Source organism: Indicator indicator, chromosome 10 (genome assembly GCF_027791375.1).
Source record: "Indicator indicator isolate 239-I01 chromosome 10, UM_Iind_1.1, whole genome shotgun sequence".
NCBI classification, from domain to species: Eukaryota; Metazoa; Chordata; class Aves; order Piciformes; family Indicatoridae; genus Indicator; species Indicator indicator.
The window spans coordinates 34,274,508-34,396,403 of NC_072019.1; the positions used below are offsets into that span (position 1 = coordinate 34,274,508).

General features: G+C 44.7%; 5 protein-coding genes across 6 annotated transcripts; 4 read left to right on the forward strand and 1 right to left on the reverse strand.

The window, feature by feature from the left end:
* Positions 1-973: 973 nt before the first annotated feature.
* Positions 974-15,106, forward strand: SLC35A3 (solute carrier family 35 member A3). 2 transcript variants are annotated; one of them, XM_054384146.1, is made up of 8 exons: positions 974-1,018; positions 4,387-4,591; positions 5,661-5,815; positions 5,905-6,027; positions 8,137-8,308; positions 11,355-11,473; positions 11,996-12,129; positions 15,016-15,106. In XM_054384146.1, the coding sequence occupies exons 1-8, from the start codon at positions 974-976 to the stop codon at positions 15,104-15,106; spliced, it is 1,044 nt and encodes a 347-aa protein (XP_054240121.1). The 2 variants fall into 2 exon arrangements, with proteins under 2 accessions (XP_054240121.1, XP_054240122.1); XM_054384147.1 differs by lacking the exons at positions 974-1,018; positions 11,355-11,473; positions 11,996-12,129 and having other exon boundaries at positions 4,405-4,591; positions 15,016-15,044.
* Positions 15,107-24,891: 9,785 nt separating this feature from the next.
* Positions 24,892-41,609, forward strand: MFSD14A (major facilitator superfamily domain containing 14A). The gene is made up of 12 exons (XM_054383947.1): positions 24,892-24,981; positions 30,587-30,682; positions 31,724-31,786; positions 32,357-32,484; positions 34,233-34,347; positions 35,423-35,641; positions 36,824-36,937; positions 37,382-37,453; positions 37,871-37,983; positions 38,442-38,539; positions 39,265-39,428; positions 40,324-41,609. The coding sequence occupies exons 1-12, from the start codon at positions 24,895-24,897 to the stop codon at positions 40,528-40,530; spliced, it is 1,476 nt and encodes a 491-aa protein (XP_054239922.1). The 5' UTR covers positions 24,892-24,894; the 3' UTR covers positions 40,531-41,609.
* Positions 41,610-43,475: 1,866 nt separating this feature from the next.
* SASS6 (SAS-6 centriolar assembly protein) lies at positions 43,476-59,639 on the reverse strand. The gene is made up of 17 exons (XM_054384317.1): positions 59,572-59,639; positions 58,241-58,301; positions 55,740-55,819; positions 54,496-54,600; positions 53,008-53,179; positions 52,107-52,184; positions 50,837-50,956; positions 50,551-50,742; positions 50,157-50,351; positions 48,966-49,055; positions 48,687-48,866; positions 46,865-46,946; positions 46,299-46,408; positions 44,749-44,871; positions 44,358-44,434; positions 43,664-43,755; positions 43,476-43,561 (listed from the first exon to the last, which is right to left on the reverse strand). The coding sequence occupies exons 1-17, from the start codon at positions 59,637-59,639 to the stop codon at positions 43,476-43,478; spliced, it is 1,911 nt and encodes a 636-aa protein (XP_054240292.1).
* A 90-nt stretch (positions 59,640-59,729) lies between these two features.
* On the forward strand, positions 59,730-70,462 carry TRMT13 (tRNA methyltransferase 13 homolog). The gene is made up of 11 exons (XM_054384578.1): positions 59,730-59,870; positions 60,290-60,336; positions 60,426-60,492; positions 62,076-62,138; positions 62,279-62,348; positions 63,057-63,163; positions 65,782-65,949; positions 66,857-66,929; positions 67,515-67,589; positions 68,717-69,131; positions 70,267-70,462. The coding sequence occupies exons 1-11, from the start codon at positions 59,730-59,732 to the stop codon at positions 70,460-70,462; spliced, it is 1,422 nt and encodes a 473-aa protein (XP_054240553.1).
* An 8,671-nt stretch (positions 70,463-79,133) lies between these two features.
* RNF11 (ring finger protein 11) lies at positions 79,134-120,927 on the forward strand. Its single transcript, XM_054384034.1, has 3 exons — positions 79,134-79,331; positions 117,417-117,586; positions 118,314-120,927. The coding sequence occupies exons 1-3, from the start codon at positions 79,209-79,211 to the stop codon at positions 118,483-118,485; spliced, it is 465 nt and encodes a 154-aa protein (XP_054240009.1). The 5' UTR covers positions 79,134-79,208; the 3' UTR covers positions 118,486-120,927.
* Positions 120,928-121,896: the final 969 nt, after the last annotated feature.

Sequence of the window (121,896 nt, forward strand, 5' to 3'; positions counted from 1 at the left end):
ACAGAAGGCAGAGTCAAGAAGCAGAGAGGCTGTTAGACTTAGCTTGTCAAGGTCAGTGTGTTATCTGCAGCCGGAAAAGAAGAAGCAGCAGCAGACAGACAGACAGAAAACTGAGCGAGCAAGCCGAGTCACACTGCCCAAGCTCCCCAACCTTGTTTTGAGTAGAGATTCTTAAACATTTCTCTCTCTCCAATGGAAGAGTTTAGAATAATCAATATTTTGTTTTCTTACACCCAATAGTGATTTATTTACATTCCTTCACCTTCTCTGCTTGAACTTCGTAAAGAAAAATTAAAAAGTCAGTTTTAAAACCATCACATAACTGTACAGGAAATGCATGGGGAACCTTCATTTCATTATTGATTTAAGACAAATTGTGGGCTGTTAGTGAGTAGTTCCTTTAGTGTATGACAGGAGTCTGTTGGCAGTGAGGGTAGCAGGAACTCACAGCTTGAAGAGAGCAATTACACCTCTGATAGGAATCTGTAAATCTAAACCCCTTGTGCAACTGCATTTGAAGAGAGTTGAATGCAGTTTGGAGTTCCATGCTTGGCTTTTCTGTATCCAGTTCCCAGTTTGCACCAAATTCTATGAACTGATGTGCAGCTCTTATAAGAGCAAGGAGGAGGGAGCAGGAGAACTGATAAGACACAATGTGTGCACAGCAGAGGGTGGTTGTTTTATTGCATACGTGAGTTCCAGGACTCTCTAGTTCCTGTTCTGTGAACCAACTGCTTGTAAGTACAGCATAAAACTTCATACACTTATTCTCTACACACCTGTCTGGCTGACCACTGACAGGACAATTTTTAACAAATACCTTTCTTTGAGCCATCACATTGGACACTTAAAGTCTACTTTTTGAGAACTTTGGAAATTCTGAACCTGAATTTTGTGAGTCATGGTAAAGAAGTATTTCTTGCTACTGGCACCTTTTTGAGACACATTGTCTGGGGAAGGCTCCTTTCATATAATGATTACTAATGAGGGCAAGACTGTAATAGAAGATGATACTGTGGTATGTATGTTAAATTGTGGTGGTATATGTGGTATGTTTGTTAAATTTCTGTGCTTTTCATATATTTTCATGCTAAATGCTTTGATACTTTAAAGTTTTTGAACTGATTACTAAACAGATGATTACATCTTGGCAGGAAATTCATATAACATTGTGTTCTGATATTGTGACCTCTTTTGAGAATTAAGGAATTGATCTATGAAAATTCTAAATGCTTGTAAAACCTTTGGTCACTTCACTGGCTCACAGAATGCAGAAATTTGGATCCTAACACAAGAGATTTGTGTTCTCACACTGAAAGCCAAAAAGTTAAGACATTTATTTAGCTGTAAGTGTCTCAATACTGAAATAGGAGGTAGATGGAAAAGGTGGAAGAAATGGTTTGTGCAAGCTGGCTCACAGAAGCGTGTGTTTTGCAAGGTCAGGTTTCTACAGTAGTATAGTGTAGGTCTTTTAATGAAGTTCAGTTCTGTATTTTTCTCTCAGTGCATTTTTGGTTTATTTTACTTGTTTTTCTTTGCCTTTTTCTCCCTCTGTCTTCTCTATGCTGCTGGTATCTCTCCAGAGAGTGTGATCTCTAACCTTGTATATCCCTTCTTCATATGTGCTTTATGCCTTACTGGAGAAAGTCTATTAATACTTAGAGGCAAAGTAAAGGCAAGTCAGAAATATTTGAATAGCACAGCTTTCCAGGTGTCTAAAAAATTAGCAATGAAAAAAATGCAGTGAAATGCAATTTGAGCTAGAGTAATGCAGTCACCAAAGAAATGCCTTTGGTTTCAGCTACAAGCAGTGTGTAGAAAGATAGTTAATGCATTGAAACTCATGTGCCTGTGGGTGTGAAACGTGCTTAGGGACAGCTCTGGTATGTGCATCCAGTGAGTACTGATTATGCCATCCTAAACTTCTGAACATGAGAAACACCTGCACTGTATTCATTGGTATTGTTTTCCTTTCACTTGAAAACATATTTTTTTACTTTTAATCACTCATTTGATTTTACTTTGACATTCTAAAACACTGCTCTGATTTGAATAAGAGGAGTCTGAGGGGAGACCTCATGGCTCTCTACAACTACCTGAAAGAACATTGTGGAGGGGTTGGTGCTCCCAGGTAATTACAGGTAATTAGTGATAGAACACTCACAGGTAATTAGTGATAGAACAAGAGGGAACAGCCTCAAGCTGTGACTGGGTAGGTTTAGACTGGACAGTAGGAAGAATTTTGTCCCAACAAGAGTGGTCAGGCATTGGAATGTGCTGCCCAGGGTGGTTTGGATGTGGTGCTTGGGGCTATGGTTTAGGGGTGAACTTTGTAGAGTAGGGTTCTGGGTTGGATTGGTGATCCTGAGGGTCTTTTCCAACATGAATGTTTCTGTGATTCTGTGAATATTCAGGCAGCGAAGGCAGAAGAGGTTAATTCTTTAGAGAAAGCATAATCTCTGCATGTCTGGAAATTGTCTGTAATATGAAGAACAGCTGGGAATTGTCTAATATTCTGTATAGCAGGGATGCATTTCTTTAGTTTCCTTGCAATGTGTCATTCTTGCCAACTTAGAATTGCTGTCTCTGCTAGTCTCACACACTAAGTTACTGCCTTGCTGACAAAGAAAACCACATCACGTTGTTGGAAGTTCTGGGCACAGATGAGGGTAATGCAGCTTTACTGACCTAAGATTTGAGGTAGTCGTTGCGGTATAAGGAAATGGGTAAAGCTGGCTAGGCATCTCCAGTCAACTAATGGGTACAGTTGCCTAGTCATCTCCAGTCAACTAATGGGTACAGTTGCCTAGTCATCTCCAGTCAACTAATGGGTACAGTTGCCTAGTCATCTCTAGTCAACTAATGGGTACAGTTGCCTAGTCATCTCCAGTCAACTAATGGGTACAGTTGCCTAGTCATCTCCAGTCAACTAATGGGTACAGTTACCTAGTCATCTCTAGTCAACTAATGGGTACAGTTGCCTAGTCATCTCCAGTCAACTAATGGGTACATTTACCTAGTCATCTCCAGTCAACTAATGGGTACAGTTGCCTAGTCATCTCTAGTCAACGAATTGTCTTCTGAACAGGATAATCAATCAGCAGGATAGGTTTAATGCTTTATCCCATGTCTTCCTGTCCAACTCTGCTTTCCCACCGCTCTCCTTTTCCTCCTGCCTCGGATTTACCTCTGATTTTCATTCAAAGCAGCCCAACCCTTACCCTCTCTTGTGCTGACACTGTGTCATCTGGCAAGGTGGAGGCTGCCGCTTGAAATACTTGGAGAGGTGGAAAAATAATATCTCTTCATTGTGGGAATAACTCATTGCAGCATGGGTCCTGGGCCTTCTGCATTGCCACAGTGCGGGCCTTTTTCACTTTGAAAATGCCTTTTGAGCCTTCACCTACCTAAAGAAATCCACAATTGGCTTCATTTGGCAGATTTCTTTTATGAAGTCAGTTATTGGGAAGCTAATTATCAGTTAATAGTCCTTATTTTTCTTTGCTATTATTGCATCTAAGAAACATGTCATTTCTTTATTAGTTACAATTCTATTCTGATAATCATAGAACCATAGAATCAGTCAGGGTGGGAAGGGACCACAAGGATCATCCAGTTCCAACCCCCCTGCCATGGGCAGGGACACCTCACACTACATCAGGCTGGCCAGAGCCTCATCCAGCCTGGCCTTAAACACCTCCAGGGATGGGGCCTCAACCACCTCCCTGGGCAACCCATTCCAGGCTCTCACCACTCTCATGGTGAAGAACTTCTTCCTAACATCCAGTCTGAATCTCCCCACTTCCAGCTTTGCTCCATTCCCCCCAGTCCTGTCACTACCTGACACCCTCAAAAGTCCCTCCCCAGCTTTCTTGTAGCCCCCTTCAGATACTGGAAGGCCACAAGAAGGTCACCTCGGAGCCTTCTCTTCTCCAGGCTGAACAACCCCAACTCTTTCAGTCTGTCCTCATAGGAGAGGAGCTCCAACCCTCTGCTCATCCTGGTGGCCCTTCTCTGGACACCTTCCAGCATGTCCATATCCCTCTTGTAATAGAGGCTCCAGAACTGGACGCAGTACTCCAGGTGGGGTCTCACCAGAGCTGAGTAAGACCCCACCTGGAGTACTGCATCCAGTTCTGATAATCTGATATCTATTCTGATAATCCTCCCCATCTTTAACTGTGCATTTGAAAACCATTTCTGAAGTGTTAATCTCCTTTTTCTTTTTAAATATCAGATCAGATTTGTTGTTTGCCTTTGGCTGAACTCCCTGGATAAGTTCTTGAACTCCATGTTTCCCTTGGGAATCTGTATGTCTGTGGTATTACCTTTTAAGCCTGAGCTTAGGTTTGTTGTGGTTTTGTTTTCTTTTGTTTTCTGTTTCAGGAAGGAAAAAGCCAAGCAATGTCTACCAATTTAAAATACCTTTCCTTGGGCATCCTGGTGTTTCAGACCACGACTTTAGTCTTGACCATGCGTTATTCTCGGACGCTGAAAGAAGAAGGACCTCGTTACTTATCCTCTACAGCAGTAGTTATTGCTGAACTTCTGAAGATTCTGGCCTGTGTTCTGTTGGTCTACAAAGACAGCAGTATGTGTCAAATTTTGCCCCAAGTAGTTTTCGTAATCAATATGCTGTATTGTAGTGGCAACTGCAAAGCAGCCATGTGAGTACAGGTGTACAACAAAGCTTTTCCTTTCTCCTCGTGTAAGAAATAGTCTTGGGGAGATAACTAATCATATTTCACTCCTCAACACACAGCACAAGTTATTGTGTATTTGCTGAAGAGACTTCTCTTCAAAGAAATGTGGATACTGAGGAGTGCAAGAATACATTGTCTACTAACAGCTTGAAGCTTGTGTTTTCTCAGGCATTTTAAGAAATTCATGTGTAGGAGTAGGAAAAAATGAAAAGGTGTCCCAAGCATGAGAGGTGATTTAGAAGCCTATAATAACAGATGCAGAAGAGAAGTAATTTCGTTTCTACAGGAAGATGCACAGTTTTAACCTCAAAAAAACCCACAGGGGGTGTATTCAGATTTACTCTAGTTCTTATTTTGTGCATTTTATACTGTATCTGGCCCTTTGATCTTCAACAGTTTAAAAAAAAAGCATTGTCTATGCATAAATATTGGTGACTGGAGGCTTCTAAATGTGCCCTTTTTAGTTGATACTCCTTAATGTACCATCCTTAAATATTGATGTGGTTTCAATAAGCTTCACTGAAAGTATTTTGAGTAATTGTGCTAGTCCTGACACTCCAGGCTACATGAAGACATTTTGCAGCCTTTTGTTCCTTATAGATATGAGGCTTTTGAAAGTCAGACAAGCATAGATAGTATTCCGAGGTCTTGATAGCAGTGATAGCTCTAAGAAGGTGTCAGTGATCACAGGATCACAAATCACAGGATGTTAGGGGTTGGAAAGGGCCTCTGGAGATCACTGAGTCGTCCCCCCCTGCCAGAGCAGGGCCATAGAATCTAGTGCAGGTAGCACAGGAATGCATCCACATGGGTCTTGAAAGTCTCCAGAGAAGGAGACTTTAAAAACAGAACAAAGCATTGCTATCTCTTTGGGGGGTTTGTTTGGTTTGGGTTTGGTGGGAGTTTTTGCCTCTCCTTTCAGTGAATGTCTGTTTCTTTTATTGTTTCTTTGGGTAGAGTGCAATTTACGGACTCTGAACAGAGTGCTGCATGATGAAATACTTAATAAACCCATGGAAACTCTTAAGCTTGCTATTCCTTCAGGAATTTATACTCTTCAGAATAACTTGCTGTATGTAGCATTGTCAAACCTAGATGCAGCCACATACCAGGTATTGCACCTTTGGATTTTTCTGTGAGTTTCAAACCTGTCCCCCTCCCTGATAATTACTTCCTGGTAACTGTTTCTGGGTTCTTCTAGGTTACCTATCAGCTGAAAATTCTTACCACAGCATTGTTTTCTGTGTCCATGTTGAGCAAGAAATTGGGTGTATACCAGTGGCTTTCTTTAGTGATACTGATGACAGGAGTGGCATTTGTGCAGGTAAATATTAACAGGAGGTTTGTGTTGGTTTAATGTGTTTGTTCAAGGAACATGAATTTCTACACTGGTTGTACAGCATTCTGATTGTACCAGCTGCACATGAACGTCAGAGTATAGTTAGGAGCTACAAATCACAACTGGCCAGGGATAGAGGAAAGCAGAAGTGATTTGAAGGCAGAAGATAACACCTTATTGGTGTCCCAGAGCTTTATTGTAGAATGTGACAGGGCCACTGGAGCAACCTGCAAATAGCAGTGACAGCAGTGTTTATTAGCACACTTCTTCAGACCTTAGGGATTCACAGATCATGGAATCAGAGAATGGTCTGGGTTGGAAGGGACCTCTGAAGGCATCATAGAATGATAGAATTGTTAGGGTTGGAAAGGACCTCGAGGATCATCCAGTTCCAACCCCTCTGCCATGGGCAGGGACACCTCACACTATAGCAGGTTGCTCAGAGCCACATCCAGCCTGGCTGCAAAAACCTCCAGGGGTGGGTTTATATGTGGTAGCCTATCTGTTACCATTGGTGTTCACTAATTGCACTTCTCTCAAATCCACCATTTGTACAAATGGGATATTAAAAAGCATTCAGAGTTTTGGCTGTACTGAACAGTAATGTTTATCAATACCATGCTATTATACCCTATATAGAGTTGTCAGGGTTGGAAGGGACCTCAAGGCTCATCCAGTTCCAACCCCCCTGCCATGACAGGGACACCTCACACTAGATCAGGTTGCTCACAGCCACATCCAGCCTGGCCTTCAAAACCTCCAGGGATGAGGCTTCCACCACCTCCCTGGGCAACCTGTGCCAGTGTCTCACCACCCTCATGGTGAAGAACTTCTTCCTGACATCCAATCTAAATCTATACCCATTTCTATTTTTGCTCCAGGTTATCCAGTCCAACCCCCTCTGCACTCAGCTCAACTAGGACAGGTTGCCCAGAGCCCTGTTGATCCTCAGATAGAATATCTTCAGGGATGGGGCCCCAACCACCTCCCCAGGCAACCTGTTCCAGTGTTCCACTACCCTCATGATGCAGAACTTGCTCCTAACATCCAATCTCAATCTGCTCTGCTCTAGTTTGAAGCCATTGTCCCTCCTCCTGTCCCTGCAGCCCTTTGTAAAAAAGATCTTCTGTGCCAGTACAGTCCTGCTGCTCACCTTGTGATACAGTTTCAACCTGGCAAATTTACTTGAACTTTTTCAAGAAGCAAACTTGGCCTCCCTTCCAAATAATGCAGATGCAGGCCTTTGAAGTTTTCAGAGGGCAGGAACATGGCATAGGAGACTGTTAGAAGTGTTTTTAGCTTAGAAACTTTTTAATTAAACTTAAGGATTTGAAGAGAATCTGAGGATTGTTACAGAATCTTCAACTTTAATAATTAATAATGAGAACAAACCATTCTATGGTAATTAACATACTTTTCACTCTGTTTTGTCCATGGCATTACATTTTATTCTGTTAGCATTAGATATATTGCAGAATAAATATCAGCCTGTTTGAGTTGTCTGCATAATTACTGAAGAGGCACATACAGGAGACAATTTGTCCCATCTTAAAGCTGGTGCAAGTGGTTTGCTAACTGTGCTTGCATTTCTAAGGTACTTAATTGTTGGGTGACAAATGCTGGTGCCTGTGAACAGGTTGCCCAGGGAGGAGGTTGAGGTCCCTTCCCTGGAGATATTCAAGGTGAGGCTTGACGAGGCCCTGGGCAGCCTGATCTAGTTGGGGATGTCCCTGCTGACTGTGGGGAGGTTGGACTGGATGACCTTTGCAGGTCCCTTCCAGCCTGGACCGTTCTGTGTTCTATGAATGACCATGATTGAGTCATGCTTTGATTCAGAAATAATTCCAGCTTATAAATGTTGGACTGAAAAAAAAAAATTGATGGGTGTCCTCCCAGTTCAGAGACAGGGTTACTCCTTATAAAGAGAAATTACAGCTTTGTAGACCTTTATAACAATTTATGGTGCAAAATACCAAACTTCATTAGCATGTGAGTCTATTTAGGAACTGTTACTGTTGCTAGAGAACAAAATTGCATTTTATAGATACAGCTTTATTTTATCAGCCAATTTTGTGTTACTGTGTTTAAACCCAGTGGCCTTCAGACTCTCAAGCAACAGTTGCCAAGGAACATTCAGCAGGGTCTCAGTTTGTAGGCCTGATGGCAGTTCTTACAGCATGCTTCTCTAGTGGCTTTGCTGGGGTTTATTTTGAGAAGATTTTAAAGGAAACCAAGCAGTCCGTGTGGATCAGGAACATTCAGCTCGGTAAGTTGGGTTTGAGTCATCTCTTAGATTGAGATCGATGTCCAGAATTACATCTACCGATGAAAAATACACCAACATTTTAATATTCAGCATAAATATGCTTTTCAAACCAAGAGTGTAAACTCTGCTAGACAGAATTCTGCAGTTGCTTTCTGAGTTCAACCTAATCCATGATTATTGCTGATAGAGTGTCTGTGAGTTCATAGAGAATCTGTTGATTGAATTTGTATTTAACATTTTCCTTATGCAAGATTCTGAACATCCTCTGTCTTTAAAACCTGTTCTATTTTACACTCATTCATCAGATCTGATAAATGTAGATAATACTCCTTTTTCCTGTTTTAAAACTTGTTTTTTTGAGAGAGTATAGGACCATTAAAACAAAATATTTTGTTCCTAAATCAGTGGAGTTTAGATGTTTTTAACTTTTTTTTCCCCTCTTTTGCCTGGGTAGGCAATTTTTATAGCTTGCTGCTTTTAATAAAAAAGACTTGCTTTGGTTTTGAATAAAGTTTAGATAATGAATTGCCATTTCAGTGCAAAGATCAGTCTGTATAATCACTGGGGAGGGGAATATGCAAAAGGCATAACTATTTTAATGCCCTTAAGTGCACTTAACATTTTCTTTTTTCAAAACAGTTCTTTGAAACCCTAGATACTAATGGCAACAGAGTTGATCCCCTTTCCTTGAGTGAGATTTCCCTCACCTCAAAGCAATCTTACTCTATTCATATGACATCAGCAATATCTTTTTTGTTCCTGTTTTGCAACAGAAAAATATTGATGGAATTGCCCTTCTTTCTCTAATGAAATTCCTCTAATCTTCACCTATAAGCAGAAATTACTTATTGCATGTTTTAATAAATGCTTTTAGCAGAATGTGAACTTTCCAGCATCTGTAGAACAGCCTCTTGATCAAATCCGCAGGACTGAGGATGATTTGGTGGATCAGGTTTTTGTACTGTATGAAGTACCATTAAAAACAGGAGATGCTGTGAGGTTTTCACAGTTAGATTGTTGGCCAAAACTTGGTATGGTCAGAAAATATCTAATTACAGGCAGTATTCTTTCATTTCCTGCTGCTATCCTTTAATTATAAATGTTTTCAGTTAAAAACACAGAACTGCATTTCCTTCATATTTTAATATTTTTATGTGTCCATAATATTTTGAGGACAGAGAAGGGGATCAAAACCTGTACTTACTATCTGCTAGTGTTGATAGAAGTTCTGTATATTAAATCTAAGTATTCTGGAACAAGATATAGGGGATCTATGAGGAAACATTATGTGAGAGAATTTTGGAGGCAGAGAAGGAAGGGTGGGCAGCTGTGGCTTAATCCAAGATTTAAGGTAAGGTCTGGTGCTCTGGATGGAGCTACAATTTAAAACCTGTTGCCAAGGAGAGCTGATGATTATTACTCTCAATTCCCATGCTGAAAGCACTTTAGGGGCAAGAGTGCAGCTATCTGAAACAAGTTCTGATTAAACATTCATAACTGTTGAAAAATCAACAAATCTTCTAAAAGTTCTCCAGATTTTTACACAAAAACATGTGTCTGAAAACATTTTTCTACAGATGTATGGAAACAGTGAAGTTCACTTATTTATGATAGGTAGCCTGATCATATATTGAATCTTCCAGTAACTGAATCTCACAGTAACTGTGAAAACAGTGAGACCAAAACAGACTAAACACAAACTGTCCAAGGTAACGAGTAACTGTGACTGTGACACATGAAGACCTAAATATCTGTAGTAATGGTGAGAATCAAATCAGCTGGTTTATTTTTTTAATGTATTTTTTCATCAGTGAATTTAATTTGCCTCATTACCAAATTCAGTAGATTATATTTATTATTAAAGTTGTTCTCAGTTCAAAAATGAAATTTAATGTTGTCGTATTTTATAGAGAGGTTCCTGATAGAGCTTTCAGAAAATACTTTAAAATGTAAGAATCAGTATTTAAAATTTACATTAGTGCATCCTCTGTGCAAGTGCAAGATAGTTGCCCACTTAAGGTGTTGTATCATTCAGGAGCAAGTCAGCCATAAGCAAAAGCTTTCAAATGGAGCTTTTCTTAAAGGACAAACAGCAAAAATCATTGGTCCAGCCTGGTTTTCACTTTCATGTCCATAGAGAGCTATGTTTTTAATACATAGAGTTCTCAGAGATGTATGAAGAGTTGATTGCATGTATGTCTATATTTTGTTTTAGCAGATCAGTAGTGAAATAGAAGGAATTGGTTTAATCTGAATGAAATCTACATTTTTAATTGTCTGCAAAAATAGTGGTTTCTTGTAAAATGGAAATGTTGTTTGTTCAAAACAATGCCAGGTGCAGAGAAATGTGATGGAAACAGGGGTCAGCTTTTCACAGAAAATGAATGGAAATTTCCCCACCCCCCTTTCCTGCTTAGGACTAGAACCTATATCCGTCACAAAGGAGGTGCTTGCATTCCTTCCTTGTCTGAGGGGGTTAGGAAAAGTTTAGCATTTGCAACAAGAACGTTGGACTCGACAAATGATGATTTTTTTTATCTCATTTCAATTTCTTCTTTTGACATTAAGTCTCTATTAGTAAATATTCAATGTGTTTAAGACTGGTTCTGAGGAATCCCACTTTCAGGATCCTTATCTGAATTAGCAAACTGCTAAGTCCTGCTCTTGCTATGTCAAACACTTATCTCCTCCTCTGCTGGAAGTTTTCCCTGTGTTTCTCTCCAGGTTAGAGTATGACTTCAGCCTGCAGTCATGACTAATTTCAGGAAAACTGAAATTTGTGTTGAAGTGAATTTTACTCTATGCCATAAACAAAATCATCCCTTTCCAGTAGAAAGCAATGGAAGATAAGAATATCCTAGGCAAAACTAGCTTTGAAAGAGAATATCTGTCTGAACACTGATTGCATTTGAACATAATAGTATTAGTATATAGTAGCAAGGGGCAGTCCTGTTTAAGATCAGGGAGATGTGAGCAGTCCTTGAGGAGAAGGAATCTGTCTGCATGTTTTTCACCTGAAGCTTCTAAACCAATCTTGTACTTTCAGGATTTTTTGGTAGCATATTTGGACTGATGGGTGTATACATTTATGATGGAGAACAACTGTCCAAGAATGGATTTTTTCAAGGATACAATAAACTTACTTGGGTAGTTGTTGCTCTACAGGTGAGATACCTTGTATCACATGGGTTTTTTTGCGAAGGTATTTGGGATTTACTCTCCTAGAAATGGCTGGGGAAACTAATGGGTGTTAATGAATCTCACTGAGAATTCTACAGTCAAAAGTCTGATCTATCACTATTAGAATAAACCTCTAAATAAAAACATGGAAAATTGCATAGCAGGTGTATGACTAAGACTTGTGCAATGTTAAAGCGTGTAAGCATTAACTCTTTGCAATGTTTAAAAAAAAAAAAAAAAAGGAGCCCTTCCTCCTGTGGCTAAAAACGTGTAGCAGAAACATTTCCACTAATTTAATGATGATGATGACAAGATCAATGAGTTCTTTAATGGGGAAAGAAGAACTCCTCTGATACTGATGTTCAGCAGTGCATAACCCTAGCAGAAAATAAAATTAATGCTCCTAAACATACACAAAAGCTTTTCCAAGAGTGAGCACATCATTAAAATAGCTGCTCTCAGGGGAATCATCAGGTTGCAAATCCAAACCTTCATCTTTTTTTTCAGGCACTTGGAGGGCTGGTGATTGCTGCCGTGATAAAATACGCAGATAACATTTTAAAGGGCTTTGCAACTTCTCTTTCTATTATACTGTCAACACTCATCTCCTATTTCTGGCTGCAAGATTTTGTCCCTACAAGGTAAGAATTACTTTCCATGTATGCTTTTTTTAAAACTAAACTGCAGAAATAAGTAAAAAATCAGTCCAAGCCATGCTTTTACAATGTTTAGATACAAACTGCACATAAAAGTTTAGTTTCATACCGTATCATAACTAGTAATTGTTTCATTGTGGTTGGCAAGGTTAAATTTATTGTAAGATACAGCCCCCTCCAGGTCAGGAATAACTGACTATCAAAGCTTGGCTTTTGACAAACCACCCTCTTGCAGGGTCTATGTTTTAGTTCACTGTCCTTTCTTTCCCTCCTTAGCCAATTTCCCTCGGTTTGTTTAGCTCCTGCTTTGCTCGTACAGTCAGTCCTCTAGTTCTGGTGCTTTGCCTTGCGCTGCCTTTGGCTCTGCTCTTTGAGCCAGCCTGCCCCCTGCTGGCTATTCTGAGCACAGTCTTTACGAGCGGGTTACCTGCCTTGTCTCTTTGGCCTCTGTACGGTCAGGTCTCCCACAGCTCATTGCAGGAGGAGTTATGGCTGAACAGTGATCATGATCTCTTGATACTGCTTTTCATCCAGTCTCAAAATAGTCTCTAAAAGAGATCACTGATTCTGTGAAAATTGCAATCACACAGTCAGGGAAGTTACACTACAGCAATTAGTTGACCAAAGGCACCCAGCAGCCCTAAAGCAGAGCTTTTACCATCTTTATTAGTGAAAACCAAGAAAGAGAGAAAAATGCTTGCTATGTGCTTCTAGGCCTGATAGACTCTGTCCTGATAATTCTCTGAATCAGATTTTAGTAGCTCTGTGCACTGCAGATTGTGTACATGGGTAGGCTCCAGAACAGTGCTTGTCTTGGCAGTGCATGTTGATGTATGGAATGTAGAAGTAACACTGCAATGCTCAGATATATTCATAGGGTTTTGCTTATAATTGACCTGCACTCCCCAGATATGTTACACACAGTATAAAAGCATTTTAATAATACTTAGAACTTTTGTACCCAAGGAAACACCTTTATCTAAAAGTATTACTTGCAGTATTAGCAGGAGTTTGCTTTAACGTTCAAAAAAGGAAGCAGAACAACTATTCAGGCTTAAAAATTGGACAACATTGAACTTAAATTATAAGTAGCCTATCCTTGTCCTCTTAAAACAAATGTAGAAAGAATTTCTGCTTGCTTAAATGGAAAATTAATAAGTAACTTAGCAGCTTTTGCAAACGTGGTAAAAATGGACACAGTGGTAAATAATTAAATGAGCTGGAGCCAGCCAGCAGCATGTAAAACTTGAAGCTGCTTCATCTCATTTAATAAAAGTCTGTTAACTGGAGTTAATCAAACTTAACATTTAGTACCTTGCTTGTGCCAACTGAATTTATTTAAACTGAAAGTGTGTCATTGTTTCTGTTACTTCAACAAGCATTTTGGTTGGGATAACAGATGTAAAGTACTTAAGGTTGCATGGGTTGCAGTAGATCCTGTCCAGCAATAAGTTAACTGTATTCCCTGAAGGAGTATCATGCCATGTGCCACAGGATTTGGTCAAGAAGATCAAATTGCCAACATTTTCATGTTTTCATGACAAAATTCTGTTCTAAAATGTGTACTGAAGATCTGTTGGCTTTGGATATTTTGTTTCAGATTTGTACCTACCAAAACAACTTCAAAGGCCCCTATGTCAAAATACAAAAGATGCCTTTATTCTCTTTTTCTTACATAAATCTTTATGTATCTGCCAAAGATTAGCTTAGGACTTGCAAACTGATTACAGAATCACACAGAACCACAGAATGTTAGGGGCTGGAAGGGACCTGGAAAAATCACCCAGTCCAACCCCACTGCCAGAGCAGGATCACCTAGAGCAGATCACACAGAAACACATCCAAACAGGTCTTGAATATCACCAGAGAAGGAGACTCCACAACCCCCTGAGCAGCCTCTTCCAGTGTTCTGTCACCCTCACAGCTTTTCTTCATGTTTCCATGGAACTTCCTCTGCTTCAACTTCCACCATTGCCCCTTGTGCTGTCATTGGGCATCACCCAGCAGAGCCTGGCTCCAGCCTCTTGGCACTCCCCCTGCACATCTTTATCAACAGCAATGAAGTCACCTCTCAGGCTCCTCCTCTCCATGCTTACAGAGCCCTCAGCTCCCTCAGTCTCTCCTCATAAGGAAGATGTTCCACTCCCTTAATCATTTTTGTGGCTCTGCACTGGACTCTTTCAAGCAGTTCCCTGAAGTCCTTCCTGAACTGAGGGGCCCAGAACTGGACACAATATTCCAGATGCAGCCTCACCAGGGCAGAGTAGAGGAGGAGGAGAACCTCTCTGACCTACTAACCTCAGCCCTTCTAATCCCCCCCAGGATGCCATTGGCCTTCTTGGCCACAAGAACACATTGCTGGCTCATGGTCATCCTTGCATCCACTAGGACCCCCAGGTTCTAGAGCAGCAGCAAGTTTGACATCACTCTTGTACTTCAAAGCAAACATAACTCCAATAACATGTTGTACATAAGATGCTAAAAGTGTCTGGGTGACCACAGATGCTGCACTGCTGTATCTTCTGCTTGCATTTTGCACAGAGCTTTAGGTGAAAAACAAAAATAAACAAGATTGATCTGACTGCTTTGGACAGTTGTTCCAGGAAACCATATAAGTTTAATTTTCAGAGTATGTCAGTATAATGATACATTACTTTGTGCATCTGAGTTTATTGTTTAAACTTTTTTCTTCATCCTTCTATAATAAATGTATTGAAACTATTTTATTCTCTATAAAGAGTCAGGTGAAGAGGGTTTATTTTTCTGTGTTCACACAGGAAAAAAATGTCCTTTCTTTTGATTGCATCAACTAAAACAAGCTAACTTTTTTTTTTCTTCCCCCTTCATCCCCTTCATCCCTGTTCTATTCAGTGTCTTTTTCTTCGGAGCCATCCTTGTAATAGCAGCTACTTTCCTGTATGGTTATGATCCCAAACCTGCAGGAAACCCCATTAAGGCATAGCAGACTGCCTCATCAACCTGCTTCTCAAGACCATGCACTAGGGGCCTTGCTAACAATGACACGTGGAAAGCATCATTGTGCACTGCAAGGAAAGGATTGCTACCCTGAATCTATTGAAGAAATGCTTACAAGTAGTTTTGAACAACTAGAGGGATTAAAGGTGTATGGTGATACTGTCTGTAAGTGATGAGAGACAAAAAGACAAAAAAAAAAAAAAAACAACACAAAAAAAAGGCAGGAAAATGCCCAGTGCTACTTGCTAATAAAAACTTGAATGGAACAAAAAGTTTCCAACCACCTGCAGTTAGGAATGTTTACAGCTTGACTGAGATTGCATCAAATGAATTTACTGTACTGACTGCTGCATAAATATGTCCTATGCATTCTTTGAAAGAACAGCATTGTCAGATTGTATGGTTCTGCAATTTGACTTCTATTTACTCTGAGTAAATACGTTTTTTTAATTGTTTGTCTATTTACATGAAATCACACCTCATAGTTCTAAAGTGATGGTTCTGATTAGGTATTTCTCATTAAAACCGTGAAGACAAAAGTGATGACTGAGAGACACTCTGAGGAGATCAAATATTTTTGTATTTTTTTTATAAGGCTGATTTAATAACAGACCTCTGTTATTAAATTGTAATGTTGCCATTCTGTTGCTGACATGAAATTGCTGTAAGAGTGTTAACATTCTCACCTCAGTACACAAAGGAGAAATTAAGAGTTAGAGCTGGACATCTCTGTTGATACTCCAGGCTTCATCAGGGTAGCCTGTAGTGTTCCAACAGATCACTCTGGGAGCACAGGCCAGAGCTTACTGCATTCACCTGGCAAGAGAGTGGGGTGATGGTGGAGTGCTTGCTCAGATCTAATGTTCAGTTTTAATTTTACTGATAAAAAACCAAACAAACAAAAAACAAACCCAAACAACATTTTGGTAGAACCTTTAAAGTTGGGGGTTTTTATGCTTTAAATATCATCTGTGGGGTTTTTTTTAACCACAATTAAGAAAACAAAAAAAAAAAAAAAGGAAGCAACCCATAATAAACATTTTTACTGCATTATTGTTGTCTGTAACAACTCCATCTGGAGCTATTATGGTATATCATCTGTATACTGTACTTTATTACAGAGGTGGTTTTTTAAACAGCTGTTGTTTACTCATGCACTCTCCAAGGCTTTTTCAGTACAGTTCTATCTAATGGCTTAATTAGAACATTTTTTTTTATCATTAATTTTTTTTTTCTGGGAGTCCTTGAGCCAACAGACTAAAATGGGTTCTGTGGAGCTATTGAGTCTAGTAGTGGAATTACTGTAATAGGAAATGTTATGAAAAAGTAATTAATTGTGCAATAGGTAAATATAAAAGCATGCTCTTCTTCTATTTTAACCCCAAAAGAAACCCTTTACAAAGATATCCAGATGCAATTAGAACTCAGATCAATCAGAGTGTTGTGAACACTTTTTGCTTGCTGAAGTATTTGCATATAGCCCGAAACACAAAACAAAAGGCAGAACTAATGAACAACAACAACAAAAAGGCTGTCTTAAAAAATTACTCATTTGCAGGACTCACAATAGATACCAGAGTGACTTCTTCCCCAGGTGACACTTGTAAAGGTATACATGGATACAAAAATACAGCAAGAGTCACTTACCTGTAGAATGGCAAGCAGTAAAAGTGTGATTGCTTTTATTTCCCCCCTCCTTGTGTTCTTTTTCACTGCTCTCTTGTGCTAATTAACATGTTGTAGAGAGAAGGCATTTTAAATATTTACCAAAGGACCTTAGCCTCTGTTCCACGTTTTAGTGGTGGATTGACAAGGTGATTCCAAGAGAGTGCTCTAAAATACTTCAATGGGGCACTGGAAATAGGAAAGGAAAAATTCCACTTGCATCAGCTGAGTAAAACTAGTATTTTCCTTCTGCTGGCCATGACATGGATTATCAACTTTCTGTTTGTCTGTCCTATCAGAGCAAGCCATTAAAGACATTGCAGAGTTACACCAAGGGCTTGCTAAGCTTTGTGAACTGTGAATCTCGCTCAGCATGTGGTAACTGCAGCAGCTCTGCTACTGGTCATAGCAGTCAAAACTATCTTGTATTACCTTAAATTGACATTCTATGTTAATATTAAACTTTTTTACCTGTACCATTCAATGTGGCAGAATCTAGGGGAAGTGACCTGTAGTCATTTTGCCTCTGATATGCAAGGTGAGGTGAGATGTGTGTGGAGCAGTGGCTCCCAGCATTGCTTAGTGCAGAATGGGAATTGCGTGACTGAAATGACCTGAGAAGTGTTGGGAGTCATATCTGCATTGGAGTTTGGCCTACATGACAGTACCTTTAACTCCACAAATCACAGTAGTGGAAATGTTCAGGTGATAGCAATTGCTAACTTCCCTGAGGGATTTCTTCAGGAAGAACAAGCAGCAGGTTGAGAACACTTTAAAGCCAGTTGCATAAGGAAGGACCAAACAGGCCAAATAATGAGCATATTGCTGGAGTTGCATTACCTTTAACCCAGGTTTTATACCTCAGGTTCCCCTGTCAATATTTGTCAGTAAGGGTCAGTTTAAGGGAAAAACCAGGAATCTGTACTCTTTTGCTTGAATAGCATGTCACACAGCTTTAGAAAACAGTCTCTGCTGTACTAAGGAATAGCAATTGCTCTCTGTAGAGCAGTGACTTTCCCATGTTTCCCACTGACAGTTCCATTAAATTTTCCAGTAGAGGAATAGATCTTTTTGTACATTTGTTGCTGTCAAAGGAAATAGGAATTTGCATTTTTAGCTGTCTTTCCCCTTAAAGGCTAAGGAAAAGCTCTTGTCTGAGACCTTCCAGGTTGAAAAGCATTATTCCAGACAAAGGGGAGGAGGACAGCATCTGTTCCTTGAGAACAGAAAGGATTTGAGGAGGGTTTATCAATTTCTGTAACCTTTGCAACATGACAGCACATGCACATTTTCTCACAGAGATACTTTAGTAGATTGTAGAATATAAAAATAAATATTTTTTTTTAAAAAGGAAAGAAAAGGCAGTTTTAAGTCTATAAGTCAACTAACCAAAGAAGCATCTCTAGCACAGAGCATTGGGAGGTAGGGCATATTGTGCTTTGAGTTTGCCCTAAAAGCAATCTGTAGGAGTCTAGCCTTCCAAAATTCTCCCTTTCTTTCTGACCAATTTTTCCTGACTGCAGACAATGGAATTTTTAGTTGTATATTTAGGAAGTTAAGCTATACTGAGCAGAATTTTATTTAAATATTTATAAGAACCATAGCTAGGTATTTATTTGCAATAACTTGAATTTACAGGATTATTGTTTTTTTTTTTCCTTAAGACTTGCATAATGGGAGTACAACTATTTATTGCATCAATAAAGGTAGTTTTACTTGAGGATCTCTGGGATACACAATAAAGGGTCAAATAATAAACTCAGAACCTATCTTCAAAGCAAAAGAAATTATCAGTTCAGTGGTGAAAAATCTTGAGCATAATAAACTTTCTTTATATGTTGCATTTCTGTGCTCTCCACAAGTGCCCAATAATATTTTTTTTTCTTGAAGAATTCAGATAATTTTATAGTTCTAGTCAAATTGGCTTAGACACCCTAAGAAAACTTTTTGTTTGCTTTAATGATGGGTAGGTTGATGTTCTAGATGTTCAGCTTCTACAAGATAATATAGAAGATATTATGTAGAAGATGTAGAAGATATGATGTAGAAGATAGAAGATCTGCTACAAGATAATATCTTGTAGAACACCAAAAAGGCTCTGTTCAGTGGTTTACAGTGATAAGACAAGGAACAATGGGTTCAAACTTGAATATAGAAGATTTCACCTCAACATGAGGAGAAACTTCTTTGCAGTGAGGGTGACAGAGCCCTGGAGCAGGCTGCCCAGGGGGGTTGTGGAGTCTCCTTCTCTGGAGACTTTCAAAACCCACCTGGATGCGTTCCTGTACAGACTCCCCTGGGTGATCCTGCTCTGGCAAAGAGTTGGACCTGATGATCTCCCTTCCAACCTCTGATATGCTGTGATACTGTGACCTTGGGGGTTTTTACTATGACTTTTTAGAAAGTATGTTTTTTCTTAAAAAAAAATCAAAACACCAACTTATTTTGGTAGCCTCTGTTTGTTTCAGTCACTCCTTCTGTCCTCTCACAGATTTTTAGAAGTACATGATTGTTTCGTGGTCCTAACTTAATTTTTATGGCTGTAATTCCTGATGCTGTGATGAATTCTGTCAGATTGTTTTCACATTGATACATGAAATGTTGCATTTCTTCTGGGTTCTATTGTCAGTAGCTTTCATGTTTTCATAGGTTTCCTTACTGGCCATGCATGTTCTGTTGTAGTTCAGCAATCATCATTGTTCAGGTTTGAAGTTGTTGCTCATTTTTTCTCCTGGCAGCAGTGTTTGGTGCTGGCTGTTGTGAATGAGGAATGTGATTGATTGTTTTCTTCTCTCAAATCCACCATTTGTACAAATGGGATATTAAAAAGCATTCAGAGTTTTGGCTGTACTGAACAGTAATGTTTATCAATACCATGCTATTATACCCTATATAGAGTTCTCAGGGTTGGAAGGGACCTCAAGGCTCATCCAGTTCCAACCCCCCTGCCATGACAGGGACACCTCACATTACAGCAGGTTGCTCACAGCCACATCCAGCCTGGCTGCAAAAACTTCCAGGATGGGTTTATATGAACACATATAAACCCATTGATTTACCATTGGTGTTCACTAACTGCACTTCAGTTCAAGAGGTGTTGCCTTGCCTTTGTTTCCATTGTTCTTTTTTGTTTTAATGCTGATTATTTTCCACAGGAAGTTACTGAAGAGTTGTTCTCTTTCCAGGTAAGCTCATTATATGTGTTGAGATATCTAGAATGAAGGTATCATTACTGGAAAGAATGCAACAAAATAAGTGGGGTTCATTAGATTTGTATCTTATTCTCCAGTTGCTGTGAATCCAAATTCCTGTAAAGTTGAATTTATAGCCTTTTCTAATTATTTTCCATTTATGTGGAATTTATAACTGAATTTCTATAAATTCTATTCATATGGAATTTATAGCTGAATTTATAACTCCTTCCAGAAGCAAAAAAAAAAAAAAAAGAAAAAGTGTCCTAAGGTGCTCATTCTTAAATGTCTGCTGTGTCTTTGCATCCCAGACTAGACCATGACATTTTTAACTCTTGCTTTCACCCTTCCATCATCATTCTGACTGAAATTAGCCATATTCATTAGCAATTTGTAGCTCAATAAGAATTGCTTATATGCTAAGCAGATGTTTGCATTTGCTGCCAGGAGTAATACTTTTTTTTTTTTTAAGATTTTTTTAGAAGTTTGTCTTTATTGTCAAGTATATTTTAAATTATTTTAAATATGAGACCAAATAGAAATAAATGAACATTGTAGCAACATTTTAAAGGTAGTCTTAGGATTTGTTTATCTGTTGATGTTGATATTTTTTGTGTGATCACACTGAATATACTTCTAATATATGGTGTTTCCAACCAGTTTGGAAAAAGGTTCTTTTTTTTCTGGTGTAACACTGATGAACCATAGAATCATAGAATTGTCAGGTTTGGAAGGGACTTTAAGGATCATCCAGTTCCAACCCCCCTGCCAGGGGCAGGGACACCTCACACTACAGCAGGTTGCTCACAGCCACATCCAGCCTGGCCTTAAAATCCTCCAGGGATGAGGCTTCCACCACTTCCCTGGGCAGCCTGTGCCAGTGTCTCACCACCCTCATGGGGAAGAACTTCTTCCTAAGGTCTAATATAAATCTCCCCTCCTCTAGCTTGGATCCATTCCCCCTAACTCCTGTCACTACCTGACATCCTAAGAAGTCCCTTCCAAGCTTTCCCCTTCAGATACTGGAAGGTCACAATAAGGTCTCCTCATAGCCTTCTCCTCTGTAGACTGCACAGTTCTCAGTCTGTTCTCAGAGCAGAGGAGCTCCAGCCCTCTGATCATCCTCATGGCCCTTCTTAGACACATTCCAGCACCTCCAGATCTTTCTTGTAATAGGGGCTCCAGAACTGGACACAGTACTCCAGGTGGGGTCTCAGCAGAGTGCATCTCACATGACCTAATATATGATTTCTTTTTAATCCATATTGAGATAAAATGCTGTCTTTTTTCCGTTATGTGTGTGTAGATAATGTCACCATGTTAATAAACTGTTTTAAATTAAGCCCTGGCTTTATGGAGAACGTGATATAAAACTGAGAGCTCTGTAACTGGAGAGGGTTGCCTTATGCATATTTTAGCAGAAATAAAGCAATGTTTTAATTAATGTTTGTAATTTCAGAATATAATCTTTTTGGTATAAAGAAAGGCCATTGTAAGATATGTTAATGGTGTCCTACAACATCCAGCTTACTGAACTTTGCCTCAGACATGCTTCTTTGTGACCACTGCATCATCATGACTTCATGTGAACTGCATCTGAGCAGTGTTCCTGAGGCTTGCTGTCTCCTCACTGTTCTGGTCTGAAAACCCTCTTATCTCCTTGCTCAGAACTGCAGTTTCTCAGCTGAAGGTGGGAAGGAGCATCTGGGTATCAGGTATCAAGTTAGTGTTGTGTGCCACTTCAAAACACTGTAATCCTCTCTAGAAGAGTTTTTTTGCCACAAGTTACCAGGAGGCAGGTGGTGATTCAGTTGTTTACCACCACCTGCCCACGTTAAATATTTAATTTTGATAGCAGTGGGCTGTACTATATGCTATACCCTCTAGAATACAGTGTTGGTTGTATTGATCCATTGGTTCATGTTACAAGGGAGAAGCTGAGCTTTTCTATAGCTGTAATTTACAACCTATCAAAGCCTGAGCAAAGGCATTGCTATTGCTGGTGGATGACATGTTTCCCTGTCCTCTCCCAGAGGTGAATATAATAAAATCAGGTAATTTCACCAGCTATGCACCAGTAGGTTTCAGGACACTTCATTCCTGTCAGTAACTTTTGTCAGTTCTGTTCTGGTTTTAGTGATCAGGTGCAGCATGCTTTAAACTGAAATGTGTAGGTAGCAGAGGACAGAAATGAACTATTCATGAAACAGCCACAGCTGGAGCATAGCTGGTACAGAGGACTGGGCTGCAGGGGACAGCGTTCCTCAGGTTTGGCCTAAAGGTGGTCTTAACTGAGACCACTGAAACTGTCACAGAATCACAGAACTAACCAGGTTGGAAAAGACCTTTGAGTTCATCAGTCCAACCTATCAACCAACACCATCTAATCAACTAAACCACAGCACTGAGTGCCTCAGCCAGTCTCTTTTTAAACACATTCAGGGATGGTGACTCTACCACCTCCCTGGGCAGCCCATTCCAATGGCCAATCTCTCTTTCTGGAAGGAATTTCTTCCTCACATCCAGCCCAAACCTGCCTTGGTGCAGCTTGAGACTGTGTCCTCTCCTTCTGTCACTGGTTACCTGGGAGAAGAGACCAACCCCCACCTGGCTACAACCTCCCTTCTGGTAGTTGTAGACAGCAATGAGGTTTCCCCTGAGCTTCCTCTTCTCCAGGCTAAACACCCCCAGCTCCCTCAGCCTCTCCTCACAGGGCTGTGCTCCAGACCCCTCCCCAGCCTTGTTGCCCTTCTCTGGACACCTTCCAGCATCTCTGTATTTTAGAATGAAGGGTTTCCCTGGGGGAGATGATCAGTACTCTGTCCATTTTCAGTCTGTTTCCACAAAGATGGTAATAATCTTCTGCAGCTAGTGGCCAGTATTACGTTTTTTACTTTGTGTACAAATTTGAACACTATGGGTGTTCAGGTGTGACAGACAATTTTTGTTCCTCTTCAGGGATTAAATATTTGTCTCTCAGTTAAATGATGGCTGAGGGGACTTAGGCAGGTAAGTGGAGTTTGACATTTGAAAACATATAGCTTGCTGAAATCCATGACAGCCAAAGCAAGTCATATTTATCTAGCATTTATTCCAAATTCAAGAGTTTTTACTTGAACTGTCTGCTCAGCCTGCATGAGCAAACTTTGTATTTAAGATGCACTTAATTTGAGATAACAACAGGGATTGATCCAGCATAAAGATGTAGGTAGCAAACCAGCTGTTTAATCAGCCTAGTTAACGAAATGGCTCTGCTGAGTTATAGCTAACTTTTTAATGCAAGTTCCTGACATGTCTGTGACTTTCCCATCAAAATGTAGCAGCACTGTCTCCACAAGTAGACTTGAAACCATGCCAGATTTTTAGGATCACTCTCCTTTTCAAGTGGAAGTGCTGAGAAACCCTGAAACAGATCTGTCATCTACTTGGCATAACTTATTAAAACTTTTAACAGATGACTGATGACAGCAACGGCTCAAACATCCTTGTTCCCCTGTGGATAGCCCAGCAGAGCCATCCTTCCTGTCATGAGCTAGAGTCTGTCTGCCTTTGTCTCACTGGAAGACCAGAGCAGATTCATTGGCCTGAGTGGGGCTACACGTCATTAAATTCTAAACACCTTAAAAGCTGCATTATGATGAGACAAGAGAGTGCTTGGTGTTAAGGCTGTTAAGCCCACATGATCTTAGGTAGTGAGTGAGTGCTGTAAGGGAGCAAGAGAGCAGATCTGTAGGTTAGGGTTGAGCTTTGGCATAGCAGCCACTGTTCATGTGGTCAGGGAAGATGCCAATGCACAGCTGAGGTTTTGAAGGAAACAGGGATGTCACAGGAGCTGGGGAGATAGGCATAGGCAGTAACAGGGTTGGAAGGTGGGAGGACTGTGTGAAAAAGGGCGTAAGAACTGGTAAGTGGCCACAGAGAGGTGTCTGAGGTTGTGAATTTAGTACTTCTGGATGTGGGACTTAAGTTGCTCCATTTAGTGCAGGCATTGAAATGCAGGAAGTGAAGGAATTGCATCAAAAGTAGTAACAGTACATATTTCTAAAAGATTTTCTTTGCTAAAATGTGTGATGCTTTGGGAATACTGGTATCTGTTACCTTGCTATGTGCAGGCAATGTGGTAAATCAGAACCTGAAATGGCCTGCCCCTTGGAAGTTGTTAAAGCTTTCCTAAGTGGCATTTGAAACGCAGAGCAAGAAACCAGAGTGTCCCCATGTTGGATTTTAAGATGGATTATCTCTGTGGTTATGTACTTTGAAAAAATCTTTTTTCTTCCTTTTTTTTCCAGGCATAGGGAGGGAGGAAAAAGCTGTAAACAACCCTTTAGGTTCTGTTGAGAGGGGGCAGGCACAAGCTCTGAGGATTCAGGTGTGTGAGCCGAGACTCCTAAAGGGACAAAAATGCCGGAGTCATCTATTGTTGCCTGGATAGGGAAAATAAGCTGTCTCCAGTAGCAGAGGCGGAGGTCGGTGTGCCAAAAGATAGAGGTTTGGTTCGGAGAGAGGTGGCACAGAATGCCAGTGGGGTCTGTCTTTTCCTCGGCGCTCCGGCCGGGCAGGCTGCCAGGGCCCGGGGCGGTGGCTCTGGCGAGCGCATCAGAGCGAAGAGCAGGCCGCCGGCAGCACAGGGCCTTATTTCCCTTACACGTGCGGCGCTTCCCCGGCTCTGGCCAGCGAGCCGGAGGCGGCTGGGCGAACGCGGCCTCCGCGTGCGGCACGTCCTGCGCACGTGAGGGGCGCCGGCCAATGGGGCGATCGCGTGATGCGCGGCGGCGGCTGCGCCCGGGGCTGGCCGGGCAAGATGGCGGCGGGAGCCTGAACGCTGGCGGCGGCCGCGCGGGGAAGGCAGGCGAAGGCCCAGCTGCTGGGGAGGGTCCGCTGCTGCCCCCGCTCCCCCCCGGGGCTGTAGGATGGTAAAATGACCCAGGGGGGGAAGAAGAAGAAACGCGCCGTGAACCGCAGTATCATGCTGGCCAAGAAGATCATCATTAAGGACGGCGGGACGGTGAGGCCGGGCGGGGCCGGCGAGCGGCGGGTCGGCCTCGGCGCTGGGGGGGGGCTGTGGGGCCAGCTGGTGGCGGTGGGTCCCAAAGGGCCGCGGCCGTGCGGAGGGCTGGCAACGATCGGGCAAGGGGGCCGAGGCAGGTGCGGCTGGGCCCGGTCCGGGTCGGGGATGGGCGGGCGGTGGGTCCGTGGGCCTGTGGCAGTCGCAGCTGGCGGTGTGCGAGCGGGCCGAGCTCCCTCCGCGGCTCCGGGCGGAGTGCTATGGCCAACTCTCAGTTTCCTCTGTGCTGAGAGTTGCTGCAGCCCCGATAGCTTGGTTTCGGGATTTTGGGCTGGCTTCCTTGGGGCAGGAGCCCGAGAAACACCTATGAGGGTGTCATGCCCGTTCAGTTCGTTCTCGGAAATGCTCTTTCTCAATGTAGGCCGAGTTGTAGGATTCAGGAGCAAGCGTCGCCTTCAAGAGTTTGTCATAGGTAACAGCAGATCGCATACGTTTGTCTCCGATCGTGCGGTTGCGTGTCTAAAGCCAGCTGTATGTTGAAAATTACTTAAATGAATCTTTGCGTTAAGGAATTGCTGCTAGAAAGCAGCTGTCTGCTTGGGAGCAGCAGCTGGCTGCACAATAGCCTGGGACGGTGCGAGCTGGCAGTTGGCCATTGTAAAGGGAGGCAGGAAGCGCCGAGTGGTGTTGTTAGAACGCAGTTTTGGTGGTGCAAAGGCCATCTGGGATGGGCCTTGCACGCACACCATCCGAGCAGCATTCTGTCCTCAGAGTCTGAGAAAGAGTAGACCAGTGAGTGGTGGGACTACTTCTTGAATTAGAGAAGTCCCATAGAGGGTGCTGGGAAGGAAGTGTTGTGCAGTTGCCTCCCAGTTTCTTGCTTCCTCTTAAATGTATGATTTTTTAAAAGAAAGGAAGCTCTTAAGTGTTTTAGCTGCTGGAAATTGTTTGGGGTTTTTAATTAGTGAGTAGCATTCCAGTGTATCACTGTTCTTGGATTTTTTTTTTTCCTCTGTGTAGCTTTGATACACACATTTCTAAATACAGTGTCAGTATTTCAAATAAAGAGCCATCTTGACAGGCTGAATCAGAGCTGGCCCTTCGGTTTGTCTTTGGGGAACAACAACAGACGAGAGGGAAGTGTCTGGGGGAGTTGTTCCCTGAACTGGTGACTGGCAGTCTGCATTGCTTAGTGGTAAGAAGCAAAACTAATACCGGTGATGGATGTTGATGTTTTCAAGACACATTTCCCTGCTCTTTGTGAAGATAGAAACACATGGGATTGTCGTGTACATGCAAATAATTTAGAATGAGTAACAGAAGCAGAGTAAATGTTTTTACTAGTGGGACGTGGTGCTTCAGAATTTTTCTCTGGACTAATCCTTAATTAAAATACTTAGAAGCATCCTTTTTCTCTGAACTTTAACTTTCTTTTGCTGAGAGGGGAGAAAGGAAGTTACAGTAACTGCACTCAGTGATATTTAGGGTCCTGCCTTCATTGCCTCCCACCAGTTTCAAAAGCAGAGTGCAAACTCGTCTGAGTTCGGTATGATTTTCAGCTGGTTTTAAAATGTTGGAAAGCAAGGTGGGGGGGAGCGCTATAAGCATTGCATAACAAAAATACCAGTTCTGATATTTTTCTGCCTTCCAATAAAGTTTTCAGAATTTGTTTTAAATGTGTTTTTGAAGTTTTGAAGTCTGGTATAACAGTACATTTTTTATAATGACAGCAAAACTGTAAGCTCTGGCAGGGGGGTTGGACTGGATGATCTTTCAAGGTCCCTTCCAACCCCTAACGTTCTGTGGTGTTTTGTTTGATATGTTTGCAGAAACGTTTAAGTAGCCTTGTGCACTCAGTTTCTTAGTTAGTTTGCTTACCCAACCTGCTCTGTGACATTATGGGAAACAAGTAAATGAAAATGGCCTGTGTTGTGAATGTCTCAAACTGACAAATTCGTCGTTAATCAAGCATCTGCATGTACAGTTTCCAGCCTGATTGGTTTATTTTGAAACTGTCTGGCACCAAAGAAGATTGTGTGAGTCTTGCTGGCAAGAATGTACAGCTGTTTAACAAGGCAGTGTCACCAGCAAGAAGAGTTTACTGATGGGCAACTTCAGTCAATTTCATTTGCACTTCTAACTGCTGAGTCTGTTTACAAAGGCCTGCAGTGACAGGATGTGGGGTAATGGCTTCAAACTAGAGAAGAGCAGATTTAGATTGGATGTTAGGAACAAGCTCTTTATTGTGAGGGTAGTGGAACACTGGAACAGGTTGCCCAGGGAGGTGGTTGAGGCCTGTTCCCTGGAAACATTCACGGTGAGGCTCCACGAGGCCCTGGGCAGCCTGATCTAGTTGGGGATGTCCCTGCTGACTGTGGGGAGGTTGGACTGGATGAGCTTTGGAGGTCCCTTCTGGCCCAGACCATTCTATGATTCTGATGTGGAAACCCAAAAACAAGCAAAAGAGAAAAAACTCTTCTGCAAAGCCTTTCCTCACACTGCAGGTTATGCTGGATCCCCTTGGCGAAGTGGTGGGCGTGCAGGAGGTTGGCTTGGTGCGTGGTGGTATTTTTGTGTGATTCATCTCTGAAGCTCAGCAGCTGTATCACAAAACCCCTCTGTAATGGCATGTGTACTCAGCTCTGTGTGGTCAGGGTCACCAGAGGAGAAGCAATAGCGCCAGTGAAGTGGTTTCAACGGTCTCAATAATTTTGCTTTCCTTTATGACCAGTTGGAATTAACCTTATGTGAGATTATGCTTTTTTTGAAGTAGTCACAAAACATACTAGGGGGTACAGGCCTGGGCAGTGCTGCAGAGCATGAGAGCTTAGTACTTTATTTTGATGTCTCTTCCTCTGCAGCAGAGAAGTAGCAGCTGTGCTCTTGTATCTGATGAATTGTTGCTCTGCTGTTGTCAGATGTGTGTTCTTAGGGTTGCCTGGCATGACTTATTATCACTGGCATGACTGATAGTAAAGTCTTTGGTTAAAGACGTTTTCTCTCTGCCTAGAGAAAGGGGCATTCTTAGAGCACTGTTTTATGCCCCCAACTCTACATAACATAAATACGCTCAGCTCTGGCTCCACGGTTACAGGGCAGGGTTGCTATTACTCTGATGGGAACATCTCATTTCCAGGTTGTTCACAGAAAGCCTCCTTAGCTTTTGTCTCCAGGTGCAAGGCCTTCTGATTTGGCTGCACTTAGGTTGTTACATTACACTCCATTAGCCAGTTTGTAAATCACAGCAGGGCAGGTTTGTAGAGTCAGACAGGGCTGAAAACCCAGCACCTGCACTGTGCATGTTGGGGGAGGAGGGTACATCAGACTACCACTTAAGTCTTGTGGACTGAATGCACATAATGTACCTTAATGCCCAGTAATGTAACCACTTACTAATCTCCTTCCCTCTTTCTTCCACCTCAGGAACATTTTTGCTGCTTTCTAGTTGGCAGTCATCTTTAAAAATAGCTAGAGGTGATGATGTGAATGTGACTACATTACTTCTTTTTTTTTTTTTTTCTTCTTCCTTCATGTAGATAAGACCAATATGTGTGATAAGTAAGCTGCACAGGACAGGCACAGGTTTCATTCTGTGAAATTGATTTGTGCACATGATCTCCAAGTAGCTGCCCAGAACTGGATAAGGGCAGCACCGAGACAAGTGGCTTTTGAGTTTGCCTTTGCTCTGTATCAACAGAATGGGATACTTTTGACCCCTGGTGCTTGGAAGGGCAGGGATAGTTTATGATTTCTACTTCACCATCTGTAATGCCTGGAGGGGAGCAGAGGGTGTCTTGAGCCTGTAACTTCACAGGAATCTGGGAACTGTGAGAATGAACCTGATTTGCTGTATCTGACTGAGCCAAACAGCCAAGATGGTTACAATTTGTGGAGAGATAGATAAATTTTTAACCCAAAACTAGAGTAGTGGTTGTGGGTGGAAAAGGAAAGGAGTTGTGGGAAGTGAAGGTAATGATATCCACTTTCTCTACCTATAAAGACTGTTGATTGAAATAGGCTGAAAAAACAGCAGAAATACCTGTGTGGTGTTACTGAATAGAGCTTAGGAAAGAAAAACAGCACAGTGTTGAGGCACTTTTGTAGCTCATCTTTTATGTATTGCTATGGTTACTTTTGCAACTTATGATTGTTCCTAGCAAAAGGGGTGAATGGCCAGCGTGGATTTCTGTAGTTATTTTCTAAACTGCTCAAAAGACTTCCCCCCACCCCCCCACCCCGTCCCCCCAGCTTCTCTATTGGAAATAGTGGAATCTGGAGGTGTGACTTGCACAAAGAAAGAATCTGTTACCCAACTTAAAGTTGTGTAGTATTTGAGGTTGGGAGGCACCTCTGAACATCTCAAATCCAACTACCCACTCTTCGCCAAAACAGGGTCAGCTGGAGCAGTTTGCTCAGGACCAGACCCAGTCAGGTCAGTGATGGAGATTATACAACCTCCCGGGGCAGCCTGTTTCCAGAGGTCTGTTTTGTTCAAGATTTAAGTAGAACTTTCTGTATTTCAGTGTATACCTCCAATCCTGTCACTGATGCCTCTGAAAAAAGTTTTTCCTCCCTCCCACCAGATACTTACATGTGTTGATAGATCCCCCTGAGCCTTCTTAAGAAGTAGCTGAGGACCTTAGCCTGTGTGTGTTTGCTCAGTAGAAATTCTAGGTCTAGTCACTGATGGTAGCTCACCTTCACACAAAGTTGTGAAAGCAGATGTTAAGGCAGCACTTGTATGCTTGAAGCAAGTCTGTGAGCTTTCTGATGTGTTCTTCACACTGCCTTCATAGGAAAATCATTAGTGCAGTTTGTTCCACTTGCAAATGATGAGCTGCGGCATGTCGTTTAACAGGGTGGCATTTACAGAGCATATGAGAGGAGCAGGTTGTCCCACTTAGCCTCTTTTTGTTCTCTTCAGAAGTTCCTTCTGAATATGCTAAACCACTGAGGAATTTCAGGTTCCTTGTTTCAGATCTGTTACACAGGCCTCTACCTACATCTGAAGCAGGTTGTAGCTAATGGGCCTGCTCTCAGTATTTGGGAAGTGACTGGTGCTGTTCCCAGAACTCACCTCTGGCATTCACTAGTTCAGATTTTTCTTTCCTGAGTTAGAGCTATCAGTGTTTTGTATGTAGCCATGGTGCCATTTACTATCAGAAGGGTTATAGAGCAGGTACTTAGACTTTGGGATAGCTGAGTGTGACCACTGCCATGTTTGAAAGTCATGAAAACTTGATTTGCATCCAGCATTGTGTGGGTTTAAGAATTCCTCTTAAGGAACTAATACTCAGGAAGAGTCTGCTTCTGCTTTCAGTAGCACCCTTGTTTCCCACACTGGCACTGTAAGTGGTTTATTTTGTCATTTCAGGTGTGAGTGTGCTTTATATTCTGTAGAGGATTAAGGATGCTAACTTGAGGATGTTAGCAGCAAAGGGTTACAAAAGGACTTGCACTCAGTACCTGACCACTCGAGTAACAGTTTTCTGCTGTTTTGAGACCTGTTTAATTTCTTACTTCTGTTTATAATGTTCAGGTGCATTTCTTGTGATTGTCACAGATGGTTACCTGTTTTCATCACCTGTTTTTCCTCTTGTTTTAGCCTCAAGGAATAGGTTCACCTAGTGTCTACCACGCTGTTATTGTGATCTTCTTGGAGTTCTTTGCTTGGGGACTTTTGACAGCACCCACTCTGGTGGTAAGTGATAGGCCTGAGCATTTGTCTGCTGTGTTTGGGAGATGAGGCAGTTACTGGAGAGGCACTCAACACCTTCTGAATTAAGTGACAGTTGTGTCATTGTGCAGATGAAAAGTTCTGCATTTTCTCGTGGAATTGGGAATTTAAAATGACTTCATTGAAGCAGTGTAATGATCCAGCATAGCTGTTTGTTTGCAACTGTGCTGAGACTCAAGCTTATGTGTAAATATTTTCTGACTTTGAAACAAGACAGACAGTAATTAAATCTTTCCTTTCAAGATGCTAGGAGAAGTTGGCACATTACAAACATAAGGGCAAAAATAACACTCTGGTAACATCATGCATGCATGTCTGTGTGTAGGTAGAACTTTGCTGACCTGGCTGTGCTCTAAACAAAGGCTTCTGAGTGCAGACCCTGTTATACCAGTTGAAGCTGCCCTCTGATGAGTGAGACACTCAAACCAGTGCGCTTGTACCAAATTACTTTCTGATGTGGCTGGTTACTTTCCATTTGGATTTAATCTTGTGAGAGTGATACATGCTTGTAAATTAAAAGGAGGAGAAGCCTGAAAGATTTCTAAGTGGGCTCCACCTAAAACACAGTCTCGGTGAGCTCTGTAAGCTGATGTTTACCGTGAAGAGTCTCTTAAGATACAAAGGATGGAAGCCCTCTCATGTAACACAGGTCAGGCTGAGGGAGATGCCTGTCTCAACCCCTGTATCTAGGCTCTGGTCACCCAACTGAGAGGCACTTCAGTGTGATGATGTCTCTGCCCTACAGATGACAGAGTAGTGTGTAGAGTCTGGTCTGAGATAATTTTCTGGGATCTCTGCAGTATGTTCAGATTTCAGACACTTGAAGTTGTGAGTCCTTCCTGAAGTTGAAAGAACTGAAGCTTCTATCAAGTATATCTGAAATCTCAGTGACCTCCATGTGATTTAAAGATTATTTGTGTTGTGCTGCCATAGAAGTTGGATGCACTTTGAGCAATATTTATAGTTAATATTGTGTAAGTGACACTGCTTGCATTTCTCCTCCAGGTTCTGCATGAAACCTTCCCAAAACATACCTTTCTAATGAATGGTCTAATTCAAGGAGTAAAGGTAAGGCAACAGAAGTTACAAATTACAGTGAATGGTGGGAGGAGTGTAGAAATGGAGAGAAATGGTCAGGAGGTTTTTCAAGATGACATGGTATAAATCAGGAATCAATTACTGCTTAAAAAGCAAATGTGCATCGTTTTACTTCTACTAAGATACTGCTTGGTCTGTAGCCACTGCTTGGCTTCGGCAAATAAAAGGTGGTTGACTAATCCCAAATGGCACACATTGTGTTAAAATGTGAGAATTTGTTACTTGGAGCTTGTTGATGCAGTAGAGTATTTTCAGTTAGTTAAATTTATGTGAATTCTAACTATATAAAGGTAGAAAAACATGTTTTATAAAGCTGGCAGTGTGGCTGGATCACTCATATTTTGAAATCTGTACTTTTGAGATAATAAATCTCAAATTTTTTGTAATCAGACATGGGATGGGAGATCAGTAATGTGTGACCATGCATTGCACTACAGTCATCAACTTTACCAGAGCCCAGGCTGCTGTCAGATGTGCGATGCTCTGCTGTTAACAATTCTAACCCCTGAATTCCAACTCCAAATGTTTTCTTTCATTCAGGGCTTATTATCATTCCTCAGTGCCCCACTCATAGGTGCCCTGTCTGACGTGTGGGGTCGGAAGTCCTTCTTGCTGCTAACAGTATTTTTCACCTGTGCACCCATACCACTGATGAAGATCAGCCCATGGTTAGTAAACTCTTTAACACTAGATTTGTGGCTTAATACAGTGTTTAATGTTTGTGGCAGTGTTAGTAAAATACTGCTTGAGCTCCATGGAAGTTTCAGGCTTTTGTGTGCTTTCTGTGCAAAGCTGGAACAGCAGAGTCACATGGAAGTAGCTGCTGTGAGGCCAAATGCCATGCTTAGAATTTTAAGAGCTGCTGGTTTTGAGCTCTGTGCTACAGGTCCCAATTCCTGCTTCAACACACTTAGAAAAAGTACTGGAATGCTGTCCAGTGAACTGGGGGGGCCTTCATTGTGGCTGTGTTACTCAAACAGTAACTAACTCTGCAGAAATGGAAAACTTAGCTAGTGCTAGCTAGTGTGGGAAGTAACCATTTGTAGCCAAAGCCTGGCTGCAGTTGTAAACTCTTGTTTCTCAGGTTTTAACCCCACCAGCTTTCAGGCTGTGTGCAGGTTAGTAAGCTCCCAGGTGGTGCCCATGTCAGAACTCAGTGGTGTTGGGCAACCCACATGCTGCACCTGGGGATGCAGCTGAACTAACAGAGACTGCAGCGATGCAGGGCAGAGCCAGCACCCCAGGCAGCCCCATCAGCCTTCTTACATTTTTCTCCAGTCACACAGATTGTCCATGGACTCTTCACCCCTTTTCTGGGAAGTAGCTTGTTTCTAAATGTAGATCAGTTTCACTTGGCTAGTGATGGCATCTGCAGCATTAAGGAAAGGCTGAAGCTGAGATCCCTCAGTGACCAGAGTCTCACAGAATCACAGAATGTCAGGGGCTGGAAGGGACCTAGAAAGATCATCCAGTCTAACCCCCCTGCCAGAGCAGGATCATCTATCCCAGGGCACACAGGAACACATCCAGGCAGGTTTTGAGTATCTCCAGAGGAGACTCCACAACCCCCCTGGGAAGCCTCTTCCAGTGTTCTGCCACCCTCACAGCTTTTCTTCATGTTTCCATGGAACTTCCTCTGCCTCAACTTCCACCACTGCCCCTTGTGCTGTCATTGGGCATCACCCAGCAGAGCCTGGCTCCAGCCTCTGGGGACTCACCCTGCACATTTTATCAACACGAATGAGGTCACCTCTCAGGCTCCTCCTCTCCAAGCCACAGAGCCCTCAGCTCCCTCAGGCTCTCCTCATAAGGAAGATGTTCCACTCCTTCTATCATCTTTGTGGCTCTCCACGGGACTCTTTCAAGCAGTTCCCTGAGGTCCTTCCTGACCTGAGGGGCCCAGAACTGGACACAATATTCCAGATGTGGCCTCCCCAGGGCAGAGTAGAGAGGGAGGAGAACCTCTCTGACCTACTAACCACAGCCCTTCTAATCCCCCCCAGGATGCCATTGTCCTTCTTGGCCACAAGAACACATTGCTGGCTCATGGTTACCCTCCCATCCACTAGGACCCCCAGGTCCTTTTCCCCTTCACTGCTCTCCAACAGATCTCAGAATACTGAAGTTACTGAAATTGCTAATTTGCTTTGGACCCCAGGGAGCCAATTGAAGGTAGTCTAACACTTCTCTTCCTTGAAGTACTTTTTATAGATGTTAGAATATGATGCTGTTTGTACTCCAGGCACTAGGGAGGAGCTACACAGTTCTAGGTTCACATCTAGCTCTATCCAAATTTATCTTAATCCTTGTCAGGAAAAGTTGGATGAGCTGTCTTACTGTTGAATTGTACTTGGACTGTAAATACAGACCTTTTGTTTCTGTGTAGCTGCCCTAACTTTTTTTCTGCTGTTCTCAGGTGGTACTTTGCTGTTATCTCTGTCTCTGGAGTTTTTGCAGTGACGTTTTCTGTAGTTTTTGCCTACGTAGCAGACATAACCCAAGAACATGAGAGGAGCATGGCCTATGGTTTGGTATGTATGGCTTGGCTCTGTCCCTCTGCAGTAAAGCTTTTCAAAATTCTGGGTTTGTTTCTTCTGGGGCAAGTTGATTTTTAGCTTGCAGTAAGACTTTGCTGTTTAATTGTTTTTGTCATTCAATCCTGTCTCTCCTGAACACTCTGCTTGTAATTTAAAATATCACCATGTTAAAAGCTGTCTTTCAGATGTCTGCTTTAACAGCTGTTATCAGTGCTAATGACATCATTTGAGGGCCTCTAGTTTTTCTTCCATTGTACTACTCTGTCATCTGAAAGGATCATTTTGGAGCTGCCATTGTATGGTATCTTGACTATTTCTGCTCCTGTCTGCAGTCACACTGCCCTTCAGAACAAATACAGTGGAGTTACTTCTCTGTCTCAAATTCTTACAACTCGTCAGCATTTCTCCAATACCTGCCAATAAGCTCCTGGTCTCAGGAGCTTTCACAGCCCTGTGTGATACAGATTAGCAGAATTTTTGTTGCATTCAAGTTATAGAATCCTTTATCTTCAGCAGGAAGAGCCCAAAGGAACACATGCAGAACTACAGTTCTTTCTGCCCGTACACATCAGGGATTGAGATAGGTTGAGACAGTTCCTTCAGTTGTAGAGCTAACATCTTTCACAGCAAGGCCAACTGGTTAACTGGAAACTGATTTCTGAAGATGCTCTGTGCTGGCTGGGATTAACCAGTACAAGTAATTTCATATGCCCTTGGTACCTGTGATTGTTTGTTTGGTTTTTTTTTTTTTTCTTAATAGGCATTGGATATTTCACTAATCCAAAGATTAAGTGCAGGCCTCACTTCCCAGAGATCTCAGCAGACTGTGTAGTTAATTAGACCTGATTTGGGCAGTACACATGAGTGCTGTGAGCCTCCACTGCCACCCAGTTTTTCTTGTGAAATTGGGGCTGTTTGAAACACACAGTTGCTGCCATGTGGTTGGAGGGAAAAGGGTGCTTGTAGTCACTGCCTGATTGCAGTGGTTAGGCTTCTGGAAAGCAGAGCAAGTGAGAATAGTGCTGTTGGTTCTGTCATTGAAAATCTCACCAGCTGTTCTGTGTTCCAGGTTTCAGCAACTTTTGCGGCAAGTTTAGTTACCAGCCCTGCAATTGGTGCCTACCTTGGTCGAGTCTACGGAGACAGCCTGGTTGTGGTGCTGGCTACAGCAATAGCCTTGTTAGACATTTGTTTTATCCTTGTTGCTGTGCCAGAATCACTGCCAGAGAAGATGAGGCCAGCATCCTGGGGAGCACCCATTTCGTGGGAACAGGCTGACCCCTTTGCAGTAAGCTGTTTAAATGTGAAATATTTTGTCATTCCCAAATGCCAAGCTTTTGGAATTTACTTTGTTTCAAGCTCGAAAAGCAAAGCCTGTGATTTTTCAGGTTTAACCCTGCATTGCACTAGTACTTCTGCCAGTAATCTTGCTAAGCATGCAGGGAATGGTTTGGAATTGCACTGATGAGGGAACAGACAGACAGTCTGCTCAGCAAGTGTGATGATACCAAACTGGGAGGCTTGGCTGAGATGTCTGAAGGCTGTGTGGCCATTCAGTGAGACTATGACAGACTGGGAGCTGGGCAGAGAGGAACCTCATGAGGTTGAACAAGGAGAAGTGCAGAGTCCTGCACCTGGGAAGGAAGAATAAACTGCAGCAGTACAGGTTAGGAGGTGATCTGCTGGAGAAACAGCCCTGTGGACAAGTTCTGCATGGGTCAGCAATGTGCCCTGGTGGCCAGAAGGCCAATGGGGTTCTGGGGTGCATTCAGAGGAGTGTCCCCAGCAGATCCAGGGAGGTTCTCTTCCCCCTCTACTCTGCCCTGTGGTAGGGCTCTACCTGGAATGCTGTATCCAGTTCTGAGCCCCCCAGTTCAAGAGGGACAGGGATCTGCTGGAGAGGCCAATGGCAGGCACTACAGGGATGCTGAAGGGACTGGAGCAATGCTGGATGAGGAGAGGCTGAGAGCCCTGGGGCTGTTTAGTCTGGAGAGGAGAAGACTGAGAGGGGATCTGATCAATGCCTACAACTATCTGAGGGTTGGGTGTCAGGAAGGAAGGGACAGGGACAGCCTCTGCTCAGTTGCTCCCTGTGATAGGACAAGGGGCAGTGCATATAAACTACAGCACAGGAGGTTCCACCTCAAGATAAGGAAGAACATCTTTACTGTGAGGCTCACAGAGCACTGGAACAGGCTACCCAGAGAGGTTGTGGAGTCTCCTTCTCTGGAGATTTTCCAGCCCTGTCTGGATGTGTTCCGGTGTGACCAGTGCTGGATTCTCTGGTCCTGCTCTGGCAGAGGGGTTGGACTGGAAGATCTCCAGAAGTCCCGTCCAACCCCTACCATCCTGTGAGCCTGTGGTGGTGCCACCTAACAGCTTCACTAGTGGACCTGCTCTGCAGATTTTTGCTTGGTACGCTTCTCTCACTATGAAGATTAAAGGGTTTATAACTCTCCTCTTGCCACAGTCACTGAAGAAAGTCGGCCAGGACTCAGTTGTGCTGCTCATCTGCATAACCGTCTTTCTCTCCTACCTCCCAGAGGCAGGTCAATATTCCAGCTTCTTCCTATACCTCAGACAGGTAACTTGAACATTTTTATGGATTTGAACAAAAATTTACAGGAAAGTTTTTAATATTGCTGAATCAATACAGAAAGTGTAGATAACTACTATAATGCCAGCAGCTACTCTCAGTCCTCTTGCTGTTTTGGTTTTGCTTCTTTTTTAGAGATAAAAAGAGATGAATGAGTTATAAACCAATATAATGGTTTGCCTATTTCTTGGACTATGCTGTTTGCTGTTTAGTTGGGTTTTTTTTGAGAGAGAGAGCCATTTCCTTGTTTTCTACTCATGTCCCTTTATTTATGCATACTTGCTTGATTTAATAGGAAAAAAAAGCTGAAACACAATTCTTTCTGTAAGTTAGGGAGGCGTGGAATATACCAGAGTTGTGCAGTCTTCCCCCAGTCAGCTTTGTGACATCATGGCACACAGCTAATAATCAAATTGCCTTTTCTTGACACAGATCATGGGATTTTCCTCTGAAAGTGTTGCAGCATTTATAGCTGTCCTTGGGATTCTCTCCATCATTGCACAGGTGAGTCACTGCTCTCCATTTCACTGACTTGGGAGCTTCCAAAGAGCTGAGCACCATGGAAACCTCACAAACCACTGTGGTTCCAGCAGTGGCACTTTGCTTTGCTGTGGCTGAGTTTAGAGTCTCTAGCAATGCATTAGCAGCCTTACTGTACCTTGTATAGAACACAGCTCAGCTTTGCCAGCCAGGCTCTGTTTCATTTGGATCCTTTGTGCATCAGAGAGGGGGTGGGTGACAGGTTGTTAATATTACCTGCTAAGTGGGTGCTGTTTTCCTGGTAGAGGCTTGGGAAATGCTGCTTTGGGAGAGGTGGTTATTTTTTTATTGTTACTATTATTATTATGCATTTAATATTTCAACCAAAATGCTCTCTGTCTTTGAAGCTTTTTTCATCTTCTCCCTTTTTTCCCCTTACAGACAATAGTTTTGAGTTTACTTATGCGCTCCATTGGAAATAAAAATACCATCCTGCTGGGCCTGGGCTTTCAAATACTCCAGCTGGCATGGTATGGCTTTGGATCAGAGCCCTGGTATGTACACTTTATTTTCAAAGCTGGATGATACAGGATTTTTCAGTTTAATTCTTCTTGTCACCCAATCCTGTCTCTCCTGAACACTCTGCTTGTAACTTAAAATATCACCACGTTAAAAGCTGTCCTTCAGCTGTCTGCTTTAACAGCTATTATCAGTGTGAATGACATCATTGGAGGGGCTTGAGTTTTTCTTCTGTTGTTTCTCACGCTAGTACTACTCTGTCATCTTTTGAAAGGATCATTTTGGAGTTGCCATTCTGTGGTAGCGTGACTGCTGCTCCTGTCTCCAGTCACAGTGCCCTTCAGAACAAGCACAGTGTAGCAACTTCTCTGTCTCAAATACTTACAACTTGTCTGGGTTTCTCCATTACCTCCCAATAACCCCCAGGTCTCAGGAGCTTTCACAGCGCTGTGTGCTCCTGACACAGGTACTCTGACCCTGTCTTTTCTTGCAGGATGATGTGGGCAGCTGGTGCTGTTGCAGCCATGTCCAGTATTACTTTCCCAGCTGTCAGTGCGCTGGTTTCACGAACTGCTGATGCTGACCAGCAGGGTAGGTTTGCTTCTAATACTTTGAATTCTAGTCAAAGAATACTCTGAAGAAAGACATGCCAGGATGTTAGCTTAGTGCTAGTCAGCCAGCCTGATTCTTGGCACAGAGTAGCCCATACAGCTGAGCACAGGTCAGAAAACATTAAGATCACAGAATGATCACAGGATGGTAGGGGGTGGAAGGCTCCACAACCTCCCTGGGGAACCTGTTCCAGTGCTCCATAACAGTGAAGAGGCTCCTCCTCCTCATGTTGAGGTGGAACTTCCTGTACATAATCCAAGTTACTGTAACTAATCCAAGTTGCCTGGAAGTTGTAACAGAGGTGTGTGTATCACCCACTTCTGGCACAGAGAGCGAACCTTCATCAGGTCCCAGTTGCAGCAAAATATTTAGCAAAATGGCTGTGGTGCTGCTGTTCCTTACCTTGGCCACATTGCTTCTCTGTCCAGGTTGTGCTTTCTCTCCCAGGTGAGGCAGCAGAGCAGGACTACCATGTGTGTGCTGCTCTGAATGAGCACAGTGTGAGCTCTGCCACCCTGTGATGCTGCTAGGGAGATGGAAGCAAGCCTTGACCAGACCTGGGTTTCTGAGCCCTTTGCTGCCCACAGTGCAAGGCCTTCCTGCTTCCAGCAGCTTGAAGGGGGGGGGGAGTGACTAGTCTGATCCATTAAAAATAGCTAACTCTGTGTAGAGATAGAGAGGTGACTGTGTTTTACTTTTCCCAGGTGTTGTTCAAGGGATGATAACAGGAATTCGGGGGCTGTGTAACGGCTTGGGACCAGCACTGTATGGTTTTATATTCTATATATTTCACGTTGAACTGAACGAACTCCCCCTGCCCGAATCGCCCTCAGGAGGAAGTGTGGTGTCACAGTACCACTTACAACAGGTATTCGCTTCTTACTGATTAAAAAAACCAGGAAGAGATCCTGTGCCCACCAGTTCCTGTTGTTTCCAAGATGGTTTAGTTCAGCTTTCAAAGAAATACAGCCAATAGTACTGCACAGTACAGACAAGGCCTGACCCTTGTAGAGACTGGAGTGAGGGAAGGATGGGCTGGTAGCAGCATCCAACTGTTCTGCTCTCCTTGATGTGGTATTTACCTTTCACTTGTCTGCTTTTGTTTCATTGCCCTTTCATCAAGTTCATGTTTAATTTTTTTTAGTAATTAATAGACAGGAAGAACCTGCACTAGCATAGCAAGCTGGCACCCATCAACAAGAACCAGACACTCTCTCTCTCTTCTCTGTGTCTTAGGGTGTAGCAGTCTTTCCTGATTTCCTCTAGAAGACTTCCCCTTGGGGTGAATCACAGAATATTAGGAGCTGGAAGGGACCTCAAAAGATCATCCAGTCCAATGCCCCTGCCAGAGCAGAATCACCTAGATCAGATCACACAGGAAGGCATTCTGGCATGTTTTGAGTATCTTCAGAGAAGGAGACTCCACAACCCCCCTGGGCAGCCTGTTCCATCACCTTCACAGTGAAGAAACTTTTCCTCATGTTCTCATGGAACTTCCTGTGCCTCAACTTCCACCACTGCCCCTTGTGCTGTCATTGGGCATCACCCAGCAGAGCCTGGCTCCAGCCTCTTGGCTCTCACCCTGCACATCTTTATCAGCAGCAATGAGGTCACCTCTCAGGCTCCTCCTCTCCAAGCTACCAAGCCCTCAGCTCCCTCAGGCTCTCATAAGGAAAATGTTTCACTCCCTGTATGTAACTAGCACCTAGTCTATCAGCATGTCTGCTGGGTCATTAATACTTGGTTTCTTCCTGTTCTTTCAGAATTCTATAATTCCTGGGCCCCCCTTCTTATTTGGAGCCTGCTCTGTGCTGCTGGCACTGCTCGTTGCCTTGTTTATCCCTGAGCACACAAACCTGAACGTACGTTCCAGCAACTGGAAGAAACACTGCAGCAGCCACGGCCATCCCCACAGCCCACAAGCTCCTGGTGAAGCTAAAGAACCATTACTGCAAGACACAAACGTATGACACAAATCTCAGAAGAGCTTTTAGACTCTTTTCATCAACGGTTTGGGATACACATTCCAATTCCACCCCAAATAGAATTTCTTAAGGTAATCTTAAGAAGTATCTTTCTGCATGAAATCCATAGGAATTAATGAAAACAAAACAAAAAGGTTTCTCCAAAGATGTTGCCATTGAATTCAGCATTTTCTTTTAAAATCAGTTCCATCCTGGTCTCTTGCCATGAAATCCTGTTACTGCTCCACTTTCCATTCTCACTCAGAGACAAGCCTAGAGTCAAGGCATGAGCATGTGTCCTTCTGTTTCCTTAAGGTGGTGAGCTTTAATCCTAGTCATGCTGAGTCTCAATGAGACAGATGAGCACCCACGTGGACCCATTCATTTTAATGTTGTAAAATCTTGGGTCAGATGATTCAAAGCCTTAATGTAAATGTAGTGGAGGAGGGAGGAGGTGAGTCAGTATCCTTTGTTTTCAGAGTCCCAGGGTAGGTTGGGTTTCAGTTTGTCCTGATAGAAGAATCACAGGAGCATGCTGGCTGCAGTTGTTACTCTGTAAGTGCATTTACTCTCTTTCAATAAACGGTAGGAAGGAACACTTAAGTTTGAGTACTAAGAAGTAGGTGTTTTGAGCCTGCAGATCTGAATACTGGCTCTAAACCTCTGCTTTCCTAAGCACCGTTTATTGCACCACTCTCTTTCTGATGTGTCATCCTAAAAGGACCTCAAAACTTGAACACAGACTGAAATACAAGCTGATAGCCTTGAACATGTCCATCTGCTATACAGTGGCCTTTGAGGACTGTCACAAGAACCCTTTTGCATTACAGAGATAATGTTTTAGTCCTAAATTTTCAGGACCCTTACTATAGAGAAGAGAGCTTTATACAATTACTGATGTGAATTTCTCTCAAAGTGTATATTTTTGTGTCCAGTTGTATTATTTAAGTGTTCCTTTGTATAAATTTGTGTATAAAGTATTGTATAGGTTTAAAACGTTTTCATCTTGTGGTTATTGCTTAATGCTTTTTTACCTTTGAACATTCACCGTGGTTGACCCAGAGCAGGAAGAAAAAAAATATTATGTAAATACAATGTTAATAAAGTTGAATATTTTAATGAATTTTTAAATAATTGTTCATGTCTCTTTAAAGCTCAGCTGAAGCTCTATGGTGCAAGTGTGCCCTACTGCAGCAGGTAGGGAAAGAAGGCTGAGTACATGTTGCTATCCCTCCCTCCTCTTCAGCAGCACAGGCTGGCTGCAGCTTGCTGCTGCTCTCCTCAGGGATCTGATGAGCTGGAAGTGAGACCCAAGCTCCAAACCTGGCAGTAACAGAGGACTCACCTTTAGTAGCTGCAGGTTCTGCCTCCCCTGTGCTATGAGATTGTTAGTTTTTCCAGGCCATTGTAGACATGAACAGGACTGAGAGATCTGGAAGGCTACCTGCCACCTTTAAATTGCCAGCATCCTGCGTGCCAGTAGCTTCCAGAGAAATTAGACCAAATTCATGTTGCTATACACCTACTAAAACTGAAATAGAAACAGTAGCATGAGCACAGACCTTAGCAGGGGGTGGCTGCCATCTGGGACCCAACCAGGTTGGAAGAGACCTCCAAGATCATCAAGTTCAACCAACCACCCAACCCTATCTAATCAACTGGACTATGGCACTAAGTGCCTCATCCAGGCTTTTCTTAAACACCTCCAGGGACCTCGACCCCACCACCTCCCTGGTGCTGGTCCAGGAGCACTGCCTTGTGTGGGAAAGTGAATAAGCTGGGAAGAACACTCAAGAAAAAGCTAAGGTGAATAAAAAGTACTGTTCTGCACTGCTTCACTTACCTCCTTTTGGTTTACGAATCAGAGGGTTTGGATAAAAACCATTTAATATTTCTGTTGAAACATAGAGGTGCCAAAACAAGTGACCATACATAAACGCGGTGCTGATTTACAGACAGACACATTTTGCACTGCAAAACAAACCACTTGCACGTACAAACCCCTGGGTGCACTTAAATAGCTCAGGTAAAAGGTATGAAATATCTTTAACAACAACAGTAGGTAAAGAAGTGTATTTTGTGTTACTTGGGTGCCAGCTCTTTGTTGGGACAGCAAAGGAGAGGTGGCACAGAATGAACTCGTTACATGCTTCCATCACAAAAAGCTGAACAGGCTCAGTTCACCTAAACTGGAACACTGAAGAAACTTACATTTCTATGGTTTTACAAGCTGCAAAGCCTGATTAGTAAAAATAAAGCAGCTTAAGGATGTTGCAATATTCTCAATAGTTAACTGTGGCAAACAAAACAGCAAGTTCAGGTAACCAAGAGTGAGAATTGCAAATGACAATTTTATACCATCAGTGAAATAATTCAGCATCTTTTGCTGTTAAATATTTGTAAGTCCACATGCAATCCAAATAAGCTGGTTCCAAAATTAATCAAGTTTTGAAAACTGCATAGGAGGGGTAGTGAGACAGTCATGCTGACTCAGGAGCTTGATCACTGTTGAGATCAATGGTATGGCCCTGTTCTGCAGCACTTTGTTTGCATCATCCTTTCTCTGAAAGGAGTCAGTAGAACTAATCCCAGAGAAATAGTCTCTCTCAGGGATGCTAGGATATACATTTTATCTGTTACAGAGCCACGCTTCTCAATTCCAGTAACAAAGCCAGGGCACTTGGGTGGGTTTTTAGGAAGACTACAGGGTCTCTGGTGTGCTAAGAGAAAATTCTAGAGAGCCCCAGTGACAACTACAGTGGTGTTCCCACTAAGGCTGGGGCCACTTAGAGTTTCTCTCTGTTCATCTGGAAAGTCAAGATAAAATCTCTCTCAACCAGATTCAGACTTAAATCATGTCAGTTCACATCAATACTTTACTAATACATAACAAGACATCCAAAAATCCCCCAAATGGTTAAAACAAGACCTTCCTTTAAGAGCCCCATCTGCTATCCAGGAAAATAAGCTGAGGCAGGTGTTCCTGCAGCTTTGGGTGATGGTTGGGCTTTTGTTGATAGGTAAGGTTTCAGATACTCTGTGGAAGAGCAGAAACAAGACACTGTTCATAGTACCATAACTATCATTACCTCTTAAGTACATCACAAACAAGGTCTCCTGTCGCTCTTCCCATACCTACCTGAGCTAAGTGTATTTTGGCTGAGCCCTCGTAAAGGAATGCTGTCATCTTTTTTCTTCAAATACTTTGGTTCCAGCCCCAAATTTCCACCACTAGAAATAAAAAGACTAATTAACATTTCAAATAGGTAGTTAGCAGTGCATTAACAAGTGTGGATACAAAAAAGTCTGCACTAGAAGTGGAACTACTGCATTCCTATCATGTTTATTATTTAAAGGTGAGCCCTAGGTCTGTCACCAAGAGGGACAGTGAACTTTTGTTTCTTGGAACCTACTCTGGTAAACCATGGCTCTTCAATTGCTATCTACAAACCACTCAGTGACCAGTTAACAGAACAGAATCAACCAGGTTGAACGAGACCTCCAAGATCATCACCCAACCCTAATTAATCAACTAGACCATGGCACTAAGTGCCTCATTCAGTCTCTTCTTAAACACCTCCAGGGACGTTGACTCCACCACCTCCCTGGGCAGCACATTCCAATAGCAAATCTCTCTGTGAGCAATTTCTCAGATCAAGCCTAAGATCAAGCTTAAAGTTTGCTGTGACACAGTATTTCTTAATGTGACTATGCAGAAGGATCAGAGTAGCTTCCACTGGACATGTTCTGCTCAGGTCCAGACACATAGGAATGGCCACATTAAAAAGAATAAAAGCAAGCCCAAGACTCCCAACGCAGCAGATGACACTCACTTCTCCTTGTTTGCTGGATGGCCAGCTGCAGTCACTGGCTGACCATCTGAACATCGATTCATCCTGGAAAGCTGAATCTGCAGAACCAGAAGAGCTGGAGGTTAAAGACCTACTCCTGCCAATCAGGAAGAGTATTCAGAGGGAACTCTGTAGGGTTTAGCATTTCTATACCTTGCCACAGCACTTCTGTGCAGCAAAGCATGCAAGAGTAAGCAACCTAAAAGCAAGCACTGGCTCTTACCAGCTACTAGTGACATTCAAGAAAGGGAGTTTCAGAGTGCTAGGATATACAGTGGTACCTTTGGATGTGTTTTGAGAGACTCTAAACAGGAAGCTTTACTATTTTACGCTATCAATATTCTTAACCAAACAGAAAAGTCAAAGGACCTACCTTTGGTACTGCACACTGTGAAGTGATATTTTTGTTGTGCACTGGTTCTGGAAGGCTCTGGAAGGAGTATGGAGGAGAAGCGTGGGGACTGATTCCTGAGCTGGGAAAGAACGGCCGGTCGGGCTGTAAGAGAAACAGAACACAACCATAAGGGAGAAAAATAAATCCTTGATGTAACTGCAGAGATTCAACGGTAACAAGTAATTAGGACAAAGCTGATGCTCATTTGAGCCTTCCAGAAGGGAAGAAAACAGCACTTTTCCTAGATGCACATGAAGAAATTAAAAAGAAATATGAGATGAGGTGAGCACACTTTAGCTAACCATTATAAACTTGTAATAGCCAGGCACCTTGAAAGGGATTCATATAGAAAACCAGGGACTCCTTTGCATGAATGTACCCTTCCACCACTGAAGAAGCAGCTCAGCAGATGCTAGGCAGGAAGAGACCTCTGCACACAGAGGGACAACAAAAAGAACCAGTATGGTATGGGAAAGAACAACCCCTTGGAGCAGGATAGGTTGGGGACTGAGCTGTTGGAGAGCAGTGAAGGGGAAAAGGACCTGAGGGTCCTGGTGGATGGAAGGTTGACCATGAGCCAGCAATGTGCTCTTGTGACCAAGAAGGCCAATGGCATCCTGGAGTGGATTAGAAGGGCTGTGGTTAGTAGGTCAGAGAGGTTCTCCTCCCCCTCTACTCTGCCCTGCTGAGGCCACATCTGGAATACTGTATCCAGTTCTGGGCCCCTCAGTTCAAGAAGGACCTCAGGGAACTGCTTGAAAAAGTCCAGCACAGAGCCACAAAAACAGCGAAGGGAGTGGAACATCTTCCTTATGAGGAGAGCCTGAGGGAGCTGAGGACTCTGTAGCTTGGAGGAGAGTGAGAAGTGACCTCATTGCTGTTGATAAAGATGTGCAGGGTGAGTGCCCAGAGGCTGGAGCCAGGCTCTGCTGGGTGATGCCCAATGACAGCACAAGGGGCAGTGGTGGAAGTTGAGGCAGAGGAAGTTCCATGGAAACAGGAGGAAAAGTTTTTTCCCTGTGAGGGTGACAGAACCCTGCCCAGGGGGGTTGTGGAGTCTTCCTCTCTGGAGGTATTCAAAAGCTGCCTGGATGCCTTCCTGTGTGACCTGCTCCAGGTGATCCTGCTCTGGCAGGGGGTTGGACTGGATAAGCTTTTGAGGTGCTTTCCAGCCCCTAACATTCTGTGATTTCAAAAAGACAGGAGGCAATGTTTCTCACTCTTTATTTTCATGTCTGTAAATACCACTAATAAGAATATTCAAATAGTACAATCCATACAAAGCTGATCAGTGTGCAAGTTAACCTCACAACAAAAATGCCTTCTTTTTGTCTCTCCACAGTGTGCTTCATCTTTCCCAAGCCAATTTTGCATTGATTTGGATATTTTAATAAATGACAACTTTCAAAAGGAAAACCAAACCACACCCAAAGAAGACAAAAGATAAGGGGTTTTACTTCCTTGTCAGGCCTTGCATTTCAGGAAACAGTGACTACACCACAACCACATTATTTCCAGCTGCATCTTACCATGCCATGAGGTGAAATGGCAGTCCTAACACCACCATGAGCACCAGCAGGAATCTCCAGCTTCTTTGCCATCTGAATTTCATTCATCTGTTTGTTTAACCATGTGATTACTGAGGAGAGAAGGAAAAGGTCAAGCTCACTTCCTACCTCTTGTGAGCTGTTCAAACCAGCAAGTAGTCCTTCCTCAAAAACCATGGCAGCCTGGGGGCCTATTTCTCCTCCTTCAGCTCAAGCATCACTAGAAGTCCTACTCCTATGAAAAGCCTTTAGTTCAAGCTTCCTACATGCCTACATTTGGTTCCTTCCTCTAGTTAACCCACCACATGCACACCACCCCAAGTAACCACAAGCACCAACTGCCAAAGAAGTTTTCTCTGCTTGCAGCTCTAGGCTGCTGCACATAACCCTACAGACAGCACCTTATCTTCCATGAATGACAGCAACTGTGGCTCTTTACAAGAAACCAAACACAGGTAAAGCAATACAGCTGCTTCCATTGATCTTCAGCAGCAGCTAGATCACCATGGCATTCTTACAGGGAGAGAAATGAAATTCCATACACCTACCATTTTCATTGGTTTTCAGCAACTGCTTACTTTCTTCCAGCTTTTGCATTGTAGTTTCGAGCTGTTCCTGCAGCTTGCAAACCTGCAAGATTCCCATAATAATTTTTAACACCATCAGGACCTACTAGAAACCACAAATTGAATAAAAAAAGTAAAGAAAAATATAACTAAAAAGCTCTAAAATTAGAGAAATAAGTGTGTTCAGCAGATTGAGGGAGGTTCTCCTCCCCCACTACTCTACCCTGGTCAGGCTCCACCTGGAATATTGCATCCAGTTCTGGGCTCCCCAGTTCAAGAGGGACAGGGATCTGCTGGAGAGAGTCCAAGGGAAGGCTATGAGGGTTATGAAGGGACTGGAGCACTGCCTGGTGAGGAGAGGCTGAGAGCCCTGGGGCTGTTTAGTCTGGAGAGAAGACTGAGAGAGGATCTAATCAATGTCTATCAATATCTGAGGGTTGGGTGTCAGGAAGGAAGGGACAGGCTCTGCTCACTTGTGCCCTGAGATAGAACAAGGGCCAATGGATGGAAACTACAGCACAGGAAGAACTTCTTTACTGTGAGGGTCCCAGAGCACTGGAACAGGCTGCCCAGAGAGGTTGTGGAGACTCCTTCTCTGGAGACTTTCCAGCCCTGTCTGGATGTGTTCGTGTGTGACCTGTGCTGGATTCTCTGGTCCTGCTCTGGCAGGGGGGTTGGACTGGAAGATCTCCTCAGGTCCCTTCCTACCCATAACACCCTGTGATCTCATTTTTTCACAAATGCAGTGTCATTCTTAGACTCATAGAACCATAGAATCAGTCAGGGTTGGAAGGGACCACAAAGATCCTCTAGTTCCAACCCCCCTGCCATGCCCAGGGACACCTCACACTACAGCAGGCTGGCCAGAGCCTCATCCAGCCTGGCCTTAAACACCTCCAGGGATGGGGCCTCAACCACCTCCCTGGGCAACCCACTCCAGTGTCTCACTACTCTCTTGGGGAAGAACTTCTTCCTCACATCCAGTCTGAATCTCCCCACTTCCAGCTTTATTCCATTCCCCCTAGTCCTATCACTCCCTGATAGCCTAAAAAGTCCCTCCCCAGCTTTCTTGTAGCCCCCTTCAGATACTGGAAGGCCAGAAGAAGTTCACCTCGGAGCCTTCTCTTCTCCAGACTGAACAGCCCCAACTCTCTCAGTCTGTCCTCATAAGAGAGGAGCTCCAGCCCTCTGATCATCCTGTTCCAGCACCTCCAGATCCTTCTTGTAAATAAAGGCTCCAGAACTGGATGCAGTACTCCAGGTGTGGTCTGAGCAGAGCTGAGCAGAGGAGGAGAATCCCCTCCCTTGCCCTGCTGGCCACACTTCTCCTGATGCAGCTCTGCTTGGCTTTCTGGGCTGCAGGTGTCCACTGACAGCTCATGGTGAGCTTCTCATCCACCAGCCATAAGGCCTACTTCTAGCTAGGGTCTTGACAAGATGATAGCCAGAATTTTTTCAACCTCAATTCTTCTATGAATAAAGCAAGCACAGACTCTGAGCAGGGGAATACACTTAATGGAAGAAAAAGTTCACTCTGCTCCTGTTTTTGACTCTCTTTACCAAGTTTGACAGGAATATGCCTGTTAAAGGATGCTTATTCTCTTGCACTCTTAATACAGATTTAGTTTTCTTCAGCATGGATGGACCACACTTACAAATCACTTTAACAACCACCCCTCATAAACTGATTAGATTTAAACAAAACATTAACCAAGAGTAGATTCTCTGCTGCACCTCAGTTAAAACCCACAAAGCAGCACACACAGTGGCATTTCCAGGCCAGAGGATTAACTTCTCACAGTACCTCCTGCTCTTTCATTCGAAGGGATTGTCCCATCTCCTGCAAATCTCTCTGCTCTTTTTGCAGTCTCTCTTCTTTCTCTGCCAGTAGTTTCTCCTGTTGGATTGTTACTGTATTTTTCAATTTTAATTTACTCATGAGAGTTTTCAGATCTCCTTGTAACTTCTTGATAATTTCATTAGCCTATTAAAAAAAATAAAATAATAAATCAGATATTCTCAGAAAGAAACACCTAAAAATGAGGAAGACATTTCACAAAGACAAGGGCATGTTTAAACAAACCTTAAGAAGTTCAGCTGACAGTGACTTAATTGTTGACTCTAGCTTCTCAACATGACTTTGTTTTTTCTCAGTACTTTCTTCCAGTATTGCCTTGAGAAGAATATTAAAAATATTCAAGCTGTGATGATTTCAAGTAGAACCTCAATAATTCTGAGAACTAATCCCTGCTTCTCAAAAGACACAGGATCTCAACTGATCCACGGGGTTGGTTTACAAAAAGTTCCACTAATTTCACTCTGGTATCACAACAGTACCAGAAACAGTAACTTTACACTTTGTAAAACTGAATCCAATATACTTTTGATGCCGTAATTTAGAATCTTTAACTACATTTGAAAGCTTATTTACACAGAATTAACCAGGTTGGAAAAGACCTCTCAGATCATCAAGTCCAACCTATCACCTAACACCATCTAATCAACTAAACCGTGGCACTGAATCCCTCATCCAGTCTGTTTTTAAACACTTCCAGGGATGGTGACTCCACCACCTCCCTGGGCAGCACATCCCAAGGGCCAATCTCTCTTTCTGGGACAAATTTCTTCCTCACATCCAGCCTAAACCTCCCCTGGCACAGCTTGAGACTGTGTCCTCTCCTTCTGTCACTGTTGCCTGGCAGAAGAGACCAACCCCCTCCTGGCTACAACCTCCCTTCAGGTAGTTGTAGACAGCAATGAGGTCTGCCCTGAGCCTCCTCTTCTCCAGGCTAAACACCCCCAGCTCCCTCAGCCTCTCCTCACAGGGCTGTGCTCCAGACCCCTCCCCAGCCTTGTTGCCCTTCTCTGGACACCTTCCAGCATCTCAATGCCCTTCTTAAACTGAGGAGCCCAGAGCTGGACACAGGACTCAAGGTGTGGCCTAGCCAGTGCAGAGTACAGGGAGAAAATTACTTCCCTGCTCCTGCTGGCCACACTATTGCTGATCCAGGCCAGGATGCCATTGGCCTTCTTGGCCACCTGGGCACACTGCTGGCTCATGTTCAGCTGCTGTCAACCAGTACCCCCAGGGTCCCTTTCCTCCTTGCTGCTCTCCAGCCACTCTGTCCCCAGCCTGCAGCACTGCATGGGGTTGGTGTGGCCAAAGTGCTCATTTGCTGCATTCATAAAAACTGGTCAGCTGCCAATCTATAGAGCCTGCAATTAGAAGGTTCTGCAGAGCATTAGAGAAAATAATTTTGAAACTGGAAGGAACCTTTTGTTCTTGGGTGGCATCTAACACTTCCTTGGTTCTAACAATGAGCTGATCTTTATCTTTGATCTCCTGTTCCAGGACAGCAACCCGTGTCTGTAGCTGATTAATGAGCTTCTCCTTTTCATGGCACTCAGCATCCAGAGTGGTGTTCTCCCGACGCAGTGACATCACCTCCTGCTTTGCTCTTTGACATTCCTAGCACAGGGGGAAAGAATTTTATTTATAGTTTTGTTTTTTTTTTAAGAAAACCTGTAATTTAAAATGCTGTATCTAAATAGCATGCAGTGTGGAACGAGGAGGAGCTAAACAAACTCCGTATACTGATATTTTACATTACATCCACAGGCAGGCTGTAAAAACAGTTAAGTTTGTTGTGGAAATTAATAAGCCATACATCTTCTATTCCAGAAAGCTTTGCTTTCAGTTCTCTGACTGTGGAGTCTCCTTTGTATCTCCTTTCTGTTAGATCTTTATTGATGACCTCAAGTTCTGAAAGTCTGTTCTGCAATTGCTGAATACTTTTCTGATGCAAATTTTCTAACTCCTTCTTCTGTTGTTCGTGCTGTTGTTGGTACTGAGCTTGTGCCTATGAGAAGCAAAGGAATGAAGTAGTTACTAAATTAATCTGAAAATTAAGCTAGAAACTACTCACATTGACAGTTTTTTTTCTGCTGTCATACCTGGAGAGCTCTTTCCTTTTCATTTGTCATCTCCTGTGTGTGTTTGTTTGTCAGAGCTGTAGTGTATGAGTTCCATTCATTTTTCAGTTTGTCTAATTCTCGGCTCTTCTCAGACAAGTTCTGTTTGACAAAGCAGAGACAGGTGTTAGGAACTTAAGCATCAGTCAGTACATTCATTCTTCTCTCACCAGGAAAAAATGTTTCCTCATGTTTCCATGGAACTTCCTCTGCCTCAACTTCCACCACTGCCCCTTGTGCTGGCATTGGGCATCACCCAGCAGAGCCTGGCTCCAGCCTCTTGGCACTCCCCCTGCACATCTTTATCAACAGCAATGAGGTCACCTCTCAGGCTCCTCCTCTCCAAGCTACAGAGCCCTCAGCTCCCTCAGGCTCTCCTCATAAAGAAGATGTTCCACTCCCTTAATCATTTTTGTGGCTCTGCACTGCAGTCTTTTCAAGAAGCTCCCTGAGGTCCTTCTTGAACTGAGAGGCCCAGAACTGGACACAATATTGCAGATGCAGCCTCACCAGGGCAGAGTAGAGGGGGAAGAGAACCTCCCCTACCAACCACAGCCCTTCTAATCCCCCCCAGGATGCCATTGGCCTTCTTGGCCACAAGAGCACATTTCTGGCTCATGGTCACCCCCTCTATCCACCAGGACCCCCAGGTCCTTTTCCCCTTCACTGCTCTCCAACAGCTCAGTTCCCAACCTATCCTGCTCCATGGGGTTGTTCTTTCCCAGGTACAAGTCTCTACACTTGCCCTTGTTGAATTTTATTCAGTTTCTCCCTGTCCCACTGTCAGTCTAAGCCTGGCTGACTGGCAGCACAACCCTCCTGTGTCAGCCACTCCTCCCAGTTCTGTGTCCTCAGCAAACTTGCTGACAGTGCTCCCTGTGCCCTCATCCAGCTCATTGATGAATACATTGAATGAAACTGGTCCCAGTACTGACCCCTGAGGGACTCCACTAGACACAGGCCTCCACCCAGACTCTGTCCCATTGACCACAGCTCTGTAACTTATTTCCTTCAACCAGTTTCCATCCATCTCACCCCCCAGTCATCCAGACCACAACTGCCTCAGTTTTGCTGTCAGGAGTCTGTGGGAGATGGTGTCAGTGTTTTACTGAAATTAAGACAAACCACATCCACTGCTCTACCATGATCTATCCACCTGGTTATGTCCTCATAAAAGGCTATCAGGTTGGTCAGACATTTTCCACAGATCAAAAAAAAGTGCAACTTACAACAAATTAAAAACTCACATTACCTGCTGAGTGTAGCTAAGTTGTTTGGTAAGATCCTCCTCAGTCTTTCTAAGTTTTTCTTCCAAATTGGTTTTGTCCTCCTGTGTACAAAAGTTTCATCAAGTGAAATCCTTAGCTCCCAAAACACAAGTAGTGTTTAGCTCCCATTTTATCAGCATACCCTGCCTAAGCAACCACAGAACCATCACATTTGAGGAAAATCATCTTATTAAATAAACTTAATATTAACTAAGATACAATAAATGTAAAAAGAAAATGCACTGGCTCACATGGTAAAAGCCTTGTTTTATTCTTACCAAGTTTCTATAAGGAAATAGTATCATAAAGATTTGTTTACAAAGGAGTTGCATGAACAACAAACTAACTGAGATGCTGTAAATTCCTGTTATTAAAATAGCTTCTGGATGGCTATAAACATGACAGCACAGGAGCACAGACACAAATCCCAGGTTATGAAACTGGAACAGACAACAGTGAAACCATGAGGCCATTCATTCCTCATTAAGTAAAACCTAGCATGCTACCAACTGCATCAACATTCCAATTCAATCTGTGGTTCATGGCCACTAGCCCCTTTGAAGTCTACAAAGCCTTAGAACTACAGGCACAGGCAGGCTTTCCTAAAGCCAGCTGCTGACAGAAGACATTGGGAGTTCAGCGGATGGCAACCAGCAGGCTGAGAAGCTGGAGACACTGAAGCATAAGCATCCCAGAGCTGCACAGGACATACACTGCAGGTATAAACACCCTGTTTGTTGCCAGTTCAAACTATAGTGTTTGGCTGAACAGGCAGAATATTGTCACTGCTAGAGAGACAGCAACAATTTAGTTTTATAAGATGCACCCAAACAACTGCATACAATTGGATAGTAAGCACACAGAGTGTCAAGGCTTTCAGTTTACCTTAAGGCATTTCAAACAGCTGGCTAAAAATTTCTTTACTTCTGTGTCATTTCCTGGTAGGAATTTGAGAGAGAGATGGGTAAGATGTTTAAAAGGGTTGGTTTCCACTACATTCAGAGAGACAGGTGTGTGATCTAGAACAGATGCTGAAGAAACTAACTGCAGCAAAAACCTAGAGAAAAAAAAATGTTTAGCATATTTATTTTTGTGAAACTACCTGTGGATTGGACAAGCTATTTTCAGTTCAACTAGATTATTACATGTGCAATAAAAGGTTGTTAATGCCATGAATATAAACTGCTTGCCCCTTCTAACAAGAAATATACAAAACTTTGTTTATCTGTAAATTTTCAAAAGTCCTTCTCAGACTTAGGAGTCCAAAACCAAGCAAGGCATTTGTGACCAAATTCAAAAGGAAAACAGACTCCTGACTTCCACATATCCTACAACCTAGTAAAATTAATTTTCCTTCAGGAAATGGCCTGACTACTGGAGTAGGGAAATCACAGGCTCACAGGATATTAGGGGTTGGAAGGGATCTCTGGAGATCTTCCAGTCCAACCCCCTGCCAGAGCAGGAGCATAGAATCCAGCACAGGTCACACAGGAACACATCCAGACAGAGACTGAAAGTCTCCAGAGAAGGAGGCTCCACAGCCTCTCTGGGCAGCCTGTTCCAGTGCTCTGAGACCCTCAGAGTAAGGAAGTTCTTCCTCATGTGGAGGTGGAACCTCTTGTGCTGTAGTTTACATCCATTGCCCCTTGTCCTATCACAGGGCACAAGTGAGCAGAGCCTGTCCCTCTCCCTTCCTTCCTGACCCCCACCCCTCAGATATTGATAGACATTGATCAGATCCCCTTTCAGTCTTCTCCTCTCCAGACTAAACAGCCCCAGGTTATCTGCAAGCAAATGATGCAGATCAACAGTAAATCTTAAAACTAACCTCTTTTACTCATTGCCACCCTGGACTGAAGTCTAAATTCCAATGGCACCCCTGAAAGCCATGCCTGGATTTCCTCAGCACCCACACATACAAAAATAACATATGAAAAGGCCACTACAGGGAAGAGTGGACCTCAGGTCTCCCCCTGCACATCCTAATAGCTGAACACTGACATTAAAGAAAACCAGCAACAACAACAAAAAAATCCTTGTCAGAATGCCTTAAAACTTTGGCTTGTACTGTGAAACAAAATGATTTACACCTTGATCCATCAAATTCAGATTAACTCTCTAGCATTAATTGAGAAGATAATAAGAAAAAGACCAGTGCTGCATCCTTGCACATCTGCTCAGTTGTGAAGCTTGCCAGCTTCAACTTGAATTGGAGATTTCATACTAGACAATTTCACTGCTCAGTTCTCCCAAGACTTAGGTTTTGTTAGTAACATCCACAGAGGATGGTTGAATTACCCTTGCTCTGCTGACCCTTCTCAGTCTGTATCACTAATAAGTGTTTTAAGAACGTGGCACTCACTTATTACCTACCTTGGCATATCTTTGCTCTGTTCTTGAATGCATTGCTGAAGCAGATCTATAAATTTTTGTGGAAAAGCAGAGAAGTCTACCAAGAGACCTTGCTGGGATTTTAAACTGTATAAACAGATTGGAGAAATAAAGTATTAGCACTATAATGAAAGTGATTTATTTCCTATAAAGCATTTCGTCTACATTCATAGAAAGAACTAATTCTGAGAGCATCATTGAAGCTTGCCAGCATGCTATCTTCAATCCTGAACACAGAACAAATGTGACCATGTCTTGGATAACCATCAGAGAATATTTCTGATTATAAGAGTTCTTGCAAAAGGTTTGTACTAAGGAAAAGGAAAGAAGCTACTGGGGCACAACAAACATGCTCCTTTGAGTGGACTTCCTTACAGCAAAGAGGGGTACAGTTAGTGGATGGGAGTGCAAGGGAGAAGCAAAATACAATGAGGGGACACCCAACCATTATCAAGACTTTATCTGCCTGCTTATTTAATTATGCACCTTCACCACTGACACAGTAAAGACAGAAAGATTCACGTATGCACAAAGGCATACCCAGCATAATAACACTTTGTGTATCTGTTCTACCAACAGCGTTTTACTTTTGCCTTTTGACCCACACACAGATCACTCTCTTTAAAAATCAGGTCAAACCAGACCAAAAAAAAAACAAAAAACAAAAAACCAACCCAAAACCCCAAACAACAACAACAACAAACCACACCCAAAAAAATCAACCAAAACCCAGCCACCAAATCACAAAGCTGAACTGTTCATGCCTGGTGTCCAAATTTCATCAAATCCTGAGCAAATAAAATGAGACCCAAATGTACAATTACTGTGCAACAAACCCTTAAGACAAAGGCTCAAGTCTATGAATCCACATCAACAGACCTTCCTGTTGCAATTATTCCTTGGAATAGCTCACACACATACAATAGTCTGTAAGAAGCAGCTGTGATACACAGAAAATGCAAATAGCAATATAAACTGTGGTACTGTTGCTATGCAGGGAACTTAACATCAGGATTCTGTCACTCATCTGTCTAATCCTGAACCAATCACCTTCCTTTGCTTGGCTGTTTCTGGTCAAAGAGAACACTGACACAACTCCAGGAGTGAAAAATGCTAGAACCTAAACTATAAGATGGACCATTCTAAGCTAAAAATATTCCTTCATTCTCTTTTTTTTCCTGCCATTTAGAAATATTTCATGGACAAGACATCGTAATCATACTTACCTTTGAAAATCTTCCTCAGATATGACCAGGTTATAAAGGAAAAAAGGATCAGTATCATCAGTCAATCTAACAGCTAAATCCTGGAAAGACAGACATTTAAATAAGATTTAAAATACTACAAACCATCCTGAAGGATTGCTTCAATATTGTAAATCAATACTGAAAACAGTATTTAATGTGGTGTTTTGTTTTTGTTTTGTTTTGTTTTGTTTTTGTTACTACTTAATCAAAAATAAGATAGAATTGTGGCAACTAATTTAGAAGATAGAAAACATTAATGTTTAGCACAACTTCAAATACTACAGTGGAAAAAAAAAATCACAAAAAATATTTCTCACAAAAAAATACCAAATAAAAACCTTCAGCTTTGAGCAGCAGTTTTCAAAATTCAGTGTGTCTTCATCAGAAATAAAACCATTTGCTATTTTTTCCCTACCATGAAGCAGAAGTGTAGGCCTAGCAGTCCATTGTAGTGGATCACAAACACGTAATTCCCGTAACTGGAAGCTTTTCAGAGCATACTGCTCCTAAAAGTTTAAGAAACCATCTTCTGAATAGCTTATGTATTTGAACACAGAGCTTCACAAAGCAAACAAAATGGGTACAGTTGAAGTTCAGTAAGCTGGTGAGGGAAATTGTATCATTATGCTGCCTAGCTTTTAAAAAAGAAACTCATTTGCTGGAGGTCTGCATAGTGCTTTGGAAAAACTGCCTTGGCTGCCAAGGTCACTGTCATTAAAGGTTCTGCAAAGCACCTGGTACATCAGGCACAGGCACCTGCTCTCTTTAAGGAGGCACAAACCTGTGTGAAGACTCTAATATTCCTTCACAGAGGAAAGAAATGAAATAGAAATCTAACAGCTCTTCCAACATAACCAAAGTGTGATCACAGCACATGTGCATATACGGACTGAAGTATGTTTCAGTAATTTACATAGTGTGGCCAGCAGGTTGAGGGAGGTGATTCTCCCCCCCTGCTCTGCTCAGACCCCACCTGGAGTACTGCATCCAATTCTGGAGTCTCTATTACAAGAGGGATATGGACATGCTGGAACATGTCCAGAGAAGGGCCACGAGGATGAGCAGAGGGCTGGAGCTCCTCTCCTATGAGGACAGACTGAGAGAGTTGGGGCTGTTCAGTCTGGAGGAGAGAAGGCTCTGAGGAGACCTTCTTGTGGCCTTTCAGTATCTGAAGGGGGCTACAAGAAACCTAGGGAGGGACTTTCTAGGGTGTCAGGGAGTGATAGGACTGGGGGGAATGCAGCAAAACCAGAAATGGGTAGATTAAGACTGGATGTGAGGAAGAAGTTCTTCACCGTTAGAGTGGTGAGAGCCTAGAATGGTTGCCCAGGGAGGTGGTTGAGGCCCCATCCCTGGAGGTGGTTAAGGCCAGGCTGGATGAGGCTCTGGCCAGCCTGATCTAGTGTGAGGTGTCCCTGCCCATGGCAGGGAGGTTGGAACTGGATGATCCTTGTGGTCCCTTCCAACCCTGACTGATTCTATGATTCTATCCCACTAACATGAACAAAACTCTCATCTGGAGATGTATAAACCAGCTTGGGGATTAACACATGCAGCTAGTTTGTGTTAAAACTAATACCAGCCCAAACCAGCTTGAGCACAGCTGTTGAGTAGGATAAGAACACCTGCTTGGTTTGATGTCCCATTAACTGATCCAAGCATGTGAAGTTAGTTACCTTTTTAGGCTGATCACTCACCAATGTACTGCCACACTCCTCCTGATAGAGGCTGCAACTTGGTAAGCAGGTCTTAACAGAACTTCTTTTTCATACTTAATACTATCACTGTTACAGCCATCAGAACCTTACCAAAACCATGCTGAACTCCTTTCACAAACAAGTCTTTACTCGATAATACTATATCCAACTAACAGCCAATCTTAAACTGTACATCCATCTACCACAATGTTAAGTGACAAACTGGGCACAAAACAGAAAAGGTTTTATAGCCTACAGCAGTCATACCACTGATATTTTTCCTGAGAAAGAAGATTTTATTTTTATTTTTTTTACTGCAAATTTATGACATGACCTCCTTCGTATACCCCCACGGGATAAATTCCAAACACTCAAGGACTAACACACTTACCAATAAAAAGCAAAATGTTAGGTTAAGACACTAGTTGTCATTTTTGCTAGTTAAGATGAGGACTTTGCAAAGAGAACTGCTGCTCTACATTCTTAAATAGCATTGAGTAGATTTCGAGTGAGACTGCTCTTAAACTTGTAACACAGGTTTTTCTGAGGCTCTCCAAATACTTTTAATTTGCAAGTTTATTAAGACCCAGACTAAAAGAGAGGCTAGGGAAAAACAAATGAACGAATAACCATACCAAAACAACGTAATTACTCAAGAAGTGATACCAAAATAAAGTGACAAACATAGTGAAATAATATTTTGCTTTTCCTTTGCCAATTTGTCCTCTTAAACAACGAAATGCAGATAAGACCTAAGGAATGGCACAAATATAATCCACGAACCTTTTTATGGACGGGATTAGAAATCGACAGTAGCTCGATAGTCACTCGAACATTTAACCTCCTGCATACAAAGAAAAGAAACTTAGTGACAAATCGAGAAAACATTCTCCCAATAACATATGCTGCTAGCCACATTACAGGAATGTCTGAAAACAAAAAATTTAGGCTGATATAGCGAGAAGGTTCCCCTTGATGACTACTAGTAATACCTGAAAGCCCCCCGGTTTCAGTTATTATCACCGCTCCTCAGTCAGCTCAGGGCTCTCTGGGGTTTTGTTGTTGTTGTTATTGGGGTTTTTTGTTGCTCGTTATCAAACTTTAAACAGCAAGGCAGAACTTTTGTAACTTTGTCCAGAGCCTAGAACCTATTGAAAAGCCTGATGAAATTTATTAGCGATTGCTGAAACTTCTGCTAATCATCCTGTACCTTGCCTTGTTTTATTTCTTGCTGAGCAAGTTACTGGCACTACAAAATACACCATCAGCCTTTCTGGGCCTTCTGATACAAACAAGCCGCAATAGCCCTAACGCCTGCACACACCATCTAATCCAAACAGAACCTGTATCACTCCAGTTCACTGTGTTTTGAGCAAACAACGCACGTAAAATATTCCTCGGCTTTCCCAGCCACCACTGCTTAGCCATGCACACGGACGAGCCCAAATCACAAACCGATCGCGACAGATCACGTGGGCTGGCCCCTGCCGTAGGGACAGTAAGGAGGACGCTGGCCGTGCTCCAGGAGGCCTCGGTAAGGCTAGGGAGAAGAGGAGGCCGGCCTGCCACGGGGCAACCGCCGCGACCCGGGAGACGCGCAAACATCGGTCCGGCCTGCCGGATGGCCAGCGCTGCAAGGGCCTGTGCAGGACCGGGACGGAAATCCCGGCCCTCGTAGCGCCTGCGGAGGAGACGAGTTTGTCCCCGAGCCCCCACAGTGCTTCTGCAAACCCGTTGCGTTTTCTCCGCCATTGGTGCTCCCTCCCTCACCTCTGCCCGGCAAGGCACCCACAGCAGCCGCTCCAGCCCTCGCTACCTACCGCCCGCCTTGCTGCGACCACGTCCCCTTTCCTCTGACCCAGAGACTCCTGACTATCAGCAGCCCTAAAGCACGAGCAATACAGTCTCCTTTTCTCTGACAATGAGGGCCCTGATTATCAGCACCCCCAAAGCACGAGCAATGCAGACAGCTACTCAGCTCGCCGCTCGCAGAAAGCGCAGGGCCCCGGTAAAGAGCCCCACAGCCTGTCTCCTAAGGAACGCGATAAAGCTTCCGCACAGTTAGCAAGGAAAGCGAACCAGAGCCCACGGCGCGGCACAATCCAGCCCCTCACCTCTCCTCGCAGCCCTGGCAGCGCAGTTGCACACACACCGGCCGGTTGAACAGGCTCTCCACCGCCATCTTGCGCTTCGAGTTTGGCGCCCGGCTCCCGCGGAGGAGGGGCCTCAAGATGGAGTCGAGGCGGCGCCCGCAGGGGCTGCTGGGAGGAAAATGGCGGCGCAGCAGCCGGTGCCGGACCCTGGCTCCCCTCTGCGAGGACGCTGTGCCTACTTCGTGCAAAGGAAGAACCGCTTCTGCAAGATGATCCCGGCTCCTGGGAGGCGCTTTTGTGGAGAGCATGGGCAGCAGGAGGTACCGAGCCTTGCCGGTCCCCTTCTCCGGCTGGGGAAGTCTTAGGAGAGCCGCGGGTTCTCTGCGAGGGAGTGGCACAGATGGCAAGCCCCGGTGACGCGCCAGGGTGCCAGGGCTGGCATGTCCGCCTCAGCTGGCCCCGCAACAGGCAGGAGAGGCAGCGCCTGCACCTTCCTTTGAGCCCTGGATGTGCTAAAGCCATCGCTTCAGCCCAGCAGTAACGTTGCCATTACATATTACATTATAGGTTTATTCTTTTAAGATCCATTTAAGCCTTGTCTCAGTTACTCCATTCTGATTATCTCACCTACCTCAGAATAGATGTTTTATGAAACTCAGATGTCCCACGACAGTTTTTCTAAAACGGGAACACTGCATGCATGCTGAAGTGGTGTCTAAAACTTTTCTTTTATAACTAGAAAGAAAATGACAGAAAAAGAATTCCATGCCCTCTTGATCCCAAACAGTAAGTACGTGTAAATGCTTCTCTTATTCTTTACCAGAGTTCACGTGATAAATGTTGTTAATTTAATTATCTTTCCACTTGGATTTTAGCACTGTGTATGAAGACCAACTGCAGAAGCATTTAAAAAAATGTAATTCAAGAGAGAAGCCCAAACCAGTAAGTGCAGTGTAAATTCAGCACTATCTCCACTCAGGTGAAAACCCTAAACAGTGCAGCCCTGCAGAGAATTTTCTCTGCTGACACTAACTGTGAACTGGAGGACAGAAGTCTTAGCAAGCTCTACAGTAAGGACAATATGGAAGCTGATTAAGGCCAGGCTGGTGGACGAGAAGCTCACCATGAGCCAGCAGTGTGCACTTGCAGCCCAGAAAGCCAACCAGAGCCTGGGCTGCAGCAAGAGAAGTGTGGCCAGCAGGGCAAGGGAGGTGATTCTCCCCCTCTGCTCCACTCTGCTGAGACCCCACCTGGAGTACTGTGTCCAGTTCTGGAGCCCCTATTACAAGAAGGATATGCACATGCTGGAAGGTGTCCAGAGAAGGGCCACCAGGATGAGCAGAGGGTTGGAGCTCCTCTCCTATGAGGACAGACTGAGAGAGTTGGGGCTGTTCAGTCTGGAGAAGAGAAGGCTCCGAGGTGACCTTCTTGTGGCCTTCCAGTATCTGAAGGGGGCCACAAGAAAGCTGGGGAGGGACTTTTTAGGCTATCAGGTAGTGATAGGACTGGGGGGAATGGAATGAAGCTGGAAGTGGGGAGGTTCAGGCTGGACATGAGGAAGAAGTTCTTCCCCATGAGAGTGGTGAGAGCCTGGAATGGGTTGCCCAGGGAGGTGGTTGAGGCCCCGTCCCTGGAGGTGTTTAAGGCCAGGCTGGATGAGGCTCTGGCCAGCCTGATGTAGTGTGAGGTGTCCCTACCCATGGCAGGGGGGTTGGAACTGGATGATCCTTGTTGTCCCTTCCCACCCTGACTGATTCTATGATTCTATGATGTAGCTCTGAGCAACCTGATGTAGTGTGAGGTGACCCTGCCCATGGCAGGGGGGTTGGAACTGGATAATCCTTGAGGTTCCTTACAACCCTGACAATTCTATAGGTAGTTGCTGAAATAAAATTCACATTCCAGTCTCCTCATCCTCTGTGTTCCCCCCTCACTCTATTTCAGTACAGCTTTTCAGTTCTCTTAGTTACAAATGAAAACAATGAATTAATTTTCCTCAGAAATATTCTCTAAGAAGTCTCTCTTAGTGCTATTCATTTGAGAGACTTGGTGAGAAATTCTCCTTGGAAAGCAGAACTAGAGGGAGGCTCTAGGTTTTTTTTCCACCTCTGGCTGTCTGCTGCCCTAGCCAACTGCCTGCTTCACTCAAGCTTGCAATGAATTATGGAAATCTAGGCTGACAGTTGCAGCCAGTGCTGAGGTTTGGAATAGGATCTATGTCTTAACAGCTGTTTCAAGAAAGCAAAGGATGATTTCTTTATCATCTGCCTTTCTGCCTTATCAGTATTACCTGGAAACCTTAAAATGGTCTCTAGTCCAGCAAGCATCAACAGCTTATGAATGTATTCAATCATGTAAAACCAGAACAAGCATTTCTGCTGGAGATTTGGGATCAAATTATAGTAACCAAATTACTTGGAATAATTTCTTTTGCTATGTACCTTGATAAAAGGACTGAAAAAAAATCAGCTTTTTGTTTCCTGGTAATTAACAGAATCCAATTTCTTTTCTTCTGATTTCTAAAGGTCTACTTTGTTCAAGATATCAATGCAGGTTTAAAAGATGCAGCAGAAATAACAGAAAAACAAGTGAGTATATTTATTTGTCCTCAAATTCAGTTCCTGTATAGCATGTTGAAATTTACCTTGTATTTAAAGAACTAGGAAAAATAAAAAGATTTTGTATTAATGAGTGGCACTGGGTTGTTTGTTGTTTTTGTCTTAAAAAGGTACCAATCTCTTCTCTGTCCAAAGAGGAGCTGGAGAACTTAATTATCAAGTTGCAAAAAGCAAGTAATGGTGAGTTTACTTATTACTGAATATGAGATGCTTCAAACTGAATTGATTAAATATTCCATTCTTATTTTTCTTCTTAGACATCTATGAAAATGTGAGACATTTGGCACTAAACACACCTGAAGTAATTATCATTGAGATGCAGGCAATCCTCCAACAGCTAAATTCTACTCAGAAGAATGAGCTAGATCAAGAGAAGGATGAAACACTGGTCCTTTGTTGATATAGCTAATTTCCTTTCATTTTGTGTTGTTTCCAACTTAGATATTTACAAAGGCCTGCAGTGACAGGAGGAGGAGCAATGGCTTCCAACTGGAGAAGAACTGATTTAAATTGGATGTTAGGAACAAGTTCTTTACCATGAGGGTGGTAGAGGTTGCCCAGGGAGGTGGTTGAGGCCTCATCCCTGGAGATACTCAAGGTGAGGCTCGACAAGACCTTGGGCAACCTGATCTAGTTGGGGATGTCCCTGCTGACTGTGGGGGGAGGTCAGACTGGATGAGCTTTGGAGGTCCCTTCCAACCCAGACCATTCTATGATTCTATGATCTCAGTACAGACAAAAAGGCAGAATATGTTAGAAATATGATGACAGGTTTATGCTCCCAGCAGACTATTTTGTTAGTCCTTGTGTCTGAATATTCTAACATAGGTGTGGAAAACCCAGAAACTCTTGAAAACCCATGCCTAAAGGTTTTGCATTTGCATGCAGGCCTGGAACTCAGCCTGAAGGAACAAGTACTGTCCCACCAGGCCCTACAAGAAGCCTTAAATGACCCAAAGAATGGGGAATCTGCTTTCAAACACTTGAAGCAACAGGTATGGTTTATCTTTATTTTTTTATATTTACTAGGTTGTCCTGATTTTAGGCTGGAATCAAGTGAATTTTCTTCATAGTAGCTGGTGCAGTGCTGTGGGTTTGGTTTAGGATAAGAATAATGTTGATAACACCCTGACGTTTCAGTTGGTATCTAACACTGCTTAGCTGCAAGTCAAGGACTTCTCAGCTTCTCATCTGTCCTTGCCAGCAGAGGCTGAGAGTGCACAAGAAGGCAAATCACAGCCTGGGCTGCATCCAAAGATGTGCTACCAGCAGATCCAGAGAGGTGATTCTGCCACTCTGTTCTGCTCTGATGAGACTTCACCTGGAGTACTGTGTCCAGGTCTGGAGCCCTCAATATAGGTAGGACATGGACCTGATGGAGAGGGTCCAGAGGAGGGCCATGAAAATGATCAGGGGGTTGGAGCAGCTCTGCTATGAGGACAGGCTGAGGGAGCTGGGGGTGTTCAGCCTGGAGAAGAGGAGGCTCTGGGGAGACCTAATAGCAGCCTGCCAGTACCTGAAGGGGGCTACAGGAAGGCTGCAGAGAGACTGTTTGCAAAGGCCTGCAGGGACAGGATGAGGGACAATGGCTTGAAACCAGAGCAGAGCAGATTTAGATTGGATGTTAGGAACAAGTTCTTTCCCGTGAGGGCAGTGGAACACTGGAACAGGTTGCCCAGGGAGGTGGTTGAGGCTCCTTCCCTGGAGATATTCAAGGTGAGGCTGTACAGGACTCTGGGCAACCTGATCTAGTTGAGGATGTCCCTGCTGACTGCAGAGAGGGTTGGACTGGATGATCTTTGGAGGTCACAGAATCACAGAGTCAAGCAGGTTGGAAAAGACCTCAGAGATCATCAAGTCCAACCTGTTACCTAATACCTAGCACCTCCTGACAACTAAACCATGGCTCCAAATGCCACATCCAAGCTTTTTTTGAGCACCTCCAGGGACGGCGACTCCACCACCTCCCTGGGCAGCACATCCCAATGGCCAATTACTCTATCTGTGCAGGTCCCTTCCAACCCAGATGATTCTCTGATTCTAAGAAGCTGGGAAGGGACATAGCAAGGACAGATAACCCAAAGGAGCCAAAGGAGTATTCCATACCATATGATGTCATGCCCAGTATATAAAATAAGGAGGAGCTGGCTAAGGAATACCACAGCTCAGGAACTGGTTGGGCATTGGTGAGCAGGTGTTGAGCAATTGTTTTGTATATTCTGCTAGTGTGAATTATTTGCCCTTCCTTTTAAGCTGTCCTTATCTCAAGCCATTAATTCACGGAATCACAGAATCCACCAGGTTGGAAAAGACCTCACAGATCATCAAGTCCAACCTATTACCCAATACCTAACACCTCCTGACAACTAAGCCATGGCACCAAGTGCCACATGCAAGCTTTTTTTGAACACCTCCAGGCACAGTGACTCCACCACCTCCCTGGGCAGCACATTCCACGGGCCAATCTCTCTTTCTGTGAAGAACTTTTTCCTCACCTTGAGCCTAAACTTCCCCTGCTGCAGCTTAAGACTGCGTCCTCTTGTTCTGTCACTGGTTGCCTGGGAGAAGAGACCAACCCCCACCTGTCTTTTAATTTATTTTTTCCCCACACCACTGAGGGGCAGGGGAGTGAGTGATGGCAGTATGGTGCTTAATTGCCAGCTGGGGTTTAACCATGACACAGCTATAGATGTTTTGAAACCTGTAGCTCTGCTGCTGTAAATGTGAGGGACTGTGCATGCATGATGCTAGTTACTCCACATAGAGGCAATCTGCTAACTCTGTAACTGATAGCTGTATAATTATGCTTTTCAATTAATAGCATGCATATAACCTTTAAATGGATGCTTTGTTAACTACACAGTAAGAAAAGTTTATTAGGATACAGAATTTACAAGTTGTGTGGTGTTCATATGAATTTTTACTTATTATAACAACTCATAATAAATCTGAGCTACAAAAGGTAAAATGTTGCATTTGCTAAAAAGTAAAAGGAATTGTTTACTTTTTTTTCTCTGTAAGAGATAGTCCTAGATTTCCTGGTAGTATAACAGATGCATAAAAAGAATTGAAGAATCTGAGTTTACCTTCTGCCTTCTTAATGTGTATTGAACAGCAGGAATTTTAAGGGAGATGGGTTCCATACTGCAGCAAAACAGAAGGTGTTGGGAAGAAAAATTTGAAAGTGAAAAATGTCTGTTTTCTGTACTTTCTTCCCATGCTCTGCATTGCCAAAATATGTAACTGCAGCAGGGTGAGTGAGCTCTGAAGGCACCGATGCTTCACAGAAAACCCATTATTGTACTCTATTTTGGATGGCTACTTTGAGAGTCAGCAGAAAATAATGCTATGATACGCACTTGATCCTAAAAATCCATTCCAAAAACTTCTGGGTGGAGTTATGTGAGCAGTGGAAGAAGAGCAGGGTGATGCTGACCAGCCGTAATTCATAACCCTTTTCCTCTGTACTCACAAGATAATTCCCCAGGCCCTCGTGGAAGGGAAGACTTGATAAAGTCTGCTGCAGTCTGGTGAAGTAATCATTTTCTATCAGGCATTACAATACACAGTGTATACATTTGCATGCTTCATAATAACCTTTTGATATTTGTAGGCTTCTATTTTAGGTAACATGGAAAAACTGCATTTACTTGGCCCAGGAAGATGCTTTGTTGAGTTTGGAGCTGGGCGAGGAAAGCTCTCTCACTGGGTTGATGTTGCCTTACAGGATGCTGACAATGTTCAGTTTTTACTTGTGGAAAGGGCAACTACAAGATTTAAGGTATGAAAGGGCACTGCTACAGTAGCAGAGCATGATTTTGAAGCTGTTGTCATTGAAGCTGTTAGTATTTGCTTTTTATCTCCAAAAATAAAACAAAGCCTTTATAAATGTTAAGGTTTGGAAGCAGGATTGCTTACATTCCACACTTTGCCAATAGCAAATGTATTAAAAGAAAGTCCAGGTGTATGATGATGGAAATGTGCAGATGTTAGCTTGACAGGAAAGAAGTCTGGCATTAATACTTGGAGCAAAGTTACCATGATTAGTAGCCAGCCCTACATGATCACAGCTCACAGGATGTTAGGGGTTGGAAGGGACCTCTGGAGATCTTCCAGTCCAACTCCCCTGCCAGAGCAGGACCAGAGAATCCAGCACAGGGCACACAGGAACACATCCAGACAGGGCTGGAAAGTCTCCAGAGAATGAGATTCCACAACCTCTCTGGGCAGCCTGCTCCAGGGCTCTGGGACCCTCACAGTAAAAAAGTTCCTCCTCATGTTGAGGTGGAACCTCCTGTGCTGTAGTTTATATCCATTGCCCTTTGTCCTATCACAGGATGCAACTGAGCAGAGCCTGTCCCCTCCCTCTTGACCCCCAGACAGGTATTTCTAAACGTTTATTAAATCCCCTTTCAGTCTTCTCCTCTCCAGACTAAACAGTCTCAGGGCTCTCAGCCTCTCCTCATAGGGCAGTGCTCCAGTCCCTTCAGCATCCTTGGAGCCCTGCATGAGACTCTCTCCATCAGATCCCTGTCCCTCTTGAACTGGGGAGACCAGAGCTGGATGCAGTATTTTAGGTGGGGCCTCACTAGGGCATAGTAGAGGGGGAGGAGAACCTCCCTGGATCTTCTGGACACACTTTTCTTACTGATCTTACTGATCTTACTGATCTTATTCTGGTTTTGCAGGTGGATGGAAAACATAAAAGGAAAGATTCTGTGTTTGAAAGGCTTCAAGTTGACATTCAACATTTATGTTTGAGTAAGTTCCTTCATGGCTTGCACAGTTCTGAAGCAGAGGCTTAATGTTAGATTTTGAGTCCTGAAGTTTAAGTCAGTTTCTCTGTAGCATGCTCAGATGTACTTGGCTTTGAAGATTGTTCTTAGTGCTGAGAAATAAATATCCAAACAAAACCATGATGAAGGTTTTTTAGAGCTTGCAGGACTAAACACCTGTGCATTGTTTGTTTTAGATGTGCAGAATGAAGCAAGTCCTGCATATCCTTAATGTGTTAAGCATAGCTAAACTACTTGTGAGAGTGCCTTTTATCAGTAGATGTATTCCTGGCTTGTTTCATATGCAGAACAGAAAAGCTGAAATGGTGAAATATGCTTCTCAGCCACAGCACCCAATTCCCTTCACTTGTTTTAGAAACTTTCTTTGTAAGAGCTTATAACTGCCTGTACAGACCACTGTATTTTTCAATAGTGGGAAACATTTCTATATTTTAAGTGTGGTGAAACTGTATTTTCCAGGAAAAAGTATTGCCCCCACTGTAATAACAGAGGTTCTGAGGTTGTTGTGGATTCTGTGTGTTTATTTTCTTTTTTCTTCCTTCCATCACAGAGAAGGTACCTATTCTGGAGAAGAAAAAGCTACCAGTGGTAGGAATTGGGAAGCATTTGTGTGGTGCTGCAACAGGTATGAATTACCCATGTGTGTTAACAGCAGGGATACTGCAGGATACTCAGTATTAGAATCTGAATGGACTGATCTTCCAAACTGTCATTGCTAAGCTTTGCTTGGCCTCTAACCTTTTGTCCTTGAATGTAGCAAACACATTCTAAAAACACCTGTGGACTTCAGTGGAATCACAGATTTATTGAGGCTGGAATAGACCTCTGAGATCATCAAGTTCAGCCTCTGACCTAACACCACCACATCAACCAGACCATGACACTGAGCCAATCTTTCCTTAAACACCTCCAGGGATGGTGACTCCACCACCTCCCTGGGCAGTCCATTCCAGTGTCTGATTTCCCTTTCCATGAGGAAGGTTCTTCTCCCCCTCGTCTCTGCCCTGCTGAGACCACCCCTGCAATCCTGTGTCCAGCTGGGGGCTCCCCAGTTCAAAAGAGACAGAGACCTGCTGGAGAGAATCCAAGGGAGAGCCAGGAGGATGCTTAGGGGACTTGAGCATCTCCCCTGTGAAGAGAGACTGAGAGCCCTGGGGCTGTTTAGTCTGCAGAAGAGAAGGCTGAAAGGGATCTGATCAATGTCTATCAATAGCTGAGGGGTGGGTGTCAAGTGGAGGGGGCCAGGCTCTTTTGGGTGGTGAGCAGCAATAATAAGAAGGAACAATGGGTTCAAACTTGAACATGAAAGATTTCAACTCAACATGAGGAGAAACTTCTTTACAGTGAAGGTGACAGAGCCCTGGAGCAGGCTGCCCAGAGAGATTGTGGAATCTCCTTCTCTGGAGGCTTTCCAAACCCACCTGGATGCATTCCTGTGCAGACTACCCTGGGTGATCCTGCTTTTGGCAGGGGAGTTAGACCGGATGATCTCCAGAGGCCCCTTCCCACCTCTAACATTCTGTGATTCTGTAATACTCATTTAGCATTTAGGGTTTTCATGTTTTAAAAGCATGCTTGTTAATTTTTAGCTATCCTTAAAATTGCATTAGGGCCCAGTCTGTGATGTATGCTTCTATTCTTCTTGTGGGAAGCACATTCCTAACCTTGACAGAGCCTGTATAAATAATGGCATGCTATTCATTGCTCTTTCTTTTTTTTTGTGGGTATGAATGTTTGTTTTTTTTTTCCCAGATCTTGCTTTGAGATGCTTGGTTGAAAGTTATACAGCTTGCTGTGATGGAGCAGATGAAGAGCCTGCACCAAAACGCACTAAGAGTGATGAGGCAGAGGAGGCTTCTAATAGTTCTTCTGCTAAGGAATGCAATCAAGACGACTGTAAGCCTGTAGCTGGAATTGTTATTGCACTGTGTTGCCATCACAAGTGTGACTGGACACATTATGTAGGCAGAGAGTTCTTTAGATCAGTAGGACTTGGGCCAGTAGAATTCCATTATTTCCAGAGAATGAGCAGCTGGGCCACTTGTGGCATGCGAGAAACCACAGCCAAAGCCTCTGCAAGCGAAGAAAGTGAAGACCAAACTAATGACACAGAAGAACATGACCAAACATTCAGCAAGACAGAGACTGCTTCTGACACTTTGCAAGGGTATGTAATTTTTTTTTTTTAATGTCAAATGGACTTCTGCAAAAAAACAGAATGATGTATAGTGGTATAGGAAACTGCTTTGGGCCCTCAAAATGACTCAGATGACATCAAGTTGAGTGGTGCTGTTGATACACCAGAGGGACAGGATGGCATCCAGAGGGACCTGGACAAGCTGGAGAGCTGGGCCCAGGTGCATCTCAGGAGGTTCAACAAGAGCAAGTGCAGGGTTCTGCACCTGGGATGGCACAGTCCTCACTGTCAATACAGACTGGGGGAGGAGGTGATAGAAAGCAGCCCTGAGGAAAGGACTTGGGGGTGCTGATGGATGAGAAACTGGACATGAGCAGGTAGTGTGAGCACAGAAGGCAAATCATATCCTGGGCTGCATCAAAAGATGCACTGCCAGCAGAGCCAGAGAGGTGATTCTGCCACTTTGCTCTGCCCTGTGTGCAGGTCTGGAGCCCTCAGTATAGGAAGGACATGGACCTGATGGAGAGGATCCAGAGGAAGGCCACAAAAATGATCAGGGGCTTGGAGCAGCTCTGCCATGAGGACAGGCTGAGGGAGCTGGGGGTGCTCAGCCTGGAGGAGAGGAGGCTCTAGGAAGACCTAATAGCAACCTGTCAGGACCTGAAGGGGGCTACAGGAAGGCTGGAGAGAGACTGTTTGCAAAGGGCTGCAGGGACAGGACGAGAGACAACGGCTTCAAACTAGAGCAGAGCAGATTTAGATTGGATGTGAGGAAAAAGTTCTTTACTATGAGGGTGGTGGAACACTGGAACAGGTTGCCCAGGGGGGTGGTTGAGGCTCCTTCCCTGGAGATATTCAAGGTGAGGCTCGATGAGGCCCTGGGCAGCCTGATCTAGTTGGGGATGTCCCTGCTGACTGTGAGGAGGTCAGACTGGATGAGCTTTGGAGATCCCTTCTGGCCTGGACCATTTTATGATTTTGCAGAAACCCTTTACTACATGTGCAGAAATACCCTACTTTAAAAATGCACATGTGCATGGACACGTGTTTCATGGTATTTCAACAGTGATGCTTGCCTGAGCAGCAGTTTTTCTACACTTAATGTTAACTAACAAAACTCTTCTGACCCATGTTGTTTGTTCTTGCCTCCTTGTCATGAAACCAGGATGCTTACTGTTGAAGAACGAAAGCAAATAGGCCACCTCTGCAAGCTGCTGATTGACCAGGGGCGGGTCGAATACTTACAACAACGAGGGTACAAAGCTGCACTACAGTATTACACAGAGGCTGCTGTGTCCTTGGAGAATGTCCTCCTGACAGCTGTCCCAAGTTCATCTTTGATACCAGAGCCAACTACATGACAGGAGATAGATTTTGGAATCGGCAGGAAAAAATCCAAACTTGATCTGGATTTTTAAAAAAAAAGGTAATTCATTGCTTACAAAAAAAACCCCAAAAAAAACCCAAAAAACAAACCACCTGCTTTCATCTTTCACATTACTGAGGGTAAAATAGACCTCTGAGATCATCAAGTCCAGCCTATGACCCAACACCACCACATGGACCACACCATGTCACTAAGTGCCACATCCAATCTTTCCTTAAACACCTCCAGGGACAGCAACTCCACCACCTCCCTGGGCAGTCCCAAGCTAGCTTCTTCGAATGAGCTGTGCTACACAAAGCTTTCTTGACCAGATTCTCAGCTGATTTATAGGATATGGTGTCCACCTGTCCAACTTTGGATATGCCTCTCCCACTTCCTTAGTATCACGTTATGATTAATCAACTCAAAGTAGGCTTTAAAACCTATCTGCTAGTATTTTTATCTGTGTTTCTGTTGGTTTGTTCATTAAGTTGGTTTGTCATGTCCTTCATACAAGCTGGACTATCTTTTCATTTTGTTGTTGCTAAGAGCAAGAGTACTAAGATGCTTCACATGACCAATGGTTTCTGGCAAAGAGTTTATCTCATTCCTTAGGAGCCACAAAGTGTGGAGACTTTCCATTCTGTAAAACAGGTCTTTGGGCAATTGTCCAGATTCAGAAAATCTTATAAATTAATATAAAGTAATTGATTCAACTTTATAAAAGTCCTTTATGGGGCTGTAAAGAACACAAGAATTCTCAAAGAAACCCAGATACACAGCGAGATACCACTGGAAAAAAAATGATACCGAATTGATGGGGTTTTGAAGGTACTACTGCAGCTCATCCAAAATCACAGGAGCATACAGGCTCACAGGATGTTAGGGGTTGGAAGGGACCTCAGGAGATCTTCTGAGTCCAACCCCCTGCCAGAGCAGGACCAGAGAATCCAGCACAGGTCACACAGGAACACGTCCAGACAGGGCTTGAAAGTCTCCAGAGAAGGAGACTCCACAACCTCTCTGGGCAGCCTGTTCCAGTGCTCTGGGAGCCTCACAGTAATGAAAAGTTCTTCCTCATGTTGAGGTGCTGTAGTTTATATCCATTGACACTTGTCCTATCCCAGGGCACAAGTGAGCAAAGGCTGTCCCTTCCTTCCTCACCCCCAGCCCTCAGATATTGGTAGACATTGATCAGATCCCTCTCAGTCTTCTCCAGACTAAACAGCCCCAGGGCTCTCAGCCTCTCCTCATCAGGCAGTGCTCCAGTCCTTTCAGCATCTTCGTAGTCCTCTGTTGGGCTCTCTCCAGCAGATCCCTGTCCCTCTTGAACTGGGGAGACCAGAACTGGATGCAGTATTCCAGGTGAGGTGTCACTAGGGCAGAGTAGAGGGGGAGGAGAACCTCCCTGGCTCTGCTGGACACACTCCTCTGAATGCACCCCAGGACCCCATTGGCCTTCTTGGTCACCAGGGCACATTGCTGACTCATGCAGAACTTGTTGTCCACCAGCACTCCACATTAGAGTTGATAAAGCTTAAGTTTGCAGTGAGCTTAAAATAACATTTTGAAGTAGGATTTAGTAATTATAATTTCAACGCAATGAAACAGGAAACTTTGAGCTTTGAGCTTTATTTACCTGTAAATTCCATCAGGAAGCTCCTGGAATCCTGTTGCAGGTGACTTGCTGCCGGCACTTTTCTTTGCCCAAGGCATGCTGGGAGCTGTAGTCTTCCGCTGTGTGATCTCTTGTCGGCCATGTTGTTCGCCCGGGGCATGCTGGGAACTGGAGTCCTGACACAGGAACATCGGCCATGGTGTTTCCTGCGGCGTGCTGGGAGCTGCAGTCCTGTACACAGAGGGTCCTGTCGGCCATGTTGTTTGTGCCGAGCATGCTGGGAGCTGCAGTCCTGTACACAGAGAGCCCTGTCGGCCATGTTGTTTGTCCCCGAACATGCTGGGAGCTGCAGTCCTGTACACAGAGGGTCCTGTCGGCCATGTTGTTTGTCCCGAGCATGCTGGGAGCTGCAGTCCTGTACACAGAGGGTCCTGTCGGCCATGTTGTTTGTCCCGAGCATGCTGGGAGCTGCAGTCCTGTACACAGAGAGTCCTGTCGGCCATGTTGTTTGTCCCGAGCATGCTGGGAGCTGCAGTCTTGTACACAGAGAGTCCTGTCGGCCATGTTGTTTGTCCCCGAGCATGCTGGGAGCTGCAGTCCTGTACACAGAGAGTCCTGTCGGCCATGTTGTTTGGCCCCGAGCATGCTGGGGGCTGCAGTCCTGTACACAGAGAGCCCTGTCGGCCATGTTGTTTGTCCCGAGCATGCTGGGGGCTGCAGTCCTGTACACAGAGAGTCCTGTCGGCCATGTTGTTTGTCCCGAGCATGCTGGGAGCTGCAGTCTTGTACACAGAGGGTCCTGTCGGCCATGTTGTTTGTCCCGAGCATGCTGGGAGCTGCAGTCCTGTACACAGAGAGTCCTGTCGGCCATGTTGTTTGTCCCCGAGCATGCTGGGAGCTGCAGTCCTGTACACAGAGAGTCCTGTCGGCCATGTTGCTTGGCCCCGAGCATGCTGGGGGCTGCAGTCCTGTACACAGAGAGTCCTGTCGGCCATGTTGTTTGGCCCCGAGCATGCTGGGGACTGCAGTCCTGTACACAGAGGGTCCTGTCAGTTTTAATTTTTTTAATAAACTCTAAAGTAATGTAAATTTTAAATGTCTATATACAGATAAGAGATTTCTGTCTATTTAACTCCTCAGATCAATAGCTACAAGTTTAACTTTTAAATTTCTCCCTCCCTTCTGCGCCCCTCAAAACTTTTGTGGCATTTCAAGGATTCAGGGCATTTAGAGTCGAGGCAGCACCACTGACGCGGCAGCCCACCTGCAGTACCTTCAGTTCAGCACAAGGTGGCAGCACTGAGCACTGACGGGGACTCTGCTCCCCTCTAGTGTGAGGAACAGCTCAGCTGCTTCCCCTCAGAGTTCCTTCCATTTAAGGTTAAAACAAACAAAAAAAGACCACAAAGGAAAATCCACTACTTTTAATTCATATATACACAATTTATATTTCAAAACCCTATGTGGCTCTACTTAGGGGTTTTTTTATGTTCTAAAAGACTTTATATAATAGGGGGGATACAGTGAGATCATTTAGACATCTTTTTTTTACATATAAATTAACACAATTCTTCAATATCTACATAAAAATGACAGTTTTTTTTCTCCATTTCAACATTTCACACCCATACTTACAGATTTAAATATCTGTCAATCTCCCCCAGGCATTGCCAGCATCCAGGGCTGCAAGAACCCTTTTTGGAGGCATATCCCCATCCCTCACTCACCTGCTCCTCTGCTGCATCATCCCCAGTCTGACATCATCACTTAACCCAGAACCCCCCACTCCTTTTTATTCACCCCCCAAAAAATGCACAAAATGAGGGAAATGGCCCCACCAGCAGCTCATTACTTTAACAGTTACATATGTACATATCCTCTCCCCGCTGCAAAAGGGGAGCTCCCTCCCAGACCCTGCCCCACAGGCTGGTGGCTGCCCCAAAGGAGGAAATGTGCCAGAGGACAGTGCCACATCTCTCACACCCTATTTTGGTTGGGCTCTTTGGCAGCAATGTTCCTCCTTAGGCATCCATCCCACGATGCAGGCAGGATGCTCCTGCAGCAGTGCCCAAAGTGTCCAGGGAACAATGCCTGGCTCAGCTTGACAAGATTTTAATCCTCCAGCAGCCTCAACCCATGCACCAGATCTGCAGATCAAAGAGGAAACTGCAGGAGGACCAGACTCCCAATCCAGTTCCTGGCAAAAACTGGGGACAACAGTGAGGAGAACACAAACAGTGTCAGCTGCACATGCTGCTTATCAGACCCATGCTTTGCCTTAGAGGGGAGATTCAGAGGTCAGCATCAGATTTTCTGTTACCAATTACACATGCTTCAAACTTTCCTTCAATGGCCTTCAGTATCTAGAGAAGCTTCTGAAACACCACCAGAGGCATCTCATCAGGCTTTTAGTCTCTGCTTACTAACACCTGGTGAAACTGAACATCTTCTGACACTTAGGCAGTATTTTACAACAGTGTTCTGTTTCATTTGGTTCCCACCAGACACGGCTCTTACATTGATTATTTCCAACACGTTTTTTAGTGGGAGTGCACAAATAAATGCTTGCATTGACCCCTCAGCTCAGCCACCTTTTGTTCTGGTCATGACTTAAGAGATGTGTGCCACTAACAAATGCTGCAAATCCAGAGAGAGAAGGCTCTGACTAATGATTTTGGTTGTTCACCTTCAAAATGGTTTATTTAGCACTGTCCAGAAATACAATCAGACTTTTGGATTGTTAATTACACAAAGCCCTTTTCTTGCCCATTCTCTTTGCCTTCCTCCTTTGGATTCGGGCCTTAATTCCACGAATCCTGCAAGTCAAAGGGAATTTACTCCCCAGAGCCCCTCTCCTGTGGTTCTCCCTGGGGCTTCCCCCAAAAGAAAACCTCCCTGAGCTGACTTGGTCATCTTGTACAGAATCCATACAGACAGAAGTCTATATCTTTTCTCAAGAACATCATCCCTGGTTGAATATTGCTCAAACACTCTGTCCCAGCACAGTCTCCTCACCATAGCACTTTTCTGAGCTCCAATGTTCCCAGGCTCTGCAGCCACAGAGCTTTTCCCCACCTAGTGCTATCACAGTATCACAGTACATTAGAGGTGGGAAGGGACCTCAGTGATCATTGAGTCCAACCCCCCTGCCAAAGCAGGATCATCCAGGGTAGTCTGCACAGGAACACATTCAGGTGGGTTGTGAAAGTCTCCAGAGAAGGAGACTCCACAACCTCTCTGGGCAGCCTGTTCCAGGGCTCTGTCACCCTCACTGTAAATGAGGTTGAGGTGTTGAGGTGAAACTTCTATGTTCCAAGTTTGTATCCATTGTTCCTTGTCTTATTACTGCACATTACCAAAAAGAGCCTGGCCCCCTCCCCTTGACACCCACCCCTCAGATACTGATAGACGTTGATCAGATCCCCTCTCAGTCTTCTCAAGACTCAACAGCCCCAGGGCTCTCAGTCTTTCTTCACAGGGAGATGCTCAAGTCCCCTAAGCATCCTCGTGGTTCTCTGTTGGATTCTCTCCATCAGGTCTCTGTCTCTCTTGAACTGGGGAGCCCAAAACTGGACACAGGATTGCAGGTGTGGTCTCACCATCAATATTAGTCATTTGTGATTTAGAGATAAAAAGGTGTCATTTCAGGCGACACTAGGTCTCCTCTATTTAATAGGCTCGGGCTAGAGCAGCAGCTCTTTGCTGAGTTCTTCAAGGTACCACTTGATGGCATGCTTGCATCAGCACACAGCAGGCTGAAGGCAGGACAAATCAGCAAATCCTGTCCACAGTTGAGCCAGTTAATGAATCATCATGAATGAACCTGTTTAATTAAAAGAACTTCACACTGCAATACCGACTAGGAACAAGAAGGGCATGTAAAATAATTACACTCTGTATTCTGCCACTTTAATCCCAGAGATTGCCTTGATAAGTCATTAGTTCTTTCATGCACTCAGTAAGCTTGGTAAGAAATTTGCCTTTGCATCCCTGAGCCCTTTCTTCCAACGGTGGCAGATTTTCCTTGCCCAGTGTTTACTTCTTCATCAGAAGGTTTGTGGCAGGTTTGTTTGTTGCATGTGTTCCTGCATGGTTCTGGGGTTTCTTTTGATACAACAGCAGCAAAGAATTCCTACTGAAACTGAACAACGATCCCTTCAGTTTGGCCAAATGGGAAACTGAAATGAATTCCTGCCCACTGAATAATGAAAGTATGATTCAACTTCCAGTCAAAGGAACTTTCTCCAGTGTGACATCACAGGATGTTAGGAGTTGGAAAGGACCTCTGAAGGTCATCGAGTACAACATCCCTACAAAAGCAGGACCATAGAATCCAGAACAGGTTGCATAGGAAAGCATCCAGATGGATCTTGAAAGTCTCCAGAGAAGGAGACTCCACAACCTCTCTGGGCAGCCTGTTCCAGTGCTCTGGGACCATCACAGTGAAGAAGTTCCTCCTCATGTTGAGGTGGAACCTCCTGTGCTGTAGTTTATATCCATTACCCCTTGTCCTATCCCAGGGTGCAACTGAGCAGAGCCTGTCCCCTCCTTCTTGACACCCAGCCCTCAGATATTGACAGACATTTATTAAATCCCCTCTCAGTCTTCTCCAGACTGAACAGCCCCAGGGCTCTCAGCCTCTCCTCATCAGGCAGTGCTCCAGTCCCCTCTTTCATCATCCTTGTAGCCCTCCCCCAGAACCGGATGCAATACTCCAGGTGAAGTCTCACTAGGGCAGAGCAGAGGGGGAGAAGAAACTCTCTTGATCTGATGGACACTCTTCTAAATGCACCCCAGAGGTTAATCAATGAGTATGAAGGGTTATTACATATGCCACTTAATATATAACATTAACCCCAGCCCTAACTGAACCCTCACCCTAATTGCCCTAAACCATAACCCTAACCCCTAACCCTAAACCTAATGACCCTAACCCCAATACCAACTTTAACCCTAACCCCAACTTTAACCCTAACTGCAGCACGCACTGCAGTCTGCCTTTCTATTGCAAGGCAGACTGCAGCACGTGCCTGTGGTCTTCAGAGAGCTACGCCAATGACGCAGGCTGGTGTTCCACACAGAAAATAAACCATTAAATGACAGCTGAATAAAGAAGTCTCTCTAGCTGCCAGTAATCTTGTTCCTGATGTTGCCACTTCACCACTCAAAATACCAGTAACTGAGCTGGAGCCTCACCACAAGGTTCTCACAGCAGACAGCTCGGACATTGCCTTAACCTTGAAATCAGGGCTGGGTGAGGCTGTGGTTTGCTGGATCCTCTCCAACAATTGCTTGCTTAATTCTCCTATTAAACTACACAACACACTCATAGGATAAACACTCATATGACCTACAGCAGTCACCATTATTTACAGTAGGCCACTGCAAAGCCTCTCCATCATGAGCAATGCACCCAATTTGTGAATAATTTTTATTCTGTGAGTAGCCTAAAACTATGTTTGAAGCCCACAAACACCAGTAATAACTTTTCTGCTGTTACAGACTTTACGCTGGGGCTGTTTAGGTTATCCGCTGATAAGCAGCAAAACAAAACAATGAAACTAAATATTTAGGGAAGAACGTAGCAAGAAGTCTGTTCCCAGGCTGAGAGGTCCACCACTCAACCTCTCAAGTGTTTAAGTAAAGGCTGTAGAGGCAAGTATGTCAGCATGGACAACTGGTTTGTAGATACTTTAACCCAAGATGGAAGCCTCAGTTCAAACCAGGGGTGACACTGATCACCAGAGATGATTATGGTAAAGTCTGGCCATGCTCTACTTGCATTGTAGCCCATACCTCCCAGCTCTACTCATCTGCACCGAATTTACTTCACTTGAAAAAAACAAAATGGAACAACAACAAAAAAGGATTAAAAAATATATTCCATAGTATGAATCTGAAAGCCGAGGAAGGATTTTGAGGAATTGTCCTAGAAGCCAAAGCGGTAAAGAACACTTAAAAGGGTCATCTTGTAATGAAATATTGTTCCCTTCTGTGAGGGTCTGCACTAGCACGTAATGAAGAGGGGCACTCTCCTCAAATTTGCATTTATATATATATACATATACACACACAGAGAGATGTATGTACTTATCTATACTTAAATCCAAGTGTGAATACGTATTTTTTTTTTGGAGAGAGAACAAAAAAAGGAGCTAAGTACCTTTTATTTTAGTACCTACTTACCACATATAAATCCTGAAGGGCTACTTTCAGAAACACAAAACTGCTACAAGAAGCGCCTGTTGCCTTTTTTGCTCCTCATTTGGGGTTCAATGCCTTGCCCTTACAATTACAAAGTGTGTCCACCCTGGTAACGCCAGCGACAAGCACCAGAGGAACCCCTTTTTGCCCTGAGAAATAACCCAGGGATGAGCCACACGCTGGGGCAGGACCCTGGGTCTCACACCTGGACGGCATCTCGGTGCAGCTGCCGCCGGCCAGCCTCCCCCACCACAGCGGCGCGGGCTTCCCAACCCAGCCGCGCCGCCATGCCCGGAAAACAAACAACTACAAAGGGCTGTCGGGGGTGGAGCAAAGCGGCACCCTCCATTTTGGGGGTAAGGGGTAGGTCACCCCGCTGCAGGCGGCACCAGCGGGACAGCCCGGCTCGGCCTCCCCTGCCCCACTTCGCCTCGTCCCGTCGGGGGTGGGCAGGACTCGCCCCGCCGTGAGGCCGGGGCCGGACGCGACAGAGTGGGGCCTTGCGGCTGCGAGCCTGCTCCAGCGGGGAGGAGTGAGAGGAGGAGCCAGAGCGGCCTGTGCGACAAAACCCAGTGCGCAGGGAGCTGGTGACCAGGAAGCAGAACAGCGCCGGGCTGCTGCGGGGCGGGCGGACCCCACCGGAGCCCGTTGCCCCACGCCGCCGCCCCCCCGGGGGGTGGGAGGCCAGTCCTGCCGCCCCCCCGGCTCGGGGGTCGGGGCGGCTGCGGAGCGAAGCGGGAGGCGGTTGGGCTGCTGCTAAGCCGCTTAGGGCCGGGGCTGGCATGAGCCTCCCCGGCGGGGCGGCTGCGGGCTGCGCGCTGCGGCGGGGAGGCTGAGGGCTTGGAGCCGCCGCCGGCGGGGGCTGGCGGCCTGTCCCTGAGGAGGAGGCAGAAGAGGGAGCCCTGCTCCCCGGGGGAAGATGGGGAACTGCCTCAAGTCCCCTACCTCCGATGACATCTCGCTGCTGCACGAGTCCCAGTCGGACAGAGCCAGCTACGGGGACGGGGCCGAGCCGGATCAGGAGCCACCGCCGCCATATCAGGTAGGGGAAAGGACAGGGAGGGCCGCGGCGGAGAGCGGAGGCTGGAGGGGACATAGAGGAAGCGGGACAGGCGGCGGGAGGCGGCGGGGGCCTGGGAAAGGGGGTGAGGGACGAGGGAGCCGCAGGGCAGCGCCAGGCCCCTCTCCCTGAGGGCCGGGTTGGGGACTGCCGCTGACTCCCTGCCTCTCTCCCTCCTCGCCGCCGCTCCTGCGCTGGGCGGCCGCCCGAACCTCTCCCTTTCCGCTCACGCGTACCGGGGGGAAGCCGCTTTGTTTCTCCCAGGCTCCCAGCTCGGGCCTCTCAGCAGAGGGGAGGCGAGGTTCTGGCGGCGGTGAGCGTCGGCCGGGCCAAGCCCGGCGGGGGTCGGGGAGGGTCGGTCCCGCTGCCGGTCGGGGGTCAGCTGCGGGGTCACGGGGGAGAAGGAGGATAGGGGCTGGCCCTCAGGCCAGTGCCGCGTCCTTTGTTGCCTGTCTGCGGTGACATCACCGTCTGGCGTTGCGCTGCTCGGGTGACGCTCCGGGACGGGCACCGCGGGCGGGTGCACTGCCCGGGCTTTGTCCGGGCGCATTCACCCTCGCCCGGGCTTCGCTCCCGTATTTTTAGCAGCGTCTGATACCCAGTAAGTAACTCTCCCAGCCCAGTGGATCCTGTTTCCCTCAGTCGTGTGGGGCACCGGCAGGGAAGTTGTTGCCCATTGTTCGGTTTTTCTGTCTCTGCTGTTAATTTATATCTTGGTGATGAAGCGGAGTGGGGAAAGTTGGGGTGCGTTAATTTAGCACTTTCCTCGCAGCGGAGGATCACGCTGAAGTCGAGTGGTGATGGCGTTAGTACAAAAGCCCTGCTCTCGTCCGCTTCCAGGAGGGATGGTCATGGAATGGGGAAGTTTGAACTTGGGGTTGCACTTGTCTGCTCTTTTTCTTCTCCATCCCTATATATGTGTACGAACGTACATTACCCGAAACAAACTGTCTACAGTAAGCATTTTACAGCACTAAAAAAAAAAAAAAATCCAGTGGTACTACTTAATATTTTGGAGTCACAGATTCACAGATTTTAAGTTTTAAAAGTATTTTCCTGTCTGTGAGAATAGGATACGTTCCAGAGAAACATACAGGAATGACATTTGAGACAAATTCTGCCGGGTGATTTGAGAGATCTCCTTTTGAGGCTGGAAGTCATTCAGTAGTTGCAACCTTGACGTATAATTAATAAAATCGCAGGAAGTATTTAACTGGGCAGGTGTGTAAGCTACAAAATGCTTTAACAAGTTCAGGAATTACAGCCTTGGTAGGAAGCTCCATACGTGTTCAGAAGCAGCCCCGCAAGTAGCAACCCTTGCTGAGGCAGTGAAGCTCTAGTGGTGTTGGTTGGGAGTGTGTGCCTGTTTGTTTTGTTTGGGTGCAAAAGCTTAATATTAGACTAGATTTCATGATATGGGGGAATTTTTTCTGGAGTTCTGAGCTGCATCTGCTGAAGTCCACCAAACAGTGAGAGCTTGGTGGCAGATTAAGTTTTTTTAAAGGTTGTATTGTTCTAAATCAAGCATGAATTTTCCTTGCAGATTTGGAATGCATCATATTGTTGAGAAGTAAACATCTCAAGTTTGACTGTGCTGTTCTATTTACATCTGTGATTCTAGGAAGACTTGTGGAGTTGTTTGTTCATTGATGGTTGGTTGGGTTTTTTTTTTTTTTTTCCCCTCTTGGAACCAACCTGTTAGCTCTTGTGTAAAGTCACACATGTGCCTTATGCAGGCCTTCTTGTGCAGCTTTCGGTGTAAGATAAGTATTCTTCTTCTGTCAGTGTTTGGCTGGATTTTTTTCCTTGATGAACTTCTTGTTCATTGTGCATGCTTGACTAAGAACATAATAGACAGTAAAATAAGTTAATTTAGAGGTGTCTGGTATCAAGTAAGTGTATTCGTTGCTTGAGTAGAGCTGTGTAGCATCAGGTGATGTGCCCACAGGTACTGGGCTGTCTTGAGCATCACTGGCTGTCCTGAGAGCCTCTCTGCTGATCCCAGCAATTCCTAAAGCTTCACCTTAAAGTGGCACTTTGTGGCTCATATAGTCAAAATTCAGAGCTATTCTTTCCATAGGTTTTGAACTACAAAGGTTTTTTTATTTTTTAAATTATTATTATTTTATTTTTTTTAATAAAAAGACCTTCCCTACAATATTACACAGCATTTTATGCACTTTGAGTTCAAGAGGATTTATAATTTGGGGTTATCCAAGATGCGTAGTCGAGACTCCAAATGTGAAACAATTCCTTATGCTCCATTATTGGCGTGCTAGCAGTAGGTCACTGTCCAATTTTAACTTTCAAGTGGCAGCTTGGATTCAGTGTTACAAATGGGAATTTAGGAGCTTCTGCTTTGTTTGTGGTAATTACTCCTTTCACAGTGTCTCAACCAGAATTAGTGTGTGTAATAGATATTAGGAAGTAAAGCAAGGAAGAGGATAAAGAATTCAAAAACTTGCTGGTGGCAACTAGTAGTGTGTGCAAGAAACTAGAAAAAGAACCATTTGAAATCTAGCTACTGAAAACTCAGCCATGAAATGGAGAATACGATTTGGTATATTTGCTTCTCTTGCAGCAATGTGTCAGCTTCCTGAATAGCTCTTGCAAGGTACACAAACTAGGAGAAGGAAGCTTGTTGGGTAAAGATACACAGATGTTAAAAAATCACTTCTGTGTCTCTTGTAACTAACCTCTGTATTATTATTCTGACATGTAAAATAATTCTTAGTGTTCTGATGGGATTGTGCCATGGACATCCATCTGGGAATCTTGTTAAGCTGTAGTTCTTACTTAGCTATTTATTTCTAACTATAACTTACGCCCCCAATAATTTTTTCAGTATTGCATGTCAAGTTTATTTTATTAGTGAGTGCTATCGAGCCACCTATGTGAAATTCCTGCTTCCGAAAATGAGATGGGAAGTTGGAACTGGGGGAATGGACACGTGGAGTAATGGGGAATATGACTGGAAATCAGAAGCTCTGCATGTACCTGTCTCTGCTGTCAGTTGCTGTGGCAGTATGTGTTATATGCTACAGCAGAAAGGCTTCTGGGAGGAAGCATCTTTTTAAACAGGTATCTGAGTTAATGAGAAAGTGGTCCATTAATGCACCAGACATTTCCCAGTGCATTAAATTTAACGTCTACCATGGCAAGTAATTAAAACATGCCAATAAAAGAGTGTGTCTGTGTGATGGCAGGGAAAGGAAGTGATTTCAAGAGTGGACCAGTGTTTTCACACACAGATGCTATTTTTGGATGCCTCCAGTTTAAAACAGGAATTACCACTGTTTTTCTAAGTGCTAAGCACATGCAACTCCGTTTTTACGCAGTGAATCTGTGATTAGGAGCGAGTTTGTTTTTTCTCAAATCCTCAAAATTGAGTTTGCTTTCAAGTTTGTTTTCCTTTTCTGTGTATGACTTCTTTGCCCTCTGTTGGCAATATACCTCCTGCTGTTTTTCCATACATGTTCACCTTTTTCCTGGTGTATCTTACTTCTAGTAGTTCTTCCCAATGACTTCTTTGCAGAACAGATGTGCCCCTTAGTTCTTGTATCCTGTTTCTGTTCTTAAATAGTTCCTTAATAGTTGCAGGAAGAAATTTGCCAGTTTATTAAACTTTGGAATTGTGCCAAGTAAAGTATTGAATACCTCAAAAACTTTGGGAGAAAAGTTTCTAAAAAGTACTGGTGTGGACAAAATACACTGCAGTCTTCTAAAAACAATGTGTACCACTTGCTAAATTAATAAGCTAAAAGCATGAGAAGGAATCCTAAGGTCTTGGTTTTGATGCTGAACTCATAAAAGCACATTTAATATGTTGATGTGGCAGGCAGATGAATAAGATTTTTATCCCTTTACCTGAAGAGATCCAAGGCATGCTCCAGTACTTGGTACTACCCTGTGTCTTCTTACTGGCTCAGTTAAAATGTTTCAGTGGATCTAGTGGATTGTGGGGTTTTTAATTACTATTATTATTATTTGGAGGGATTAATTTTAAATCTATTGACCTGGGTACTCCTTTGATGAGGCTGCAAGCACAAAATGGGACTAGGGATCACAAACGTGAGCTTAATCCCATGTCATGTTCCCATAATCTTTGAGAACCCAATTTAGAATGTCTCTTGGCATCTCTTAAACTGAGTTTGCTGCAATAGTCTCCTTGGGCCTCCTCTGTTAAGTGAGCATCGCCTATAGGTGTTGTGCCCTCATCCCCATCCATCTTTCTTGTTGCTCTTTGTTCCAGCCATCTCCAGGGAGGTGGCACAGCAGCCTGTGATGATGGAGCCCTAGGTCCCTAGTAGATCACTCTAGGATGCCCTCAGCCTAAATGTGCAGCACAATAGATGCAGCCCTGGAGTGTCACTTATCCAAGACACTGAATTAGTGCCCAGTTTGAACAGTCAGAAAACTTTCTTAAAATAGTCTACTGTGTGAAACTCGCTCCTGCAGATGCACGTGGTGGATGTATTTTGCTCAACAGAGAAGCAAAGCTTCTGTTATGCTCTCGTCATGATGTTCTGATGCTGTCTTTTCAAAGCCATGGTAATTAATGGCTTTCAAAACTGCAAACCAAATTAATTCTGATCTAGGAGTTGCACCTGTATGAAATTCTCTTGGGCCACAAATGAGAGGATTTAGTGTCTGTGGATGCATGTATTGGTAGAGAAGGACTCCAGCCATATAACGTTATGATTTAGCATTGAGTGATTGCACAGAGAACTGTTGACATACATTGGAGCAGTGTGAGAGGAGGAAAGATGAGATGGGAATACATTACATAGAGAAAGCTATCCATGGAAAAAAAGGCAAACCAACTGGTGTGTTTGCTAACACGTAAGAGAAAGAAGTGTGTCTAAAAGTTGCCTGTGCAGGTCTTGCACTTTTTTCCTGCTTGTCTGCCACATCTCAGTGATGACATGTGTGAATTACAGCTGCATTAGTGGATGTGGACTGAGATACTGCTGCAGTCCACAATCCCTCAGTCTGATTTGTGATGGTTTGAAACTATCTTTTTAATTTTAATTTGCAAAGTTCAAGCAGAGAAAGCAAAAGAGTGTAAATAAGTCCCTATTGGGTGTAAGAAAGTAAAATAATGATTGTACATATTCATTGCATTTCGTCCTAGATTGTAGATTTGCTTGTAAATACAGCTTTCATTTGCTTTCCAGACTGAGCTAGCCTGGTTATTGTCGGGGGATTGGGGAGGTGGGATTTCAGCTCTCACACTGATACAGATTGAGACTTCAAAGGGCTTCAACCAAGAGTGTCTCTTTGTTGTGTTGCTGGTTAGTGCTTACTGGCAGCAGTGCCATAGGTGGAGGATCAGCTACAGTAAATTATGGAGGAGTTTGCTGCATGGATAAGAAATGGTAGAGTAAGGCAGTGATGTTTTGTGTTTACTTCTTGTCAAGAATGATTGCTTAAGGTACCTTGTACAGGCCCTTCTCAGAAATGAACTAGGGCTATAGTAGTATTATGGAATAATACCTCTAACTGTGAATGTCCAAGCACCAAGTGTTAGTCACTCCTGTTAAACAGTTATAAAATTTGATGGCTGCATTTAGAAAATCTGTCTTGTGGTGCAGTTTGGTAAAATATTTATATGTGCAAAGCAACAAACTTTTTTCTTTAACATCTGCATAGGGATGTAGTTTATTTCTCCAGACAGTAGTGAAATATGTATTATGAACTTCATTGTAATACCATTCAGGATTCTCCGAGGTAACTTGTGACAAGAAGCAATGGCCTGAAGCTGTGCCAGGGGAGGTTTAGGTTGGATGTAGGAAGCACTTCCTGATGGAAAAGGGAATCAGACAGTAGAATGGACTGCCCAGGGAGGTGGTGGAGTTGCCATCCCTGGAGGTGTTTAAGCAAAGATTGGATGTGGCACTTAGTGACCTAGCCTAGTCAGTGTGGTGGTGTTAGGTCATAGGCTGAACTTGATGATCTCAGAGGTCTATTCCAGCCTCAATAATTCTGTAATTATTTGGTTAATGCACAATAAGCCATGATAGTTCCGATTCCTTCACGTCTCTACAACTTAGCAAGTTGCCTAGAGAATTGTGTTTCTGGTAATCAGTGCTAAGTGGAAAGTTTACTTAGGGTGTGCTGATCAAACCTCTTTTCTAGGTAACAGGAAAAAAACATGCACCTGTACTTCCTGTCTTAACTCATACTGGTTTCAGTGTAGCCTGACAGGCTGACTGATTTAGCACTGTCTTCCATTTTACCAGTGAAATAAGCTGGGGGACAAGAAGTGGGGAGGCAAACCTGACAAAAAAGGATACCATCTGGTGATGGTATCACAGAGTTGAGTAGCTTTGTTCTTGAAAATACCCATTCATAAACTGGTTTTAATGAATATTTTAATGAAACTGGCTGAATATTGCAATTCTCTACCTGCTTGAAAATAGTTTCTTAACTCCACTTGGTTACAGTTATGTGTTTGATATGGTTAGAGGAAATGAGAGTATATGCTGATGTTCAGGTTTTCGGTGTTATCATCTTTCTATTATCAAAATTAGTGCTAGTTTCTAGACTTACTGTTGTTGAGTTGGCAATTGGCAAAGATCTGTTTCTAACCATTCTGGCCACAAGGCTTTCCAAGAAGAATTTTGAAAAGAAGAGGATGCTTATAATGAGATTTGATGCAGTACTGCTTACTGTTTTGCACAGGTTGCTAGAAGAAATGTCTGAAGTTAAATGTTCTATACAACGTCACCCCCTGTCTTCCTATGTCCCTGTTATCGCTTCAACAAAAGAGAGAAACTTGGTTTAACAAACACTTCCTCAGAGTTTGGTAATGGTTGTAGTCAGTCTGCTTGCAGAATGTAAGGTCAAACTAAAAATGTCACCACTTGCTTGTGGCAGCCTGGTGTCTTCAGTCTTTGTGCTTGTCCTTTTTATTGCCTCGCTGTAGACACACAGAGAAACGTGTTTATATTTTGAAGAGGTAAGGATCTGTGGAGCAGACTACAGCAAATCAGCCCTGACTTTTCTATGAGCTAATGAAACTGTTCCTAAGAGACCAAAGAACCAGAAAACGAGCAAGTTTTTCAGGATGTCATGGCTGAGTTACAATAAAACTTCTTCAGGGGAAAAAAGAAAAAAAAACCTGAAGTGTCACTGTTCTTTGACTCTAAATTGCAAAGCAAGCTTCAATCTTGAGTTAGGCTGTAAGAAAAATTTGCCCTGACGTTGTGCAGGTCTCAGAAGTGAAGGTGTCTTGCTTCTTGAAGGTAGGATGTGGCTTTGTAGATGATGCTATCTTTCTTCTTGTTCTGCCAGCCTTTTGGGGACAGCTGCAGCAGTGACCTGTCCCAGCAGAGCTGGAGTCGTGTGGAGCTTCTTGCTGGCTAGAACTGCATTGTGGACTTCAACCCCTGCCAAAACTAAACAAAATACACCAAAACATCACCCTAGCAGCCCTAGCGTAAGCCATTATCATTCCTAGTTCAGTCCTCTCTTTAGTCTAACTTTAAGCAAATCACTTAACTGGTCTGTGCCTTAGTTTTCTCACTATAAAATGAGGAGTAAAGGAGTAATAAAGTTTATCTTCAGGGCAGGCATGCTTAATAATGTGATTCATGTTTGTAAAGTGTTCCATAATTTGATTTTAATAAAATATTCCTCCATTATAAAATTGAACCTCTGCAAGAATTTATAAGAAGCCTGCCTTAGAGAGGGATCTTTATCAGAAGATCTGTTTAAGGCAGTCGATAAGTTTCCTAAAATTTGGTTTGGAATCTGATAGTTCAGCATTTTTTTGGCAGCCCTCTTTCCAGATGCTGGGTTGATAAGAATGAAGTGGCTGTGGAGATGGTAATAAGAAATCTTGCCTTATCTTCATTTTGCTGGGAGATTATGCATTCTTTCAGGCAAGCCAACCTAAACACCCTCCCCAAAATCTAGGACCACCATATGTTTTGGAAGCTCTCGTGTTTCCTGCATTTACCACTGGTTCATTTCTGTGATGAGCAGCTGTTGCTGGCTGTTGGTCTGTACTTCAGTTTCTGAACCACAGAACACAAAGTTAGTTTTATGTTTTGAAAAGATAAGGATCTGCAGAATGGACTTAAGCAAATCAGCTTTGACTTTCCTACCAAGTAGTGAAACAATTTCCAAGAGACCAAACAGCTCTAAAGAGTGGTGGTTTTATTTACCAGTCCTCCCCAGGAATCTATCAGCCACACTTACTCATCAGCAAAGAGTAAGTCACAATGCCAGTGGCATAAAAGCTGCTGAGTTATCCGTGCACAGTGATATGGGCAAACAGCAGATGCATGCAGCAGCTGGAGGAGGAGATAAAAGAACTGTCCTTTCCACCACAGTTGCATCAGCCAAATCACAACCAGCTGGTTTATTGCATGGGGCATTCATTTCTGCTGATGCCCCAGAATGCTTAAGCCTGTTCTCCGCCTCGCACGCGTGCACCCATACCCTCCTCTCTAAGGCTGGGCTGAGTTTGAGTGTTCTCATCCTGCCTCTGGCCTTAGCCACTGCTTTACTATAGGGATGAGGTAGACTTGAGGTGCCTGGGGGAGGACTGAAACTGTGGGAGGAATGAGAGAAACTGTGACTCAGGAAATTTAGTTCCTCCCTTAGCCCCGCCGTGCGGTGATGAATGTGCAAACTACTGTTTCCCTTGATAATATTTCTCGGACATTGGAGAGGCCTCTCTGTCCTCTTACCTGCTTATTCCCAGCTTGGAGCAATTTGTATGTCTATAGGCATAGTTCAGATACAGGCCTTGGATATACCTCACTGAACTCCAAGGGCAAATGCCCAGACCTGGAAAACCTCATCCTTTGTCAAAGACGGATCTCAGCTGGCTGACGATGTCCCAAGCACGATTCCAGTGCTTGGGAGTCCAGCTAGTCCATGTGCCATTGTAATTTGGACTGCTGAAAGGTCATAAAGCATTAAAGAAATGCCTGATTTATGACTAATAAAATTTAATGAAAGCACATGAACAACCAATGATAAGCAAAAAACAATCGTTCAGTCACTGCAGGCTTGGACAGCAGTAAGGAATCTGCTGTCTTGAAGCCATGATTAAAACCATTAAATATACCATTTTTCTAATCTTTGTCATAGCAAAACTGTCTAATTAAAAAAAAAAAGTCACACTAGAATATAATCCAGAAATATATTTTGCTATATATACACCTGGGGAGTAGTTCACGGAATCACAGAAACGTTCAGGTTGGAAAAGTCCCTTAGCATCACCAAGTCCAACCCAGAACCCTACTCTGCAAGGTCATCTCTAAACCTTAGCCCCAAGCACCACATCCAAACCACCCTGAAACACATCCAGGCTTGGGGACTCCAGCACCTCCCTGGGCAGCACATTCCAAGGCCTAACCACTCTTGCTGGGAAAAACTTCTTACTGTCCAGTCTGAACCTACCCAGCCACAGCTTAAGGCTGTTCCCTCTTGTTCTTTCTCTAATTACCTGTGAGAAGAGACCAGCACCAACCTTTCCACAAGGTCCTTTCAGGGAGTTGTAAAGAGCCATGAAGTTTCAGCCTCCTCTTTTTCAAACTAACCATCCCCAGCTCCTTCAGTAGCTCTTCATCAGATTTATTCTCCAGGCCCTTCACAGCTTCCTTGCCCTCCTCTGCACTGGCTCCAGCACTTCCACATCTCTCTGGGATTGAGGTGCCCAAAACTGGACACAATACTCAAGGTGTGGCCTCACCAGGGCTGAGTCCCAGAGGACAATCCCCTCCCTGCTCCTACTGGACACAGCATTTCTGATCCCAGCCAGGATGCCTTTGGCTTTCTTGGCCACCTGGGCACACTGCTGGCTCCTATTCAGCTGCTTGTCCATTAGAATAAGCAACTGCAGAGACTGTAATGTTTCTTTGTAGTCCTCACCATTCTCACCCTGTCTGGTTCCCCTGATGATTTGTATACAAGCTCCAGCCAGAAGGAAATGGAGCAATATTTATCTGACTGACTTTATTGACGTAGGATGCTTCTTGGTGGCAGGGGTATAGAAAGCTCTGACTCAGTGTGAACGTTGCAGATTTGGTTGAGGCTGGGTGCTCTTGGCCTTTCTGTTTTGGAGCTGCAGGAGGCTTATCCAAGAGATCAAAGTGCATTGGATTCCATTATATCAGTGTCTGTGGGACAGTATAATGCATGACTACTGCAGGATGATGCTGTGTCTGACTTCTATTCATCATTGTAATTAAACCCAGATACAGAGCTTGTTCTGTGCACTGAGCGTTAATCGCAGTGCTTTATTGGCATGCTTGTCAAAATCTGTCATTCAGCCATAGGTGTAATTTGGCACTATAGATTAAGGCAAGCATTGATTTTTACCTGAATAAATTTTTATTAGAGGCCCATAAGAGAAGTGATTGCTCTCAGGTTTTGATCAAAGGGATGCAAGCATTGCTCGACTACAGACATCCCAACTGCTAAACAGGTTTGGGCTGTACTGCTGCTTAACAGACAGCAGTTAAGGTCTGTATTCAGTAGGAACTATATAAAAGGCTCAAATCAGCAAGCTAATGCTCTAAATTAAGATTTAATTAAGAGACTGGAATTAATATTTCAACACATGTAGACTTTATTTTAAGCACTGTAGTAGCTCTTAATTGTCATTGCATTGGGGTTTTTGGGGGGGGTTCTCTTTAGGTATGATATGTATTGCAGTTGCATCCATATTTCTTTAGTTTATGAAGTATGACAAAGTCATTGCTCTAGTGGCTGCTTTAGAGTTCTGTAATGTTGTATCTACAGACTTGGAGACTGTAAGGCAGTTGTGGATTTCCTGTGGAGAGTGGCATCCTTGAAAGTATATTGCCCTTCTCAGAAGGAAGCAGTATCACTTTTAAAATCCAAGCAGAAATTCTTAAGTTAAACTAACTGTTGATTCTTCTCTGGATTACTGTTCTTTCATTTCTTTGTTCCTGGGGCTCTGTGGGCTCACAAAAGCTAATAAAATCCCATCTGTAGTCACTAAACTGGGAATACAGAGTCACAGAAACATGCAGGTTGGAAAAGTCCCTCAGCATCACCAAGTCCAACCCAGAACCCTGCTCTACAAGGGTCACCTCTAAACCATAGCCCTAAGCACCACATCCAAACCACCTTGAAACACATCCAGGCTTGGGGACTCCACCCCTCTCTGGGCAGCACATTCCAATCCCTGACCACTCTTGATGGGAAAAACTTCTTCCTACTGTCCAGTCTAAACCTACCCAGTCACAGCTTGGGGCTGTTCCCTCTTGTTCTATCACTAATTACCTGTGAGAAGAGACCAGCAGCAGCCTCTACAACATCCTTTCAGGTAGTTGTAGAGAGCCAGGAGGTCTCCCCTCAGCCTCCTCTTTTTCAAACTAACCATCCCCAGCTCCTTCAGTCACTCTTCATCAGATTTATTCTCCAGGCCCTTCACAGCTTCCTTCCCTCCTCTGCACTGGCTCCAGCACCTCCACATCTCTCTGGGATTGAGGTGCCCAAAACTGGACACAATACTCAAGGTGTGGCCTCAGCAGAGCTGAGTCCCAGGGGACAATCCCCTCCCTGCTCCTGCTGGACACAGCATTTCTGGTACAAGCCAGGATGCCTTTGGCTTTCTTGGCCACCTGGGCACACTGCTGGCTCCTATTCAGCTGCCTGTCCATTAGCATCCCCAAGTCCCTTTCTGCCAGACAGCTTTCTGTCCATACCTCTATTTGACCATTTTTAGGGATCTGCAAATCAGAAACTAGTAAGGAGCACTGCATAGGTGGTGCCTCCAACAGCTGGACTGAGTTAGATGATGGCCTTTGGCCCAAACCCGAGTGAGATGCTGAGTTGCTTTCCCACCCTGCCCTTGATTGGAAGTGGTAGTGTTTCTCTTTTGTATGTCAGAGTGGGTTCATACAATAACTGGCCTGGAGCTCTACTGATTCCTATCTAATCCTTCCAGCCAGTCATCTGTAAGAGCCAAAAGTGAAAGGCAAGGAAGGCTCGTTACATTATGTCTGAATTTAGGCAGACAAAATTTCAGGTTCCAACTAGTCTGTATTTTCCTCCATAAACTGTGTTCCTCTTCAATAAGTAACCTGCTTTTCCCAACCTCCCAGAAGAAGCAAGGTGACCTAGATCTGGAGTTTCATGGGGAGAAGTTCATGTCACCCTATATATAGCTTCTCCTGAAGTGTCTTTATGTAGCTGTCACCTACTCTGGGCTGAACCTCAGGAGAAGCAAGCTGTAGTTTCAGGCTGAGATAAGAAAGGAGGGTGTTTTATCCATCCTTCTTTTGGTTTTGAGTCTATTAAATACATCTTAACCACATGCCACTATCTGATGGACAAGAAGCTGGACAGGAGCAGGCAGTGTGAGCTTGTAGCCCAGAAGGCCAATCACATCCTGGGCTGCATCCAAAGATGTGTTGCCAGCAGATCCAGAGAGGTGATTCTGCTACTGTGCTCTGCTCTGCTGAGACCTCACCTGCAGTACTGTGTGCAGGGCTGGAGCCCTCAGGAAGGACATGGACCTGATGGAGAGGGTCCAGAGGGCCATGAAAATGCTCAGGAGATTGGAGCAGCTCTGCTATGAGGACAGGCTGAGGGAGCTGGGGGTGTTCAGCCTGGAGAAGAGAAGGCTCTGGGCAGACCTAAGAGCAGCCTGCCAGTACAGGAAGGCTGCAGAGAGACTGTTTGCAAAGGCCTGCAGGGACAGGATGAGGGGCAATGGCTTCAAACTAGAGAAGAGCAGATTTAGATTGGATATCAGGAAGAAGTTCTTCACTGCGAGAGTGGTGGAATACTGAAACAGGTTTCCCAGGGAGGTGGTTGAGGCCCCATTCCTGGAGATATTCAGGGTGAGGTGCAGCAAGGCCCTGGGCAGCCTGATCTAGTTGGGGATGTCCCTGCTGACTGCAGGGAGGTCAGACTGGATGAGCTTTGGAGGTCCCTTCCAGCCTGGACCATTCTACGAATTCCATCATGATGAAGGCCAGGTTTCCAAATTGCCCAACTGCAACATACAGAACTTCCTGTCTGTCTCTCCTGTGGCTGAATAATGACCAAGTTATCTCTTGGTTAACGAGGGAATTCCATCACGTCTTCATGCTGGCAGAGTTTGTGCAGTGGACTCTGGACGCGGTATGCTGGGGTCAGTGTGTTCTTAGCTCTGGTCAGATCATGCAGATGGAGATTCCGCCAAGCAGAGCTCCTGGCAGGGTGGTGTTTTCATTGGAAAGCAAAACCTGGGAAGAAATGATAGTAACAACTATGTAACAGATGCTACCAAACAAGCTGTTGGTGTTGAGGGATCAGACAAACGTTTCCACCTCAGGGTAACAAGTCAAATGGTGCAGAGTACTGTAGGCTGAAGGAAACTTCACCATCCCTTTGTCAGCATAAAGCCTTTTTTTTTCTTCTTTTTTTTTTTTTTAAAGTATGGGGAGTTAGTGTATCAGCAGCTTGAGCTGTCTGGGCTTCTACAGACTTTATAGGGATACAAGGGTGACAAGGGGCAATGGCTTCTAACTGGAGAAGAGCAGATTTAGATTGGATGTTAGGAACAAGTTCTGCACCATGATGAGGGTGGTGGAACACTGGAACAGGTTGCCCAGGGAGGTGGTTGAGGCCCCATCCCTGGAGATGCTCAAGGTGAGGCTGGACAAGGCTTGGCTTGGCTGACCTTTGGAGGCCCTGGACAACCTGATCTAGTTGAGGATGCCCCTGCTGACCGCAGAGGGGGTTGGACTGGATGATCTTTGGAGGTCCCTTACAATCCAGATCATCCTATGATTCTGTCCTTAAACAAAGTGCCACAGTCTAGTGACAGCTCATTCTCTTCTGGACCTTCACCACACATGGAACAGGTGCAGGTAGGGCCCAACAGTGCTGCTGTGTCGGGGTGTGCACAGCTGGCATGTGGGGAAGCTAGCATCTGCATTTTCTTTTCCTTGATTTGGGGCAGGATTCTGTGCCAGCACTTAAAACTAATGGCTTTGACAGACACTACTTGGAAGCACTGAGGCCACAAGAGAGGCTCGAGGGCTAGCTTTGTGTTCAGCAGACCATGAGATGAAACCAGGCAAAAATGCACTGTGCCTCGTGATTGGCCATGTGTGCATCCATGTTTCTGGCACAGGGAGAAGGGATCTAACTATCCACTGCTGCCAAAAGAATTTGTTTTGTTTTTCCCCTCCTGTTTTCCACTTGCAGCCATGGACTCTGCAGTTGCCTTGTGTTGGCTTTGGTGCTCATCTGTTCCCTCAGTGTATCAGCTCCTACCCTTCAAGTGTCAGAAATGGGTGCTCTTGCTTTTATTTTCCTCCTGTCAGATTAGTGAACTGATTTCCTGGTGAAGATTTGGTTTATCCGTACTCTTTACCATCTGTATAGCATTTTACTTTGTGACATCTGTGGAAAGGTCTAGAGGTGTCAGGTATTAGATGTGTGCTATTACCACCAAGTATTACAGGAGTTTTGCCTTCTCCCTCTTGTAATTAAGGATATACTTGGACTTAACTAATTACCAGAGCATGCACAGAATGAATATCTGATACTGGTTTGGGCAGTGAGTGCATCTGGAAATGGCCTGTACAAGAAGTGCAGTCTACAGGCACTGTTTCTAACTGCAGTGTGGTGAGGATTTCAGTTGGAGGGAATTTTGCTACTTCAGAGTAAGTCTCCAATATAGGAAAAAAAACTTAAGAAAAACAGAATTAAATGCAATTTTTCTGGTTCAAATCCAAACAAGAAAAAAATGAAACCCAACCCCAACACCCACCACAGAAAACCAAACCAAAAAACCTGGCCAACAGAACAAAATGATAGAAATCTGTCTGCCACAGCTGCCATTAAAAATACTTGGGTGCTTTTGCTCACTTATTTTTTTTAAAGAAGCTTCATGAATGTCACTTAACAGTTCATGAGCATATTTGGTGAGCACAGGAATGGGTGAAGACTTTCACAGCCTGCTCGTGTTGTGCAGCAGACTGTGAGATCCCTTGGGACACGACTGAGTACAGTAACATCGTTCATCTGTGTCGTGGGGTGCTGCGGTGCCTCTTCCCTCACACAAGCCTTCCAGTTATGACTCCATGGATGGCTTCCAAAGTCTGAACATAACTTGGCAAGTTTTGTCACTGCTGTTAGGAGTTTGATTACCTTTGTTCATATGTATGTGAGGACTGGCAGTTGATGTGGCTTCTGATGAAACAACTGCTCTGTTGTCTAACATGTTTAGAATGAAGCAGTTGTTGAGGCGTGCAGGAGCAGAGCTAAGCTGGCTACCTCGCTTTGGTTGTCCTGTTTCAGCTGTTATGTCTCCTTACTCTAGGTCTGTGTTCCTCAGGAGAGGCCACTCTTTTCCTGCTGAATCCAGTCTTTCTTGGTGCAACTTGAGGAACAAAACCCTGTTTCATGAAATAAACATGGACATCAAATCTTGCCACTTCTTCATGCATCCACTAATGCAGTGTTACCTACTCTTGTTCTTTCTGCAGTCATGCCATGCTCTTGCATAGCTTTGAGCCCTCTTGCTCAGCACCTTTCTGTTCAGTCTTCTGAATTCAGAACCAGTAAGCAGTACTGAACATAAGCAGTAAAAATCTAGAGGTTTCTTTTTGGATCTCATGAACTAAGTCAGGTAAAGCTTAGTTTTTTGTCTTGGAGATGTAAAAAGAACAAAACAAAAGCCACATGAAATGCGGCCGCTAGGGCAGTAAGGGATAGCCTTCCTTGTCTGGCCCAACTTGTTACTGAGGGAACTCTGGGGAACTGAAAAGCCGTAGAAGTGATTTTCTGAATGAGACTGCTTGCTGCCATTAAGGTTTCCTTAGTTATTTGACAAAATATGCTGGCCAGATCTTAGTTTGAACACTGTAAGGCATTTCACCTGGGCAGAATAAGCTTTGCCCTTACTGCTCTGCTCCTACAGGAAGCTTCTTTTGATCATCTGAGAACTAAGGCTCAAGAAGCTATTTCACATTTCTAGATTATTTATGGCAGACTTGCACCTGTTACTCTTGTACCAAACAGATCTTGAGTTGTTTTTTCTGATGTTTTACTCCTCTGATTTATTTAGATACCAGTCTTTGTATGCCTTTCAGCTTTTGTTTTTCTAGGCTAATGCTTCTATTTTTATTTTGTTTGTTAGTGAATCCAATAGTCAGGTGACTTGGTTTCCCTGAAAAACAAAATCTGCCTCATCCATAGCCAGTGAAACCAAACTGAAAAGCAAACAAGCAAAAAACCAAACCAACCAAAACCACAAAAACCCAAAAAACCCTCTCCAACCCCCTCAAAAAAAAATCCCCAAATAAAACCACACACAAGGAATATTTTAAGTGATTAAGGGATCACTGACTGACTGCTCAGTATTTTGCAGTGTTTTCTTATCATGGTGACTGATAAAGTAAACATTGTCTGTGACTTCCATTAAATTTGCAGAATATGTAGCTCAGAAGTCCAAGGGGCAAGTACCTTTTCATGCACTGTTAGCCATTATCCTCATCCATTGAGGTAAACCATTCCATCCCATGCTGAAGAGCTCACTAAGAATGCAGTGTTACATGAGAAGTGAATGAAAAAAAAAATTCAGGACCAGGCCTGTAAGTTATTTCAAGGCTAATTTCTGTGCAAAGCTTCAGTGGCACAAAGAAATTTTCTTTAACTTCATCTGCCAGCCTGAAATTGCTCCACAGGGTACTTGCTGTGTGGCTTTCAGCAGATTTCATTTGATGAACATCAGACTCATTTCTGCCAGAGTTCATGGAGAAAGCCATGCCTGGCCCCTTCTCTGCCCCTAAGGCAGCATCTAGAGCTGCCCATCTCCCAGAACAATTGGTTTATTTCTGCTTCTCTTGTCTGATTCACAACAAGAAATGAAGGAATGAAAAAAGTTTGCTGAAATAATTTCTATTCATGTCTTTACTGCAGTGAGGATCCATCTATAGGAAAGGAGGTACCCCAAATAAAGACAGGAATTGAGACATGTCCTGTTACCCTGCCTTTTTGTTTCAGAGATTGAGAAATCTATTAGTGCCCCCAGAGAAGCACCGTCCCTGACTTCACTTGGTTGCAGCCAGGAGACAATGCGAGTTCAGTCCTGTGGGTCCTCAGACCTGGAGAAGCAGTGTAAATGCCATCTGCTTCCCAGTCTGCTGCACCCACTGCTTCTCAGTGAGGCATTTGAGAGGTGTGCTTTTGGGGGCTCTATGGTGAGTGAAAAAGGACAGAAATATTACTCCTTTTTTGTAGCAATTGAGTGATGATATTTTTGCTTATGGAGAAGCTTCTTTTCGTCGTTGAGCGTATGTAGCTATTAATGACCTCTGTAGTTACACCAAACTGGCTCACAAGATAACCTTCATAGAATCGTAGAATGGTTGGGGTTGGAAGGACCCTCAAGGATCATCCAGTTCCAACCCCCCTGCCATGCCCAGGGACACTTTCCGCTAGATCAGGTTGCTCAGAGCCACATCCAGCCTGACTTTCAGGGATGAGGATTCTATCACCTCCCTGGGCAACCTGTTCCAGTGTCTCACCACCCTCATGGGGAAGAATTTCTTCCTAACATCCAATCTGAATCTACCCATTTCTAGTTTTGCTCCGTTCTCCCCAGTCCTATCACTCCCTGACACCCTCAAAAGTCCCTCCCCAGCTTTCTTGTAGGCCCCCTTCAGATACTGGAAGGCCACAATAAGGTCTCCTTGGAGCCTTCTCTGGACTGAACAACCACAACTCTCAGTCTGTCCTTACAGGAGAGGAGCTCCAGCCCTCTCACCATCCTTGTGGCCCTTCTCTAGACATGTTCCAGCATGTCCAGATCCTTCTTGTAATAGGGACTCCAGAACTGGATGCAGTGGTCCAGGGCTTCTTCTAGACGTGTCATCAATTAAACCTAAAGAACTCCCAGAGTTTGCTGGATAGCTGCCTTGCTGCGGCCATGTGTACATTTTTGACACAACACCACACCAAATTCCTCCAGATTTATGGCCTCAAAGCTCAGTGTTGCTCCATTCTGGTGTTCTGTCACACTTGCTGTTTGTGTATGTATAAACTGGCAAAAACTTGCTGTAGTACTCCTGTGGATTGTAGCAGGATGTGGATATTCCACCCTGAATGTTAGTGCAGGAAGCATACGCTAAGTAGATTTCTTCAGATCCTCATAAAGTTTGAAAGAGTGTGGGTTGCTGATGAGAGGGGGTCCAGAGGAGGGCCATGGAAATCATCAGGGGGTTGGAGCACCTCTGCTATGAGGACAGGCTGAGGGAGCTGGGGGTGTTCAGCCTGCAGAAGGAAAGGCTCTGGGGACACCTAATAGCAACGTTCCAGTACCCGAAGGGAGCTAGAAGGATGGAGACTGTTTGCAAAGGCCTGCAGGGACAGGATGAGGGGCAGTGGCTTCAAACTAGAGAAGAGCAGATTTAGATTGGATATTAGAAACAGGGTCTTTACTATCAGGGTAGTGGAACACTGGAACAGGTTGCCCAGGGGGGTGGTTGAGGCTCCTTCCTTGGAGATATTCAAGGCTCGGCTCGGTGAGGCCCTGGGCAGCCTGATCTAGCTGGGGATGTCCCTGCTGACTGTGCGGAGGTCAGACTGGCTGAGCTTTGGAGGTCCCTTCTGGCCTGGACCATTCTATGATGTGAATGACATCAGGCTTTCATTTCTGATGCTGAGGGCATGGAAATTAGCATTTACCTCACCTAGGGTAAACCCCGCCTCACCTAAGCTGGGGTTACACTTCAGTGCAGGGCCTGAGGGCTTTTGCTTCTACGCATCAGAGCATTTGAAACTCATAGATCATGTTCTTGAGAAATTAGTGCTTTAAAATTTGTGCAGATGACCTTTGTATTTCCATGTCATCTTTTCAACTCCAGCTCTAAAACTGTGTCATATCTATTCCTGTGTGAGGTGTGCAGGGTCTCTGGTGAGCTTCACCAAGCCTTACAGATCTCTGGTTACATGAATGAGCTGAGGCTGGGAATCTGCGGCGTCGCAGCTGCTGGCGTATGGCTGTGTTGGGCTGAAACAGGGCTTTGTCTGCCAGCCAGTCAGTCCATCGTCAGAAAAATGAGCTCTCTGTGTTCATGTGCCTCCTCTCAAATGCTTTTCTGTTCTTCTGAGATTTGGTAGCAGGCTGAGCCTTAATTCAAGCAAGTACTTAAGTAGATGCTCAAGTGCTGTGTCCCTGGTAGCGTTCAACATCTTTCCTAAGTGTGCTGCTGGGGCAGTAGGGAGGACATTTGAAGATCTCACCATCTGATACTGGCAATCAGCAGGATGAATCCATTGCAGAAAGCCAGTTTCAATGTAAACTGAGGGCACAGAGAGCACCCCTAGCAAGTTTGCTGATGACACAAAACTGGGCGGCATGGCTGACACACCAGAGGGTTGTGCTGCCATTCAGTGAGGCTTAAGACAGGCTGAGAGTTGGGCAGGTAGAAATGGAATGAAATTCCACAAGGGCAAGGGTAGAGTCTTGCACCTGTGGAAAAACAACCCCAGGGAGCAGGATAGGTTGGGGACTGACCTGCTGGAGAGCAGTGAAGGGCAAAAAGGACCTGGGGGTCCTTGTGGGTGGAAGGATGACCATGAGCCAGCAATGTGCTCTTGTGGCCAAGAAGGACAATGGCATCCTGGGGTGCATTAGAAGGGCTTTGGTTAGTAGGTCAGAGAGATTCTCCTCCCCCTCTACTGTGCCCTGGTGAGGCCACATCTGGAATATTGTGTCCAGTTCTGGGCCCCTCAGTTCAGGGAGGATCTCAGGCTACTGCTTGAAAGAATCCAGCACAAAAATGATAAAGAGAGTAGAAAATCTTCCTTAGGAGGAGAGCCTGAGGGAGCTGAGGGCTCCTTAGCTTGGAGAGGAGGAGCCTGAGAGGTGACCTCATTGCTGTTGATAAAGATGTGCAGGGTGAGTGCCAAGAGGCTGGAGCCAGGCTCTGCTGGGTGATGCCCAATGCCAGCACAAGGGGCAGTGGTGGAAGCTGAGGCACAGGAAGTTCCATGGAAACATGAGGAAGAATTATTTCCCTGTGATTGTGACAGAACACTGGAAGAGGCTGCCCAGGGGGTGTTGTTGAGTCTCCCTCTCTGGAGATATTCAAAACACATCTGGATGTGTTCCTATGTTATCTGCTTTAGGTGCTCCTGCTCTGGCAGGGGGGTTGGACTGGATGAGCTTTCAAGGTGCCTTCCAGCCCCTAACGTTCTGTAAAGAAGGCTCTTGCCACCTTCTGTGAGAGTGGGTAAAGCAGATGAATGGCCTGGTGAAATAGAGAGGGCTTTTTTCCTCCCATTGGGGCTGAACAAGGTGAGATGGGAGTTCTGGCAGCTGCAGGGGCTGGGCTGAGCTCTGTGCTCCCCATCTTCCCCCCTGGCACTTGCAGAGCCTTGGACCTGCTTCAGTTCCCCCTTCAAAACACCTACTCTGAAAGCACCTGTGGTGAAACGAACGCAAATGTTTTTGATGTGAAATTGGCACAGGCAAGATCCAAAGAGAAGTATTTAAAAAAAACACCAAACCATAGGCTGCAAATGCTGATTGGACAGGTGGCTGTTTGCTTAGATAGTTAGTAATGGATGTTGTACTTGATTCATCTGTGAAGTCAAACGTTTGTGGTCTGTCCTGGCTGCATCAGCAGCTGGCTGTGTGTTTCATACACAGCAGTAATACGAACCTCTGCTTTCTGGTGACAGATTAAAGAAATGACCAAGTGCTCGTTGAACTGCCTCTGTGCATTTGGAACTTTAAAAAAAGTACAAACCCCCCCACATTCTGGAAGCATTTTGCTTGTGTAACCAACTCCTGAGAGAGCTATTTATGATTTTTCTACCTGTTCTTGGCACAGACCTTTTTTTCTGTTGGAAGAGGTTTGACAGTTGCATGAGATCACACTTGGATTTGTGCCCCGAGAGCTAAAAACGCAGAGTCACTGCTTGTAAGGACAAGACTCTGCTGGAAAAAATAGAAACATTGCCCTTGTGTTCACTGCTAATACTGCATGAAAAAAGTGGAGCTTCTCTAGTGTGCCTTAATGTTCTTACAGTTACTCCTGGCATTTTACATAGAGCACTGCCTTAAAAAAAACCCAAACCAGCAGATCTAAGAATTTAATGTCTGAGACATTCCTTCAAGATTAATAAATGACCAGCTGAGATGAACTGATAGCCTGAATCAATGCCTCTGGTTGATTACAGCAGCTGCTTACAGTTAACTCAGTGTTGAAATAATGAATGCTATTATCAAGTGACACTAAACAAATAACATGAATGGCATTTTTTGTGTGCTCAATGAAGGGGGAGTTGAGAGTGAGTGTGTGCTCAGGAGGTGTGAGTGTGTCCACATGGTGCAAGCATCCTGAGCTGTGCCCAAATCTCCTGCCCATCCACTCACAGAATCATAGAATGGGCCAGGCCGGAAGGGACCTCCAAAGCTCATCCAGTCCGACCTCCCCACAGTCAGCAGGGACATCCCCAACTAGATCAGGTTGCCCAGGGCATCATCAAGCTTCACCTTGCATACCTCCAGGGAAGGAGCCTCAACCACCTGGGCAACCTGTTCCAGTCTTCCACCACCCTCATGGTACAGAACCTGTATCTAACACCCAATCTAAATCTGCTCTGCTCTACTTTGAAGCCATTGTCCCTCCTCCTGTCACTGCAGGCCTTTGCAAACAGTCTCTCTGCAGCCTTCCTGTAGGCCCCCTCAAGGTACTGGCAGGCTGCTATTAGGTCTCCCCAGAGCCTCCTCTTCTCCAGCCTCAACACCCCCAGCTCCCTCAGCCTGTCCTTGTAGCAGAGCTGCTCCAACCCCCTGATCATTTTCATGGCTCTCCTCTGGACCCTCTCCATCAGGTCCATGTCCTTCCTGCATTGAGGGCTCCGGACCTGTACACAGCACTCCAGGTGTGATCTCACCAGAGCCAAGTGGCAGAATCCCCTCTCTGGATCTGCTGGCAATGTATCTTTTGATGCAGCCCAGGATGTGATTGGCCTTCTGGGCTGGATGCTGTCATTACCCTCTGATTCAAGCCTCATTTCTAGCTTCAAGATACGGAAGAAATGGCAGAAATGTCCCCATCCAGTTGCCCAGGATCTGGTAGAAGGGAGCAGCTTTTGGCTGTGTGGATGGTTGGGATATCCTCCCCAAACCAGCAAGCCACCATGGGCAACACTTGGGACAGCTACACACTGAATCTCCTGCTGTTTGAGGTGCCCTAATCTATGGCAGGTGTATGGGAGGGGCTCCATCTGTCTGTGGCTTTCTAGCAGGCTTGTGCAGAAACATGCTTTAAATAAAGCTGTGCTTAAGCTGTTTCAAAAGGCAGCATTGATTATATCCTTTAATTAGCCTCAGGAAGCATCCTGGCTGCCTCTGCCCAGCCCAGTCCCCAAGCTGAGACTTGACATCCCATACCTGGGTCTTGTGGGCATCCGCTTGGTGTTAGAAATTCAGACACCACTAAGAAAATAAGAAGGCCTGTGTGTGGGGTTGTACCATCAAACTGCCAAGCTGGGGCAGCTCCCTGCTCAAGGAAGATTCTATGGTCCTGCACTGGCAGGGGGGTTGGACTTGATGATCTTCAGAGGTCCCTTCCAACCCCTAAATCCTGTGAGCCTGTGAATCCTTTGTAATTGAATATGGTATGAATGAAAAAGGCAATTAAAACATCTCAAATTGAGTACTAAGTTAGGAGCAAGTGAAGTAGAGCAGATTCCTGACTTTTTAAACTATCCCTGCTCTCATGGTCTCCTTTGTCATAGTCTCAAAGCAGGTGCCCCACACTTGCAGTCTCTGCTGCTTCTTTTCTCATGCTCTCTTGTCACTCAGACCCAGCTGATCATCACCAGTCCCATGTGATTTTTGAAGTTGTTCTGCAATAGACATGGACTGGTCTAGTCTCTGGACTCAGCCTGATCTACCTGGGGATGTCCCTGCTGGCTGCGGTGGGGTTGGACTAGATGGCCTTTGGAGGTCCCTTCCAGCCCAGACCATTCTTTGCTGCTTCAGTAGCACTTTCTCCCCCCAGTCACTGACCCTTAGTAACCTATTGTCTCTCCTTTCTCTATGGTCTGGCAGAGGTTTGCACTCTTCAAGAGTCCCTCTCCTGAGTCCCTGCTTTCTGTGAGTGTGATGGTTTTAAGACTTTTTGATTTTTCTTCACAAAGTTCAAGCAAAGAAAATAAAAGAATGCAAACAAATCACTATTAGGTGTAAGAAAGCAAAATAATGATAATTCTAAACACTTCCATTGGAGAGAGAGAAATGTTTAAGAATCTCTACTCAAAACAAGGTTGGGGAGTTTGGGCAGTCTGACTCGGCTTGCTCGCTCAGTTTTCTGTCTGCTGCTGCTTCTTGCTGCAGATAACACACTGCCCTTGACAAGCTAAGTCTAACAGCCTCTCTGCTTCTTGACTCTCTGCCTTCTGCCAGGGGATCTGGGGGAGTCCTTCTGGTTGGGGGAAGAGGCCCCATGGGGAGGTCCCCTCGGGGGAAGCAAAGGGAGCTTGGTTGTGCTTTTCTGTTGATTGTACCTATCTGTAAACGTTGTGAGTAGTGTCTATTTGTACAGATTCAGTGCACTGCATCAGAGATTGTAGATGTGCTTGTAATACAGCTTGCATTTGCTTCCAGACTGAGCTAGCCTGGTGATTGTCGGTGTGGGAGGGGGATTTCAGCTCTCACACTGTTACAGTGAGGCCTGATGGCAGATTGTTCATTGGGTTTCTGCTTGGCTCACCTTGCTGGAGGAAGCCTTTTGCTAGGCCTGGGCTAGTGCAGCTTGGCTGTGGTGTTCTGCTCTGCCTCATCAGCCATTCTTTACTTGCTCCCTGGTCAAGGTTTGCAGAAGCCCTCTTCTGTGTGTAACAGACTGCATCTCTTTCAAATCTCTTGTTTTAGTGCTTGCTTACAAGTGTGTAGCTACAGAAAAGTATTTTGTGTTGTCTCATAGGGTAGTACACCGGGGTAGATGATCTGAGATAGCTGCTGTTGATCTGCCTGCTTGTTTTTGTCATCTGTGTTAGCTCTTATCTGAAGCTAAACCGACACCTCCCAGAAGACCATTCATGGGGGTGATGTTCCAGCTGGGACTGCTGTGTCTGTTCAGGTTCTGGTCTAGGAACTTGGCCTGTGAGGACTTGCATTTGATGCAGTGGTGTTTTGGACGTGTGGTGAAACTTGCTGTAGGCAAGGCTCTTAGATTGTGTGGAGAGCCCTCTTTGCCCAGAGAGGATGCTTGCTGTGTGCTTGAATGTGAATGCCAAGATAAGGCTGAGCCTAGAGGTGAGACCATTTGTCACTTGATTTCACTGACCCTTTGATATCCTGCTCGTATCTATCTAAAGTACAGCCCTAGTTAAGTTTGGTATTTCTCTGCGATATGTTACTACGTTCTTGCTAGTTCAAACCAGTATGTTAAATGTATACATCTTCAATTTACTGAGAGCCTGTATTTATACTTTAGCAGGCCTCCCTTGATAGATTGCTCATGTGCTTTTTGCCTTTGCTCCTGTTCTGGCCCTCCTCACCCCTCCAGCCTTTCTTTTTGGCTAATTAGGGCCATTTTCTATAATTTTGCTACCTTCTTGAAGTGCTCAGAAGGGCTGTTCTGCTGTTAGGATTGCCTTCAAGCTGACCCCATTCCTGCCAGAAGAGACATTTTAGCACTCTTGCTATTTTTAAAGTGTTTGGAATCAGGATTTCACCACTGGCTGAAGTCCCAACAGGGGCACTCCTCCATTTGCCTTTTGGCTGCCCGTTCCCAACTTTTCCAGTGACTCAGAGCAATCACACAGCCAATGTTAATGGCTTGGGTTGCTCTGCGTGAGGTGAAGAGTTGGTCAGAGCAGTGTCCTCCCAGGCAGTGCAAGGGAAGCAGTGGGACCTGTTGGTTCAGAGGCACCACTGCTTTAGTCATCTGGAGTCAGCTGCACCCTGATCCCAAATTTCCCTGAAATGGCACCAGGAGCTAAGCAGGGGCCATATGTGCTTAGCTTGGCTGTGCTGACTCTGTGGGCTCAGGAGACAGTTCAGGGCACATGTGAGTGCCCTGGATGCCTTTACTCTTCACTGGGTGCCTGCCTGTCCTGTAATCGAGATCAGCCCTTCCTGCAGTAAAGGACTTGTATGGAATTATGTGAGTGATGCGATGCTGTGGGGTTATAGGATGGTAGATTTGGGGCAGCTTCGTGTTTTGGGAGGCAGAAGCACATGCAAGCTTAAGCTTTTTCTTCTGCTGTAGCCTGAGGTATGAGTAAAAGCCTTCAAGTGAGTGGTTTGGGTAGGTGTGCCTGAGGGATGGTGCCCAGGACAAATCCCATGTCTGAGATGAGGGGAAGAGCAGGGCAGGTTGTCAGGAAGCCTCTGCTGCACTGCCTCTGTCACCTGGCACAGTGAGGCTCCGGGCTGCTTGCAGACCTTGTTGTTCAGGGTGGTCAATACCTGCATTTTTGGCTGTTCTCCCTTTGATTTATACTACAGGCAAACTGCACTGACTGATGTTTACCCTTTCCAGAAAGGGAGAGGAAGTGGGAACGATTCTGTTTCTGTGTGGACTGGTGGCATTCTGTCAGCTTTCCCACCCTAGCTCCAGAGTGCTTCCCCCATCTCTGGTGCTCGAATGCAGCTTCCAAAACACACGTTAACTGGATTGGGTGGTTGGGGAGGGTTGGGATTTTGTTTTAATACTTGCTTCCTCCTAGCCAGCACTTGCCCAGCAGTGAGTGAACAGGGCATGCTACTGTCACACTGTACCTTTCAGCAGAGGAGACAGTCTGACAGATTCTTTTTTTTTTTTTAAGCCTCTTCCACTACAGGACTATTTGTCTTCCTCCCCAGACTTTTATCTGCTGTTCATTCTGTTTCTCATGCCTCCAGCAGCCATCTTGGTTGAACCATAAGTGCCGCATTTAAGGTAGCCACAGCACTTTAATAACCCTCTGTGCTTGCCAGGCGGGGGAAGGGCTTTCTGCAGAGATAACCACTAGGCATAAGTAGGAGAGAAGGCACCAGTAGTGCAGATGTTGTGGTGTGCTTATGGGGCAGGGTGATCTACATACATGTGCTGGTCTTCTACCACCAGCTGGCCCCTTCTGATAGACTTTCTCCTCACCTGGCTGCTTTGCTTTGTAGTCCTTGGGGCATACAAGTCTCAGGAGGTTGCATTTTGTGCTTGATTGTCCTGAACAAAATGTTGAGGTGCAGCTGTTCTTTCCTGGCTTTGCTCACTGCAGCAACTTGACAGAAAAGCATGAATTTTTGTAGTTGGTTGTGGATCTTTTCCCTTCCTGTACAAAACCCCCAACCCTATTAAAATAAACATGCTAAGAGCTGTAATAAGAGGACTTTGTTACTGCTCAGAAGTTGTGGCCTGGTGCTGTAAGTGGAGCTGTCAGTGGGACTGTTCAGAGAGATGGAGGCAGTTCTCTGGTGAGCAGTTTGATGGTCTGGGAGGTGTTGGTGTATGTGTTATGCACTTCCCTGAAGAAATTTACAGCCTGAGGTTTAATGAGGTCACTGGAGAAGGGATCATGGGCAGCTAAAACTGACATGAAGCTGGTGAGCAAGAATTCAGTTGGTGGAATTGTACCCAAGGAAACAGCCCTTGAGTCAGAGAACCCTGCTGTGCAGTCTGCAAGTGTAAAATCTGCAGGATTGTGTCAGGAGATTGTGCTTCCAGGGATTCATTACTGCTTTTTAATTACTGCTTTTCTTCTACAGCTCTTCCTTGCTCATCTTTTGTATTTGGGTTTGCAGTGGTGGTTAATCAAGTTTCAGAGCAGCAGGTGATTTCCATCTGCCACATAGGGTTGGGTTTGCAGTGGCCAAGCTGAGGAGGGCACCGCCAACAGTTTGTCTTGGGCATCAGTAACCTTTTGGGATTTGTGTGACAGCATGGGGAAGGAGCTGGAAAACAAAGTAGCTTTCTCTAGTGGCCCTTGTTGCTGATTAGGAAAGGAGCAGGCAGGATGCATCTAGTTTGTACCTCCTCTCTTTCTGCCCCAGCTCTCTTTTGGTAGCAAAACTGAGCTCAGGTGGCAGATGATATTTTGGAGAGTCAGAAGCCAAGGCTCAGGGTTTTTTCCTGGTTGTGTAGATTTTCCAGCTCTTCAGATACACTTATTTCCCAGAAATTTCAGTGGGATGATAATGAAAACTACAAGGGACTATTTTACAGTTGTAGTAATAGCTTACATGAGGCTATGCCATTGCTGCAGAACCACTGTGGCTTCCCCCAAAAGCCATCTCCCTCTCAAATGATCACAAGATCACAGGATGTTAGGGGCTGGAAGGGACCTCTGGAGATCTTCCAGTCCAACCCCCCTGCCAGAGCAGAACCCTAGAAACTAGTGCAGGTCACACAGGAATACATCCGACAGGGCTTGAAGGTCTCCAGAGAAGGAGACTCCACAACCCTTCTGGGCAGCCTGTTCCAGTGCTCTCTGAGCCTTACAGTAAAGAAGTTCCTTCCCCATGTTGTGTAATCAACCTGGGTGTTGCTTCTTCCTTGGTGTTAGCAGCTGCAGAAGTGTCATGCAGGTTCTGCAGGTTTGTCTCCTCTGCTGCAGCCTGGTTCCTTAGTCTGTCGTGTTAATTACTGCCCAGACCTACAATGCCCAGTTCCTACAATGCCAGGCCTGTTGTTAAAATCTTCCTAAAGGGCATCCTGGTGGGAAGCACCTATGAACCTGAACCTGTCCCAGGAGCAGGGGCCCACCTGCTGAGTTTTGGTACGTTACTCTCATCCTGGCTGTGGGACCACTAAAATGTTAGTGTACACGCATGTTTCTGCATGAAAATTCTCTACTGAATATCTAAATTACCAATGTGATAATGAAACTTTAAAAGGAAGACTGTGATGTGACATTTTGTACGTTGTGGGTGTCAGGGTGGTGGTGGGTTTTTTTGTCCTTCAGTGCTGACAAACTTGCCAAGGAATTTGTCAAGCAAAGGGAAGTACAAAGTACAGTGGCTTGGTTTAAAGGGGTCACAAAGAGTTAAACTCTCTCCAGCAAGCAGTGGGTACCAGAACATGTCCTTCATTTTTAAGATTAAGTTATTTATTGGCCATAAAGTTCCAGACAAGTCAAATACTCTTTGAAAGTGTAAGATGTGTGGTTAGCCTCCTTAGGAAGGAATGGGAATCCTGAGAAGTGCAAGCACTCAGAACAGCATTTTAAGGGTGGGTGTGTATTTAGTAGAGCAGTGCAATGAATCCCTTTAGAAATGTGTTGGGTTTTGTTGGGGGAGAGCTGCTTCGGTCTTCCCACCTCTTGCATGAGAGAAGGGAATCAGTCTCTGAAAATGTGGTGAAGGATCAGTTAGAGTTTTGTTTCACAAGGTGTTAATTTAATGTTTAATCTGCCAGATAAATCCATGCTCTAGATGACAGCTTGTACCAGGATGGGTCCTCTTGGACCTATGTGAGTCTGTACTGGCTCTCCATGCTAGGTGTCCCCTCTAAATGAGAGAGGGGAAAGCAGAGGATTTTTCTTTTGAAAGAACTTTTAGCCTAAGCCTTCAGCTGATATTTGTACTGAGTGGCTACCTGGAAGCAGGAAAAGACTGGGTAAGGATTTCATTACATCATGTTTTATAGCAGCTGGTATTCAGCTTTATAAATGAGCTGCTCTCTTCTCTGGGGTGGAAAAAGGGTTTTTATAGTTGGCAGGCTGCTCATAATATTCTAAGGGTTATTAAAGTACGCTGCAGTTGTCGTATAATGCAGGTTATGATGGCGAGTGGGTTTACATTCCTGTGTCTGGGGGGAGGCTATTATTCCAGATTGTGGAGTCACATACAGATGGAGTTTGAGGTTTGCTCTCAGATCAGAATGGCATTCACAGGAAGGGCCTCTGCACCATCATTCCAGCAAGCTCCTCATGAGTAGTGAGAACAGACAGCATCATAAAATTGAGCAGAGATTTTGCAACACCACCACCACCTAACAAACAAACAAGAAATCACCAAAAGCACAAAAACACAACCCAGAAAGCACAATTTCTTTTTTTCCTCACCTCCTGACTTTACAGACTTTACATTGTGCTTGTCTGGATGAGTGGTTTAGGCTTCCTGCTAAGCATCTCACCTTAGAGGTGAGAACACAGGGGATGAGCAAGGCTGAAGGATTGGTGTAGTGCGGATGAGTGCTGTGACAGGCAGCGATGCTGCGGCACTGTCGGAGTTGCAGGAGGGCCAGGCCAGGCCACTTTGCAGCTCAGTGTTGGAGGGCTGGTGAGCTGTATGGGAACCAGTGCAGCTGCTTTCAAACAACAGGTTTCAAGGCAGACATTTGCATATTGAAAGGAGTTCCAAAAGGGAGCTGTGGGAATGGCTGGGAACATTCAATCGGAACGGTGATATTGGCATTACTGAATTGGGCAGCAGCCGCAAGGGGCGAAGGCACCGTACCCACTCCCTTCACAACATGGGAGAGACACAGCATAGACAGAGCTGGGGAGGTGTTTGTTTCCTTTGACAGACTGAATTAGCAGATAGGCTGCTGAGATGGTGTTAAAAGACAAACATTTCAGGGTGAGATACACTGAGAGTGGTGAATGAGATGAGGAAGAAAATTTAGAGAGGGGAACTTAACAAAGCAGTCAACAGTGTAAAGCAGGTGGCTGTAGAAAGGACCTTGGGGAGAGCAGTGAAGCTGTAACCACTGGAATCGTAGCATGGTCCAGGCTGGAAGGGACAGCCAGAGGTCATCCAGTCCAACCTCCCCGCAGTCAGCAGGGACATCCCCAACTAGATCAGGCTGCCCAGGGCCTCCACCAGCCTCACCTTGAATATCTCCAGGGAAGGAGCCTCAACCACCTCCCTGGGAAACCTGTTCCAGTGTTCCACCACCCTTGTAGTAAAGAACCTGTTTCTAACACCCAATCTAAATCTGCTCTTCTCTAGTTTGAAGCCATTGTCCCTCATCCTGTCCCTGCAGGCCTTTGCAAACAGTCTTTCTCCAGCCTTCCTGTAGCCCCCTTCAGGTACTGGCAGGCTGCTATTAGGTCTCCCCAGAGCCTTCTCTTCTCCAGGTTGAACACCCCCAGCACCCTCAGCCTGTCCTCATAGCAGAGCTGCTCCAACCCCCTGATCATTTTCATGGCTCTCCTCTGGACCCTCTCCATCAGGTCCATGTCCTTCCTGTATTGAGGGCTCCGGACCTGTACACAGTACTGCAGGTGAGGTCTCACCAGAGCAGAGCACAGTGGCAGAATCACCTCTCTGGATCTGCTGGCAACACACCTCTTAACGCAGCCGAGGGTGTGATTGGCTTATTAGATGTTTTGAATTACTCATTTCACCTTTGACCTTCCTGAAGGATAATTTGTGCATGTTGGTGCGGTTATTAATAAATAATAAATAAATAAGATGAAAGAACCAATCCAAAGCCCTGATAAGGCACTGCCGAAACGTGGCATGGAGGGATCTTAAAATAATCTTTATCCTGGGATTAAGAGTTTCTGATCTACCACTGACCTGTTTTCAGAGCATTACAAACTCATTGTGCTTGCAAAAACATGATGGAAGTGCTGTAAAGCAAAGAGAAGAGCAGATTTACAACAGCACAAGTACCCAGGATATGTTGCGTTGATGAGAAAATGTCAAATTAAAAACCATGTTTGCTGAAACCTCTTTTGTCCAGGGGAAAACCAGGGGGAGCCTGGGAATCTGCATGCAGAAACAGAGCTGCTGGGCCTCCCAGGCTGTGTGTGACAATGTTTATTTTCATTAGAAATGAAAAATGCAGGCCTCCAGATGCTCTTTTGATTTCTCCACCCTCCAAAAGAGGAGGAGCCAGGCAGAGATGACAGGATCATGGGATGTTAAGGGTTGTAAGGGACCTCTGGAGATCTTCCAGTCCAACCCCCCTGCCAGAGCAGGACCACAGAATCCAGCACAGGACACACAAGAACACATCCAGACAGGGCTGGGAAAGTCTCCAGAGAAGGAGACTCCACAACCTCTCTGGGCAGCCTGTTCCAGTGCTCTGGGACCCTCACAGTAAAAAAGTTCTTCATTTTGAGGTGGAACTTCCTGTGCTGTAGTTTATATCCACTGCCCCTTGTCCTATCCCAGGGCACAAGTGAGCAGAGGCTGTCCCTTCCTTCCTGACCCCCAGCCCTCAGATATCTGTAGACATTGATTAAATCCCCTCTAAGGCTTCTCCTCTTCAGACTAAACAGCTCCAGGCCTCAGCCTTTCCTCATAGGGCAGTGCTTCAGGCCCTTCATCATCCTTGTAGCCCTCCCTTGGACTCTCTCCAGCAGATCCCTGTCCCTCTTGAACTGGGAAGCCCAGAACTGGATGGAATATTCCAGGTGAGGTCTCAGCAGGACAGAGTAGAAGGGGAGGAGAACCTCCCTGGATCTGCTGGACACACTCCTCTGAATGCACCCCAGGATGGAGATGGAGACAAACACCCTGCTGTAGTCCCGGAGTTTAAATTAATGCTGTTGTAAGGGCAGCATAAACATCAGGAACAAACTATTTCTGTGCACAGAAAGCAAGGGAAACTTTTGCTGACACCACTTACTTTGTGCACGAGGAAAATGTTGTTTCTGCAGGACTGCAGCCATCTGAGTTGTTTTATCATTACTGAATTAATATGGGGGGAAAAAATTGGTTAAGGCAAATTAAGTGACAGAATGTGATTTGTGATTTTTTTTTTTTTTTTAATTATTTCATTGCTTGACACTAAGACGTCAGTGTTTTGAGACCTGTCGGAGAGCAGTGAAGGGGAAAAGGACCTGGGGGTCCTGGTGGATGGGAGGGTAACCATGAGCCAGCAATGTGTTCTTGTGGCCTGGGGGGGATTAGAAGGGCTGTGGTCAGAAGGTTGAGAGAGGTTCTCCTCCCCCTCTACTCTGCCCTGGTGAGGCTGCATCTGGAATATTGTGTCCAGTTCTGGGCCCCTCAGGTCAGGAAGGACCTCAGGGAACTGCTTGAAAGAGTCCAGTGCAGAGCTACAAAAATGATGAAGGGAGTGGAACATCTTCCTTATGAGGAGAGCCTGAGGGAGCTGAGGGCTCTGTAGCTTGGAGAGGAGGAGCCTGAGAGGTGACCTCATTGCTGTTGATAAAGATGTGCAGGGGGAGTGCCAAGAGGCTGGAGCCAGGCTCTGCTGGGTGATGCCCAATGACAGCACAAGGGGCAATGGTGGAAGTTGAAGCATAGGAAGTTCCATGGAAACATGAAGAATTTTTTTTTTCTCCGTGAGGTTGACAGAACAGTGGAACAGGCTGCCCAGGGGAATTGTGGAGTCTCCCTCTCTAGAGATATTCAAGACCTGCCTGGCTGTGTTCCTGTGTGATCTGCTCTAGGTGCTCCTGCTCTGGCAGGGGGTTGGACTGGATGAGCTTTTGAGGGCCCTTCCAGCCCCTAACATTCTGTGATTATTTGTTTCGGCCTCTTTTAGTTTTTGGTTTGGTTTGGTTTGGTTTTTTGATGGAGGACTAGAGCTAACATGAAACTTCATCTTAGTTTGAAGTGCCTGACATCTTTACAGACTTTGGCCAGAAGTTCAGTATTTTGTAATTTTGACTGCAAAAAAACCAACCATTTTCCATGGTAGATGGGAAAAGTGAGGTATAAGTGCAATAAATACATGCTCATCTTTGGAGCCAGATAATACCTGGTTGGGCAGTACAGTATCTGTAGAGGTCAGGAGGCCTCCTGCTGCAAATGTAAGTTAACTGAAGTCTCAAATTCTCACATAGTTACCTTGCACATCCCTTCTGGAGTGAACAGGACCTTGCCTTAGCATGGGCTGATAAAAGTCACCATTATCAACTGTGAAAGATTTGCAGAGGGTGATGAACCTGCACCGGCTGGGCTGCACTCTGGCCTTGCAGGCAGCTTCAAATTGCAGTCTGCTGAGCTTAACTTCCAAAAATGCTTCAGGGATTTGTTAGTGGAGAAACCAGAGGGTGCAGTTGCCAGTGTGGTGATGCAGTGGCTGCCACATGTGGGGCCAGGCTGGGTGCGTGCCGGCGGCTCTGCCAGGGCTGCAGCAGCTCTGCCAGGGCTGGAGCAGCTCTGCTCAACGATGCTCAAAGGTTAGGGTGGTGGTGGCCAGAGTCTAGTTGAGGGGACATTTCATGCAGTCTACTCCATCCCTTACTTTGACCCCTCTGGGTATTCCAAATGTCACTTCAATGAGCTAAGTTAGAGTACTCTGGGTTGGCATAGTCTCATGAATGAATAGTTTTAAAAGGGTTTTAGGCTCCTACAGGTACAAACATCTCTGGAGGGGAGGGGACTGGTTTGAAAAGGTCCTTGTCCATGTAACTGCCATGTGTGCAGCTGTATTCTTCCATGGCACTGCTGTGCTTGGATCCAGTGGACTGCTAGCACAGTTCAGGCAGGCTTTGACTGGCAGCTAGGAGAGGAGCCTGAAGTGCCACCAGATAGCCTATTAAGGAAGTGCACCCCAGGATGGGTACTGTGCAGTCACTTGTGTGTTTTCCTCAATAGCTAGACTGCCACACTGACCCCAGTGGTTTATATTCACAAGCAAGAAGCTGTGGGTGAGAAACCCCCCCCCCAATTTTCACCCAGGGGTACTCATCTGACAAGAGCTTCTAGTCTGGTGTGAAAGTGGAGAAGCCCACAGCTGGCAACTGCACATTTCTGCCTGAAGTGGTTACATCAGACATGCAGCACAGGGTGGTGGCTCTGTGGGGAGGGAACCTGAGACAGGACCCAAAAGGAGTGTTTCCGTGCAACACTGGGAGCCAGGAAAGGATCTGTGTATTTGGCATGGGGAGGAGGTTATCAGACCCTCTTCTTCAGGTCTCCACAGGGAAGATGAGAAGAGTACTTGGATTGACCCAGTACATTGTCCCTGGCTGGTTGCTTGCAGCAAGTGCCTGTAAAAAGACTAAGACAGGAGGAGGAGCTTTCCTTCTTGTTTGGCTTATTACAGGCTCAAAAGCTGTGTTAATTAACCTTAACTGGAGCAGCTGTCAGTCAGTCAGTGTGACTGATTTCTCATTTCAGAGTTGTTCAGATGTGATAGTTTGAACTTGCAACAGTCTTCCTCAACTGTAGTTTCCTTTTGCTGTGTAACTGCTGGCCTTCAGCTGTAGGCAGTCACTGCCAGTTGTCACCTGCTGCTTTGAGGCATTTGGAGAGTTTCTTGGATCTTCTTCCCGTTTCCTGCTCTTGCCCTTCCTTCTGTTTCTGCATCTGCACTGGCAGTCAGTGTTTTGCCAAGGGCAGCTATATTAACTGCAGCAGCCTCTGCCCCTCCTGTCCTTCCTGGCACCTGCCTGTGCCATGCATGCAGTCAGTGACACTGCTGCCCTTTCCCAGTGAGCTGGGAAGGAAGGTGCAGCTCTCTCCAGGTGCTCAGAGTTGTGTTTGCCTTTGTGACAAAGAAAGGAGGTGCAGTAATGTCTTCTGCTAGTGGTTTAATCTTCTGCCCAAAGAAGCATAGCAAAGCCTTGGGGAAAAACTAGTTACTGATAGTTTGTGGTGTTAAGTTCTTGAAACTTAAAACCAGGACTGGACTCTTCCTTTAGTTGATGTGTTCAGTGCAGAGGGGCTGCAGCACTTGGGAGGGGAAATAATGTTTTGTTTTGCTGGCACCAAAGGTGGCAGAGCTACATCACAAATACTGTCACATCTGACAGGTCCCTACCTTCAGCTGGTGCTTTTCCATGGCCAAACAATGATTAGGATGCACTTAAGATAGTTGAAACCATTAAAAGGCAGCAGATCTAAAGTTGTCTGTGAATACACTTTAGAGTAGTCAGGAAGTTAATCAGACTTGCAGAACCACCTGCACCTTCTCATAATTCCTCTGAGTTCTGCTAGGAAATCAGAAGGGAAAGTCCTAGCATAGCTAAATTAAGAGAAGGCTGTGAATTTTACCTCCCAGCTGAGCTGCAAGTGATAGGCACTGTGTTAGAAGAAGAACTGCCAGGCAGACCTGTAAGTTTTGTTAGTAGTTCTGGTAAGCAAAGACTTCCACTGATGGGTCCCCTCAGCTCTGGCTGGTGAGAGGCTGCATGCTCCTCAGGCTGCTCTCTCTCAGCCTTCAGGAGTCCTGTCTGTCCTTCCACTTGCCCTGCTTTCTAGCAGTGAAGGAAAAACGGCTTTATCAGGTTTGCCTAGCACAGTGTTAGGGGTGCTCAGCCCCATATCTGCCCCTTGTCAGGTGCTGGTATCAGTTGAGCACTGCGTGCTCTGCACTGGACTGGTGCCGGAGCAGCCCAAAAGGCAAAGGGAGAACAGGAGATGCCCGCAGCAGTCCACGCTCTCAAGGGCACACACATTTGAGCAACTGAATGGGAGCCAGCAGTGTGCCCAGGTGGCCAAGAGAGCCAAAGGCATCCTGGCTGGGATCAGAAATGCTGTGTCCAGCAGGAGCAGGGAGGGGATTGTCCTCTGGGACTCAGCCCTGGTGAGGTCACACCTTGAGTGTTGTGTCCAGTTTTGGGCACCTCAATCCCAGAGAGATGTGGAGGTGCTGGTGCCAGGGCAGAGGAGGGAAGGAAGCTGTGAAGGGCCTGGAGAGTAAATCTGATGAAGAGCAACTGAAGGAGCTGGGGATGGTTAGTTTGGAAAAGAGGAGGCTGAGGGGAGACCTCATGGCTCTCTACAACTCCCTGAAAGGACCTTGTGGAGAGGTTGGTGCTGGTCTCTTCTCACAGGTAATTAGTGATAGAACAAGAGGGAATGGCCTCAAGCTGTGACTGGGTAGGTCTAGACTGGACAGTAGGGAATATTTTTCCACAGCAAGAGTGGTCAGGGATTGGAATGTGCTGCCCAGGGAGGTGGTGGAGTCCCCAAGACTGGATGTGTTTCAAGGTGGTTTGGATGTGGTGCTTGGGGCTATGGTTAGGGGTGACCCTTGTAGAGTAGGGTTCTGGGTTGGACTTGGTGATGCTGAGGGGCTTTTCCAACCTGAATGGTTCTGTGATTCTGTGATTTCAGGAGGTGGTTGCTCTATCAGACAGCAAAACCCCACATCTTTCCCAAGTCAGGGATGAACAATCAGGCACTTGGCAGCAGGCACCTGGTGGGAGGTGGTGTGTGCTGTATCAGTGCTTCCTGCAGAGCAGGTGCACAATCCTGCAGTCTGCTTGTTCTGCAGCAGTGTCCTCTAAAACATCAACTTCTGCATTTTTCAGACAGGTGAATCAATGCTGTTGTTTGTGATGCACCAGATGTATTTGGAGAGCTTATCTAACAGCTGACTGTTTAACTCCTGCTGTTTAAGAACTACCACGTTGGATGTATTCCTGTGTGACCTGTTCTAGGTGATCCTGCTCTGGCAGAGGGTTGGAGTGGATGAGCTTTCAAGGTCCCTTCCAGCCCCTGACATTGTGTAATTCTGTGATTAAGATAGGTCTCTTGCAAGAAATGGTCTCACTCTGAACAGCAGATTTACTGCTACAGGCCAGCACTGTCCTAAGTGTTATCTCTAGTTTGTGGTTTAGAAGGCAAGTGACATTATTTGAAGTATCATGTTCATATACATGTAGGTGAAGATACCTGATCTAATGCTTCTTCATATTCAAAAGAAGCTGTTGAGAAGGTGACAGAGGAAGGGCTGCATCACAGCTATGCATTGCCTATTTTTTGTTTGGGAAATGTGTGGATTAACCATAGAGCTGTTGAAGTCCAGCTTGGGAGGACTTGTAAAATCATGTGAATGTATGAGAAGAAGCTTAAGACTCTTTTCTTAAGCCTGTCTTGTGTCTGGGTGACATCTTTTGAACACACAAGAATGAAAACTGCAGTTACGGATTGGAGCTTGTGTTGCTCAGAACAGTTCACATCAATTTTAGGTATTACAGAGCCAATGAAACCTCCCTCTCTAAAGCCCTTAAGAACAACAGGCATTCTCCTCATCTTGGCAAATAGCTCTTCCTAAACGTAAAAAAGCAAATCTTCTTTTCATTGCAGATACTGGGGACTCCAGTGGCCTTCCAGTATCTGAAGGGGGCCTACAAGAAAGCTGGGGAGGGACTTTTTAGGGTGTCAGGTAGTGATAGGACTCAGGGGAATGGAACAAAACTAGAAATGGGGAGAGATTCAGATTGGATGTTAGGAAGAAATTCTTCCCCATGAGGGTGGTGAGACACTGGAACAGGGAGGTAATAGAAGCCTCATCCCTGGAGGTTTTTGCAGCCAGGCTGGATGTGGCTGTGAGCAACCTGCTGTAGTGTGAGGTGTCCCTGCCCATGGCAGAGGGGTTGGAACTGGATGATCCTTGAGGTCCCTTCCAACCCTGACAATTCTGTGATTCTGTGACTCTTCCTTGGCTGTCATGGTGCTCGGTTCAGTATCTGAGCATTCCTCCAGGTGCTTGTCCAGATGATTTACCTGCTGTTGTCTGGAGTTCCTATGTGTATTTTAGGTATGAATGATTCTTTGAAATAAAAATGTTTTGCAGAAGAAAAAACTATGGGCAGACCCTGACTTGAGATACTGCCCTCAATTCTTTATCCCATTCTCAATATCATTATAGCCCCCAAAATTGCAAAGTAAGAATGACAGATGCTATAAGCATTTGTAGGCTTAGGAGGAAAAGTTCACTATGCTGCCTGTACTGTGCTATGATGGAGAGGGTTCAGAGGAGGGCCACGAAAATGATCAGGGGGTTGGAGCACCTCTGCTGCAAGAGCAGGCTGAGGGAGCTGGGGGTGTTCAACCTGGAGAAGAGGAGGCTCTGGGGAGACCTAATAGCAGCCTGCCAGTACCTGAAGGGGACTGCATGCAAGGAGGCTGGAGGGAGACTGTTTGCAAAGGCCTGCAGTGACAGGAGGAGGGACAATGGCTTCAAACTAGAGCAGAGCAGATTTAGATTGGATGTTAGGAACAAGTTCTGCACCATGAGGGTAGTGGAACACTGGAACAGGTTGCCCAGGGAGGTGGTTGAGGCTCCTTCCCTGGAGATATTCAAGATGAGGCTGGTGGAGGCCCTGGGCAGCCTGATCTAGTTGGGGATGTCCCTGCTGACTGTGGGGAGGTCAGACTGGATGAGCTTTGGAGGTCCCTTTCCAGCCTGGACCATTCTATGAAATGCTACAAATGCTTCTCTGTTTGCTTTAACTGAAGTATTTCAATTTTAGGAGCAGGTCCCTGTTCCTGTTTATCATCCAACTCCTAGCCAGACTCGGCTGGCAACACAGCTGACAGAAGAGGAGCAGATCAGAATAGCGCAGAGGATAGGTCTTATTCAGCATCTACCCAAAGGAGTCTATGATCCTGGAAGAGACGGCTCCGAGAAGAAGATCAGAGAGTAAGTGACAGCAACACAACTCGCCTCATGTGGCTCTTGCACTACTTTATGGTACCTGGTCTTGCCCTCCTGGTTTTGCCCCATTTCCAGGGACTGTAATTTAATGTAACTTTATGAAAAACCATGGCCATGCAGCAGGCTCTTCACTATAAAGTTTGCTTCCCTGTTACAGGAAACCCATGGTGTTTGGCTTTTTCCCCCTTTATCCTCTCTTCACGGGGAAGTAATGTCATAGTTACCTTCATGCCTCCCATTTCTAACTTTATGCTGTCTGCTGAGCTACCCCTGCCATGCCTACAGCAGGCTTCCTGCCCTCCCTAACGCTGTAACTGTGGGCAGGTATGCTGCAAACCACAAAAAAAAAAAAAAAATAGTGCTTGGTGGAGCTACCACTGACAGAGCTAAGAACTCATCCTCACAGTTATATAAGCAATTACTAAAAGTTTGACTCAACTCAACTGTATCACTCAAAAAACTCTAGTGCTTGGTGGAGCCACCACTGACTGAGCTAAGAACTCCTCCTCAGAGTTATCTATAAGTAGTAAAAGTTTGACTCAAATGTATCACTCAAAAAACTCTAGTGCTTGGTGGGGTCACTACTGAGGGAGTTAAGAACTCCTCCTCACAGTTATCTACAAGTAGTAGTAGTTTGACTCAACTGTATCACCCAGGAGTAAAAGACTGCACTGTTTTCATGATTTTTGTAACAACACTTTTGTTCCCCCAGATGCGTCATTTGTATGATGGACTTTGTTTATGGGGACCCTATCCGATTCCTGCCATGCATGCACATTTACCACCTGGACTGTATAGATGACTGGTTGATGAGATCCTTTACCTGTCCATCCTGCATGGAGCCAGTGGATGCAGCACTGCTTTCATCTTACGAAACTAACTGAGCCAGGGGTTTCTCTGCTGAACCTTCAAGGACACCATCCACTTCCAATGGGTTTGATCCTTTTGTCATTCAGCCCAAAGAGCCAGGAATTAGGAATTAAGATCATGCACAAAGTATATACATTTCCTAATAAATAAATTAAAAAAAAAATCCTGAATGGCTGCAAATATTGGAGAAAAAAACCCAACAGCATAGTATTTTAGAGACTCTAGAGAAGTAGGTTGTTATTTTTAATGTAAAGCCTTGACCTTGTTTGTTCTTACACCCATATATAGGAATTGTGTAAAGTGTTACAGCAACTGTAAATGTTTGAACTGCCTGTATCCAATTTTATTAGCAGCAAGATAAGAGTACTTCCCCCCCCTTCCCCTAAATAAAATAACCAGTTTTGTTCTGATTCTTTTCACAAGTCCTGGCATTTGGGTCAAGGCTTTATTGAAATCTACATTTTATAACACTGGCACAAAGAAATAGTTTTAAGCTTGTTTGCACAGTTCCTTTTTTTGTTTGTTTTTGGGGTTTTTTTCCTTCCCCTTTTTTTTTTCCTTCCATTGGAGATGGAATTCATTGCCTTAGGTCTTTTTAATAGTGTATTGTTATTGTTGGGCTGGCTCTATGCTTGAAAACCAGTTTATTTATAACCTGTTTAAAAGTGCTATATTTTTGTTTTGTTTTGTTTGCAGTTAGGAATATGCAGACTTTACAGTGATCTCCTAGCTTGTAAGCAAACCGAGATGCATTATCCCTTTTCTACAAGTGATGTGGAAGGTCTGACACAAGCCCTAGGGGGAAAATTGTGGGTTCATAATTTTTATGATGAAACAACAGTCCTGAAACCTTTACTATGTCACCTTGAACTTGATCAGCTTAAACATGGGCCAGATGGATGATAAATACCTAAGCTGCCACAACTGAAAAAAAAAAAAAATTGGAGCCAATGTAGTGTTGACATTAATCACTTCCTCTACTTTTTTTTCCCCCTCCCTAAAAATGGTTGTCTTGAATCATAGCAAATGGATACTGCATCTCTTGTTCTTGTAGTTCTTAGGTTACCAGAAGTTAAGAATAAAGATACTGTCTCTCAGTCTCCTGCATTAAATGTATCTGTTAAGCCCTGCTGGCTGACACACCAGTCCACCAAACAGAGATGAAAGCAGAGATGAGAAAAATGTATTTTGTTCTGCTGGGAAGTGCAAAGTTTACCTAAGCACAGGCTGTCGTGCTGGCAGCTGAGGGGGAGAACAGGACTGCTGTAGGGACACAAAGAAGTAAATCTCTGTAGCTAATGGCATCTGCTTGTTAAGAGATGGCCTAGCAAATATGGGAGTTGTAAAGACCTTTTAGCCACTTATCAGAGTTTCGTTTCTTTTCATTTTGTCTTTTCCCCTGCCCTTACCATACCCTGCTGTGACTTGTAATGCAGGGCTGACATGTTGAGAAGTCCTGCTCTTGCAAAATCAGCTGCAGTCTGAAGTTAGCCACCACAAGTCGAGGAGCTTCTTGATTGGTTTTCATACAGAGTTTGAGTACTTGGTACAAAAGATGTGTTTAGAGACCCAAGTACTTTGACGACTTACTGTATGTACAGTAGAGCAGAACTGTGCCTGGTGTGTTTGAAGGGTTGGTCAGCCACAGGGAGAGGCAATATCTTGACTGATTGATTATTCCTGCAGCTGACAGCAACCTGCTCTTAGAGGAGAACTCCCAAGTAGCAGTCAGAAGAAAGTGGAGGCAGTCTGCAGCTCTAGATTCACTCAAATTGCTACACGTTTATCTGGACAGTGTTTTGCTGGATTCAGTCATACCTAATCCCAAGGAAGAAAATCTGGGAAGAGAGACCTGAAGTTGTGCAATATCACTGTTCCTTTTCAACATTCCATGTGTGTTTCCTTGTCTCCTCTCTTTTGTCTGGGGAGTTTGGTTTCTTTTTTTGGTACAACACTGTCCACGTGAGGTATCGTTTCCTTCTCTTTCTCTTGTTAAAAACTGGTAAATGAACAGTTTGACCAAACCTAACTTCCATGTTGGTACTCACTCTTTATTTACTACATGATTTGATGAAGAAAGATTTGAAAGCATCATGAAGTGACCAATTACTGAGCTGAATGCTTTCCTAGGTGCTCTGTATAGTTGAACTTTAACAGTGATCTACTTACTCGCTAATGGGAAAAAGTTACAGAACCCAGAGATGATTACAGGAAAAAAAAGTAATTCCAAAAAGTTAAAATTTGAGCTTAAAGAGAAATGTGTAAATATAACAAATAAACCAAATAATTTTTTTTCCCAAGTTTTGAGGTGCAACACTGTTCTGGATGATTTCTAATTCAGAGAAGTAATTGAGCACAAAATAATAATGTGTAACCTGAATTTCAGCTACAGTTGTGAAACCACATCTGTCTTAATTCCACCATTTGTAAGATAAAGATAATATTTGCCTCCTGGCTCAGAGGTGTCTAATAAATTACTTCTACTTCAAACCTGTTAGATGTTCCATTTAGAGCACAACTGTTCCCTAACTACAGTAAGTGTAAAGGGCTGGCTCCTTCTCCTTTAGACCTGTTCATCTACCTCCCTTCTTAGCATCACAGAATGGTCCAGGCTGGAAGGAACCTCCAACGCTCATCCAGTCTGACCTCCCTGCAGTCAGCAGGGACATCCCCAACTAGATCAGGCTGCCCAGGGCCTCGTCAAGCCTGACCTTGAATCTCTCCAGGTAAGGAGCTGCAACCACCTCCCTGGGCAACCTGTTCCAGTGTTCCACCACCCTCATAGTGAAGAACTTGTTCCTAACATCTTCTCTAGTTTGAAGCCATTGTCCCTCCTCCTGTCCCTGCAGCCCTTTGCAAACAGTCTCTCTGCAGCCTTCCTGTAGCCCCCTTCAGGTACTGGCAGGCTCCTATTAGGTCTCCCCAGAGCCTTCTCCTCTCCCGGCTGAACACCCCCAGCTCTCTCAGCCTGTCTTTGTAGCAGAGGTGCTCCAACTCCCTGATCATTCTCATCTGCCAGGACTGTATGTTCAGGGAGAACAGGGCCCATAGTAAGATGACTGCAAAGCATTTTGAAGGAGAAAAAAAAAAAATCCAAACCACCAACTCTCACAGCTACTGTAAGTAGCCAAGCAAACGGTCATCCAAAAATGTTCTCTCAAGCACTGCACACAGGCTGTGCAGTGTGATGAAAACCATTCATGCAACAATATTTGTACTTCAGACCCATGACTGCATAACAATTCTGGCACAGACTTGGAACCAGCCAAGTGGATCATCATGCTTGGTTCTCTGCCATTTCAGGCAGCAGCACAAGAGACATTGAGTGTGAAAGTCCACACCTCTCCAGTCCCTGATAGACACTGCAGCATCTCCTAGCAACCCCCTCTCCCCATTAAAGGCTCAGACCTGCAACAGAAGTAGAG

Excerpts from the sequence above, each read along its gene's own strand:
- SLC35A3 (XM_054384146.1), top strand. The coding sequence starts at position 974 with ATGATTACTAATGAGGGCAAGACTGTAATAGAAGATGATACTGTG. Across the intron at positions 5,816-5,904 it reads TAGATGCAGCCACATACCAG|GTTACCTATCAGCTGAAAAT; the intron begins GTATTGCACCTT and ends GGGTTCTTCTAG. Across the intron at positions 12,130-15,015 it reads CAAGATTTTGTCCCTACAAG|TGTCTTTTTCTTCGGAGCCA; the intron begins GTAAGAATTACT and ends TGTTCTATTCAG.
- MFSD14A (XM_054383947.1), top strand. The coding sequence starts at position 24,895 with ATGACCCAGGGGGGGAAGAAGAAGAAACGCGCCGTGAACCGCAGTATC. Across the intron at positions 31,787-32,356 it reads GTCTAATTCAAGGAGTAAAG|GGCTTATTATCATTCCTCAG; the intron begins GTAAGGCAACAG and ends TCTTTCATTCAG. Across the intron at positions 37,984-38,441 it reads GGCTTTGGATCAGAGCCCTG|GATGATGTGGGCAGCTGGTG; the intron begins GTATGTACACTT and ends CTTTTCTTGCAG.
- SASS6 (XM_054384317.1), bottom strand. The coding sequence starts at position 59,639 with ATGGCGGTGGAGAGCCTGTTCAACCGGCCGGTGTGTGTGCAACTGCGC. Across the intron at positions 49,056-50,156 it reads ATGCCACCCAAGAACAAAAG|GCAATACTGGAAGAAAGTAC; the intron begins GTTCCTTCCAGT and ends ATTCTTCTCAAG. Across the intron at positions 48,867-48,965 it reads TGTCAGCTGAACTTCTTAAG|GCTAATGAAATTATCAAGAA; the intron begins GTTTGTTTAAAC and ends TTTTTTTAATAG.
- TRMT13 (XM_054384578.1), top strand. The coding sequence starts at position 59,730 with ATGGCGGCGCAGCAGCCGGTGCCGGACCCTGGCTCCCCTCTGCGAGGA. Across the intron at positions 62,139-62,278 it reads CAGAAATAACAGAAAAACAA|GTACCAATCTCTTCTCTGTC; the intron begins GTGAGTATATTT and ends TGTCTTAAAAAG. Across the intron at positions 66,930-67,514 it reads CATTCAACATTTATGTTTGA|AGAAGGTACCTATTCTGGAG; the intron begins GTAAGTTCCTTC and ends CTTCCATCACAG.
- RNF11 (XM_054384034.1), top strand. The coding sequence starts at position 79,209 with ATGGGGAACTGCCTCAAGTCCCCTACCTCCGATGACATCTCGCTGCTG. Across the intron at positions 79,332-117,416 it reads AGCCACCGCCGCCATATCAG|GAGCAGGTCCCTGTTCCTGT; the intron begins GTAGGGGAAAGG and ends TTTCAATTTTAG. Across the intron at positions 117,587-118,313 it reads TCCGAGAAGAAGATCAGAGA|ATGCGTCATTTGTATGATGG; the intron begins GTAAGTGACAGC and ends TTGTTCCCCCAG.